The 107,181-nt window shown below is 40.6% G+C and overlaps 3 protein-coding genes and 1 long non-coding RNA gene across 6 annotated transcripts; 2 read left to right on the forward strand and 2 right to left on the reverse strand.

Annotated features, from left to right (window-relative positions):
* Positions 1-738: 738 nt before the first annotated feature.
* LOC133542929 (uncharacterized) lies at positions 739-4,683 on the reverse strand. Its single transcript, XR_009804249.1, has 3 exons — positions 4,204-4,683; positions 3,845-3,936; positions 739-3,456 (listed from the first exon to the last, which is right to left on the reverse strand). It is a non-coding gene; the product is annotated as an uncharacterized LOC133542929 (long non-coding RNA).
* An 18,670-nt stretch (positions 4,684-23,353) lies between these two features.
* Positions 23,354-31,482, forward strand: LOC133543206 (zinc finger protein 319). The gene is made up of 2 exons (XM_061887728.1): positions 23,354-23,707; positions 28,249-31,482. Exon 2 carries the CDS (start codon positions 28,356-28,358, stop codon positions 30,135-30,137), a length of 1,782 nt encoding a protein of 593 aa, XP_061743712.1. The 5' UTR covers positions 23,354-23,707; positions 28,249-28,355; the 3' UTR covers positions 30,138-31,482.
* Positions 31,483-34,672: 3,190 nt separating this feature from the next.
* On the forward strand, positions 34,673-64,580 carry LOC133543152 (casein kinase II subunit alpha'-like). 2 transcript variants are annotated; one of them, XR_009804329.1, is made up of 14 exons: positions 34,673-34,934; positions 40,844-41,220; positions 41,323-41,434; positions 41,831-41,932; positions 42,353-42,403; positions 42,477-42,536; positions 43,564-43,647; positions 49,282-49,392; positions 50,713-50,814; positions 53,047-53,147; positions 60,883-61,031; positions 61,208-61,283; positions 64,234-64,295; positions 64,404-64,580. XR_009804329.1 is itself a non-coding variant. In XM_061887639.1 (13 exons), exons 2-12 carry the CDS (start codon positions 41,114-41,116, stop codon positions 61,267-61,269), a joined length of 1,041 nt encoding a protein of 346 aa, XP_061743623.1. In that variant the 5' UTR covers positions 34,674-34,934; positions 40,844-41,113; the 3' UTR covers positions 61,270-61,283; positions 64,234-64,580. The 2 variants fall into 2 exon arrangements, 1 of the variants encoding a protein (XP_061743623.1); XM_061887639.1 differs by having other exon boundaries at positions 34,674-34,934; positions 64,234-64,580.
* A 9,429-nt stretch (positions 64,581-74,009) lies between these two features.
* kiaa0895l lies at positions 74,010-92,050 on the reverse strand. 2 transcript variants are annotated; one of them, XM_061887010.1, is made up of 7 exons: positions 91,816-92,050; positions 84,006-84,745; positions 83,793-83,936; positions 81,451-81,547; positions 79,066-79,371; positions 77,833-77,930; positions 74,010-75,203 (listed from the first exon to the last, which is right to left on the reverse strand). In XM_061887010.1, the coding sequence occupies exons 2-7, from the start codon at positions 84,708-84,710 to the stop codon at positions 75,042-75,044; spliced, it is 1,512 nt and encodes a 503-aa protein (XP_061742994.1). In that variant the 5' UTR covers positions 84,711-84,745; positions 91,816-92,050; the 3' UTR covers positions 74,010-75,041. The 2 variants fall into 2 exon arrangements, with proteins under 2 accessions (XP_061742994.1, XP_061742993.1); XM_061887009.1 differs by having other exon boundaries at positions 81,451-81,583; positions 91,816-92,049.
* Between the last annotated feature and the right edge of the window lie 15,131 nt (positions 92,051-107,181).

Consider the following 107,181-nt stretch of genomic DNA (forward strand, 5'->3'; position numbering starts at 1 on the left):
ATGCCCGAGCATGCTCTTTCTTACGCTTTGGTTTATGAGGTTGTTTCCAAGTTACTGTGGAGAAAATAATAAAATTGTTTGAAATATTAAGCATGTGTGATTATTGCTTATTTAAACTTGACAATCGTGTTACAAAGTTTCTACCTTAGACCAAAACCACACTATTGTTGTGTGTAAGCTAGGTTTTTTTGGCCTGTTTTACAAATAGAGACACTGACATGAATGACTTCGATTTGTAATTTGTTGATCAAGATTATATTAACAATAAAACAAAGGATAAAGATTTTGTGCAAAAAATAATAAATAAGAAAAAACAGTTCAATATACATCCATCCATCCATTTTCTACCGCTTATCCCTTTCGGGGTCGCGGGGCGCGCTGGAGCCTATCTCAGCTACAATCGGGTGGAAGGCGGGGTACACCCTGGACAAGTCGCCACCTCATCTTAGGGCCAACGCAGATAGACAGAGGAAGTCGGAGTACCCGGAGGGAAGCCACACAGTCACGGGGAGAACATACAAACTCCACACAGAAAGATCCCGAGCGCAAGATCGAACCCAGGACCTTCGTATTGTGAGGCAGACGCACTAACCCCCCCTCCACCATGCTGCCCTGTATACATACAATGGCGTGTAAATAACTCAACAAAAACATTTAAGTATTTTTTTATTATAGTTGTCCCTTGTTTATGGGGTTTAATTGGCACCGGACATGACCGCAAAGAACTCATTTCCACAAAGTAGGATTATTATCAATCAATTGTATATTTTAGTGAAAGCATAAAATATATGTTTATGAGCTCCTAAATATATTTATAAAACATTATTGGAGCCTTTTAAACATGAAATAGGTTTTATTTACCTGACAAGACGTCTATATTTTTAAAACATCATTGGAGCCTTTTAAACATGAAATAGGTTTTATTTACCTGACAGCACGTCTGGCTCATTAACAGGTATGCGGGACTAAAGGTGGTGGTCAAGCGAGTGTCTGTTGTCACGGTGTTCTCGGCGGCACTTTGCCTTTCTCAAAGAAAAATTCCGGATGCATGCATTGTTTTAGGCTGTTGGAACCGTTCAAATTGCGAAAAGGATACACGTTTCTTCAGAGTTCCTCAAGACGTAATCAAGAAGGGCGAAAGAGCTTCGGACAAGGGAGTAGGTTTGATTTTGAGATTGGTGGGGACACAAAAGTGCTCCAAGGCCGCACTCTGAAAGTTAACTTTTTTTTTTTTTTTTTTTAACATTAGCAATCATAATTTCACGTCATGCAGATGTTATAAGGTAAAGTAACTAAAATGAAAGCAAAGGAGACAACTTGGAAGAGTTCTCATTTTTACTCTGTAGTGCAACTGTGCATCATACTGTCAATGAACATAGCCTACTGTCCATCAACAAAATCAGAAATACATTCATGCAATACAACACTGTAAATAAACATAAATGAACTGTAATAATCTTTTCCCCAACTTGTGTTTAAATCACTCACATTTTTCCCTTCATCTACTTCTTTCTATCGCTGCTTTTGAAATGTAAATATGTTACATGAAACTAAAAAAAAATAAAAAAATAAAACGGAAAGGTGAAATCCGGCGATCTGATTGGCTGTCAACCGTGGTTTAAATATTGAGCACGGCTACTATTCTAAAGCCTTATCACAGCGTAGGCTATCACTCCGCCTCAGGTACGTATGACTGCTATGAATGGAAGTTGTTGTCATGTATCCATGACAACGGACTGTTGCAGTCCGTAGAAAGAGACAGCTGACTTTTTTACGATGTTAAAAAACGGACTAAAGTAGTTGAATTCACATGTTTAAGGTTAACTTTCACCTACGGGGAGGGTTAACAATGGTAAAGGGGACTGAGCATTGACTTTCACCTGGAAAAAAAGCGGAGGAAAAGTCGAGATGCAGTGCTAATTTGGAGCTAAGGTCTGGATAGGTGGGACTGTTTTTTCCACAGTGAGGAGTGACAGCGGGGAGAGCCAATCACACGTAAGTTAGCTTGAAAGCGGTAACCAATCAGGGAGGGATATTTAGGTTAGAGGCGGGACTTCTGGCAGAGACCGACATTTAACCCTTTCTGTGCCATAATCATTGACTAAACATTAAGGGCAGCGGTTGTATTGAAAGTGACTACACAGTTGCGGCTGGATATTGGTAGGGACGTGTCCCTAGCGTCCCTACCCAATTCTACGCCCTTGGCTTAGGACGACGAGAACTACACACATTTGTAGTGATCACTTTTTTAAAGGTTTATTTGATATATATTTAACGTTTACCATTTCCCATTTAAGTATTATCCTGATATTATTTCTGCTTTATCTTGTTCCTAAAACGCATTTTTGCAACCAATTTTCTGTAAACCACCAACTCAGCTAGTCTGAAAATAAAAAAGCGAATATGAGCTAAACCTACAAGATTTAAGCTTTTATCAAAAGTAACAATCATAAATGAAGCTTACAGCACATACTGTACATATCGTCGAGATATATAGGTATATTTTGAAAAAGGAAAAATATGGAAAAACCACACATACTCGTAACAAGGCATGCATCAATAACAACAACAAGGGAGCACGGCCGAAACTTGCAGTTACAGTGAGCTGTAATGATTTATCTAGGGCTGCAACTAACAACTAATTTGATAATCGATTAATCCGTCTATTATTACTTCGATTAATTGATGGATAATCGGATAAAAGAGACAAACTACATTTCTATCCTTTCCAGTATTTTATTGGGGGAAAAAGAACGCATACTAGCACCAGGTTCTTCCAACTTGCCAAATAAAATAAGGCAAATGTTACAAAAATGTTTTTTTTTTTTTTTTATAAAGTGTACCATTGTCCTGCACAATAGCAATAATTTTGCTCGGGGGAATTTCAAACTTGGCTACTACTTATTACAACCACTCTGCAATGTTTGATGCGAAATGTCTTTCCTCTAGTGGCATGATCGTAAGGCAGATTGACTTCATGTTGCATTCTTCTCCAATGTAACGGCATGTATTGCCAAGGTAAGCTTGCTGCGATGAGGTGGCGACTTTTCCAGGGTGTACCCCGCCTTCCGCCCGATCGTATATGAGATAGGTACCAGCGCCCCCCGCGATCCCAAAGGGAATAAGCGGTAGAAAATGGATGGATAGATGGGCTACACCTGTCCACAAATCAGGAGTGAGAGCAAATTACTCTGGGTGGCTTTTATGTCAGTCTACACTGCTTGCAATGTCTGCTCGTACATCCTCTCCATCAGTTTGGTCAAATGGGTACTCGAGGAAAGAGTGTAACTAGGGTTGAGGACATGAATCATTTGTCTAAAACCTTCATCCTCCACCATTTATAGTGGCCTCATGTCAGTTAGCAACATATTCAGGATAGCATCAGTCGATGCAGCCCCCTGCTGTGGTGTGCACACCTTCCTTTGTACCAAGTCACTAATGCTGGCTTGGTTCTTTCTGAAATGAGACAAACCATATAATGAATGTACATAGTAGCATCATTTACATGTAAACTTAATACACACCTAGTTGATTTAATTAATAATTTCTGACGTAAAAGACAAATACGCCACCACATTAAAAAAAACAGCTAAATTAAATAAATGGACATTGGGGTTGCAGCATACAACAATAATAACACAGAAATGTAACTCATCAGATCAGAACTGGGTCAGATATTGTACACATTTCTGTTGTGAATAATAAAGGATTCATTTTAGGCTGCCTCTGAATGAAATATTCCAGCACCTTCATAACGTTTAGTTATACTAAAGCGTCACTCAAGTCCAAATAGATTTATATAGATTTTTTGGGCCCGGCTACATTGATCCATTATGAAACCAACCTGAGATATTTCTGTCCGTTATGTTCATTTCCAAATTGGTAACCGTGCGTTTTCTCTCTCAAATCTGCCGCAGACACATTATCAGCCCCGCACTGCAAGAAAGGGATAACGTTAACTTTACTCAGAAAAAAGAGCTGCCGTGCTGAACTCGAATACCTGTTGTGACTCATTACAACACAGAAAATAAGCCATTTCCATATGAGTTAGGAAATTGTGTTCCTAACACTTTGAAACGTAATACAGAACAGTTGCTGCAGCGCTGCCTTAAAAAAAATCTCCTCGTTAACAAAAGATTAAAAACACACAAAGACGGACACAACAGATATATTTATCCGGACTCGGGATTTAAAGTTACGTACCGTGAGTTCTACCCTTCATCCATGGTTCCAACATGTCTGCTCTTCAGATGCTCCCGAAGCAATGTTGTCCTTCCGTGCCACGCGACGTCCATGCTGCACGTTTTGCAGGAAACTGTCTTCTTTGAAGTCTTTAAAGTAAAGTGTTCCGACACTTTGGACGACTTAGGTTGTACACTTTTCTCCATTGAAGCAAGATGGCGCTGCTGTAGTGGCTGCTGTAGGCAGGAGCTCTGTGCTCTTGTGTCATCCTTTTGTGTTTCCCTCTTGTTTTCATGTCTTATTATATTTTTTTGCCTTTTGGTCCGGGACCCTTTGGGACTGTGTGACAAGGGGTGCCACTTTCGTGACCTCTGTGGTGCTTTTTTTTTGTGGACTTCTGGATCTGCCTCCCGGGAGCCTTTTGGCCATGGAGACCAGCTGCTGGGTGTCTGCCACACCGGAGTCGGTTTGGAGGGACTGGCGGAGATGCGGATGAGGGGACAGGACTGCAGAGTTTGGAGAGATTGGAGGAGATGCGGATGAGGGACTGGAGGAGGTGCGGATGAGGGGACAGGGCTGCGGAGCTAGCACTGAGCGCTGGGACGGAGAGGCTTCGCGGTGTCTTGGCTGGGTGAGCAGGTGTCGGACACCTCAGTCACCTTGGACGTATCCTCGCTCATCCATGCGGACTGGACACAGGCCGAAAATGGAGTCGGCTGTCTTGGTTGCTTTGTTGGGTCTGCTCCTGTCTCTGGCCATGCTCCCTCTTTTACCCCAGCGGACGATGGCGTGGAACACCCTAGAGGCCACCACAGTGGATATGTTTCTTTTACTTTTTATTCATAGCTAGTATGTAGAAGTGTCTGGTTGTATCTGCTGCTTTAATGTCTTTAATGTCCTCTGTGTTATTTGATGTTTGATGTTTCCCTCTTACACACATGGAAGAGGGATGTGTACCATGGCTATGAGTTGTCGTTTTTCCCTTGGCCTCAGTCTGCACCTCCTCTCCAGGGCCCAGGCTAAGACCGATTATTTTTATTTGGTTTTAATCTTCTATTCCCCTCCTTGTTTACCTGTATCTAATCTTTTTTGTAAGGGGCGCTGGAAGCCGGCAGACCCGTCAGCGATCCTGTTATGTCTCCCTGTAATGTTTGTCTAAACTTGAATGGGATTGTGCTGAAAATTTTAATTTTCCTGAAGGAACTCTCCTGACGGAATAAATAAAGTACTATCTAATCTAATCTAAGAGGTTTCTCCGCTGAACTATCGCTACTGCTTTCCTCCGCCATTTTTCGAATGTTTCCAGGCAAAGGAGACTGCGTGGTCACGTGAGCTGTAAATGGCACATCATTGGCTGGCTTACTGCCACCTCATGAGACTTAGCCGCAGCGCATGGGCATAGCATAGATCCGAACGAAACGATGAGTAAATTTAAATGGCAACTATTTTTAGAATCAATTGTAATCGATTGTTGTTGCACCCCTATATTTATCAATCTTCTTTTACAACCAGCCTGGTCTTCAGTGGTCTCTGTGATTATTTTTATACAAATCCCGTTTCCATATGAGTTAGGAAATTGTGTTGGATGTAAATATAAACGGAATACAATGATTTGCAAATCATTTTCAACCAATATTCAGTTGAATATGCTACAAGACAACATATCAATCAATACATCAATGTTTACTTATATAGCCCTAAATCACTAGTGTCTCAAAGGGCTTCAACAAACCACTACGACATCCTCGGTAGGCCCACATAAGGGCAAGGAAAACTCACACCCAGTGGGACATCGGTGACAATAATGACCCAGTGGGACGTCGGTGACAATGATGACTATGAGAACCTTGGAGAGGAAGAAAGCAATGGATGTCGAGCAGGTCTAACATGATACTGTGAAAGTTCAATCTATAATGGATCCAACACAGTCGCGAGAGTCCAGTCCAAAGCGGATCCAACACAGCAGCGAGAGTCCCGTTCACAGCGGAGCCAGCAGGAAACCATCCCAAGCGGAGGCGGATCAGCTATTTGATGTTCAAACTGATAAACTTTTTTTTTTTTTTGCAAATAATCATTAACTTTAGAATTTGATGCCAGGAACACGTGACAAAGAAGTTGGGAAAGGTAGCAATAAATACTGATAAAGTTGAGGAATGCTCATCAAACACTTATATCGAACATCCCACAGGTGTGCAGGCTAATTGGGAACAGGTGGGTGCCATGATTGGGTATAAAAGCAGCTTACATGCAATGCTAAGTAATTCACAAACAAGGATGGGGTGAGGGTCACCAAATTGTAAGCAAATTGTAGAATAGTTTTAGAACAATAGCTCAACGAGCTATTGCAAGGAATTTAGGGATTTTACCATCTACGGTCTGTAAAATCATCAAAAGGTTCATAGAATCTGGAGAAATCACTGCACATAAGCGATGATATTACAGACTTTTGATCCCTCAGGCGGTACTGCATCAAAAACCGACATCAGTGTGTAAAGGATATCACCACATTGGGCTCAGGATCACTTCATAAAACCACTGTCAGTAACTACAGTTGGTCGCTACATCTGTAAGTGGAAGTTAAAACTCTACAATGCAAAGCCAAACCCATTCATCAACCATATCCTGAAACGCCGCCGGCCCGAGCTCATCTAGGATGGACTGATGCAAAGTGGAAAGGTGTTCTGTGGAAAGGTGTTCTGTGGTCTTCCTGACCCCGCGCTTCAACTCCGCCCACCTCAACAGACGCACGGAGAGGGGGGGGGTTTGGTGCTAGCAGGGGGTATAATATAGTCAGGAAGAGTCATGGGTGCAAATGATTCTGGGTATTTGTTGTGTTGCATTTATGTTGTGTTACTGTGAGGATCTTCTCCCGAAATGTGTTTGTCATTCTTGTTTGGTGTGGATTCACAGTGTGGCGCATATTAGTAAGAGTTAAACTTGCTTATATCACAACCTTTAGAGTACTCTGTATCACCCAGTATGCCTTTCAATCTTGTACGTGTATCTGCAGAAGCCTCATACAACATGTTGCTGGATTGGCAAGCAGATTGTACATGTTATAGAAGGTTTCAAAGGCAATGGCTTCATAGCACGCCCTTATTCTTGTTGTCTGGGTGACCATCAGCAGATATTCGCGAGAATGGTTGCGGCTCCCATTGTCTTCTTTAATTTGTGAAACGGGTAAAAATGGCTCTTTGAGTGGCAAAGGTTGCCGACCCATGGAGTAGGAGAACCATCAGCAGAACCTGACGAGCGAAAACGACCGAGAGCGAGCCAAAGACAGCGACGAAGACACGGCCGACTGGAAGTGAGCGAGGAGTGAGCAGGAGAGGAGCAGCTGAAAAGCGATCCAACCAAAAGACAAAGGTTGTGTTATTGAAAATTAAACAAGAGTCAAACCTGCAGAGCAATGTCCTTCCTTGATGGTCCATGGAACCCGCACGACGGCAGGAGCCCGTCACATTAGGCGCCCAACGCGGAGGGACAATCGGAGGTGAGGAAGGACAAGTTCTTCTGGGCGCTTGTGGGCGCGTTCACCGAGCTGGCGGCAAGCAGCCGTCAAAATTGCCAGCTCATGAAGGCGCTGGTGGACAACATGGGGGGAGGAAGAAGTCAAAGAGGACGCCAGTGAAATCTTGGCTGAAACGTCACACGTGGAAGGCAGGGCTGGTGAGGCTGCAGTGGCATCTGCAGACCAGCAAGGCGAGCTGTCGACTAAAGAGAGAGAGGACGAGCTCGCCTTGGTGAAAGAAAAATAAGTTTATGTTGAAGAAGAAGAAGAAGAAGTTTATGTTGAAGAAGAAGTTTATGTTGAAGAAGAAAAAGAAGGAGAAAAAGAAAATTAAGTTTTTGTTGAAGAAGTTTATGTTGAAGAAGAAGAATAAGTTTATGTTGAAGAAGAAGAATAAGTTTATGTTGAAGAAGAAGAAAAAAAAGTTTATGTTGAAGAAGAGGAAGAAGAAGTTTATGTTGAAGAAGAAGTTGAAGAAGAAGATGATCATGATGATGATGATGAAAAAGACAAAGAAAAGGGTAAGAAAAAGGCAAAGAAATGGTTGTGGCTGACTCGCCAACTGAAGAGGACCACACAACGCCAGCAGAGTGCGAGGATGCCCCTTCACCACCAGAGGACAAAGACGAAAGGAAGGAAGAAAATAAAGAGAAGACAGATGGCAGTCTTCACTTTCCGCCCCTTCAAAAAAGGGAAGGGGGAGTTGGCTTAGCCGGTTTGAGTTCCGGCTTGCGTCTGGCGATGGAGGTATGTGGGGAGGCGCGGCCGACGAGCCTACGGCGGGGCAGAGCACCCTGCAGCCCTGCCCAAGATGGCGGCAAGGAGGCGGAGAATGCGGATGAGCGGAGAGGCGGGGCGTGCCGGGAGCGACGCCGCCGCAATCAAATTCAGGTGCGTAGATCGCGCACGGGCACACAATTGACATTTCTTCTCTGGCTGTATAAAAGGGGAGACGGAAGAGGGATCATAGCAGAAGGAGTAGGAGAACCAGCAGCAAAACCTGATGAGCGGAAACGACAGAGAGCGAGCCGAAGACAGCGACGAAGACGCGGCCGACTGAAAGCGAGCGAGGAGCGAGCAGGAGAGGAGCAGCTGAAAAGCGATCCGACCAAAAGACAAAGCTTGTGTTATTGAAAAATAAACAAGAGTCAAACCTGCAAAGCAATGTCCTTCTTTGATGGTCCATGGAACCTGCACAACGACGGCAGGAGTCCGTCACAGCTATATATTCTTAGATTATTACTAGCTCGCTCACTAGTTGGTTTTTAGCCTTGATTTTAGCAACAAATAACATTTGAGGTTGGTTATCAGATTGTATTTTGGAGTCACGTATGCTTGTCAGTGAAATAAAATCAAATAAAAAATTTTGATTTGCCTTCTTGCCTTTAAAAACATCTCTGAATAAATGAACATTGTGACAACCAGGGTTTCATTGTCACAATGTGTGAGACTGTCTTTGATAGTTAATCAACTTAACACCACCACGATTGCAAGGGATGCGCTGCAGCCCCGAAAATGTAAAAAAACACAATAGGTGGCCAAATTTGTACTTTTGTGTTCACATTTTATTGACTAAATATTTGATAGATCTTTTGTTCAGAATCAGCTACTTTCGCAGCAGCTGACTTGACTCTCATCTCATTCATTCATGTAGCTCCACACTTGATTATCTATTGCAGACCTGGGCAAAGTAAGGTCAGGGGGCCACATGTGGCCCGTTAAGCTTTTCAATCTGGCCCGCCGGACATTCCAAATAATTTTTTTAGATCGTTAAAATGGAAAGTGTAGCTGCCATTATGATGTGCAGTCATGTTTCCCAATGACCGTAAGTCTTGAACTTTACTAAGTTTTTAAAAGCTTGAAATGTGAAGTGAAGTGAATTATATATATACCACGCTTTTTTCCTCAAGTGACTCAAAGCGCTTTACATAGTGAAACCCAATATCTAGGTTACAAATAAACCAGTGTGGGTGGCACTTGCAGCAGGTGGGTAAAGTGTCTTGCCCAAGGACACAACGACATTGACTTGGATGGCGGAAGCGGGGATCGAACCTGCAACCCTCAAGTTGCTGACATGGCCGCTCTACCAACCCAGCTATACCTTCCCAATCTGCACTTTTGTATGATATTTTAATGACTAGTGTTGTCCTGATACCAATATTATTTAGATACTTTTCGATACTTTTCTAATTAAAGGGGACCAGAAAAAATTGCATTGTTGGCTTTATTTTAACAAAAAATCTTATGGTATGGCGGAACAGTACTTTTCAGAGACGGTATGGTACCAAATATGATGCACTAGTATCGCGGTACTAATGATACCCGTATACCGTACAACCTTACGAGTTACTATGGTAATCTACGTCACAGCAGATCAGACGAGGAACCAACCAGTGTGGGTGGGGAGCGTTTCCACAGAGTGTTTCCAGAGCAGCCAGCCTGAAATGCGGGTGTCAGGGACAGACGCGGAAGGAGTGAAGTGAAGTGAATTATATTTACCGTATTTTTCGGATTATAAATCGCTCCTGGGTATACGTTTGCACCGGCCGAAAATGCATAATAAAGAAGGAAAAAAACATCTGTACGTCGCACTGGAGTATAAGTCGCATTTTTGGGGGAAAATTATTTGATAAAATCCAACACCAAGAATAGACATTTGAAAGGCAATTTAAAATAAATAAAGAATAGTGAACAACAGGCTGAATAAATGTACGTTATATGACGCATAAATAACCAACTGAGAACCTACCTGGTATGTTAACGTAACATATTATGGTATGAGTCATTCAAATAACTATAACATATAGAACATGCTATACGTTTACCAAACAATCTGTCACTCTTAATCGCTAAATCCGATGAAATCTTCTTCCTCGATGTCGCTTCTAAACAACTCTGCCAACTCCAAAGATATGCGCCGCTTCCTCTTGTCGTTTTCTGCTGGATATTTCACTACGTCCAGCTTGTAATCTGCAGTACATGATTTCCTTTTCGGTGCCATTTTTGTTCAGCCCTTCTCAGTTTTATAAATTACCGCCAATGATGAAATTATCCATTTTAATAGCTACGGCAGTAGCATTTAGCATATAGCAGTTAGCATTCCATGACCCACATTGCACTTCGGCCATGACCCTCCCCCGCCAAACTCTTATTGGTTGACGTGTATGTGACGATTGCTGACGTGTGTGACGATTCCTGACATTTTCTTCGTCTCTTCCGCGAATTAGATAAATAATAGTTGATATTGTGTAATCTGCAGTACATGATTTCCTTTTCGGTGCCATTTTTTTTCAGCCCTTCTCAGTTTTTATAAATTACCGCCAACGATGAAATCATCCATTTTATTAGCTACGGCAGTAGCATATAGCATAGAGCTGTTAGCATTCCATGACCCACATTGCACTTCTGCCATGAGCCTCCCCTGCCGAAGTCTTATTGGTTGACGTGTGTGTGACGATTGCTGACAATTTCTTCGTCTCTTCCGCGAATAAGATAAATAATATTATTTGGTATTTTATGGTAATGTGTTAATAATTTCACACATAAGTCGCTCGGGAGTATATGTCGCACCCCCCAAACTATGAAAAAAACTGTGACTTTACATTGTAAAACCCAATATCTAAGGTACATTTTTTTTTTTAAACCAGTGTGGGTGGCACTGGGAGCAGGCGGGAAAAGTATCTTGCCCAAGGACACAACGGCAGTGACTAGGATGGCGGAAGCAGGGATCGAACCTGTAACCTTGAAGTTGTTTGCACAGCCGCTCTGCCAATCTTGGTATACCGACATTTTTACAAGAAAGTGCTAAAGCTTAGTGATATATCAGATATATCAGATTGCAGGAGGGTTAATGTTTTACCCTTTGCGTTCATATTTCGCTGTTTGTTGCATGTTTGTTGCATTTGGCTTGATTATAAAATATGTTAATTGAGAGAGGGGGGTAATGTTCATATGTTCTCAATATTCAGGGTTTTATATTTCATGGAAAACATTTAAATTCCATTCCGGTTTTAAGGCGGTCTGTCATAACTTTTTTAGCATTCAATTAGACTTTATTGTTAGGTTTTGTATTAGTGTTCCTAAAAATAGATACACCGGCCCCCAGACACATTTATTTCTCTAAATTTGGCCCCCGAGTCAAATCAGGCCTGATATATTGACTTTAATGGAGAAGCACAGAGTGGGTTGTTCCACTCCAACCAAACTAGATAGTCATTGGATAAATTATTGGTTTTGTCCCACCCATCAGATGCTCAGCGTCTCTGGAAGTGTATGGAAAGTGGGCTTTGCCACGGCTGGCCTGGAGGCAGAGATTTCAAAATGATTTTTAAGAAGGTCTGAAAAAATAAACTACACCAGTGCTTCTCAAACTGTGGTACGGGCTCCATCTGTCTAATCATTCATTTAGACGGGGCTGCGGAGCTAGGACTGAGCGCCGGGACGGACAGGCTTCACAGTGTCTTGGCTGAATGAGCAGGTATCGGACACCTCGGTCTCCTTACACCAGACTTGGGCATTCTGCGGCCCGCGGGCCACATCCGGCCCTTTGTGCGTCCCTGTCCGGCCCGCATGAGGCCAATCATAGATACTTTTTAAAATGTATTTTGTAATTTATGTCGAGTGGGCAATACTACGGTGCTGCTTTTGTTTTGAAAAAGTGTTATTTGTATTACTTCCGTGTGGACGTATGCTCGTGCGTGATTGTGAGTGGATGTGAACAGCGGCAATCACAAATTACAAAATATGCTGCTTTTATTTTGAAAAGTGTTATTTATGTAACCTGTGAGTGAAGGTGCAAAGTGACAAGTGATGCCCGGTTACCACCGAGATGTCAGCTCAACAAGACATGGACTGCCAAGTATTTCTTTACAGAGATGAAAGGTAAAGCTGTGTGCTTAATTTGTGATACACAGGTTGCTGTGTTTAAAGAATATAATTTGAATTGCCACTACACGACGAAGCACAGGGAAAAATACCGGAATCTGTCTGATGAAGAACGCGCAAGGGAGGCTGATGCGTTGATGGTAAAACTGCAAACCCAACAAGGACTTTTTGTCAAATTTCACACCCCCAGAGATGCAGCCGTCAGGACAAGTTTCGTCATTTCTCACAAAATCGCCAGAAAAAGTAAGGTGTTTTCTGACGGAGAGTTTATTAAGGAGTGCTTAATGGACTCTGGCCGGAGAAGAGGGACGCATTTGATAACGTGTCACTCTCCCGACGCACTGTAACGAGGCAGGTTGAGACCATCGTTGGAAACTTGGAGCTTCAGCTGAAGAACAGAACGGCCGAATTTGACTGTTTTTCGCTGGCTTTGGGTGAGAGCTGCGATGTACGTTACACCGCCCAACTGCTCATCTTCTTACGTGGGATAAGAGCAGACTTTCAAATCACGGAGGAGCTGGCAGCCATGCAGTCAATTAAAAGGAACAACCACAGGTAATGACGTGTTCACAGATGTAAATGCGTGTTTGGACATGTTAGGACTGGAATGGGACAAGCTGGCTGTGACAACAGATGATTGTCCAAATCTGATGGGAAAAAATGTTGGACTTTTAAGGAGGATGCAGGATAAAGTGATATAAATTGACATTTTTGCATTGTATTCTACATCAGGAAGTGTTGTGTAAGACAGTGATAAAAATAAAACCATCAAAAGCAATCTGCATTTGTATAAAGTTAAGTTAAGTTAAGTTAAATGAAATTATTATTATTATTATTATCATTTATCTTACAGTATTTCAAAAATAATTTGAGCAAAATGTAATTGAAATATTGTTGGTGTGGCCCTCCAGCAGTGCTCGGGTCGCTCATGCAGCCCCTGGTAAAAATTATTTGCCCACCCCTGCCTTAGACGCATCCTCGCTCATCCGTGCGGACTGGACACTGGCCGAGTTAGTGGGCGGCCGAGAGTGGAGTCGGCTCTCTTGGTTGCTTTGTTGGGTCTGCTCCTGTCTTTGGCCAAGCTACCTCCACCCCAGCAGACGATGGCGTGGAACACCGCAGAGGACACCACAGTGTATTTGTTTCTTTTACTTTTTATTCATAACTGTATGTAGAAGTGGCTGGTAGCATCACCTCTGCTCTTTTAATATCTTAATGTCCTTTATCTTCTTTGATGTTTCCCTTTTAGACAGAGTGATGTGTGCTATGGCTATGAATTATTTTTTCCCTTGGCCTCAGTTTTGACCCCTTCTCTGGGGGACCAGGCTTGGACCGATTCCCCCCTCATACCCCATTGTCTACCTGTAACTCACCTTTTTTCCAAGGGGCGCCGGAAGTTGGCAGACTCGTCAGCAATCCTTTTCTGTCTCCCTGTAATGTTTGTCCGATCTTGAATTGTGCTGAATATTCTAATTTCCGCTCGGGGGATTAATAAAGTATTTCTGATTTCTGATTCCTGATTTCTGATCTAGTCATTTGCCGACGAATCACTTGATTACATTTTTAAATGCAGTGTTATTGTTCAAACTGTGTTTACTGGTACAGTGGCCAAAAATATTTAATATACTTGTTAAATAATATGCCTGCCTGGTTTTTAATGAGTATTTAGGCCTACTACGCTACAACATTATGTTGGCACTTGGAAAACAAGTTTTTTTTATTTGGTTGAAAAAAACTAAAAAGTCAGTCATCTTGACTAAGCAGCAGAATGGTTGGAACTAACTCGAGTGGTTGTAATTCACAATTAAAACAGAGTGAAGAAGTAGCAGAAGAGGAGGCAGGCAAATTTAGCGATGGACATTTCCAGTGTGTGCGCAATAACAGTCATGGATTTATGACAGCACTAGTATACATGTTGAAGTGTACTAATGGAGGTATTTGATTTGAGACACAGGCTCAGCTAATGCCTAGAAGCCATCAACCATGCCACATGTTACTTGACTAGTGGCACCCCTAGTGGTAGAAACGTATAGCTGCAATACCTACAGCATAGATCAGGCCAGGGCAATTATTTTGAGTCGGGGCCAAATTTGGAGAAAAAATGTGTCTGGGGAACGGTATATCTATTTTCAGGAAAACTAATACAAAAGTATATCTATTTTTAGGAAAACTAATACAAAACCTAACAATAATGTCTGATTGAATGCTGAAAACTTTATGACGGACCGCCTTAAAAAAAGGAATGCAATTTTATATTTTTATACTGAATGGGACACCCAGAATGTACTAACCGCGTTTCCATATAAGTTGGGAAATTGTGTTAGATGTAAATATAAACGGAATACAATGATTTGCATATCATTTTCAACCCATATTCAGTTGAATATGCTGCAAAGACAACATATTTTGATGTTAAAACCGATAAACATTTTTTTTTGTGCAAATAATCATTAACTTTAGAATTTGACGCCAGCAACACGTGACAATGAAGTTGGGAAAGGTGGCAATAAATACTGATAAAGTTGAGGAATGCTTATTAAACACTTATTTGGAACATCCCACAGGTTTGCAGGCTAATTGGGAACAGGTGGGTGCCATGATTGGGTATAAAAGCAGCTTCCATGAAATGCTAAGTAATTCACAAACAAGGATGGGGCGAGGGTCACCAATTTGTATGCAAATTGTCGAACAGTTTTAGAACAACATTTCTCAATGAGTTATTGCAAGGAATTTAGGGGTTTTACCATATCCATCCATCCATCCATTTTCTACCGCTTATTCCCTTTCGGGGTCGCGGGGGGCGCTGGGGCCTATCTCAGCTACAATCGGGCGGAAGGCAGGGTACACCTTGGACAAGTCGCCACCTCATCGCAGGGCCAACACAGATAGACAGACAACATTCACACTCACATTCACACACTAGGGCCAATTTAGTGTTGCCAATCAACCTATCCCCAGGTGCATGTCTTTGGAGGTGGGAGGAAGCCGGAGTACCCGGAGGGAACCCACGCATTCACGGGGAGAACATGCAAACTCCGCACAGAAAGATCCCGAGCCTGGATTTGAACCCAGGACTGCAGGAACTTCGTATTGGGAGGCAGACGCACTAACCCCTCTCCCACCGTGAAGCCCAGGATTTTACCATATATGGGCCGTAAAATCATCAAAAGGTTCAGAGAATCTGGAGAAATCACTGCACGTAAGCAATGATATTACTGACTTTTGATCCCTCAGGCGGTACTGCATCAAAAACCAACATCAGTGTGTAAAGGATATCACCACATGGGCTCAGGAACACTTCATAAAACCACTGTCAGTAACTACAGCTACATCTGTAAGTGCAAGTTAAAACTCTACTATGCAAAGCCAAACCCATTTATCAACAATATCCTGAAACGCAGCCGGCTTGGCTGGGCCCAAGCTCATCTAAGATGGACTGATGCAAAGTGGAAAAGTCTTCTGTGGTCTGACTAGTCCACATTTCAAATTATATTTGGAAACAGAGGACGTGGTGTCCTCTAGAACAAAGAGGAAAATAACCATTCGGATTGTTATAGGCGCAAAGTTCAAAAGCCAGCATATATGATGGTATGGGGGTGTAATAGTGCCCAAGGCATGGAGAACTTACACATCTGTGAAGGCACCATTAATGCTGAATGGTCCACACAGGTTTTGGAGCAACAAAAGTTGTCATCCAAGAAACGTTATCATTGACGACCCTGCTTATTGCGCAAGAAAATTGTTACAACAGCGTGGCTTTGTAAAAAAAGAGTGCAAGTACTTTCCTGGCCCGCCTGCAGTCCGTACCTGTCTCCCATTGAAAACGTGTGGCGCATTATGAAGCGTAAAATACGACAGCGGAGACCCCGGACTGTTGACGACTGAAGCTCTACATAAAACAAGAATGGGAAAGAATTCCACTTTCAAAGCTTCAACAATTAGTTTCCTCAGTTCCCAAACGTTTAATGAGTGTTGTTAAAAGAAAAGGTGATGTGACACAGCGGTGAACATGCCCTTTCCCAACTACTTTGGCACGTGTTGCAGCCATTAAATTCTAAGGTAATTATTATTTGCAAAAAAAAACAAAGTTTATGAGTTTGAACATCAAATATCTTGTCTTTGTAGTGCATTTAACTGAATATGGGTTGAAAAGCATTTGCAAATCATTGTATTCCGTTTATATTTACATCCAACACAATTTCCCAACTCATATGGAAACGGGGTTTGTACATCTACAGTTAAAATGTTCGTTTTGATTAAAACTTTTATTTGTAGATTGCACAGTTCAGTACATATTCCATACAATTGACCACTAAATGGTAACACCCGAATAAGTTTTTCAACTTGTTTAATCAATTCATGGTACAAATATATACTGTCAGCAAAATACAGTCATACATAACTGTATTTTAATTGACATGACTTGAACGTTGAAAATGAGAGAAGAAACAATTTCCTCTTATTTCAACCTACAGTGTTGGTTGCGCTTTATTTAAATAAAATGTTAATCTATCGGCCATTAACTGTTTACCTCTTTTTTTTTTTAATATAATTGCTGTATAACTCCACCTGCCGTGTTCAATTTCCAGTATTTATTTCTTTGACACACTGGTTGAAATATTGTTGCTAAAGTGACTGAATCAATCTCAACTCACTGAATGGCATTGTTCTAAAAAAAAAAATATCGTACTTGAATTGTATCGGCAACCACAAATTCGCAATCGAATCGGTACGCCTCTACTTCTTCTTCATTTTATGGCGGGTCGCAACCAACGTTCTAGGTGCAAACCGCCACCTACTGTACTGGAGTGTGTATTCTCAGGGTGAGTACTTAGGTCACAGACTATGTTTGTGTGTACATATCAAAAATATATTTACATGAAAGCACACATAACAAAAGGGAAGATAAAAATAAATAATAATAATACAAATTAGAAAACAAAAAACCTATACTTTAAGTATTAAACCTGATTCCTTTAGAGCAGGCCTGGGCAATTATTTTGACTCGGTGGCCAAAATTAGAGAAAAAAATGTGTCATGGGGCCGGTATATCTGATTTATTTTAGGAAAACTAATACAAAGCCTCCCAATAATGTCTGATTGAATGCTAAAAACTTTATGACACACCACCTTAAAAAACGGAATGGATTTTTTTTATTTTTCCCTGAATGAGACACCCAGAATGTACAGAATGTGGCATTTACAATATTATCTATGAACGATAAAACACTGAACATTGACATCATAGGGTCTTCTAAAGATCCCAAAAACTCGTTTTAAAACATGTGTAGATCTGGCATTCCAGGTTATAGGTCCCAGATTTTGGAACAATTTGCTGCAGTCCCTCTGTGATATTGACTGAGTTGAAACTTTCATTTGAAAACTTCTCTTTTTAGTAAAGCTTTTAGATAATGCACCTTTTAACTATCATTTTTAATCCACTTTGTATCCTTTTTATGATGTTTCCCGTTGTTTCAAATGTAATTGTTGTTTTACTTTACCTGAAAAGTGCTTTATAAATAACTTATACCTACTTACTAAAACAAATCCCTGCTGTGATGTAGATTACCATACTAACTAATTAGATTACCATAGTAACTAATTGGTAATTAGATAGCCATAGTGACTAGTACATCATGCACAAGCGTAGATTCCAACTAGGGCTGGGCGATATATCGATATATGCGATATATCGCGGATTTGTCTCTGTGTGATATAGAAAATGACTGTATCGTGATATTCGAGTAAACGTTCTCATGCAGTTGCTTTTAGCTGCGGGCATTACACTACAGGCTCTTCCCACTCCTTCTTGTGTCTCCTTCTCACAGACAGTGAGCGCACCTTCTTACATACGTCACATACTGTCACGTCATACGTCACATACGTATACGCCCTTGCAGAGCACAGAGGTAGCAGCATGGGTAAAATTAGCTGTGATGCTAGCAAAGCCGTGCGAGTGTTAATACGAGAGAAAGAAGGTGCGAATCTGGTAAAAAATTAAGGAAGAATTAATTCCCAAGAAAAACAGCAGATGGCGGGTGGTTTGGCTTCAAGCGGGAATATGTCCAATAGACAACTTTAATTGGTCAAGTGTGGGGCACAAGCGTTGCTAGCAAAAGTAGAAGCACTGCTAATATGTAGCATCATTTGAAAAGTCACCGCTAGAGAATGAAGAGTGTTTGAAACTCCGCATGTCAACCTCTCCATTCGGTGCCACACGCCCACACCATCAAAATACTGAGGCAAACATTTCCAGATCAACACTGTATGAAAAAAACAGTCAACAACAAAAGGACATAATGTCTGCAGTAAACTACCACATAGCGAAGGACATACTCTATTTGTAGCTAAGATAGGCACCAGCGCCCCCCGTGACCCCGAAGGGAATAAGCGGTAGAAAAATGGATGGATACACGGATGGATACACTATTTGTTTTTCCTATTATGCAGCTAATTTTTACTTGACACTTATTGAAATATCTTGTGTGACATCATGCACAAAAGTGCACTTTATTTGTTTGAAACTATTGCAAGGGCGTTCTGTACAAAAAATGCACTTTAATTTAGTGTTGTTTTGATACATCAACTTAGTGACATCATGCACAAAAGTGCACTCATAGCTTGTTTTAAAATGTCTCTGACATTCTTGCACTTTCAGTTTTGTAAATTACATGAATGTTTGTGCCACTGCTTAATAACTGTTTAATAAATACAGTTTTTGTCAATTGACTTAATTGTGATTTCCTTCTCTGCATAAAAGTTTATAATGAGCATATACAAACCCCATTTCCATATGAGTTGGGAAATTGCGTGAGATGTAAATATAAACAGAATACAATGATTTGCAAATCCTCTTCAACCCATATTCAGTTGAATGCACTATGTAGAACTTCAGTCGTTCAACAGTCCGGGGTCTCCGCTGTCGTATTTTACGCTTCATAATGCACCACACATTTTGGATGGGAGACAGGTCTGGACTGCAGGCAGGCCAGTCTAGTACCTGCACTCTTTTACTACTAAGCCACACTGTTGTAACACGTAGGTTGGCATTTTCTTGCTGAAATAAGCAGGGGTGTCCATGATAACGTTGCTTGGATGACAACATATGTTGCTCCAAAACCTGTATGTACCTTTCAGCATTAATGGTGCCTTCACATAGGTGTAAGTTACCCGTGCCTTGGCCACTAATGCACCCTCATACCATCACACATGCTGGCTTTTCATCTTTGCGCCTAAAAAAATCCGGATGGTTCTTTTCCTCTTTGATCCGGAGGACACAAGATCCACAGTTTCCCCCCAAAAATTGAAATGTGGACTCGTCAGACCACAGAACACTTTTCCACTTTGCATCAGTCCATCTTAGATGAGCTTATGCCCAGCAAAGCTGACGGCGTTTCTGGGTGTTGTTGATAAATGGCTTTCGCTTTGCATAGTAGAGCTTTAACTTGCACTTACAGATGTAGCGACAAACTGTATTTAGTGACAGTGGTTTTCTGAAGTGTTTCTAAGCCCATGTGGTAATATCCTTTAGAGATTAATGTCGGTTTTTGATACAGTGCCGCCTGAGGGATCGAAGGTCACAGTCATTCAATGTTGGTTTCCGGCCATGCCGCTTACGTGGAGTGACTTCTCCAGATTCTCTGAACCTTTTGATGATATTATGGACCGTAGATGTTGAAATCCCTAAATTCCTTGCAATTGCATTTTGAGAAACGTTGTTCTTATACTGTTTGACTATTTGTCCACGCAGTTGTGAACCAAGGGGTGTACCTCGCCCCATCTTTTCTTGTGGAAGACTGAGCATTTTTTGGGAAGCTGTTTTTATACCCAATCATGGCACCTACCTGTTCCCAATTAGCCTGCACACCTGTGGGATGTTCCAAAGAAGTGTTTGATGAGCATTCCTCAACTTTATCAGTATTTATTGCCACCTTTCCCAACTTCTTTGTCACGCGTTGCTGGCATCAAATTCTAAAGTTAATGATTATTTAAAAAAAAAAAAATGTTCATCAGTTTCTTGGTAGCATATTCAACTGAACAGGGGTTGAAAATGATTTGCAAATCATTGTATGCCGTTTATATTTACATTAAACACAATTTCCCAACTAATATGGAAACGGGGTTTGGATTAATGCAGTATGAACAAGAATGTTTTAATGTAGACACATAGAATCATCATACTGCTGTGATTATATGTATCAAGTGTTAATTCAAGGCGAAGGCAAAATATTGAGATATAGATCGTGTATCGCAATATAGCCTACAAATATTGAGATATTAAAAAAAGGCCATATCGCCCAACCCTACTCCGCATGTCAACATCTCCATTCGGTGCCACACGTCCACACCATCAAAACACAGAGTCAAACATTTACAGATCAACACAGTATGAAAAAAACAATCAACAACAAAAGGAGATAATGTCCGCAGTAAACTACCACAGAGCGAAGGACATACACTATTTGATTTCCTATAATGCAGCTCATTTTAATTTGACACCCCGCCTTCCGCCCGATTGTAGCTGAGATAGGCACCAGTGCCCCCCCGCGACCTTATAGGAAATAAGCGGCACAAAATGGTTAGATGGATGGACTTATTAAAATATCTTGTGTGACATCATGCACATAGGTGCACTGTATTTGTTTTAAACTATTGTAGTGGCATTCTGTACAAAAACTGCGCTTTAATTTTTGTGTTGTTTTCATCTGTCATCTTAGTGACATCATGCACAAAAGTGCACTCATAGTTTGTTTTAAAATGTCTCTGACAATCTTGCACTTTCAGTTTTGGAAATTACATGAATGTTTGTGCCACTGCTTAATAACTGTTTAATAAATACCCTTTTGGTCAATTTTCTTAATTGTGATTTCCTTCTCTGCATGAAAGTTTAGAATGAGCATATACTAATATTAATGCGGTATGAACCAGAATGTTTTAATGTAGACACATAGGATCATCACACTGCTGTGATTATATGTATGAAGTGTAAATTCAAGGCTAAGGCAAAATATTGAGATATATATAGAGTATCGTGATATGACCAAAAAATATTGAGATATTATAAAAGGCCATATCGCCCAGCCCTAATTCCAACCATTGAAATAATTTGTATACTGTAGTTCAGGACTTACAGTCGTTTGAAAACATCACTACACATCATAATGGCAGCTACCTTTTTGATCTTAAAGATCTAAAAAATTTTTGGGGAATGTCCGGCAGGCCAGATTGAATAGCTTATCGGGGCCACATGTGGACCCCAGGCCTTAATTTGCCCAGGTCTGCATTAGAGCCTTGCTACATTCCAGTGACTTGCTGTCAGGGGAGGCAGTGCCTCACCTGCCACCAGGTGGCTTAACCATGAGATGTTCCAAAACGAAGAAATAAAATAAGTTGATTTTGGTGTGGTTCCTGTATATTTTGATAATTTTCATGGTCAAAATTGCGTAAATTCCATGTTTCCTGATCAAAACAATGCAGCAGATGAGAAGTGAGGCAGACACATGCTTGTTGTCATGTGGAAAAGGCAGGTCTTGAGGCAGCAAGTACTTCTGCCTCAAGGTAGGGAGCGATATATTGTCAACTTGCAGTTCAATGCCTCAGCAGTACTCTGACTCGCCACACTGGGAGAAGTGGGGGCGCTCAAGCTAGCAGACACAGGTCTCTCCAGCGGAAGCCAGCATTTTTTTCTTTTCTTTTTTTTAACTGTATTTACAACAAACATGGCATTTTTATTAGACTAAGCCAGCGTTTGTGAGTGTTTATTGTCAGATGAAAAAATATTGTTTAATTTATTGGAATGAAATTGAATTAAATTAATGTTTTTGCCAATATGGAGGATTATATACTTTAAACAAGATTTAATACTTTTCTAAACTGAACTTTAAGATAAAATGAATGCGATCATACAATGTACGTTTTCATGGAGAATATCTATTGCTGCTTCAGATACAAATAGAGAAAGGTAAGATACACTCACAATGCATGATTTATTTTGTTAAAAGCAAATGGGACCAAAAAGTATTTAATAATGTTGTAAGCACAATACCAATGGCGCGCAATTTGAAAAATGCGCAACTGCATTTTGCAAATTTAATGTCAAATCAAATCAAATCAAATCAAATCAAATCAAATCAAATGTTTATTGGATTCATCACTATATATTATACATCCACGACAGAACTACTGACTAAACTACTACCACAACTTGGTTTACTATTTATAAAATATAATAATGTAGGGTTCCCTGGAACTTGAAATAGGCCACTCGGCCTGAATCCACACTTGGTAGTAGTTTAGTCAGTAGTTTAGTCGTGGATGTACACTGTATAGTGATGAATCCAATAAACATTTTATTAGATTTTATTTGATTTGACATTAAATTTGCACAATGTGGTTGGGAATTTTGCAAATTGCGCGCCATTGTATTGTGCTTACAACAATAACAACTTTATCAAATAGTTTTTGGACCCATTTATCATATCATAATATCATTATGATAACGTTTTTAGGAAAGCGAATAACTTTTTACCCCCCATGTAACTCTAATATGCAACCTAAATCAACAATGACTAGAGCTGCACATATGAATTTAAGTTTAAAAAAAAAAGGAGAAAAAAAGTATGTATGCCTCACCTTATGTTTAGTTCATTGCACGTCACTGCTACATTCATATTGTTTCAGCTGCGCTCCAGCGACCTCAAAAGGGACAAGCGGTATGAAATGGATGGATGCTTACTGGTGTCTGTGCTGAAGTCTAGCTGTAAATGTCAGTTCAGTAGAAGGGGTGAAACACTACCCCCTAGTGTTTTGTAGTAAAAACGTGTAATATGTCTCCAGCAGCTCCTGGTCGTCTTTGTTAGATTGTTCTTCGGCCAAACCGAGCCGTCGCTCTCATCTCTTCAGCCCACCGGTGCTGTGTAGCGCACTCGCACCGTGGAGCGGTCACAGCCGCACCGGCAAGGCGGCGACAACTCCCTGGCTGGCGGTTTCCGGTGTTCGTCCGTCAGCGGGAGGATGGCGACTAGCTTCGACCGCATCCCTTCCACCGCCGGTCCTCCGACCCCCACTTACCGCGAATGTCGTCGGCGCCAGTCCGAAGACTGCAAAGAAAAACACCTATAAGCGAACCCGGTAGGTTTTGTTGAATGACTGTTTGCCCATTTATCACATTTTAAGACATGAGAACCGCGGCTGCAGCTCGGTGCTCGGGGGAGGCCTAGCGAGTTTGGATTCGGGGTCAGTTCTCCGCGGAGGCTCACGTCTAACGTTGGACCAGTCAATCTGGCCTTTCATAGAGCGCCAGATCGGCCAAGGCGGCGATAGCTTCCGGGTGTCTCTTACGTCCTTTTTCGCTGTGTGAATCGTGTTAGTTTTACTTGGAAATGGAGGATGAGATGTTGCAGCCCGGGGGAGATGGCAGGCTACAACAGTGAAGGAAGGCGGTGCAGTTGTTTAACGTCCCTGTAACTAGCTGCTAGCTGTTAGCTGCTAAATGGCTATTAGCTACACACTGGCTACAAACCGGTGTGTTTTTTTAAATTAAATCGCTATTCATTAACTTTTTTCAGAGGCGTAAGCTCGGAAAATCAATTTTAAACGTAGCGTCGTAATTTACCACGTTTATTTATTGAGCTTGCTCATAAGGCAACCATTACATTGAGGTGTTTTGGCAGTTGAAATCAGGAAATAGACTGGGCCGAGCTTGATAGCGGCATTGTTTATTAGTCAAACTGCTCTTAATGTGTATTAGAAAACCACTCACATAATGACATCCCAAAAGTTATAATAGCTAAAATATGTTAATTGTTAGATTTTGAACTTTGATCATTTTCATAATGACCTAGGCGCTATGGGCTTTTTTAAATATCTCGATATTTTTAGACCATATCGCAATATACGATATATATCTCGATATTTTGCCTTGGCCTTGAATGAACACTTGATGCATATAATCACAGCAGTATGATGATTCTGTGTCTACACTAAAACGTTCTTGTTCATACTGCATTAATATCCATCCATCCATTCATTACCTACCGCTTATTCCCTTTTTGGGGTCGCGGGGAGCGCTGGCGCCTATCTCAGCTACAATCGGGCGTAAGGCGGTGTACACCCTGGACAATTCGCCACCTCATCGCAGGGCCAACACAGATAGACAACATTCACACTCACATTCACACACTAGGGCCAATTTAGTGTTGCCAATCAACCTATCCCCAGGTCCATGTCTTTGGAAGTGGGAGAAAGCCGGAGTACCTGGAGGGAACCCACACATTCACGGGGAGAACATGCAAACTCTACACAGCACCTTCGTATTGTGAGGCAGACATACTAACCCCTCTGCCACCGTGAAGCCCCACTGCATTAATATATGCTCATTTTAAACTTTCATGCAGAGAGGGAAATCACAACTAAGCCAATTGACCAAAAGCGTATTTGTTAAACATTAGCAGGTGACTTTTCAAATGATGCTACATATTAGCAGTAATGCTACAATTGGTAGCAACGCTTGTGCCCTGAACTTGACAAATAAAAGTTGTCTATTCGACATATTGAAGACGAACCACCGCCAGATGTCGGACCCCTGCTGTTTTTCTTGGGAATTAATTCTTCTAAAACATGCACCTGGGGATAGGTTGATTGGCAACACTAAATGGGCCGTAGTGTGTGAATGTGAGTGTGAATGTTGTCTGTCTATCTGTGTTGGCCCTGCGATGAGGTGGCGACTTGTCCAGGGTGTACACCGCCTTCCACCTGATTGTAGCTGAGATAGGCACCAGCCCCCAACACCCTCCCCCCACCCCAAATAGAATAAGCAATAGAAAATGGATGGATTAAATTTTCCGTCATTTGTTACCAGATTCGCACCTTCTCTCTCTCGTATTACCACTTGCACGGCTTCGCTAGCATCACAGCCAATGTTACCCATGCTGCTACCTCTCTGCTCCGTGAGGGCGTATACGTATGTGATGTATGACGTGACGGTATGTGACGTATGTAAGAAGGTGCGCTTAGTGTCTGTGAGAAGAAAACACAAGGAGTGGGAAGAGCCTGTAGTGTAATGCCTGCAGCTAAAAGCAGCTGTGTGAGAAGTATACTCGAATATCACGATATAGTTATTGATCCGTGATCTGTTCGGATCAATATCTTCGGTTTGGCACACACGTGATCCACGGTTTAATTTATGAAAAAAAAAAAAAGTTTTCGCACGTTCAGTCCACACAGCGTGGTCATGGCGAGCGGCGTAACGGAGGAATTTGAAACGCCCCGTGCCATTTAATCGGTGTGTTTATAGGTGAAGACTCTGTTGTGCAAAACAAGAGTTTTAAACACACGCTGAAAGTGCTTGAGCCACGTCACGACATCCCGTCGCCCACCCACCTTAGCGATAAGAATGTGCCAGATCTTTATGAGCAGGAGAAGAAAACATTGTGGATGAACTATCCCGAGCATCATCTGGTGCGCTCACGACAGAAGGGTGGAGGTCCAGGGGAACTATTTGACGATAAGTGCTCACTTCAACACAGCAGAGTGGGAGATGAGAAGACACGCCCCCTCTACGAGAGTCACCTTGCATAGGTACTGACACAAGCAGCGGAGGAATGGAAGATAAAGAGGCCCAGTACTAATATTTCAGTAACAACTGATAATGCCAAAACTCAAATAAATGCAGTGAATGAGGCAGGACTGGGAACACAGATAGGATGCTTTGCACATGTAGTGAATTTGGCATCACATCTCAGTCAATAGGATGGAGCGCCTCCTTGGGAGGATAAGAAGGTGGTTTCCTACGTCTACCCAAGCATAACAGCTGCTCACGTGCTTAAGACAAAGTAAGAAATGCTAAAGCTACATAAGCTCATACATGATGTCCCAACAAGGTGGAACTCAACTTATATATGTTGGAGCAGCAGGCAGCTATTTACTCTGCATTGACCCACAAGACCCTGAATAAAAATGTCAGACATCATCACCCTGTCTGATGATGATGCAAGAGTGGCAGAGGTCTTCCAGGTGCTTAAACCCCTCAAAACTGTCACATCTCTACTGAGCACTGAAACTTCACAATCTGTGTCAATGATCCTGCCACTGAAAACAAGGATTCTACAATCCATGGCTCCAAGTGTGGAAGACTGCACCATCACTCCAGATGTCAGACTTTATTTCACTATTTATGTTTCAAGGAAGATGATGTGCCTTCTTATGTTGTATTTTAGGTTGTTTTTTATTAATGGTCATTAGTCCAAGTTTACAGAAAGGACAAATGCCTTTTTATGTTGCAATGTTTTTCAATAATTGTGTTAAAAAGAAGATATTATGCCTTGTGCACTTTAAGTTGATTTTATATATTTTAATTAAATAATGTAAAAGTGTTACTTAACAAAAATACAAAACTTCTGTTTATTTTTCTTGTCTTTTTTTTTTCTGATCCGAAAAATGATCCAATCCGAGAAACGATCCGAACCGTGAGTTTTTTGATCCGTTGCACCCCTATTTCCTTTTTAATCCAAGTCAATGTGTCCGTTTCCGCCGCCTCTACAATGGCACCAACATGGCGGTGACATTCCACGTCTCTCTGCTAAATATCCGCAGATCTTCTTATATTTGCCAGTCGCCGTAATAAATCTGTTCAATTTAGCTAAGTTCTGCTAGTGCCATCCCATCCATCTATCTTCTTCCGCTTATCCGAGGTCGGGTCGCGGGGGCAGCAGCCTAAGCAGGGAAGCCCAGACTTCCCTCTCCCCAGCCACTTCGTCTAGCTCTTCCCGGGAGATCCCGAGGCGTTCCCAGGCCTGCCGGGAGACATAGTCTTCCCAACGTGTCCTGGGTCTACCTTGTGGCCTTCTACCGGTTGGACGTGCCCTAATCACCTCCCTCGGGAGGCGTTCGGGTGGCATCCTGACCAGATGCCCGAACCACCTGCACAAACACAAAGTAAAGTATCCAGTTTACTTCCAAAATGAAATACGCTGTTTTCAAGGCGGATCGTATTTTATACTCTAAAACAATCTAATTAGTGGGGGTTCAAAACATGAAGTCAACTTGTCGAAGGATGGAATTTCACCTTGTTGGCACAAATGGATGAGGACATGCCAAAACATTTAAGAACCAAAAACACGCATATCCCAGGGAGCGATATGGGGGCCTGTGTCAAATACCAGCTGATACGGTGGCTTGGGAAGCAGGGGAGTGGTTTGTAGGAGTTCAATGACATGTATGTACAGTATGTGCATGTGTGTGTGCACAACGCTCGCTGGGGATGATCTTACTGTTGTGTTGTTGCTTACTACAAAAAAAATGTGTTGTTCTGCTAGGCAAAACGAGCGTCTTTTCCACGAGTCATGTCAAGTCAATGCCTCCACAAAGGCACCCGCCTATGGGCATAAATGGACGGCAAAGGTTCCACAGTGTTTACTTTAGTGTTTTTGTTATAACATGACAATGCGTGGAGTTGTGAGATCTCATAACAGTCCGCGCTATTTCGCTGCATGTCGAAGTCGCAACAGAACAGCAGTGGAGCTTGCCATACGGCAGATGGTGGTGCAGTTTTGTGACATTACGCTGCCGATACGCATCTTGTGGAAATCATGGGTTAGTCTGTGTTTCTGTGCATCACATCAGTGCAGCTGCATTTGCCTTCTAATTCTCCAATTGTCCTGTGTTCCCTCCAGGTCTCATGTTTATCTTCAAGGACGTGTACATCCCACATTTAAGACTCCAAATCAGTCTGCTGTGTGTGGCACTATAAACCTCATCATCCGAAATTCTGAATACCTGCATGGAAAGTGGAATGATGACGGAGGCGTGGCAGCAGCAGCAGCAGCAGCAGCATGTGGTGGCTCCACCTGCTGTAGTTCACACGCTTCCTCAGACGACGGACACCACTCTGGCCTGCACTGTGTATGGAGTTGTCCTTCAACCAGACTCCTCTCTGCAGCAGCAGCAGCTGGGCCAGCAGCATGTAGTACAATCGCAACAGCCCTCAATGCAGATAGCGGATGAAAGACACAAGTGTGGAGCCTGCGGCCATGACATCTCACACCTGGCCAATCCGCATGAACACCAGTGCATGGTGACCCAAGACCGGTCCTTCCAGTGCACACAGTGCATGAAGATCTTCAGCCAGGCCACGGACCTCCTAGAGCATCAGTGTGTCCAGGTGGAACAGAAACCTTTTGTCTGTGGAGTGTGTAAGATGGGATTCTCCTTGCTCACTTCTTTGGCCCAGCATCACAACTCCCACGGCAATGGCAACAACCCAATGAAGTGCTCCATTTGTGAAAAAACTTACCGTCCCGGCTCTGGAAATGTCACTCCCACCTCGTCTGCAGCCAATCCTCAGCAGCCGTCCACTGGGGAGACATCTGGTGGCGGTGCAGCAATCAGTGCCTCATCCCCGCCTGCTTTTGAGGCCTCCGCACCAGATAGGCCATACAAGTGCTCAGTGTGCCATAAATCGTTCCGGCATTTGTCAGAGCTGACCCGCCACGAAAGGGTACACACAGGTGAGAAGCCGTACAAATGTGACACATGTGATAAAAGCTTCAGCCAGTCCTCACATCTGGCACACCATCAACGCACACACAGCTCAGAGCGGCCATATAAGTGTGCTGTGTGTGAGAAGAGCTTTAAGCACCGTTCTCACCTTGTGCGCCACATGTACGCCCATTCAGGCGAGCACCTGTTCAAGTGCAATTTGTGCGAAATGCACTTTAAGGAGTCCTCCGAGCTCCTGCACCATCAATGCCAGCCCGAAGGAGAAAGGCCCTTTCGCTGTGGGTCGTGCGGGAAGAGCTTCAAGCGGCCGTCGGACCTGCGGCAGCACGAACGCACTCACTCTGAGGAGCGACCATTCCAGTGCGAGGAGTGCCAGATGAGCTTCAAGCAGCAGTATGCTCTTGTACGCCACCGGCGCACTCATAAAAATCCTGCTGACCGCCCTTTCAAGTGTAATCTCTGCGATAAAGGCTTTCTTCAGCCCTCCCACCTGCTTTACCATCAACAGGTGCACGGTATGGAAAGTTTATTTAAGTGTGCATCTTGCCAGAAGTCTTTTAGCCAATCCGGAGAACTGCTGAGGCACAAATGTGGCGGCGAAGTAGAGAAGCCCTATAAGTGCGACGTGTGCGGCAAAGGTTACAAAAAGAACTCAACGCTGCAACGCCACCAAAACACTCACTGCACAGAGAAGCCGCTGAAATGCTCTCTGTGTGACAAGCGCTTTGTGTCATCCTCAGAGTTTGTCCAGCACCGCTGCGACCCGACCCGCGAGAAACCGCTGAAATGTCCCGACTGTGAGAAACGCTTCAGGTACTCGTCCGAGCTGCAACGCCACCGCCGCGTCCACACCGGAGAGAAACCGTTCAAGTGCGCGAGCTGCGACAAGAGCTTCAAGCAACGCGAGCACCTGGCCAAGCATCAAAGCGTGCACTCGCGGGAGACGCAGTTTAAGTGCGTGTGGTGCGGCGAGAGGTTTGTGGACCTCGCCGCACTGCAGGAACACACGGTGCAGCACACGGCCGAAGGTGAGAGTTTCCCGGAAGCGCCATGTATCCCGTGAACGGTGAGGTTCTGCAGGCTTGGACATCAAACTTGTGTGCCAGCCTCAGTGCTCACCTTTTTATAGGATATAACACGCCTGTGAAACATGTCTAATGATTTGTAGTAGCCAATATGTTAACCTCCTTTGAGTAAAAAGCAAAACCTCAGGATCAGGAATCCTTTAGTTAGTTTATATTTGAGGTAAGGACTTAAAGAGCAAAAAAGGCGTGTGATGTAAATGTGGGTCTATATTGACTAAGTACTGTGTGGGACCTTTTTTCTGTGGTTGCATGTGAAAGTCAGTTTTTTTTTTTTTAATTGTTTACGCTTGTGGATGGCAAGACAGCTGTTATTATATGTGTGCTCATGTGTATTGCCCCTGACATCCATGTGCCTTTTTTTCTTTTGAACAGATCTTGTTTTAATAATTTCATGTCCGGTATAGCAGTCCTTCCCATCAGCGCATAGCGACGGCCCTGTGCAGCATTATCTTTTCACATACTTAGGTAGTGTCATCTGTTTGTGCATGACTATTTATCAGACTTAGTATCACTGTTGTATTATAATTTTGTTTATTTAGGAAAACACCATAAGAAGATGAGAAAAAAAAACAAGTGGATTTGTGGAAACTGTATAGCCTGTGTCCTAAAATGTGTTATTGCATCTTTGTATTAAACGACTAGGTAGCACATACCTATCATGTCATATGAACACTTGACATGTGCAATAGAACATGCACAATGTAATATTTATGACTACTGATTCATTGCATAGTCTACCCTGTTAATATAGATTGTGTGTGTGTGTATGCGCTCATGTAAACTGAAAATGTGTAGTGCTTCTGTTACTTTTTTGGTTTTTTGACTTCATAAGCTTGCTGATATTTTGCAAGGACTTAAGTTTCAGTTTGAAATATCACATTTAATCTGACCATCTTTCAAATGCTATATATGGGTAAATTATAAGAAAGTAGCAAATTACCATGTGGTAAATCCAAATTGAGTAATGGGACTTATTCCCTGTCCAACCTGAGCACATAATTCCTAGCAACTTCAAAGTTGTTCAATGTATGCGTCTCTTAGCACTGAGGATGAAGTGAAATATATACAAAGGGAAGTTTCTATTTTCCCTACAACTTTTTTTTGCAGTATATTTAAAGAAAGCTTTCGGGAGGGGGGGTGGGGGGGGTGCAGACGGTAACTGCCGGAGTAGGACTGTAGTTGTATCACACTTTAATTTGGCTTCAAACTCTAAAAGGGTAATAATGAGCTGATGGAATGCTGGAGTTACACAAATGGGTATCATATAGACTCCTGTTCTTACTGTACACATACATGTAAAATAAACCACATTGAGGAAAATAAGTGTTTGCTTTTATGGAGGGTGTGATTCTAATGCATTATGTGTACTGCTATTCATTTGACAGTTATTTGTATTTGAGAGTTACAGAGGCATGTTTTCCAAGTTGCTTTAAATTAGTACTTCTCAAAGAGTCGGATGACAGGAGGGAATTTGAGTATTAGTGTATTTATTTAAAAATAAATAATCAGGTTCTAACTAGTATTTCATTTCTGGGGGTGGTGATAATGTTAAATTCCCACACACATGAACACGTCCCCCACTGTTCCAAGTTTTAGAATGTTTTCTGAATTCCCTAATTTATGATTAGGTCTCAGTTTGGTATATTGAATGTACCTAGTCCGGTTTGAGCTTCAATCGCACCCTGTGCAATCCCCCAAGCTCGGTACCTTTGTTGTTGACCCAAATTCTGCGCCCAATTCGTTTGACTTGATCTTTTTTCCCCCCTCATCCTTGTGGCGCCCGTGTACAATTGCCCATGTGACCCATTGCTTAAACCACCACTGGAAAACCCCAGATTTACTAGGATGAGTGTCGATTGATTGATTGATTTAAGCTTTTATTAGTAGATTGCACAGTACAGTACATATTCCGTACAATTGACCACTAAATGGTAACACCCGAATAAGTTTTTCAACTTGTTTAAGTCGGGGTCCACATTAATCAATTCATGGTCCAAAGAGCAGCTCAGAGGCTATATTTAGCACAAGTTTTGCATATTAATTCAATATGATTGAAATCTAAATAAGCAAATTTTACTTGTCACCTACCGTATAACTCTGATGCTTTGTTTTGGTATCTTAGCATACCTTGACCTACATTGATTGATTGATTGAAACTTTTATTAGTAGACTGCGCAGTACAGTACATATTCCGTACAATTGACCACTAAATGGTAACACCCAAATAAGTTTTTCAACTTATTTAATTAATTCATTGGATTGGTTTTAGCATCTTTAATATAGAAAATGGAACACAGTGACATACCAGCATAAAAAAGTGGGACACCTTTGAGCTATCAGTGGGAATTACAGAATGAAATGAAATAATATACAGATACACATAACATGTCTTTATTCTTAAGAAATAGCACAACCTTTTGTTTTCTAACAGCGGAGGCATCAAAACCTTTTCTACAGCAGGTGTTTGACACATTTTGTGCAAGTCAATTATGCTAAGACAGTGGTTCTCAAATGGGGGCACTTGAACGTATGCCAAGGGGTACGTGAGATTTTTTTTTTAAATATTCTAAAAATTGCAACAATTCAAAAATCCTTTATAAATATATTTATTGAATAATAATTCAACAAAATATGAATGTAAGTTCATGAATTGAAAAAAAAATACAACAATGCAATATTCAGTGTTGATGTTGTAAGCACAATACCAATGGCGCGCAATTTGCAAAATGCGCAACCGCACTTTGCAAATTTAATGTCAAATATCAAATCAAATGTTTATAGGATTCATCACTAAACTACTACCACAACTTGGTTTACTATTTATAAAATATAATAATGTAGGGTTACCTGGAACTTGAAATAAGACACCCGGCCTGAATCCACACTTGGTAGTAGTTTAGTCAGTGGTTTAGTCTTGGATGTACATTGTATAGCATACTTGCCAACCTTGAGACCTCCGATTTCGGGAGGTGGGGGGCGTGGTCGGGGTGGGGAGGAGGCGTGGTTTTGGGCGGGGGCGCGGTTAAGAGGGGACGAGTATAATTCACCAACTCGAGTACTTCATATATATAAATATATGTATGAAATACTTGACTTTCAATGAATTCTAGCCATATATATTTAATTATATATATAAATAAAATAAATAGTTGAATTTCAGACGGCACCAATCAAATACACAGTAATAGAAACACAGTTGTTCTACTAACTGTACTGTGCTTGCTGGTTATTTAAAAAAAACAACAACACTTACCTTTCACTATTTGAGTAACCTTTGTTCTGCTATTTGCGTGCCGTACTGGCGAGAGTCACTTGCTGTCAGGTGCACAACACCACGTAAATCGTTGGCCAATCAAAAAGCAACCCCATAACGCTATAGCCAACATTCACCAGGAGATCGCAACAGACAACATAAAATCACTCTATTACAGGCGGCGTCGCCATGGCTGTAACTTCCTCGTTCTTCTGCTTCATCTCCTTGTGTGTACAGTTTTTTATTAAAAATCCATAGATTTTGTAACGTGATTGGGCAGGCAAGCTGTTTGTATAACAGGAAAGCGGACATGAAAACAGGCTGTCCCCACTCATGTCCGCATGGAGCTGGAGGGTCGTGAATTTCGGGAGATTTCCGGGAGAACATTTCTTCCGGGAGGTTTTCGGGATATGCGCTGAATTTCGGGAGTCTGCCAGGAATTCCGGGAGGGTTGGCAAGTATGCTGTATAGTGATGAATCCAATAAACATTTGATTTGACAATAAATTTGCAAAATGTGGTTGCGTATTTTGCAAATTGCGCTCCATTGGTATTGTGCTTACAACATTGACAGCCAGATTTTTTGTGGACATGTTCCATAAATATTGATATTAAAGATTTATTTTTTTGTGAAGAAATTATTAGAATTAAGTTCATGAATCCAGATGGATCTCTATTACAATCCCCAAAGAGGGTGCTTTAAGTTGATGATTACCTAATGTGTAGAAATCTTTATTTATAATTGAACCACTTGTCTATTTTTCAACAATTTTGTAGTTGTTTTTATACATTTTTTTCCAAATAGTTCAAGGAAGACCACTACAAATGAGCAATATTTTGCACTGTTATACAATTTAATAAATCAGAAACTGATCACATTGTGCTGTATTTTACTTCTTTATCTCTTTTTTTCAACCAAAAATGCTTTGCTCTGATTAGGAGGTACTTGAATTAAAAAAAATCGTACACAGGGGGTACATCACTGAAAAAAGGTTGAGAACCACTGTGCTAAGATATCTAAATATTTTGGCAAACAAAGGAAATTAGTTAACTATGTATCAATGATTAAATATTGTTTATAGATTATGCAGTGCGCTAAAAAACAACAACAAAAAACGAACTGTGGACGAAAATGGCCCCCGGGCCGCGATTTGGACTCCCGGCTGTCTCAGCACGATGGCGGTAAGAATGGAATGTACTGTATGAAATAACCCATGCCATTATAATGTTGAGTGCGCTCAAGTGAACACACTCACTCACTCAAAATGCCGACGCCTACTTTCGAAGATGTGCACTCACCAAGCCTGAAATGTTAGTTCCGGTTAATCACAGGAAGTCCGTCTCCACTAAAAGTAGTGCCACCATTCTTCAGAATCTGCCATGCTGAAGAAGAGTTGTACGTGTGTCAACAATGTCCGTGCCTCTGGCGCCTCAGCATCGTTGGACTGACAGAGCAGGTCTGCCGACTGTTAGCAGCTATTGCTAATATTCCTTTCGACGGGATTTGACACTTCGCCGACGAGGTTAGTCAACTAATTTGAGGCTTACTGTTGATTTGAAACACAAGGGTATGTTCATATGATCATAGCGTCACTTTTGCCCATCTTTTATATATTAATACCTTATTCCAAGTTATAGCAGCTTGCTAACTCAACGTGTCATGACGGTAAAAACACTGCAAACACTACTAGTTCAAAACGAGAAACCGTAATTGCGTTAAACAAATCGGCCTAGTTAAATAAATAGTATCTTATTTTGGGGGGTGAAAATAATCTCATAGAGCAGAGGGGCTTAATATTGTTTACATCCAAACCAAGTTTTATATTTGAATTATTATTTGTGGGCCAAGATGTGCTAAGCTAATAAACATGTTGGAAAAACTAAAATTGTTCGTCTCAATTTTATTATACACCGCACAGGTATCAAACTCAAGGTCCAGGGGCCATAAATGGCCTGCAACTAGGGTTGGCCGATATGGCCTTTTTTTTTAATATTGTTGTAGGCACAATACCAACGTGAGCAATGTGCATAATGCGCAACCGCATTTTGCAAATTTGTATAATGCGCAATCTTTTTGCAAATTGCTTCCAGCTAAATATTTGAATAATGTGTGGTGCACATTTTCCAAATCAATGGGCACACTTTGTATAATGGACAATCTTTTTGGCAAATATGGAAATTGCTTCCAGCTATATATTGATTGTGTTGGAAGTTATGGCTTCTAATCCTAACCCTAACCCTTGATGCCATCTACGCAGTGTTGGGAGACTGTTTTGCTGTTCATCTTCTGTTCGATGTAGCTTTCTGTGCAGAATTCCGCAAATTCTTCTTCAGCCGTCCTCAAACCATCCATTTGCACGGTTGCGCCATTTTCAAATAAAATCTTGTCTTGTGATATGCAAATTGCTTGCGCACAATGGAAATGACGTATAATTTGCAAAGTGTGCGAGATTGGTGAAATGCTTACAACAATATCTTGATATTTTTAGGCCATATCGCGATACACGATATATATCTCCATAATTTGCCTTGGCCTTGAATGAACACTTGATACATTTAATCACAGCCGTATGATGATTCTATGTGTCTACATTAAAACATTCTTCTTCATACTGCATTAATATATGCTCATTTTAAACTTTCATGCAAAGAGGGAAATCACAACTAAGTCAATTGACCAAAAGTGTATTTATTAAACAGTTATTAAGCTGTGGCACAAACGTTCATGTCATTTCCTAAACAGAAAGTGCAAGATTGTCAGAGACATTTTAAGTGTCAAATAAAAATGAGCTGCATAATAGGAAATCAAATAGTGTTCGTCCTTTGCTATGTGGTAGGTTACTACGGACGTTATTAAATTCTGTTGACTAGTTTTTTCATACAGTGTTGATCTGGAAATGTTTGCTTTGGCATTTTGATGGTGTGGACGTGTGGCACCGAATGGAGATGTTGACATGAGGAGTTTCAAACACACTTCATTCTCTGGCAGGTGACTTTTCAAATGATGCTACATATTAGCAGTAATGCTACTTTTTATGGCAACGCTTTTGGCCCACACTTGACAAATTACGGTTGTCTGTTTGACATATTCCCACTTGAAGCCAAACCACCGCCAGACGATGGACCCTCTGCTGTTGCCTTGGGAATTACTTCTTCCTTCATTCCCACCTTCTTTCGCTCGTATTACCACTCGCAAGGCTCTGTTAGCATCACAGATAACATTACACATGCTGCTACCTCTCTGCCCCGCGAGGGCGTATAGGTATATGACGTATGACGTGACAGTATGTGACGTTTGTAAGAAGGTGCGCTTGTTGTCTGTGAGAAGGAGAGAGAGGAAAAATCAAGAAGAGCATGTAATGTAAAGCCCACAGCTAAAAGCAACTGTGTGAGAACGTATACTCGAATATCACGATACAGCCATTTTCTTTATCGCACAGAGACAAACCCGCGATATATCGTGTATATCGATATATCGCCCAGCCCTACCTGCTATGTCATTTAATGTGGCCTGCCAAATCATTCTAATGTGGACCGCCACATAATTTTATCCGGGACTGCCACACCATTTCATGTTGCCCTCCACAACATCCTAATGTGGTCCACCTCACCATTTAAGTGGTCTGTGAAAGGCTAGAAGTAAGAAAGCACTTTCTGGCTGAATGTATTTGCTCTTTTAACTTTGACCGAAAAATGTTGCACACGCAATTGCAAATCAATCAATGTTTATTTATATAGCCCTAAATCACAAGTGTCTCAAAGGGCTGCACAAGCCACAACGACATCCGCGGTACTGAGCCCACATAAGGGCAAGGAAAAACTCACAACCCAGTGGGACGTCGATGAGAATGACTATAAGAAACCTTGGAGAGGACCACATATGTGGGCAACCCCCCCCCCCCCCCCCCCACACACACACACACCAAAAGCAATGGACGTCGAGTGGGTCTAACATGATATTGTGAAAGTCCAGTCCATAGTGGATCCAACATAATAGTGAGAGTCCAGTCCATAGTGGATCTAAAATAATAGTGAGAGTCCAGTCCATAGTGGGGCCAGCAGGTGACCATCCCAAGCGAAAACAGGTTAGCAGTGCAGAGATGTCCCCAACCGATGCACAGGCGAGCGGTCCACCCCGGATCCCGACTCTGGACAGCCTGCGCTTCATCCATGGCCACCGGACCTTTGCCCCCTTCCTCCACAAGGGAGAGGGGGGCAGAGGAGTAAAGAAAAGAAACAGCAGATCAACTGGTCTAAAAAGAGGGTCTATTTAAAGGCTAGAATATACAAATGAGTTTTAAGATGGGACTTAAATGCTTCTACTGAGATAGCGTCTCTAACTCTTACCGGGAGGGCATGCCATAGTACTGGAGCCCGAATAGAAAACGCTCTATAGTCCGCAGACTTTTTGTGGTCTCTGGGAATCACTAATAAGCCGGAGTTCTTTGAACGCAGATTTCTTGCCTGGACATATGGTACAACACAATAGGCAAGATAGGATGGAGCTAGACCGTGTAGTATTTTATACGTAAGTAGTAAAACCTTAAAGTCACATCTTAAGTGCACAGGAAGTCAGTGCAGGTGAGCCAGTATAGGCATAATATGATCAAACTTGCTTGTTCTTGTCAAAAGTCTAGCAGCCGCATTTTGTACCACCTGTAATTGTTTCCATTTTTCCATTTTGTATTGCTTGTCCCTTTCAGGGTACTTTAATACAAACCCCATTTCCATATGAATTGGGAAATTGTGTTAGATGTAAATATAAATGGAATACAATGATTTGCAAATAATTTTCAACCCATATTCAGTTGAATATGCTACAAAGACAACATATGTTGATGTTCAAACTGATACACTTTTTTTTGTTGCAAATAATCATTAACTTTAGATTTTGATGCCAGCAACACGTGACAAAGAAGTTGGCAAAGGTGGCAATAAATACTGATAATGTTGAGGAATTCTCATCAAACACTTATTTGGAACATCCCACAGGTGTGCAGGCTAATTGGGAACAGGTGGGTGTCATGATTGGCTATAAAAGTAGCTTCCGTGAAATGCTAAGTCATTCAGAAACAAGGATTGGGAAACGGTCACCACTCTGTGAACAAATGCGTGAGCAAATTGTCAAACAGTTTAAGAAAAATATTTTTCAACGGGCTATTGCAAGGAATTTTGGAATTTCACCATCTACGGTCCGTAATACCATCAAAAGGTTCAGAGAATCTGGAGAAATCACTGCACGTAAGCGATGATATAACAGACCTTTGTTCCCTCAGGCGGTACTGAATCAAAAAGCGACATCAGTGTGTAAAGTATATCACCACATGGGCTCAGCAACACTTCAGAAAACCACTGTCAGTAACTACAGTTTGTCGCTACATCTGTAAGTGCAAGTTAAAACTATTATTCAAAGCCAAAGCCATTTATCAACGACACCCAGAAACACAGCTGGCTTAGCAGGGCCCGAGCTCAGCTAAGATGGACTGCTGGAAAGTGTTCTGTGGTCTGACGAGTCCACATTTCAAATTGTTTTTTGGAAACGGTGAACGTCGTGTCTTCCGGACCAAAGAGGAAAAGAACCATCAGGACTGTTCTAGGTGCAAAGTTGAAAAGCCAGCATCTGTAAAGGAATGGGGGGTGTATTAGTGTCCAAGGCATGGGTAACTTACACATCTGTGAAGGCACCGTGCTGAAAGGTACATACAACATATGTTGCCATCCAAGCAACAATATCATGGACGCCCTTGCTTATTTCACCAAGACAATGCCAAGTCACTTGTTACAACAGCGTGGCTTCATAGTAAAAGAGTGCAGGTACTAGACTGGCTTGCCTGTAGTCCAGACCTGTCTCCCATTGAAAATGTGTGGCGCATTATGAAGCCTAAAATACCACAACGGAGACCCCGGACTGTTGAACAACTAAAGCTGTACATAAAACAAGAATGGGAAAGAATTCCACCTGAAAAGCTTAAAAAATGTGTCTCCTCAGGTCCCAAAGGTTCCGTGACTGTTGTTAAATGAAAAGGTGATGAAACAGTGGTGAACATGCCCTTTCCCAACTACTTTGGCACATGTTGCAGCCATGAAATTCTAAGTTAATTATTATTTCCCAAAAAAAAAAAAAAAAATATGAGTTTGAACATCAAATATCTTGTCCTTGTAGTGCATTCAATTGAATATGGGTTGAAAATGATTTGCAAATCTTTGTATTCCGTTTATATTTACATTTAACACAATTTCCCAACACATATGGAAATGGGGTTTGTAATATCTGATGTTCCAAGAGGTTTGTTTTTATGGTTATCAAAAATAAACATACATATCTGCTTGTCTGCTTGGCTTACGATTTCAAAGCAAGTTATCCATCAATCTTTAAAAATTACAATAACCAAGACCAGTTGCCCTCGCAAATTGTGTAACAAAGATATTATACATTTACACTCTTACATCTGGCCCTATGAGGGCAGCTATAATTGCAACGTGGCTCTCAATAAAAAATAGTTTAAAGGACATGATAGTTTAACATAAAACTGAGATATGTAAATGCACGTGACTGGCTGGGCGGTGTCGGCATTGATCCGATTGGTTTTCTCTTGTAATCCAATCCAAAAGGTTAGACCAAAATTTAATGGTATGAAAACCAAAGCATTTTATTTTCATGAAAATATCATGTGAATTAAAAAATATTAATACAAAACACATTTTGTAGAGAATAACTACGGTTTTACATGCAGTAAACAATGTAAAATACTGTTGTAAATGATAAATTAAATGGGTAAATGAACATTTAATGTCATTTTTGGTACAAATTCTTTGAGGAATTCAATGTTTTATCTCACCTTCTTAATCAAAGTGCTGGCAGTTGCAACATTTTTTTTAGCCCCATTGTGGCTTATTTTGCAGTGGTACTTCATCAAAAAAAGAGACCTAGTCACCAACACGTGGTGTAAAGGCCCAATTTATTTTCTTTCTTTAGTTGAGTTGTCGTCTTCAACTGCTGCTGCATTTGTGACACGTATGACATGCCCGCTGCAGAGCGGAGGAAGTAGTATTTGAATGAGCTCTTCCCTGGTGAGACTGAGTGATTTGGTTAATGTTTTATGGTTGGCCAAGTTAAAAGATGTGGCCAGATGTGGCACGCGAGCCGCCAAGTGAGGACTCCTACTGTAGAATATATTGTGGGCCAATAAAAATAAATTGCGGGCCACACGTTGAACACCCCTGCGGTGGGAAGTCCTGACTACTATTTATATGTTCACAAAGTTGAGAAAAGTCAAAATAAGATGTACAATTCAAACACATTTTTGTGTAATTAAGTTTGCAAGAGAGTAAAACTTGTAGAGAATAGTACTCATATCCAGTTTTATTTAGATAAAACATGTTTTTAATTGTGTACTTTGTATATATTTTTTTCTGTCTTGTGCCCTTGCAGCTGGCGAGTCTTCATCCCATCAGGCCTAACATCCTGCTCAGGGGCATCACACACTCCATCATTGTCGCTCTTTCCGTCTCCACCGCAACTCTAATAGACCAGCCTAGTACTTCTTATCAGCGCGCACACTCAACCTTAACCATTAATAAGACCAGCAAAACAGCCTTAAAATCACTTATTCTGGAGAATCAGTGCGCTGCTCTCCAGTACCAAGTCAACCAAAATTCTGCGGACGCTGAAAGTCTTCACCAAAGTGCCGCAAAGCTTGCGATGCCAGGATCCTCTGCGGTCAACAGCAAGGCTCGGGTGTACACCGATATCAACACATGGAAGAACAAAGAGTACTGGGATTATGATGCACATGTGCCAAACTGGAAGTAAGCCGGCCGGTCGCCTGTATCACAGCAATTGAAACTCTTTGGCTCTTCTACCTTGGTGGCCATTTATTTTAACATTGATTTCCTCTGTGACTCACCCAGTAATCAAGACAACTACCAGTTGGTGCGGAAGTTGGGGAGAGGGAAGTACAGTGAGGTTTTTGAGGCCATCAATGTGCCCAACAATGACAAAGTAGTCATGAAAATCCTCAAGGTGAGTACATTTTTTAAGCCTTCTTGTTGCTCCTCATTTAGATTTTTGTCGTTCATCAGCTTGTGGTCATATGTTTATTGTAATCTCATTGTTTTACATTTTTATTTATGTCCCATTCTTTATTTTATTAACAGTTATTGGCATGACTTTTGTTTTCCTGCTGTGTTTTGCTTTGTTTGTCCGTGCTACTTTCACAATTTTGGAACCATATACTTACTTTATTCAACATACTTAAATAATCGATATTTAAATGTTTGCCTATTGATTCAGATCCGTCCAGTCCCAATCGTTCTGCATCGTAGAATCGATCATATTCACCCATGCTGTAATTTATCCAATGGGAGTATATTCATGTAACTGACAATGAATCCCTTTTAAAACCCTTTTCCAACATAGCCTGTCAAAAAGAAGAAGATTAAGCGGGAAATTAAAATTCTTGAAAATCTACGTGGGGGAACCAACATCATCCACCTGGTTGACACTGTCAAAGACCCTGTGGTGAGTTTGATTCCTGCGTTTCCTTACGTTGCGTTTTTTTTGTTGCAGCAATAATGCAAATCAGGTCATGCTTGTAACAATGCACCGTATGTTTGTTTATGGAGTGATCTTAAGTACCACCTGGAGTCGTGTGAAATGCGTACTTTGCAATGGTACTTGTACCATTGCAAAACAAAAGGTGAAAAACAACCCTAAAGTTTGATCCCATAAGTCTGTTTGAAATATCACCACTAAATATGTTACACAACTTCAGACAACCATATCTGTAGAATCTGAGCAAGATTGGTTAGGAATATGTGGCCATCATCATGTAGTAGTAAACTAATTGCCCATAAGTCAATAATTGTTTCTCACAGTCATGTGATAAAACTGATTGACTTGCTGCTCTCAGTTAAGGCTTGTGTTGTCCTCTCTTTGCAGTCTAGAACACCAGCACTTGTCTTTGAGTATATCAAAAACACAGATTTTAAGGTACTAATCGAACACACTTTATGACAATGCATGATTTTGTGTCTGAATTGCTGGTACCAACTGCCATCCACAGGAGCTTTACCAGAAGCTGACTGACCATGATATCCGTTACTACATTTATGAGCTTCTCAAGGTAAAATAATCTATTTGTGTCTCTTTGTTGCTTAAATGAATATGTTTTAAATTAGCATTACAATTGGTATATTTGACTTTATTTTTTAACTTTTAAACAAATCAAATGCAATTCAAACTCCTTGATAAACTTATCAAGGAGTTTGAATTGCATTTGATTTGTTTAAAAGTTAAAAAATAAACAGCAAAAAGGGGCAGAAAAAAAGTACCGTAAGTAAAAATGAAGAAGAAAAGTTTAGAAAAATAATTACAGGTAAAGACAAAGTTTTCACTTTCCTAAAACGAAACCCTGTAAATGATAAGATTGGACTGTATATAATAGAGTTTAGGGGTGTCAAGGTTAATTGCATTAACACATATGAATGATCACAAACAAACTGACTGGTGCGTTCACTTTTACATTTTGCTTGATGAGCTATTTTAATATTATTGCCAAATTGTTTTAAAATTTGTATGTCATACTTTATAACTGTTATAATTTTTTGAGCAAATTACATGCATTCAAGTAAAACTTTTTTTTAAAGTTTGTCTCTGACATTCTGACGATATAATTGTACTTCTATTAACATTATGGTCTTTTTTTCAAGTTAATTTAAGTAATGCAGGCAAATAGCTGATATGATTGATCATAATTAATCAAAATTCCAAGGTGTGATTCAAATTAATGAATCATTTGACAGTGCTATTTTCTTTATTTGCTTAAAAAAGCTAAGCAGGATTATGTTTTGTAATTCGTACCCTTGCTGTACCAAATTTAAAGAAACTGTCACTTTAATACAGAGGAACGCACCGAGCCGTAACGATGCAGTACTGGCATTCTCCTGTTAAATACACATTACATGACAGAGAAGGACCACCAGGGAAAGTCAATTACTGTAGCAGTCATTCTTAAAAAGTGTGCTGGGACCAAAATATCTAGGATACATTTAGCACACAGTTGATGGACTGACGTCTCTGTAATGTTTCCTTTAGAAATGTCAGCATACAGTGTATACTTTGTATTATCTACATGTTCTTTGTCTCTTAAGGCTCTGGACTACTGCCACAGTATGGGCATCATGCACAGAGATGTGAAACCTCACAATGTAATGATCGACCACCAGCTGAAGAAGGTAAGGGACTTTGGATGATGGCCAACCTGGATGAGTTGTATAATCAATATTGTCTCACCCGCCAACCAGCTATTAATATTATACTGTAAATAACCATTCGGAATAAGAAGAACAACTTTAAAGTAATCCACAAAGTCAAAAAACACTAAATATATCTTCCCATCTTATTGTAGGTCTGATATTCGCCTTTAGAGGTTGTTTGTAATCCGTATTGTAGATAACAGCCGGTACTGCTTTCTTACATCGCAATAAGGTCCATTTCCATTTCTATTGTATGGTCCTATCATATTTGGCATCTTTGTAATCATTTGTGATCACCTTTGGTGGAATCCCAAATAAAAAAAAAGGAAACACAAAGATGTTAATCCTTTAGATATGTAATAATCTTAAATCTCACAAAAGAGCTTGTATGTTGTTATTCTTACGGACAGTTGAGAGTTGAACCTCCCCAGGGAGGCGTCCAGGGGCCATACTGACCAGATGCCTGAGCCACCTAGTCTGGCTCTTCGATGTGGAGGAGCGTCGGCTTTACGCTGAGTTCCTCCTGAATGACAGAGCTTCACACCCCATCTCTTACGAAGAGCCCCGACACCCTACAGAGGAACCTCATTACAGACGCTTGTACCTGCAATCTGGTTTTATCGGTCACTACCTAAAGCTCATGACCATATGTGAGGGTAGGTACGCAGATTGACAGATAAATTGAGAGCTTTGGATTTTGGCTCAGCTCTCTCTTCACCATGACAGACTGATGCAGAGTCCACATCACTGCAGATGCTGCACCAATCCGCCTGCCCAATTTACAATCCATTCTTTACTTACTCGTGAACAACACGCTAAGATACTTGAACTCCTCTACGTAGAGCAGTATCTCATCCCCGACCCAGATATGGACTCGGACTTGGAAGTCCTGATTCAGATGCTATTTGCTGCACATTTGGCAGCGAAGTAGAAGTGAGAGATAAAGATCACAGCCCGATTAAGCCAGCAAGACCATATCCTGTGCAAAAAGCAGAGATCCAATCCTGCCCCCTGATCCCCTCAACAAACTGACAGGACACATAAATTCTGTCCATACAGAATTTGTGACAAAGGGCAGCCCTGGCAAAGTCCCTCACGGGTTTGACTGACTGCCGGCAATGCGGACCAAGCTCCGACACCGGTCATACGGGGAGCGGACCGCTAAGATCAGGCAGTCGATACATACTCTCGGAGCACTCTCCGCTGGATTTCCCTACATGATCAATGTTTTCCGGTGTAAGGAATAATTTGAAGACCTCCTTAATCTTATTTACATGTCTTCCTGTGAGGAACAGTGGCTCGCCTATCTCTGGGAATGAGGTAGTCAAAAAGATCCTCAGTGGCGGTCTGATGAGATTTGCCCAAAATTCCTTTAGTTTTTGGATGCTGTGGAGCTGTCTTTTTTGACGAGACTCTCCAGTCCCTCTTCTTAAAAAGAAGGGGGACTAAAGGGTGTGTTCCAACTATCGTGGGATCACACTCCTAAGCCCTCCTGGTGAGGTGTATTCAGTGGTACTGGATAGGAGGCTCTACTGGATGTAAATAGATATGATCAAACTAGTTGTATACCTCATGGAAATTCACAAGCTATTTTGAAAGATAAGGGGGTATGGGTTCCTCGCCAGTATCGGTTCTAAATGGCTGTCAAAGTGTACCAACTTCTTGGATTACCTACTCATGCATCTCCAAGTAAGATGCATGATTTATCCATCCATTTTCTATCGCTTATTCCCTTTGGGGTCGCGGGGGGAGCTGGTGCCTATCTCAGCTACAATCGGGCGGAGGGCGGGGTACACCCTGGACAGGTCGCCACCTCATCACAGGGCCAACACAGATAGACAGACAACATTCACATTCACACACTAGGGCCAATTCAGTGTTGGCAATCAACCTATCCCCAGGTGCATGTCTTTGGAGGTGGGAGGAAGCCGGAGTACCTGGAGGGAACCCACACAGTAACGGGGAGGACATGCAAACTCCACACAGAAAGATCCCGAGCCCGGGATTGAACCCTGACTATTCAGGACCTTCGTATTGTGAGGCAGACGCACTAACCCCTCTGTCACCGTGCTGCTCTGCATGATTTATGTTGTAGAAAAATTTACATGGAGCAAGGAAGCGATGAAACAGCAGACCACTAAATGATGTAAACATAGACACACACGGAAGTGATCACGGCGCCGCTATAATTAGTTTGTCTGCTTGACCGCTTACAATAACAATATTACCAATACTTGGTTAATATTCAAATCACGAAATGTAAATGGAGTATTGTTGGCGCTTTTTGAATGGTTATTTATTGGATTTCATGGGCGAAATAGACTAGCTCCAATTGGCTACACTGTAAGTGGACTTTTATGTACAAGTTAGAAAGCGTAAAAAAAATCAATCTGTCTTCATGTCTTTCACAATGATTGTAAACGATAGGCAAAATTAAAAAAAAAATGCAGTTCCCCTTCAATGAAACATAAGCATCATGTAGCACTATTGCTAAGTGCTAAACAAGAAATACAAACTAGATCACTTACTGTACAATGACTGCTCTCACAACGATGCAGACTCATAGGTTGTTCTTATTTAGACTGACCATACGTCCGGGCGAGGTTTCTAAAACGCCCAAAATGTCCGGCGTTATGTGTCAAGGTTGCGTGTATTTCCATTGTACAGTTGTGTTAAAAATAATAGCAGTCCCACATCACTAGCAAGATAAATCACTGTTTTTGTTAGAATTTCAACTTCTACACTGCAAGTACGTTTCTAGAAGGTTTGGTAAAGGTATATAAAACCAATAGACCCAACAGGCATGACATGCATGCTGCTTATTCTGTGGAACTGAATCATTTACTGAAAGGGGCGTGTTCAAAAAAATAGCAGTGCTGAGTTCAATTAGCGAGGTCATTGATTATGTGAAAAAAAAGGTGTTAAACAGGTGGCCCTTATTTAAGGATCAAGGCAACTGACGCTGCATATGCTGGCTGTGCATTTGTCCTTAAAAAACAGAGTAAAATGGGTCGTTCCAGACACTGTTCAGAAGAAGAGCGTTCTTTTATTAAGAAATTAATAAAAGAGGGGAAAACCTATAAAGAAGTGCAGAAAATGATAGGCTGTTGAGCTAAAATGATATCAAACGCTTAAAAATGGCAGCCAAAACCAGAAAGGCGAGGAAAAAAAAGAAAAATGACTATTGGAATGGATCGGAGAATAACCAAAATGGCAAAGGCTCAGGCAATGATCAGCTCCAGGAGGATCAAAGAAGATCTAAGATTACCTGTGAGTACTGTAACAATCAGACGGCGTCTTTGTAAAGCCAAGCTACCAGCAAAAAGCCCCCGCAAAGTCCCATTGTTAAAAAAAAGACGTGTGCTGAAGCGGTTACAATTTGCCAAAGAACACATTGACTGGCCTAAAAAGAAATAGTGTAATATTTTGTGGACTGATGAGAGTAAGATTGTTCTTTTTGGGTCTCAGGGCCACTGACAGTTTGTCAGACGTCCTTCCATTACTGAATTCAAGCCCCAGTACACAGTGAAGACGGTGAAGCATGGTGGTGTAAGCATCATGATATGGGGATGTTTCTCCTACTATGGCGTTGGTCCTAGTTATCGCATACCAGGGATCATAGATCAGTTTGAGTACATCAGAATACTGGAAGAATCATGTTGCCGTATGCTGAAGAGGAAATGCCCTTGAAATGGGTGTTTCAAAAAGACAATGACCCCAAACACACCAGCAAGCGAGCAAAATCATGGTTTCAGACCAGCAGAATTCAAGTAATGGAGTGGCCAGCACAATCCCCGGACCTTAATTCCATTGAAAATTTATAGGCTGACATAAAAAATGCTGTTCATGAGGCAAAGCCAAAAAATGCAGAAGAATTGTGGAACATAGTACAATTTTCCTGGGCTGCAATACCTGCTGACCGGTGCCAGAATATGGTGGACTCCTTGTGCCATAGATGTGAAGCAGTTATCAGTGGTTATGCAACTAAATATTAGTTAATGATTCTCAAGAAAGTTGAATATGCAAGTATTTCTTAGTTTATGCAGTAAATTTGAGTTTTGTAAAGGAATATGTCAGCACTGCTATTTTTTTGTTTTATATTTATTGACTTTCTGTAAAATATTATCAATTACTTTTTTCTTATTGTCTGGCTTTGAAATAGAATGTGCAGTGTCCCCAATGCATTTGTGTTGATTAAAATACAATTTATTTGAAGAATTTTGAGGTTTACTCACCTTTTTAAACACACTGCTATTATTATGAACATAACTGTACGTACAGGGTTAAGAGGGGTTAAAAACAAAACAAATTGTGAAGGTGTGTGCACGCAGCAAAAGTCGTGAGGGTGGGGCAGAGACAGAGACAGCGAGAGAGCGAGGTAGTGGATTGATTGACAGTCAAGGCATACTTGGTCAACAGCCATACATGTCACACTGAGGGTGACTGTATAAACAACTTTAACACTGTTACAAATATGCGCCACACTGTAAACCCACACCAAACAAGAATGACAAACTCATTTCGGGAGAACATCTGCACCGTGACACAACATAAACACAACAGAACAAATACCCGGAACCCCTTGCAACACTGACTCTTCCGGGATGCTACAATATACAGGCCCGCTAATCTTCCTATTGAGAAGCATGATTTATAATCTAGAATCAACTTCTACCAATTGAGACGTGATGCAACACCAGCAGCAGCATGATGCCAGCCGACTCAATATAGCAGCATAAGCTTGTCAGCTCTCTTTGTCGATGCACCGCTAATAAATATTTTGTCTGCACTAGCGCTTTTAATAACAATACCGCTAATATTTGGTTAATATTGGGGTCACAGTATGTAAATGGAATACTGTTGGTGGGTTTGGGTGGTTATTCAAAGAGTTTTGTGGGCGTAACAGAAGATCACTCAATTATTAGCAGAGTTTTTATTTATTTATGATTTTGAATGCATAAAAAAGAACATAAGTCTTCTTGTCTAAAATAAGTATTTAGAATGATAGACCGCACATCTATTTCCAATGTTTGCATTTCCAGTATGGCTGATATGCTGATATGTGCAGAGTGCAAACAAGTTCCCACAATTACGTCATCTAACACCGAATCTACGGAAATTGCTGAAGACATTCGGACCGGAATTTTCAAAATGGCCATCTGAAATTGTGGCATTTTGAGATGTTTAGACTGTATTTTCACATACTTGGCGGATCGGAAATACGATTGGTTTAAAGGATACACTGAAACACAATTTTGCATAAAAATTCTACTTGATTTTCCATTACACTGGTTCTGTAAGGGTACATGGGAGTATGTTCAACCAGTCTACATGTGTTTTATGCATGATTTTAAAGCAAGGTGATATTTGGCTGTGGAATATATTTTAAGTGGCTTGATTGGTGAAGAATGCTCTATTTGATGCTTAAACTCATTCACATGGCTCACTCATATATTATTATTTTACAACAATATATTGATTTGTATGCCACAGAAAAAAAGTTGATCATCTGAAGAATGAGACTGTTAAATGTGTGGCGCTTTTGTAAAAACAATATGAAATTTTGAACTAAATCATTGTTTTTTTCTTTTTTTTTTTACATCTATGCTATAGCTGCGACTTATTGATTGGGGATTGGCAGAATTTTATCATCCCACTCAGGAATACAATGTCAGGGTGGCATCCCGCTACTTCAAGGGCCCAGAGCTGCTTGTGGATTACAAGGTACCTGCTATATGCTTTTAAGGATACCATACTTGCCAACCCTCCCGGATTTTCCGGGAGACTCCCGAAATTCAACGCCTCTCCCGAAAACCTCCTGGAAGAAATGTTCTCCCGGAAATCTCCCGAAATTCAGCTGTAGCTGGAGGCCACGCCCCCTCCAGCTCAAACATGCGCAGTTTGAAGCTTTAAAAGGAGGATTGCAGGCGGATCTGACGGCATTTAAAGTCATTTTTAAAAACGACTGCTAATTCTCCTCCTTTTCGACCGGAAGACCGCGGAGAATTGAAGTAGAAACACTCCGGAGGCAGAAGTTCATTAAGAGGGGCGGACTCACCGGCTCTCAGCCATGTTTCTGTTACACGGAGGAAGTCAAATCCACCGCCCGCGGGAAGTGAAGAAATCCTTTTGGGTAAACGTTTTGTTTGTCAAAGATCTTGCGTTCACAAGACCGAACCAGGCGGGGGCCAGCATGTCCAAGGGCGCAGCTAATCCAGGTGGGGCCCGATACACAGCCCGCAGGTGGCGGGGGAGAGGAGCCTCGAGGCGGGAAAGGAGGACAGGAATCCGGCCAGGTGAAAAAGATGACTGGGACGTCGAAAAACCAACGTCGAAGTTGATCATATCAGTGGGAAAGGGGCAAAGATCCTACAGTGTTTGGCGGTCATACACAAGCAGTGAGCTAACAGAGACGAAAATAGACGCAAACAACACAAAAACTAACAGAGTTGACAGCGAGAGACGACAGGGCAAATCACACACTGGCGCCATCTTCTGGAAACTCGGAAGTGACGTTACTCAAATAGTGAAAGGTAAGTGTTGTTGTTTTTTAGTACCCAGCAAGCACAGTACAGTTAGTAGAACTGTGTTTTTGTTACTGTGTATTTGATCGGTGCCGTCTGAAATTCAACCATTTATTTTATTTATATATACAATCAAATAAATATATGTAGCTAGAATTTACTGAAAGTTAAGTATTTCATACATATATATATATATATATATATATATATATATATAGATAGATATGTATATATATATATGTGTATATATATATATATATATATATATATATATATATATATATATATATGTATTAATTACAGCCAATATAAAAATATTGGCTGTAAATATAGTCTCCTCTTAACCATGCCCCCAAACCACGCCTCTGCCCCACCCCCACCCTCCCGAAATCTGAGGTCTCAAGGTTGGCAAGTATGAAGGATACACACTGCAAAACATCTGAGTTTGTTTAATCTAATGCTACATGCTATTTGCAATATATTCTACCTAGTAATGTAACATTTGTGTCTATTCTGCCAGATGTATGACTACAGTTTGGATATGTGGAGTCTTGGGTGTATGTTGGCGAGCATGATCTTTTTGAAGGAGCCCTTTTTTCGTGGCCAGGACAACTGTGATCAGGTGACATGCCAAATAAAGTATCAACATGATTTTGTAGCAATGATCAATTATGTCAGTCTTGATGAATGCTCTGTTCTGTCTAATCTTGAAAGGGATTACCCTGAAAATCTTAATTTCCGTTTGGGGATAATTTAAGTATTTCTGATTCTTATTCTGATGATGACAAAAATCCCACAAATAATTTAGAATGTCTCAGAAGAAGCAACACTTTCATAGTTTCTACAAACCAGTTTCCAATTGTGTTAGATGTAAATATAAACTGAATACTATGATTTTCAGATCATTTCAACCCATATTCAGTTGAATATGCTACAAAGACAACATATTTGATGTTCAAACTGATAAACATTTTTTTTTGCAAATCATTAACTTTAGAATTTGATGCCAGCAACACGTGACAAAGAAGTTGGGAAATGTGGCAATAAATACTGATAAAGTTGAGAAATAGTCATCAAACACTTATTTGGAACATCCCACAGGTGTGCAGGCTAATTGGGAACTGGTGGGTGCCATGATTGGGTATAAATGCTAAATGGGTTGTACTTGTATAGCGCTTTTCTACCCCTTTTTAAGGAGCCCAAAGCGCTTTGACAGTATTTCCACATTCGCCCATTCACACACACATTCACACACTGATGGCGGGAGCTGCCATGCAAGAAGCCCACCAGGACCCATCAGGAGCAAGGGTGAAGTGTCTTGCCCAAAGACACAACAGACGTGACTAAGACGGTAGAAGGTGGGGATTGAACCAGTAACCCTCAGATTGCTGGCACAGCCACTCTACCAACTTCACCACGCCGTCCCCGTATAAAAGCAGCTTCCATGAAATCCTAAGTATTGCCCAAACAAGGATGGGGCGAGGGTCACCAATTTGTAAGAAAATTGTCGAACAGTTTTAGAACATTTCTCAATGAGCTATTGCAAGGAATTTAGGGATTTTACCATCTACGGTCCGTAAAATCATCAAAAGGGTCAGAGAATCTGGAGAAATCACTGCACGTAGGCAATGATATTACGGACCTTTGAGCCCTCAGGCGGTACTGCATCAAAAACCGACATCGGTGTGTAAAGGATATCACCACATGGGCTCAGGAACACTTCATAAAAACCACTGTCAGTAACTACAGTTGGTCGCTACATCTGTAAGTGCAAGTTAAATCTCTACTATGCAAAGCAAAACCCATTTATCAACAACAACAAGGAACTGGGCCGAGCTCATCTAAAATGGACTGATGCAAAGTGGAAAAATGTTCTGTGGTCTGACAAGTCCACATTTCAAATTATATTTGGAAACTGTGGATGTGGTGTCCTCCGGAACAAAGAGGAAAATAACCATCGGGATTGTTATAGGCTCAAAGTTCAAAAGCCAGCATCTGTGATGGTATGGGGGTGCATTAGTGCCTAAGGCATGGGTAACTTACACATCTGTGAAGGCACCATTAATGCTGAATGGTCCATACAGGTTTTGAAGCAACATATGTTGTCATCTAAGCAACGTTTGCATGGATGTCTGCTTATTTCAGCAAAACAATGCCAAGCCACGTGTTAACAACAGCGTGGTTTCGTAGTAAAAGACTGCGGGTACTTTCCTGGCCCGCCTGCAGTCCAGACCTGTCTCCCATCGAAAATGTGTGGCACAATATGAAGCGTAAAATACAACAGCGTAGACCCCGGACTGTTGAACAAAGCTCTACATAAAACAAGAATGAGAAAGAATTCCACTTTCAAAGCTTCAACAATTAGTTTTCTCAGTTCCCAAAACATTTGAGTGTTTTTAAAAGAAAAGGTGATGTAACACAGTGGTGAACATGCCCTTTCCCAACTACTTTGGCACGTGTTGCAGCCAAGAAATTCTAAGTTAATTAGTATTTGCAAAAAAAAAATTAAGTTTATGAGTTTGAACATCAAATATCTTGTCTTTGTAGTGCATTCAATTGAATATGGGTTGAAAAGGATTTGCAAATTATTGTATTCCGTTTATATTTACATCTAACACAATTTCCCAACTCATATGGAAACGGGGTTTGTATTTGGGGAATCTCTACATATTTTCTTTCACGTTCAGTTACCAAATGTCACAATAATTATAATAAATTACATTTATTTTTCCATGTACTATAATCTGAGTTGACCAGCAATATTAGGAACACAGTAAAATTCCGAGTTACTTGTTACTTGTACTGTAATATATGGCATATTGTCTGTAAGAAAAGTTGCAATCTTGTCTTTTAGTTGGTCCGCATCGCAAAAGTACTAGGCACAGACGAGCTTTTTGGCTACCTCCAGAAGTATCACATAGAACTGGACGCTCGCTTCAAAGACCTCCTGGGACAGTGAGTGTTGGCAGTCTCTTTTGTTTGTTAGTTTGACCTTTGAAATTGGAAAATACACAATGAATCATAAGATTTTTGACATTACCTTGACATTGTATCATACTACCAACATCACATTGTACGTACTGTATTCAAAGTGTGTTGCAATTAATCATTTATCTGGTTTTAATCTGTGCTGAAGGTGGGTAAAGTATCCACAAATTGTTCTTAATTTGGAATAATATAATAATTAAAGTGAAAATTAGTCATTCAAATAATTACTTTAATAAGAGTATGTATTATGTGGAAAAAAAATACTAGTGTTGCCAATCAACCAATCTCCAGGTGCATGTTTTTAGATTTTGGAGGAAGCTGGAGCAATAAAGAAAATACAACAAAGTATTTTGTGACAAAATACACAAAAACTTTTAGAAATATGTTTAACATTTTTCAAAAAGAATTGAAAAGTTTTAGTTTTTTTAATTGTATATACATTATTTATGCTGATCGCTCAAATATAAATATAACTGTCAGTCAAAGACAAATACAGTATTAACAAGCAAGTCAAGTAGAACTGTCCATCCATCCATCCATCATCTTCCACTTATCCGAGGTCGGGTCGCGGGGGCAGCAGCCTAAGCAGGGAAGCCCAGACTTCCCTATCTCCAGCCACTTCGTCTAGCTCTTCCCGGGGGATCCCGAGGCGTTCCCAGGCCAGCCGGGAGACATAGTCTTCCCAACGTGTCCTGGGTCTTCCCCGTGGCCTCCTACCAGCTGGACGTGCCTTAAACACATCCCTAGGGGGGCGTTCGGGTGGCATCCTGACCAGATGCCCGAACCACTTCATCTGGCTCCTCTCGATGTGGAGGAGCAGCGGCTTTACGTTGAGCTCCTCCCGGATGGCAGAGCTTCTCACCCTATCTCTAAGGGAGAGCCCCGCCACCCGGCGGAGGAAACTCATTTCGGCCGCTTGTACCCGTGATCTTATCCTTTCGGTCATGACCCAAAGCTCATGACCATAGGTGAGGATGGGTACGTAGATCGACCGGTAAATTGAGAGCTTTGCCTTCCGGCTCAGCTCCTTCTTCACCACAACGGATCGATACAACGTCCGCATTACTGAAGACGCCGCACCGATCCGCCTGTCGATCTCACGATCCACTCTTCCCCCACTCGTGAACAAGACTCCTAGGTACTTGAACTCCTCCACTTGGGGCAGGGTCTCCTCCCCAACCCGGAGATGGCACTCCACCCTTTTCCGGGCGAGAACCATGGACTCGGACTTGGAGGTGCTGATTCTCATTGCGGTCGCTTCACACTCGGCTGCGAACCGATCCAGTGAGAGCTGAAGATCCCGGCCACATGAAGCCACCAGGACTACATCATCTGCAAAAAGCAGAGACCTAATCCCGTGGCCACCAAACCGGAACCCCTCAACGCCTTGGCTGCGCCTAGAAATTCTGTCCATAAAAGTTATGAACAGAATCGGTGACAAAGGACAGCCTTGGCGGAGTCCAACCCTCACTGGAAACGTGTCCGACTTACTGCCAGCAATGCGGACCAAGCTCTGACACTGATCATACAGGGAGCGGACCGCCACAATAAGACAGTCCGATACCCCATACTCTCTGAGCACTCCCCACAGGACTTCCCGAGGGACACGGTCGAATGCCTTCTCCAAGTCCACAAAGCACATGTAGACTGGTTGGGCAAACTCCCATGCACCCTCAAGAACCCTGCCGAGAGTATAGAGCTGGTCCACAGTTCCACGACCAGGACGAAAACCACACTGTTCCTCCTGAATCCGAGGTTCGACTATCCGGCGAAGCCTCCTCTCAAGTACACCTGAATAAACCTTACCGGGAAGGCTGAGGAGTGTGATCCCACGATAGTTGGAACACACCCTCCGGTCCCCCTTCTTAAAGAGAGGGACCACCACCCCGGTCTGCCAATCCAGAGGTACCGCCCCCGATGTCCACGCGATGCTGCAGAGTCTTGTCAACCAAGACAGCCCCACAGCATCCAGAGCCTTAAGGAACTCCGGGCGGATCTCATCCACCCCCGGGGCCTTGCCGCCGAGGAGCTTTTTAACTACCTCAGCGACCTCAGCCCCAGAAATAGGAGAGTCCACTACAGATTCCCCAGGCACCGCTTCCTCAAAGAAAGACGTGTTGGTGGGATTGAGGAGGTCTTTGAAGTATTCCTTCCACCTACCCACAACATCCGCAGTTGAGGTCAGCAGAACACCATCCGCACCATACACGGTGTTGATAGTGCACTGCTTCCCCTTCCTGAGGCGGCGTATGGTGGTCCAGAATCGCTTCGAAGCCGTCCGGAAGTCGTTTTCCATGGCTTCCCCAAACTCTTCCCATGTCCGAGTTTTTTGCCTCCGCGACCGCTGAAGCTGCACACCGCTTGGCCCGTCGGTACCCGTCGACTGCCTCCGGAGTCCTATGAGCCAAAAGAACCCGATAGGACTCCTTCTTCAGCTTGACGGCATCCCTCACTGCTGGTGTCCACCAACGGGTTCTGGGATTACCGCCACGACAGGCACCAACAACCTTGCGGCCACAGCTCCAATCAGCCGCCTCGACAATAGAGGTTCGGAACATGGTCCACTCGGACTCAATGTCCCGCACCTCCCTCGTGACATGTTCAAAGTTCTCCCGGAGGTGTGAATTGAAACTCTCTCTGACAGGAGACTCTGCCAGACGTTCCCAGCAGACCCTCACAATGCGCTTGGGCCTGCCAGGTCTGTCCGGCACCCCCCCCCACCATCGCAGCCAACTCACCACCAGGTGGTGATCGGTAGAAAGCTCCGCCCCTCTCTTCACCCGAGTGTCCAAAACATAAGGCCGCAAATCCGATGACACAACTACAAAGTCGATCATGGAACTGCGGTCTAGGGTGTCCTGGTGCCAAGTGCACATATGGACACCCTTATGTTTGAACATGGTGTTTGTTATGGACAATCCGTGACGAGCACAAAAGTCCAATAACAAAACACCACTCGGGTTTAGATCCGGGCGACCATTCTTCCCAATCACGCCTCTCCAGGTTTCACTGTCGTTGCCAACATGAGCGTTGAAGTCTCCCAGTAGGACAAGGGAATCACCCGGAGGAGCACTTTCCAGTACTCCCTCGAGTGTACCCAAAAAGGGTGGGTATTCTGAACTGCTGTTTGGTGCGTAAGCACAAACAACAGTCAGGACCCGTCCCCCCACCCGAAGGCGAAGGGAAGCTACCCTCTCGTCCACTGGGTTGAACTCAAACGTGCAGGCTTTGAGCCGGGGGGCAACGAGAATTGCCACCCCAGCCCGTCGCCTCTCACTGCCGGCAACGCCAGAGTGGAAGAGGGTCCCTCTCGAGAGAACTGGTTCCAGAGCCCTTGCTGTCCGTCGAGGTGAGTCCGACTATATCCAGCCGGAACTTCTCTACCTCGCGCACTAGCTCAGGCTCCTTCCCCCCCAGTGAGGTGACGTTCCACGTCCCAAGAGCTAGCTTCTGTAGCCGAGGATCGGACCGCCAAGTGCCCTGCCTTCGGCTGCCGCCCAGCTCACAATGCACCCGACCTCTATGGCCCCTCCTATGAGTGGTGAGCCCATTGGAGGGATGACCCACGTTGCCTCTTCGGGCTGTGCCCGGCCGGGCCCCATGGGGACAGGCCCGACCACCAGGCGCTCGCCATCGTGCCCCAACTCAGGGCCTGGCTCCAGGCAAAGTGTACAGTAGAACTGTACACTTTGCAATTTTTCAACCATCAATGATAAACATTGACCATTATTTTGCAGAACATTAGGTACATTTTGTTAGGAAGCATATGCAATGTTTATGACTAATCACGGTGTCTCCAGCTGTGGAAAACACTTCTTAAAAAGGTGGCATGCAAACTCCTGGTCAGACGCCGTCTCTTCATGTGATGGACAAGAAACATTCCTTTCACCAGGGACGGCGTGGCGCAGTGGGAGAGTTGCCGTGCGCAACCCGAGGGTCCCTGGTTCAAATCCCACCTAGTACCAACCTCGTCACGTCCGTTGTGTCCTGAGCAAGACACTTCACCCTTGCTCCTGATGGGTGCTGGTTGGCGCCTTGCATGGCAGCTCCCTCCATCAGTGTGTGAATGTGTGTGTGTGAATGGGTAAATGTGGAAGTAGTGTCAAAGCGCTTTGAGTACCTTGAAGGTAGAAAAGCGCTATACAAGTACAACCCATTTATCATTTATCATTTATTCACATTTTAAGGTAATAATAGCCTGTTTTAACATGATAGGCAGTTTTACGTGCAGTATTAACAGCAGGCGACTTAATGATTCACTTCCGTCTCAAAGGGGATCAAAAACATGTCATTCATTCAATGTTGTAACATGCTGGGTCTGCTAATGTTTCTGGTAGTATGTTCTCAATATGATGCAATATCCACTTTGCAAGTATTGCAAGTCGCCCTGTTGTCTTCCTTTGTCATGAATAGGGATGGGAATTGATATGATTGTTCCTTTTCCAATTTCACTTTCAATTCTGCTTAACGATTCTGTTCTTTCTCTGTTATCTTATAACTCTGATTTGGAGGAAAAAGACAACAAAAAGTTTAGCCTCAATTGTGTTTAGTTTATGGGTAACATTACCTTACAAAGCAAACAGTGAGGTTTAAAGAGACACAAACATATCATAGAAAAAAATATTTTTGGGAAAATGTGAGGAATAAATATTCTTCTGTAGAATTTATATATAAATAATTAAATCATGTGGAAATTACACAATAATTTTACATTTAATAACGTGATAATAACTCATTATATGCAAAGTGAGATATGCCAAGCCTTGATTTGTTATAATATTGATGATTATGACTTACAATTTATGAAAACCTTGAATTGAAAATCTTAGAAAATCTAAATCAATCAATTAATCAAAGTTTACTTATATAACCCTGAATCACAAGTGTCTCAAAGGGCTGCACAAGCCACAATGACATCCTCGGCTCAGATCCCACATCAGGGCAAGAAAAAAACTCAACCCAATGGGATACAATGAGAAATCTTGGAGCTAACCGCAGATGTGGGGACCCTCCCCCTGGGCGATCGGTGCAGTGGACGTCGAATGGATCTCGTTAATAGTGTGAGAGTCCAGTCCATAGTGGGGCCAGCAGGGGATCATCTTGAATGGAGACAAGTCAACAGTGCAGAGACGTCCCCAACTGATGCACGGATGAGTGGTCCAACCTGTGTCCCGACTTTGAACAGTTAGTGCCTCATCTGTGGTCACCTAATAACCTCTCCACGCAGCAGAGGGGGGCAGAGCAGAAAGACACGACATATCAACTGGTCTAAAAGGGGGTCCATTTAAAGGCCTACTGCTACCGACCACGCAGTCTGATAGTTTATATATCAATGATGAAATACTAACATTGCAACACATGCCAATATAGCCGGTTTATTTTACTGAATTACAATTTTAAATTTCCCGCCGAGTTTCTTGTTGAAAACGTCTCGGAATGATGACGCGTATGATGACGCGTGCGCGTGACGTCTTGGGTTGGAGGGGACAATTTGGCGCAGCACCACTTGCGGCTAAAAGTCGTCTCTTTTCATCGTGCAATTACACAGTATTCTGGACATCTGTGTTGCGGAATCTTTTGCCATTTGTTCAATTAATAATGGAGAAGTCAAAGTAGAAAGATGGAGGTGGGAAGCTTTAGCCTTTAGCCACTCAAACACACTGTGTTTCCTTGTTTAAAATTCCCGGAGGTGAAGCTTTACTATGGATCAGAGCGGTCAAGCGAACATGGATCCAGACTACATGTCGACCGGCAGTTTTTGGTGAGAAAATTGTGGAAATAAGTCTCCTCTTACCGGAGATCAGCGGAGCTTCTGTCGTGCTGCGGTGACTAATTGACTCAGAGACTGGCATCAAGACACCCGTGTACACACCCCTCCGACTATCAGGTACTATTTAACTCACTAAAACACTAGCAACACAATAGAAAGAGAAGGGATTTCCCAGAATTATCCTAGTAAATGTGTCTAAAAACATCTGAATCGCTCCCAATGAAATCGCCTTTTTTTTTTTATATACTTTTTTTGTTTTTGTTTTTTCTAGTCGGTCACTTTTAAATGTCCTCATCCACGAATCTTTCATCCTCGCTCAAATTAATGGAGAAATTGTCGCTTTCTCGGTTCGAATAGCTCTTGCTGCTGGAGGCTCACATTATAAACAATGTGAGGATGTGAGGAGCCCTACAACCAGTGATGTCACGCGCACATCTTCCAGTAAAGGCAAAGCTTTTTTATTAGCGACCAAAAGTTGCTAACTTTATCATGGATGTTCTCTACTAAATCCTTTCAGCAAAAATATGGCAATATCGCAAAATGATCAAGTATGACACATAGAATGGACCTGCTATCCCCGTTTAAATAAGAAAATCTCATTTCAGTAGGCCTTTAAATGCTAGTGTATACAAATTAGTTTTAAGATGGGACTTAAATGCTTCTGCTGAGGTAGCATCTCTAAGTGTTACCTGGAGGGCATTCCAGAGTACTGGAGCCCGAGAAGAAAACTCTATAGCCTGCAGACTTTTTTTGGGCTCTGGGAATCAGTAATAAGCCGGAGTTCTTTGAATGCAGATTTCTTGCTGGGACATATGGTACAATACAATCAGCAAAATAGGATGGAGCTAGACCGCTTAGTATTTAATATTTATGTAGTAAAACCTTAAAGCAAAATACGGGGTATCAAATACTGTAAGCCAACAGATTTTACATGATATTGTATTTTATTTTAGTTTCACTTCTATAATCTAAATGACTGAGTGAAAATGTGCTGGAAGGAAAAAGTGCACATTTTCTCCAATGACAATTGAATTTTCAATCAAAAAAGGGAAAGTCTACTGTTGCAAAACGCATGCAAGCCTTTGATTACAAACTTACTCACTGCTTGGTGACATTCATATAGCAACAGATGTGAACTGGAACAAGTCCTGTGCGCCTCGGAACCAGTCAGAATCTGTCTCTCTTTATTTTCATCTCAATGAGAAGGCATTAATTTCAATTCAGCAAATAATACCGGTTCAAACACAAAATTAATTTACGTTTCAGCATATTGCTCCTTTTGATGACATAACAGCCTTGCAATTATTACAAGTAGCGTTGTTGCAATTGTATTATTGCAAAAAGACTTAAGCGGGTTTCTGCCGCCGTTGGCACCATTTTGCTGTCTGACATCACTATGTACAGGTTGTTGCGTAATGACACCACTCCCACCGGCAGAAATCATTAAAAGAATTGTTTGAAAAAATGACAAGCAATACCAAGGAATTGACGGAGTTGGAACGGGTTCTGAAAAAGAACCAATTTCGATTCACAGTCCAACTTGTTAATAATTATAACATCTGTGCTGCTGATCAGCGCAGAGCATGCTGACGGAAGTCATTGATAAAGAAATGGTAAACTAAACTGTCAAATGATTCCCAGGAATCGAAACACTGGAAGCGGGTTCTCAACAAGAACGTTTTTTTCAATTCCCATCCCTTGGTAGTACAAGTGATCGGTATTAGTATTCGCCGATCTCACTCATGGATCATTAAAATCAGCAGCATAAAGCCCTGATCGAAACATCCCTAGTTCAAGAGCCAAAATGAATATGACCTTCAAACTAATGTCGAGAACCACTACAACACACATTTAACAATAGCATTTACACCACAACATCAACCACAGACTACACTTGACCAATTTCAATAAGGGACTTCTTTGTGTGTTCAGGCAAACACGAAAGCATTGGCAGCAGTTCATCCAAAAGGAGAACCAGCGCCTGGTGAGCCCAGAAGCTCTGGACCTACTGGACAAGCTGCTATGCTATGACCACCAGCAAAGACTAACCGCAGCGGAGGCCATGACACACCCCTACTTTTGTTTGTAGCACATTATTGAAGTTATTACAAATCTTGCTATAAAACTAAACATTGTAAAATGCATTTTAAAATCGTATGCTTTTCCAGATCCACTCAAATCATTGCCACATTTTAGTGAACGCACATTTTAATGTGTGAGGGCAGTTGAACTGACTCTGTGCCTTTTTGTGTCTCAGACCCTGTGTTGAAAGAACAGGCCAATAATGCAAATACAGACAATACCTCCGATGCATCATGAAAACCACAGAAAAGGTAAGTTGCACATCACCTTGCATCACTTGCATACAAAGTCCACTGTTTTTCTCATGCTGAAGAAAAAAGTCCATGTCAGAAAACTCAACAAATTTAGCTGAACTGCACCAATTTTGTCAAGAGCAGTGGTCAAAAATACAACTATAAGCTTGCCAGAAGCTTGTGGATGGCTACCAAAAGTGCCTCATTGCAGTGAAACTTGCCAAGGGACATGTAACCAAATATTAACATTGCTGTATGTATACTTTTGACCCAGCAAAATTGGTCACATTTTCAGTAGACCCATAATTTAAATTCATAAAACAACCAAACTTCATGAAAGTTTTTTTGTGACCAACAAGTACTGTATGTGCTCCAATCACTCTAACAAAAAAATAAGAGTTGTAGAAACATTTTGGAAACTGGAGACAGCCATGACATTATGTTCTTTACAAATGTATGTAAGCATTTGATTGTCTGTCTGTCTGTATGTATATGCATGTATGTGCATGTATGTAGATATATATATATATATATGTGTGTGTATGTGTATATATATAAATATATATATGTGGCGACTTGTCCAGGGTGTACCCCGCCTTCCGCCCGATTGTAGCTGAGATAGGCGCCAGCGCCCCCCGCAACCCCGAAAGGGAATAAGCGGTAGAAATGGATGGATGGATGTGTGTATGTATATATATTATGGCTGCGAATCTTTGGGGGTCCCACGATTCGATTCAATATCGATTCTTGGGGTCACGATTCGATAATATATCGATTTTTTTCGATTCAACGCAATTCTCGATTCAAAACCGATATTTTTCCAATTCAAAACGATTCTGTATTCATTCAATTGTTAGGATTTCAGCAGGATCTACCCCAGTCTGCTGACATGCTAGCAGAGTAGTAGATTTTTTTAAAGAGCTTTTATAATTGTAAAGGACAATGTTTTATCAACTGATTGCAATAATGTATATTTGTTTTAACTTTTAAACGAACCAAAAGTATGACTTATTTTATCTTTGTGAAAATATTGGATCCAGTGTGTTGTCAAGCTTATGAGACGCGATGCAAGACATATAAGACCACTGATAATCTCTCTCGATCTCGGGCTCCATGCAAGACCTCATCCCGTGGGGTCAAAATGATCATGAGAAAGGTGAGCAAAAATCCCAGAACCACACTAGGGGACCTGGTGAATGACCTGCAGATAGTTGGGACCAAAGTAACAAAGTTTACCATCAGTAACACACTACGCCGACGGAATCAAATCCTGCAGTGCCAGGCGTGTCCACCTGCTTAAGCCAGTGCATGTCCAGGCCGGTCTGAAGTTTGCCAGAGAGCACATGGATGATACAGCAGAGGATTGGGAGTATGGCATGTAGTCAGATGAAACCAAAATAGAACTTTTTGGTATAAATTTAACTCGTCGTGTTTGGAGGAAGAAGAATACTGAGGTGCATCCCAAGAACACCATACCACTGTGAAGCATGGTGGTGGAAACATGCTTTGGGGCTATTTTTCTGCTAAGGGGACAGGACGACTGATCCGTGTTAAGGAAAGAATGAATGAGGCCATGTATCGTGAGATTTTGAGCCAAAACCTCCTTCCATCAGTGAGAGCTTTGAAGATGAAACGTGGCTGGGTCTTCCAGCATGACAATGATCCCAAACACACCGCCCGGGCAACAAAGGAGTGGCTTCGTAAGAGGCATTTGAATGTCCTGGAGTGGCCTAGCCAGTCTCCAGGCCTCAACCCCATAGAAAATCTGTAGAGGGAGTTGAAAGTCAGTGTTGCTCGGCGACAGCCCCAAAACATCACTGCTCTCGAGAAGATCTGCATAGAGGAATGGGCCAAAATACCAGCTACTGTGTGTGCAAACCTGGTAAAGATCTATAGTAATCGTTTGACCTTTGTTATTGCCAACAAAGGTTATTTTACAAAGTATTGAGTTGAATTTTTGTTATTGACCAGATACTTATTTTCCACCATAATTTACTGTGTGTGCAAACCTGGTAAAGACCTATAGTAATCGTTTGACCTTTGTTATTGCCAACAAAGGTTATTTTACAAAGTATTGAGTTGAATTTTTGTTATTGACCAGATACGTATTTTCACCGTAATTTACAAATAAATTATTTTAAATTCCTACAATGTGAATTCCTGGATTTTTTTTTTTCACATTCTGTCTCTCACAGTTGAGTGTACCTTTGATGAAAATTACAGACCTCTGTCATCATTTTAAGTGGGAGAACTTGCACAATCGGTAACTGATTAAATACTTTTTTGCCCCACTGTATGTGTGTGTGTATATATATATATAATCTATCCATCTTCTTTTGCTTATCCGAGGTCGGGTCGCGGGGGCAGCAGCCTAAGCAAGGAAGCCCAGACTTCCCTCTCCCCAGCCACTTCGTCCAGCTCTTCCCGGGGGATCCCGAGGTTTTGGAGTGTGATAGGCAAAATTTCCCAAAAAATGCAGTTCACCTTTTGAGCAATAATTGTTTGACTCTTCAACTAATCTAAAGGAACTTATTGCTGACGAGTCGACTATTAAAATATTTGTTGGCTACTGCTCTAATTCACAAACATCTGTCAAGCATTGTACACACATAGGTAATGAACTGGAATGCATTTGGAATCATTCATTTATAAGGGTCTTTCTCTAAAAGTAGTGGTGCATCTCTTCATGAAATCGACAAAGCAGCGTATCATATTTTCCTATTTTAAAAAATTAAACAATCCTTCAACGGCACTCAGCACCTTTTTGCCATGTTGTTGAAAGGCTTAGATGAAATAATACCATACTTTACTGTTCTGTCGTAAAAACGTTCCGGTGTTGACAGGCCACTCTTGGAATGGCAACCCATGGAATGATACAATCTTTGTTGGAGCGATATTCAGACATTGATGATACTAGATGATTATGCAGTGATTTAAGGAGTTGATTTGTCCTCTCCTGTCCCACTAGGAAGAATCTTTGTTACCTCAACTGATGGAGATATCTACCTTCCTACCAACAGCCATACTGGAGTAAGATGCACACAGACACACACTCCTCTCAATTAGGGGAATCTGTGCTGAGTTTGGACCAAAACTTTATCCCCGCTACTTTTTTTTTTTTTTTTTTTTTTTCAAAAGGACTGTTGTATTGAGACAAAGCAGGGCCGGGGAGGACTACAAACATTTGTCTGTCATACAAAGCTGCTGTGAACAGATATCTAGTTCCAATATCAGCACTGATCTGTTATAAAGCGCCTTTATTTCATGGCGAGAACAAAACTTGTACCGAAAGAGAATAAACAATTATTATTTGAACATTTGTGTTGTAAACTCACTTTGCTGTCTCTTGAATTGAAAGAGTTTCACATTCCCCTTAGAACAGAGGTCACCAACCTTTTTGAAACCGAGAGCTACTTCTTTGGTACTGATTAATTTAAAGGGCTACCATTTTTGATACACACTTAAATAAATTGCCAGAAATAGCCAATTTGCTCAATTTACCTTTTAATAAATATATATATATATATATATATATATATATATATATATATATATATATATATATATATATATAAAAATGGGTATTTTTGGTGTACCCTGCCTTCCGCCCGATTGTAGCTGAGATAGGCGCCAGCGCCCCCCGCGATCCCGAAAGGGAATAGGCGGTGGAGAATGGATGGATGGATGGTATTTCTGTCTGTCTTTCCGTCATGCTTTTTTTTTTTCCTTTTACGGAAGGTTTTTTGTAGAGAATCAATGATGAAAAAACCACTTAATTGAACGGTTCAAAAGAGGAGAAAACACACAAAAAATTAAAATTTAATTTTGAGACAGAGTTTATCTTCAATTTCAACTCTTTAAAATTCAAAATTCAACCAAAAAAATGAAGAGAAAAACTAGCTAATTTGAATCTGTTTAAAATATTTAAAAATAATTTAGTAATTTTCCTGATTTAGATTTATTTTAGAATTTTGATGACATGTTTTGAATAGGTTAAAATCCAATCTGCACTTTTTTAAAATATATAACAAATTGGACCAAGCTATATTTCTAATAAAGACAAATCATTATTTCTTCTAGATTTTCCAGAACAAAAAATTGAAAAGAAATTCAAAAGACTTTGAAATAATATTTAAATTTGATTCTACAGATTTTCTAGTTTTGCCAGAATAATTGTTTTGAATTTTAATCATAAGTTTGAAGAAATATTTCAAATATTTTCATCGAAAAAACAGATGCTAAAATGAAGAATTAAATTAAAAAGTATTTATTATTCTTTACAATAATAATAATAAAAAAATACTTGAACATTGATTGAAATTGTCAGGAAAGAACAGGAAGGAATTTAAAAGGTAAAAAGGTATATGTGTTTAAAAATCCTACAATTTTTAAGGTTGTAATTTTTCTCTAAAATTGTCTTTCTGAAAGTTATAAAAAGCAAAGTTAAAAAAATAAATGAATTTATTTAAACAAGTGAAGACCAAGTCTTTAAAATATTTTCTTGGATTTTAAAATACTATTTGAGTTTTGTCTCTTAGAATTAAAAATGTTGAGCAAAACGAGACCAGCTTGCTAGTAAATAAATACAATTAAAAAAATAGAGGCAACTCACTGGTAAGTGCTGCTATTTGAGCTATTTTTAGAACAGGCCAGCGGGCTACTCATCGGGTCCTTACGGGCACCACGTTGGTGACCCCTGCCCTAGAATAATACAATAAAAGATGTTTGAAGGAGGCCCGCAGCACCATCGGGACGGCGTGGCGCAGTGGAAGAGTGGCCGTGCGCAACCCGAGGGTCCCTGGTTCAATTCCCACCTAGTACCAACTTTGTCATGTCCGTTGTGTCCTGAGCAAGACACTTCACTCTTGCTCCTGATGGGTGCTGGTTGGCGCCTTGCATGGCAGCTCCCTCCATCAGTGTGTGAATGTGTGTGTGAATGGGTAAATGTGGAAGTAATGTCAAAGCGCTTTGAGTACCTTGAAGGTAGAAAAGCGCTGTACAAGTACAACCCATTTATCATTTATCGTCACAGCTATCTTGACGTCGTCCAGAACTCCAAAACGGGTCCCCTTGAGCTTGTGAAAAATAGATCACATGAGTGTTGTAGCTCTAGAACAGGCCTGGGCAATTATTATGACTCGGGGGCCAAATTTATCGAAAAAAATGTGTCTGGGCGCCGGTATATCTATTTTTAGGAGCACTAATACAAAACCTCACAATAATGTTTGATTGAATGCTAAAAACGTTATGACAGACCGCCTTAAAAAAACGTAATGTGATTTTACATTTTTGAATGAACGATAAAACACTGAATATTGACAAAATATGAACTTCACACCCCCTTTCGATCGCCATATTTTACAATCAAGTGAAAGACAACAAAAATGCAACAAACAGGGAAAAATGAACGCGAAGGGTAGCAAATAAACCCATCTACAATCTGATATATCTGACATTTGCTGAATTTCGCCAAGGGATCAATAAAGTACTTTCTATTGTATTTTATCTATCACTAAGCTTTAGAACTTTGTTGTGCAAATGTCCTTCCTCGTCTGTGGAAACGCTTCTCGCCCTCACTGCTTGGTGCCTCGTCTAAGCTGATGTGACTTAGATCAGTGGTCCTTAACCACCGGGCCGCGGACCGGTTACGGGCAGCACAAGAAATGATTATTATTATTATTTTCTTTTTATTATTAAATTAACATAAAAAACACAGTATATACATTATATATCAATATAGATCAATACAGTCTGCAGCGATACAGTCCATAAGCACACATGATTGTATTTCTTTATGAACCCCCCTCCTACCAAACCACCCCTCCCCCGGTCCGTGGGACAAATTTTCAAGCGTTGACCGGTCCGCAGCTACAAAAAGTTTGGGGACCACTGACTTAGATTATCATAATAACTAATTATATTACCTTAGTAACTAATTAGTAACTGGTGTATCGTCCATAAACGCAGATTCCAACCATTGAAAAACTTTGTATAGTTGAAGACTTATGGTCATTAGAAAACATGACATCATAATGGCAGCTACACATTCCATCTTAAAGATCTAAAAAAATTATTTAGGGATGTCTGGCGGGCCAGATTGAAAAACTCAACGGGCCCCATGTGGCCCCGGGTCTTAATTTGCCCAGGTCTGCTCTAGGCCTACAGTTTTTAAGGGGGGGCTTTGGTAAAAAAAAGTGCTGACAAATTAAGCAAAAAGCGGCCACAATATGGTGAAGCAGTAATCATATAAAATGTCATTATTTACATAAATACGATCATAAATTTGTCAGTGTTGATTCATCGTGTAAAGGTGGAGAGATTGTCGTTGTGTGATCCATTTCGTTTGTTCAACACACACATCACCGAAAATTCAATATACGTTTTCTTTGCGCCTGTTCGGTGTGCCCATATTCAATCCCTTCCATTTGTTTCTGTACCGAACACCAATACCACTAATAGTCCAGACAACGTTTTCATTTGCAACTTTTCTTGTACTGTTCCTGCATGTGTGTACTTTTGAAACACTTAAGTCAACTAATGCAGCCTAAAACAGTGGTTCTCAAACTTTTTTCCACCATTTACCACCTCAGAAAACACTGAACTCTCCCAAGTACCACCATAATGACCACCATTAAAATACAGTAGCATAGTATTTATACAGTTTTCATTAAAAACAAGGAGCAATTTTATTTAACAAGTATATTTAATTTTTTGGCCACTGTAAGATTACACACAATGCAAAAACATCAACAATGATACCACATACAGTACATTGACAGACTTTTTTTGGTGTACCTCTAGATCACCACAGTTCGAGAATGACTGGCCTAGAAGACAGGTATTAAACCCCAAGCCCATGGGCACTCAAGGGCTTAGGGGAAAACGCATTTACCTGCGACGTCTGCTTTACTTAACCAACTTATATGTATTATATATTATAATTTGTGATATATCCTCAATAGAGCAGTGAAAAATAATAAGTTGACTCAAGTGATTAGTCACAAAAAATTGTCACATTAATCATGAATATACAAACCCCGTTTCCATATGAGTTGGAAAATTGTCTTAGATGTAAATATAAACTGAATAGAATGATTTGCAAACCCTTTTCAACCCATATTCAATGAATGCATTACAAAGATAACATATTTGATGTTCAATGAATGCACTACAAAGACAACATATTTGATGTTCAAACTCATAAACTTTATTTATTTTTGCAAATAATAATTAACTTAGAATTTCATGACTGCAACACTTGCCAAAGTAGTTGGGAAAGGACATGTTCTCCACTGTGTTACATCACTTTTTCTTTTAACAACACTCAAACGTTTGGGAACTGCGGAAACTAATTGTTGAAGCTTCGAAAGTGGAATTCTTTCCCATTCTTGTTTTATGTAGAGTTTCAGTCGTTCAACAGTCCGGGGTCTCCGCTCTCGTATTTTACGCTTCATAATGTGCCACACATTTTCGATGGGAGACAACTCTGTACTGCAGGTGGGCCAGGAAAGTACCCGCACTCTTTTTTTTACAAAGCCACGCTGTTGTAACACTTGTCTTACTGAAATAAGCAGGGGCGTCCATGATAACATTGCTTGGATGACAACATATGTTGCTCCAAAACCTGTATGGACCTTTCAGCATTACTGATGCCTTCACAGATGTGTAAGTTACCCATGCCTTGGACACTTCTAATACACCCTCATACCATCACAGATGCTGACTTTTGATCTTTGCGCCTATAATACACCCTCATACCATCACAGATGCTGGCTTTTGAACTTTGCGCCTATAACAATCCGAATGGTTATTTTCCTCTTTGTTCTGGAGGACACCACGTCTTCTGTTTCCAAATGTAATTTGAAATGTGGACTCGTCAGAGCACAGAACAACTTTCCACTTTGCATCAGTCCATCTTAGGTGAGCCAAGCCGGCGGTATTTCAGGATATTGTTGATAAATGGGTTTGGCTTTGCATAGTAAAGTTTTAACTTACACTTACAGATGTAGCGACCAACTCTAGTTACTGACAGTGGTTTTATGAAGTGTTCTTGAGCCTATGTGGTGATATCCTTTACACACTGATGTTGGTTTTTGGTGCAGTACCGCCTGAGGGATCAAAAGTCCGTAATTCCTTGCAATAGCTCGTTAAGAAATGTTTTAAAACTATTTGACAATTTGCTTACAAAGTGGTGACCCTCACCTCATCCTTGTTTGTGAATTACTTAGCTTTTCATGGAAGCTGCTTGTAGCAGTCTTGTGCCGTGGGGTTCTTTTGGACCGATGAAGCACACTCAGGCTCGTCGCCAAGTTTGCAAACTTTTTATTTTGTTTCCACCAAAGTGTCTCTTTTTCCCAAGAAGTCTCTTGTTTTGGGTCACGTGCCTTCTTTAGCCCCGCCGTGCGTTCCTTCTCCTGGCTTTTCAGCCCCCTTCTGCAGTCACAGAAGTTGCTAATAAAGAGACAGGTGATCAGGTAACTCGTTCCAGCTGAGGTATTCACTCACCTGTCATCTGCTTCCAGCCGGCTCATGCGCATGCCCTGTCCACAGGCGGCGCGTGGACCACGCCCCACCTCCCACACTGCTTTTATACCCAATCATGGCACCCAACTGTACCCAAATAGCCTGCACACCTGTGGGTTGTTCCATATAAGTGTTTGATGAGCATTCCTCAACTTTATCAGTATTTATTGCCACCTTTCCCAACTTCTTGGTCACGTGTTGCTGGCATCAAATTCTAAAGTTAATGATTATGTACAAAAAAAAAATGTTTATCAGTTTGAACATCAAATATGTTGTCTGTGGAGCATATTCAACTGAATATGGGTTGAAAATTATTTGCAAATCATTGTATTCTGTTTGTATTTACATCTAACACAATTTCCTAACTCATATGGAAACGAGGTTTGTAGGTATATTATTCAAACAATTAATAATTGACCGTACACGCTACTTTACTTGAACCGCGGACAGTTACATAAAAGTTGGCGCAGGTTGTTTTACGGTCTGTGATTAGGTCAATGCATAAGTCAGTGCAAAGATTAGGGTGGAGATGCTGACTGGTGTGCGCACTGTAAAATGTTGCTTCAAATTACACCCAGATGGGACTTTAGATAACACTTTTAGAAAGTTCTGAGCAAAAGGAAACATTTTTAAATGTTACTGTATGATAATCTGACAATACAATTGGATTGTATCCAGATCTTTTGCTGTTATTTTTTAGTTAATTTAATATATGCAAGCAAGGAATAATTTATGGTTACGGTAATTCAAAATCAAAAGTTTGATTTAACTGATTTAAAAAAAAAAAATAACAGCAGTAATTCTCAGTAATTATGAAACATGAAAGGGGTGGAAATAGGTTTGGTGCAAAATTTTATATGAAGCGCCCTGTTGTTCATTAATTGACATGTGCCTCCATGCAAAAATGGGGCCCCATGGATCGTGAAGCCCCACGCAGTGCGTTCCTGCTTGTAGAGAGGGTCAGCCAGGGCTCTTTTTATTACTGCTGAAGCAACCATTGTTTCTAACTGCATTTTTTGCGCCACTTTGCGTAGGATTATGCAAACCCCATTTCCATATGAATTGGGAAATTGTGTTAGATGTAAATATAAACGTAATACAATGCTTTGCAAATCATTTTCAACCCATATTCAGTTGAATGTGCTAAAAAAGACAACATATACGGTCCATAATATCAAGTTTCAGAGAATCTGGAGAAATCACTCCACGTAAGCGGCATGGCCGGAAACCAACATTGAATGACCGTGACCTTTGATCCCTCAGACGGCACTGTATCAAAAACTGACATCAATCTCTAAAGGATATCACCACATGGGCTCAGGAACACTTCAGAAAACCACTGTCACTAAATACAGTTCGTCGCTACATCTGTAAGTGCAAGTTAAAGCTCTACTATGCAAAGGGAAAGCCATTTATCAACAACATCCAGAAACGCCGCCGGCTTCTCTTGGCTCGAGATCATCTAAAATGGACTAATGCAAAGTGGAAAAGTGTTCTGTGGTCTGAGTCCACATTTCAAATTGTTTTTGGAAATAGTCGACATTGTGTCATCTGGACCAAAGGTGAAGCGAACCATCCAGACTCTTATTCGCGCAAAGTTCAAAAGACAGCATCTGTGATGGTATGGGGGTGCATTAGTGCCCAAAGCATGGGTAACTTACACATCTGTGAAGGTACCATTATTGCTGAAAGTTACATACAGGTTTTGGAACAACATATGCTGCCATCTAAGCGCCGTCTTTTTCAGGGACGCTCCTGCTTATTTCAGCAAGACAATGCCAAGCCACATTCAGTACGTTTTACAACAGCGTGGCTTCGTAAAAAAAAGAGTGCGGGTACTTTCCTGGCCTGCCTGCAGTCCAGACATGTCTCCCATCGAAAATGTGTGGCGCATTATGAAGCGTAAAATACGACAGCGGAGACCCCGGACTGTTGAACGACTGAAGCTCTACATAAAACAAGAATGGGAAAGAATTCCACTTTCAAAGCTTCAACTATTAGTTTCCTCAGTTCCCAAATGTTTGAGTGTTGTTGAAAGAAAAGGTGATGTGCACGGTAGTGAACATGCCCTTTCCCAACTACCTTGGCACGTGTTGCAGCCATGAAATTCTAAGTTAATGATTTTTTTTTTAAAGTTCATTTGTTTGAACATCAAATATGTTGCCTTTGTAGCATATTCAACTGAATATGGGTTGAAAAGGATTTGCAAATCATTGTATTCCGTTTATTTACATCTATCACAATTTCCCAACTCATATGGAAACGGGGTTTGTATATCCATGTATTGATTAACGTGGACCCCGACTTAAACAAGTTGAAAAACTTATTCGGGTGTTACCATTTAGTGGTCAATTGTACGGAATATGTACTGAACTGTGCAATGTACTAATAAAAGTATCAATCAATCAAATCCACTCATGTAATTACAGACACGTCGGTGTGTTAATTGTTCATCACTGTTAATAGTTTGTATTTTTACGATGTGTACATCACTCCGTCTGAGGAGTTTTGTAACTGTTTCCCCATTTGTTTATTAGAACAGTTTACTTTCGTCAATTTTAAATGGCACGAAGAATCAAAGTCTCAATTAGCCTAACTAGGTATGCTGTATGTAATTTATAACCACATCAGCATTGTTTTTAATATTAGATAAAACAAAGTCACAGATTATTATCTAGTATGTGTTTTTAATTATTGAACTGCATATCAACCTCATGATTTCCAGGTGGTTGTTAGGATGTTGAAAACACAACAGCATACAAATACAATATTTCAAGTCAAAAACAGACACCAGAAATGCAGTAAACATAAAAGTCATGCTTTAAAGCTGGGAAGGCTGCAAAGTTTATTCCATTTGTTTGTCGTTACCTGGTTTCCTCCACCGGTCTAGTGGTCTTCTGACTCGAAGGACTGGTCTGATATGTAAAATGTGTCAATAAGCTGCAGGCACACATCATTAGCTTTAAGTATGATCTATTGAGAGGCACAACAATGACACTTTAGCTCGAATTCTCTAAACATCTTTTAAAATATTATACTTCAAAGTGTGAAAAAAATGGTTTGAAGAGGTAAATATGCACTCGCCACAACTTTTACACCACTTTTCTCTGAAAACAACAAACACAAACTTGCATGCATTGTTTTACCTACTTTGCTGGTTCACCAAAAAGTATATATTTTAATAAGAGAGACCACATTATCATTACTACTGGGTCAATGACTTGATTTCAAATTACATACTATATATTTTTATTACAGGGCTGAAATATATTGGCAATGAACAACGTACAAAACAAATAAATACATATATAAAATCAAAATATTTTAAAAAACAAAGCAATCACTGACTTACCATCAGTGAAAGCCAAAGTTTTGTTTCCTAGATAGAACATGATAAAACAGTGGTTTCGTCTGCATGAGTAACGCTGAATTCCAGTCTTCCACAAGCATTTGGACGAGAATAGCAACATCTTCACTGCAAAAGTTCTGGACAGTTCCTTTTAACTATATTCCAAAATGACAAAACAATAAACCTCTTCCCGTGGTAGACAAATAAGTGGTTTAGCACGTTAGCATGCAAAGGAAGTCATATTTGTCTTTCGCATAAATTAATTTATTAATTTGATTGGGTGCTAACACATAATCTGTGCATACAGCTCGTTGTTCCAACTTCGTGCAGTTGATAGCATCGTAACTCTGCTTTTTAACATATTTCATTAATGGCTGGTCTGCGCGGGAATAAGAAGACATCGCAAGACGGCTCGGTGCTGCAAATTTTGCATCTTTTTTCACTATATTTAGTGAATATTCAGAGCTTTCTAGTGTTTTCCAAAAAAGTGACAAATCCAGAAAAATTTTTTGGTTTTACACTAAACTAACGTAAAAGCATGTATCGCTCTTCTCAATGAGCCCCACCAACATCTAAAAGCACTCAGTCTTTTGACATAAAAAACATGACTAAAAAAAACCGACTTTGCATAGTTTAATAGTTTGCATTACGGCCAATTCTGCAAACAGAGCAACATCTACCAACCCAACACTACAGATAGCTTTTAGTCCTACAGAAAACATTGACTATGCTTTCTAGTCTCATCATTAGCCTTACTGGCCTGGTGTTTTCCAGCACAGCCTGCTTGTTGACACACTCTGTTCTTGTGCAGACTGGCCATAGTTATCACAGGAATGCCCAACTTTCACCCAAGGAGTGATAAAAGAGAGCACATTTCTAAAAGGGATTTTTTTTAAATACGGTTATTTACATATTTTTTTTTAAAGATGTCTTTTTTGTTTTTTCCTATTTCTAACTCAATGTTTTTGTGGCCTATGTCGGCCCATCAGCCCAATGATCCCTGCTTTGAAAAATTCTGATTATTATAAATCCTCCCCAAGCCACTGGCACTTATTTTAAGGATGTGTGGCCTCGTTGGACTACAACATGAAGCATTCTTAGTGTCCTTTGTAAAATGTTCTACGACATCGAAGCAATGCCAGCTACTGCCAGGAACATTGAGTTTGACGTCACAAAGTTTAAAAAAAATTATATTTGCGTGGATAACGTGATTCTTAAATCAATAAGCAGCAGTTTATACAGACATTCCCGTGGTAATAATACTACATTTAGGGTATAGCGACATAAAGGCCTGGGCTGATTATTAGTCCAACAATAAATTAACTCGATAATTTGTGACAAATTGCTTTGTGCAAAATGAACCCATCATCATGGTCAAAAGAGCCAGTATCATGAATTTGTTTGAAAGTAATGGCAACAAAAACAGCATTTCAAAATGCCTAATATTTATTGAAGAGCAATTTTTGCTAACAGAGATTGAGAGTCATTTTTATTTTTATTGTATGAAAAATACTAATGATAAAAGTTTTTTGCGTTTGAAAGGGTTACATTATTAATATTGTCGTATATTATATTATGATTACACTTCTGTTTAATTTGGTCTCAAAACGATGCTGACAATAGTATTGGGGAACAATCTGCCATCCATTAAACTGTGTAATGTGCCCAGGCCTAGTTTCACGGCGTGTTGTGCGTACTGAGGCAACATCATAGCAGGAACCGGTGAGGGTGAGGTGGTGTGTAATAGTCTTACAGTCTTGCGCTGGATGAAAGTAGTGTTTTTCTCAGTTTTTGTTTGTATCCTTCAAGTACCAAAAGTTGCTCAGATAGAGCGGCGCCAATACTGAATAGTTGAAGTGCTATTCAGAAGTGCCGCATAATTAGCAACATCCGGGTGCTGGTGCTCATGGTAGCATCTGTTGCAACGCCGCATCGTCCAGTTTGTTGACGGCGACAATCTGATCCAAGTGTTGAAGGTAGCGGTCTTCATCTCGCATGAAATGTGGGATTCTGGCGTTGGTGGTCACTGCTAAATAACGTAGCCTCTCCACATCTTCATAGGACACCTGCAGGAGTCAAGGTGGTCAACGTAGTCGTATGTTGCTATGGTTACTAAAGTTAGCACAATGAACATGTGCTTCAGATTCACTTGTTTGGAAGAACCAAGGAAGACTGATATCAATTCAAACCACAGGTTAAAAGTGTACAATATGTCATTAACAAATGTATAATACAAAACCCATCCATCCATCTTCTTCCGCTTATCCGAGGTCGGGTCGCGGGGGCAGCAGCCTAAGCAGGGAAGCCTAGACTTCCCTATCCACAACCGCTTCGTCCAGCTCCTCCCGGGGGATCCCGAGGCGTTCCCAGGCCAGCCGGGAGATATAGACACTGATGGTACATGGAGCGGACCGCCACAATCAGACAGTCCGATACCCCAAACTCTCTGTGACCACTCCCCACAGGACTTCCTGAGGGACAGAGTTGAATGCCTTCTCCAAGTCCACAAAGCACATGTAGACTGGTTGGGCAAACTCCCATGCACCCTCAAGGACCCTGCCGAGAGTATAGAGCTGGTCCACAGTTCCACGACCAGGACGAAAACCACACTGTTCCTCCTGAATCCGAGGTTCGACTATCTGGGGTAGCCTCCTCTCCAGTACACCTTACCAGGAAGGCTGAGGAGTGTGATCTAGTACAAAACCCTAATTTCACAAACTTGGCACACTTAGCAACGGTACCAGTATCATTCCTCTATTGATATTACTTACTAAACTCTAATTTTATGTCGACAAAAGCAGTTGACTATGTATGTCGATGTTGGCTTAAGCAGGCACTTGGTAGTAAAAAGAAAAACTAAGTGGATCAGACTTGATGAGTTGGTCCACTTAAATGGGTTCCACTATAAAAAGTGCATCATTTTGTGGTAGTCAGAGGTGAGTAGTAACGTGCTACATCTACTTGAGTAATATTTGGGATGAATTTTACTTCTAAGAGTAGTTTTAATGCAACATACTTTTACTGGAGTATTTTTATAGAGAAGAAACGCTACTTTTACTCCGCTCCATTTATCTACATTCAGCTCGCTACTGATTTTTATCGATCTGTTAACACACGTTTTTTTGGTTTTCGTTGTCAGACATACCTTCAAAGTAGGATCTATCGCATGCCTGCGTTTCACCAATCAAATGCAGTCACTGGTGACGTTTGACTCCGTTTCACCAATCAAACAGAGCCAGGCGGTCACATGATTAACTGCCCAAAAAGTTTTAGCGGCAAACAACAACAATGGCAGAGACGACAACGAACGCAAACACCCCTGGCCTCACATAACATCGATGTTCACGATTCAGACAACCAAAAAAACAGTTATGTAGGGCGTTGTCATATGTGTCTCCCCAAACAAGTGGACATTTCAGCTTACATGAACTCAAAATCAAATTTGAGGAAGCACATCGCGTTAGTAGATATTTTGGCTGTCACCGCGGGCTAATGTTAGCTTCCCTGCGACAAATCACTGTCAAATGTACATAGTTTGGGTATAATTTATTAACGTACTGCAGCCTCATAGACAGACAGAGACACACACACTCACTCATGCATACAAACACCAATCAGAAGTGCCCATGTGTTCCCAGGTGCAGCCCACACCTATCAGACTTCATGATTTGCGTAAAGGCTATTTTCCTTTGTAAATCTCTGCCTACTGAGCCTATGGTGCTGTTACGTTATTGTGGCTCAATTTGCATTAATTATTTTTATTTTAATGTACTATTACTTAATACATTTTAATATGATATTATATTAATAATAACATTTTTAAAATATATTTTTTCCCTTGGGGATTATTAAAATATTTCTGATTTCTGATTCTGATATATTTTTGTTTTAGTTGCTTAAGAAATATTCCTGGCTCTGAATTTGTTCATTGCTATTCTTATGTTTTTGTGCATTATTTGTTGCCGTCATCATTAAACGAACAGGTTACTCATCAGTTACTCAGTACTTGAGTAGTTTTTTCACAACATACTTTTTACTTTTACTCAAGTAAATATTTGGGTGACTACTCCTTACTTTTACTTGAGTAATAAATCTCTAAAGTAACAGTACTCTTACTTGAATTAAATGTTAAATGGTTGTACTTGTATAGCGCTTTTCTACCCCTTTTTAAGGAGCCCAAAGCGCTTTGACAGTATTTCCACATTCACCCATTCACACACAAATTCACACACTGATGGCGGGAGCTGCCATGCAAGGCGCTAACCAGGATCCATCAGGAGCAAGGGTGAAGTGTCTTGCCCAAGGAAACAACGGATGTGACTAGGATGGTAGAAGGTGGGGATTGAACCAGTAACCCCCAGATTGCTGGCACGGCCACTCTCCCAACTTCGCCACGCCGTCCCCTTGAAATTGAGTACAATTTCTGGCTACTCTACCCACCTCTGGTGGTAGTTACACAAGGAAAGCGTAAAATAAGGCCAACATTCTTTCAGGCTTGTGGGTTTTCCTTTAACGGGTATCTATACTAGTATCTTAGTGTCAATCAATCAGTTATATTTAAAACTTGTTAAAGAAAAAACTTTACAAGCACACATTTTTGCTCAAGTGATTAACCATCCGAAAAGACTGGGGGAAAAGCGGAGTCACTCCTGTGCCATATCCTGTGGATTGCTTACATAAAGTTCTTACACTGACCTTTCCCAGGGAAGTCAACATCTTGAAGTCAATGTCCCTCCGATGGCGAAGTATCTTGAGGACCCCGTCCAAGTAAACTTGGTCTTTACTGAAGCAGCCTGTGAAGATTAACATGCCTGATTACCGTAGATGTAGAAATCACAATACTGATTTTTACACTTTATACATGAGGCACAAAATGTTGTTCTGACTTGTTACATGATATTTAAAGACGTCTATTGCTCACTACAGAGTGTGTGTGTGTGTGTGTGTGTGTGTGTGTGTGTGTGTGTGTGTGTGTGTGTGTGTGTGTTTTAGGGCTGGGCGATACATCGCGGGTTTGTCTATGTGGGGACGGCGTGGCGAAGTTGGTAGAGTGGCTGTGCCAGCAATCTGAGGGTTACTGGTTCAATCCCCACATTCTACCATCCTAGTCACGTCCATTGTGTCCTTGGGCAAGACACTTCACCCTTGCTCCTGATGGGTCCTGGTGAGCGCCTTGCATGGCAGCTCCCGCCATCAGTGTGTGAATGTGTGTGTCAATGGGCGAATGTGGAAATACTATCAAAGCGCTTTGGACTCCTTAAAAAGGGGTGGAAAAGCGGCATACAAGTACAACCCATTTACCATGTGCGATATAGAAAATGACTATCATGATATTCAAGTATACGTTCTCACACAGTTGTTTTTAGCTGCGGGCATTTCATTACAGGCTCTTTTCACTCTTTGTTGTCTCTCCTTCTCACAGAAGCGCACCTTCTTACACACGTCACATACTGTCACGTCATACGTATACGCCCTCGCGGAGCAGAGAGGTAACAGCATGGGTAACGTTAGCTGTGTGTTTTTTCGATACGTCATCTTAATGACATCATGCACAAAAGTGCACTCATAGCTTGTTTGAAAATGTCTGACAATCTTGCACTTTCAGTTTTGGAAATGACATGAATTTTTGTGCCACTTCTTAACTGTTTAATGAATACAGTTTTGGTCAATTGACTCAGTTGTGATTTCCTTCTATGCATGAAAGTTTAAAATGAGCATATATTAATGCAGTATGAAGAAGAATGTTTTAATGTAGATACATAGAATCATCATACTGCTGTGATTATATTGTGTATCGCGATATGACCTAAAAATATCGAGATATTAAAAAAAGGCCATATCGCCCAGCCTTAGTGTGTGCGTGTGTGTGTGTGTGTGTGTGTGTGTGTGTGTGTGTGTGTGTGTGTGTGTGTGTGTGTGTGTGTTTACCGGCGTGCGACGTGTCCGTCTGTCCCCTCTTGGCGCGCAGGCAGTATTCCCAGCGGACGTCTGGATCCTTAACAAAGCGTGCAATGTGGCTGAAGAGCTGACTGAAGCTCATTTTGCCGGCATGGAAAACTGTATAGTAAAGAAGAGCCGCACGCCAAAGGTACGGCTGTTTCCGTAGCAACACACTGTGCAGGCTGGCTAGCCCTTCCTCAGTGGGGTTAGCCGGCTTGAGGCCAAACTGCTTCCTGCCTTCTGCGGTGGACCAGGGCTGAAGACTGTTGTTGACCCCTCGCAGATAATGTGTGCCTAAAAAAGAACAAAGGTTGAATTTTACCATGTATCGACCTATTCCTGTAATACAAACTATTACTAAAATGGCAATCATTACAACGCAAACCTATGCTAAAGCTGTTTCATAAAATCAAGAGATACAATTTTTTTCCTCATGAAACTTTCAAAATTACAAACCCTGTTTCCATATGAGTTGGGAATTTGTGTTAGATGTAAATATAAACGGAATACAATGATGTGCAAATCATTTTCAACCTATATTCAGTTGAATATGCTACAAACACAACATATTTAATGTTCAAACTGATAAACATTTTTTTTTGTGCAAATAATCATTAACTTTAGAATTTGATGCCAGCAACACATGATAAAGAAGTTAAGAAAGGTGGCATTAATACTGATAAAGTTGAGGAATGCTCATCAAACACTTATTTGGAACAGGTGGGTGCCATGATTGGGTATAAAAGCAGCTTCCATGAAATGCTCAGTAATTCACAAATAAAGATGGGGTGAGGGTCACCACTTTGTAAGCAAATTGTCGAACAGTTTTAGAACAACGTTTCTCAACGAGCTATTGCAAGGAATTTATGGATATTACCATCTACGGTTCGTAAAATCATCAAAAGGTTCAGAGAATTTGGAGAAATTACTGCACATAAGCGATGATATTACAGACCTTTGATACCTCAGGCGGTACTGCATCAAAAACTGATATCAGTGTGTAAACGATATCACCACATGGGCTCAGGAACACTTCATAAAACCATCCATCCATTTCTACCGCTTATTTCCTTTCTGGGTCACGGGGGGCGCTGGCGCCTATCCCAGCTACAATCCGGCGGAAAGTAGGGTACACCCTGGATAAGTCGCCACCTCATCACAGGGCCAACACAGATAGACAGACAACATTCACACACTAAAACTTCATAAAACCACTGTCAGTTACTACAGTTGGTCACTACATCTGTAAGTGCAAGTTAAAACTCTACTATGCAAAGCCAAACCCGTTCATCAACAGCACCAAGAAACGCCGCCTGCTTCGCTGGGACCGAGCTCATCTAAGATGGACTGATGCAAAGTGGAAAAGTGTCCTGTGGTCTGACGAGTCCAAATTTCCAATTATATTTGGAAATTGTGGACGTTGTGTCCTCCGGAACAAAGAGGAAAATAACCATCCAAATTGTTATAGGCGCAAAGTTCAAAAGCCAGGATCTGTGTTGGTATGGGGGTGTGTTAGTGCCCAAGGCATGGGTAACTTACACATCTGTGAAGGCACCATTAATGCTAAAAGGTACATACAGGTTTTGGAGCAACATATGTTGTCATCAAAGCAACTTTATCATGGACGCCCCTGCTTATTTCAGCATGACAATGCCAAGCCACGTGTTACAACAGCGTGGATTCGTAGTAAAAGAGTGCGGGTACTTTCCTGGCCCGCCTGCAGTCCAGACCTGTCTCCCATCGAAAATGTGTGGCGCATTATGAAGCGTAAAATACGACAGCGGAGACCCCGGACTGTTGAACGACTTAAGCTCTACATAAAACAAGAATGGGAAACAATTCCACTTTCAAAGTTTCAACAATTAGTTTTCTCAGTTCCCAAACATTTATTGAATGTTGTTAAAAGAAAAAGTAATGTAACACAGTGGTGAGCATGTCCTTTCCCAACTACTTTGGCACGTGTTGCGGCCATGAAATTCTAAGTTAATTATTATCTAAAAAAAAAAAAAAGTTTATGAGTTTGAACATCAAATATCTTGTCTTTGTAGTGCATTCAACTGAATATGGGTTGAAAAAGATTTGCAAATCATTGTATTCCGCTTATATTTACATCCAACACAATTTCCCAACTCATACAGAAACGGGGTTTGTATGTTTACGAAATACTGTTTAAAAACTGGCTCAATTACCGCATGCACTTTTGTGGTTTAAGTACAGTGATGCATCGAGCCCTGGTCCATTGTCTACTTCTTATTCTTAAAATGGCCGCAGAAGTTGATGTTCAACCATAAAGCACAGAGACATAATTATTGTTTAGCATTAAAACACGTTTTTAAACCTTGACATCCATGACCGTGGCATGTGTCAGCTCACCTATTTCATGTCTCAGCATCCCTTCCAGCCAGTGCTGACGGGCTCCGGCCAGGTTGATGGTCAGAGTGGGACGACAACTCTCCACCACCATCACTGCCTGAGAGAGCAGCTCGTCAGACAGACGTACCACAACCTACAGACAAACATACACACACACACACGACATCACCATTGTCCTCACAAGGACAACCAAACAATGCCTTAATGCCTCTGGAAACTTTAGATAATTTGTTATAGTGGTCTCTTTCTTAACAAGATTCTTTCTTCCAGTCTTGTGTAGGTTTACAATCTTGTCCCCGAGGTCCTATGACGGCCTTTTAGTTTTGCCTGTGGTGATGGAGATATTTGAATAGAAAAGACAATTGCTGTGACAGTTGTCTTTTACCCACATAATTTGAGATTAAGACTACCTTCGTAAAGGGGCAGGGCTAATTTAGGTACTTCATGGACACAACGAGCCTGTAGATCTTGGAAATAGGGATGGGTCCAAACATTGGGTACTTTTATAGGTAGGGACCGGGATAATGTTTTTTTTTAAGTAAAAATGGAGAAGAGAACGTTGTGTGCAACAAATACTTTGTCGATTACCGAAGCTTTTAAACTAAGTACAGTATCAAATAATCACAAATCATGTTGCCGCGAGCACACAGCTAATTTTGCTAGTCCACAGTGGACCAGAGGGCGAAGATTGGAAACAATACTACAAATAGCATTGTCTGACCCAAAGTACAAATAGTGCTGCAAAAACTAATAATTTTCAAGACTGTGACCTTACAAAAAGTAATTTAAAGAGTTTATTAAAACCAACTGCAAGTTGAGTTACATAGATGCCTTGGAGATATCGTCAGCTAAAAATGAAACTCGAAATCATATTCCAGTTGCACTTGCACTTTCTTTATAAGGTTAAAGCTACCTGATTGGAAATGTAGTTGTCTGATGGAATAACTTTTGTATTTTTCTCGCTTGATTTCACATATACTGTGTGTCTTTTCATTGAGTCAGTCAACTATAAAGTTATTTGAATTGAAAAACATTGCTTAGGGCAGGCCTGGGCAATTATTTTAACCCTGGGGCCAAATTTTGAGAAAAAAGTGTGTTGGGGGCCGGTAAATCTATTTTTAGGAAAACTACCGGTAATACAAAACCTCACAATAAAGTCTGATTGAATGCTAAAAATGTTATGAACGGAAAAACGGAATGGATTTTAAATGTTTTCTATGAACGATAAAAGCCTGAATATTAAAAATAGATGAACGTCACACCCCCTCAATCGACATATTTTACAATAAAGCCAAATGCAACAAAAATGCAACAAACAGCGAAATATGAACGCGAAGGGTAAAAAAAACAAAAAACATCTACAATCTGATGTATGTGATATATCACTAAGCTTTAGAACTTTCTTGTAAAAATCTCCACCCACATGTCAGGCTGGCCGCTCTGGAAACACTCTGCGGAAATACTCCCCACGCACACTGCTTGCTGCCTCGTCTGACCTGCTGTGACGTAGATTACCGTTGTAACTAGTAGGGTTGTACGGTATACGGGTATTAGTATAGTACCGCGATACTAATGAATCATATTCGGTACCATACCACCTCTGCCACACCCTAAGAGTTTTTGTTAAAATAAAGCCAATAATGCAATTTTTTCTGGTCCCCTTTATTTAGAAAAGAATCAAAAAGTACCGAAAAGTATCAATATGTTATTGGTATTAGGACAACACAAGTCACTAAAATATCACGCAAAAGCGCAAATTCCAACCATTGAAATATGTTGTATAATTCAAGACTTATGGCTATTTGAAAACATCACTGCACATCATAATGGCAGCTACATTTTCCATCTTACAGATCTAAAAAAAATATTTGGGAATGTCCGGCGGGCCAGATTGAAAAGCTTAACGGGCCGCATATGGCCCCTGGGCCTTAACTTACCCAGGTCTGGCTTGGTGCATCAAATGTTATCCAATCAAGTATTTTTGCAATATCCTTTTCCTTTAGGTCACTAAAAGGTGTGAATAAAATAACAAATACATTTACAGTACAGTATATTGTGTTATCAATCGTGCATTTATTTAACTGTATTATATGATTTTATTGATATTATTGATGTTTCTTAATCACAAAGACTTTTTGTTTGCAACAGAATTGACAACCTTAGATTTTATAGCATGTTTTCTTGGTGGCATTTTCCATAATACAAATGTCACGTATTCAGTCAAACAAAATAGCACACAGATTCTGAAGTTTATGTAAAACCTGATGCTTCGCTAGGACTAAAGGATGTCAAAGTGTTTTTAGGCACTGAGCTTAGGAGACACAGGCTATCTTTTCACTCACCTCACCCACACAACTTTCCTTCTGCAGATATTTGCGCACTGCGGCCCACACTTGACTTTTAGGAAGCACACCACCACCTGTGACTTCCACAAAAGTCTCATAGGAGCCAAACTTATTCAGGACACACTCCATGATTCCAACAGCCTGCAGTCACACACAAACATGAACCAATGTCTTTTGAAGATTGGATATTTTCCTTCGATTGTGTCATACCTGTTCGAGGAAAAGTCTGGAGCCCTCGCTGTACTTGTCCAAAACGGACCTCGGCTCAGGCTGGGCATACTCGAACTGAGGCTCGTACTTGAAGTCGGACTGGAAGAACGTGTATTTCTCCTGCTCCAGGTTTAAAGGTCTGAGGGCAACAAGCAGGCATGGCCTGCTTGGGGAAGGCAGTGAGTGGTCTGTCGTCCTTTTAGCAATGTGTGGCAAGGAGGTGGCGGGTCGCATTAGACCCTTTTTGGCATCTAGCCCCAGGGAGTGGTTGACTGAGCATGAGCTCTCGCTGCGACGCATCCAGGCACGGGTGCCCAGTCTGGGGCTAGTCAGGCTGCGATTAGGGGGCGGTGGGGCGGTGGAACTGCGCCAAGGTGGTTGCACGAGGCGCCTGGCTACCTTCTGGTCCTGAGATCTTCGCAAACGCTGAGGCGTTATGTCCAGGCTCAGGAGACAAAGAGGTTGTTTGGCCGTGGCACCCATTTTTGGCTTCCTCTCTACTACTCTGGCAGTCTCTGTCTGAGCCACAAACCCGTTCTGCGACACTTTTTCCTGTTTGGAAACCTTGCTACTTCCAGCCTGATGTTTCCGCTTGGTTTTGATGGTGCTGCTGGTTTTGGCAGCTTTGTCTGGCTCCAAGCTGCTGCCCCCAGTGTGGTCCCCCTCAACATGATCCATGAAGACTTCCACTGAGTCCAACACCATCACCACAGCCTCGGGGTCCGTCCGTCTTGCTCTGACTGATGCAGACACAGCACAGAATGATGTTGCGGTGATGCAATGAGTGATAGCAGAAGATGAAGGGTAAAAAGTTTTTGTAAAAGTCCTGCCCCAACTCCTCTTTCTGGTGTAGCGCTGAGTCCTACAGTCAACCTTCTGACAGGCAGTATCAGACAGATGGGTGATAACAATTTTTGTGAAATGCCTGGACGTTGTTTGGTGCAAATTTTACCGCCACATTAGTGTCACTGAAAACATTACGACGCTACAGGTTCGACATTTCCTAAACAAAATAGAAAAACAATCAAAGCCTTGTCCTTATGTTTACTGGTTTTTGTCATGTCTAATGACTGCAGAGGGCATACCTGTCAGCATTAATATCTAAATATGTTATAACATTTCCCAATAAAAATGTTAAAATAAGGGTTTTTCATTGTTATCACAAATTGCTGTTAAATTAGTAAAAAGAAAAAAACATGCCCAAGTCAAGACTCAAACCCTCGTCCATTGCTTTACCAGCAAGAATTCCAATAATCTCATGACTGTTGTGCCATTGTATCAGTTTTGTTTTAGTTAAGATTTTAATTATTGAAGGGAAAGGTGGGTCCTAAATTGAGCTACGACCGTCTGGTGACATATTTGTTATACACTGTACTGTATTATCACTGTGATACTTCAACATGCTTCAACTCTGTCATAAATCGGTGAAAAAAACAAATACGTGTACTGTACACACATCATAAGTCAGGGGTCTCACACACGCGGCCCCCACCTTAATATGAAAGTTTAATGTTAGTGCGGCCCGTAAGTTTTATATGAAAGGCGCTTGACCGCGCGTTGTGTTATTTGGGTCCAAAATTGCTCTTTCAACGTTGTTGGTTGCCTACCCCTGCGTTAGCGGAAAAGCGGCAAATGAGTGAAAGCGACAGAGACGTTGCCATGGAGACAAGGGTTTTCTTATGTGCCTGGCTGCAGTCAAACCACGACACCTGTCCGTCAGTAATAACAGTCCCCGATAACTTGGACCAATTCAAACCGTTATTAGTTTTTTTTATTGTTTAATTTGCATTGCCTCACACGATGAACACTACATATATTTCTATATGATGCCGGATAACACTTTTTTGCGCTCGCTATCCCGACTATTATCCACCAACCGGTGTGTTGCTGTAGGGAGGAAAAGCGGAACGACACACATTGCGGAAATAACATTATTCTCCTTGCGTGGGCTGAATACAAATATATTCCACAACCCCAAGACATGTCTTTTTCAAAGCCTAGAGTGAAGAGAAAGGTTAGTGATGAGCAAAGACAATTCCAGGAAAAGTGGGAGATGCAATATTTCTTTGTTGAGCACAGGGGCACCCAGACGTGTCTTATTTGCGCAGAGAAAGTTGCGGTGCACAAGGGATACAATTTGAAACTTCATTATGCAACTAGACATGCTGAGGAGTATGCAACACTGAGTGAGTATGCCTCACCCAGACTCTGCATCCAGTGGCCCTTCAGGTAAATTGAGTTTGAGACCACTGCCATAAGTAATAATATGACAATAATGTGTTTATAAAGTTTGTATTCAATCGTGGCGCACGGCCAGGGCAAAATATATGTCGCCACATCTTACAAATTTGTTGTTTTTTTTTACGTAAAAACGTATTAAAAGGTATATTGTGTATTATAGCATCCAAAAGAAGACACACGCTTGATTCTCTTTTTAACTTTTATTGCCAATCTTATGCTAACAACTGGCAACCAACACGTATTCCCTCCCGTCTGTGTCTGTGCTTCTCCAGATACACTACAACACTTCTTCATTCTCTGCCAACACAGTGTGTTCACAGAGCATGGGAACGATGAACATCATATGGCACAAACATTAAAACCACAGGTAGCTACAGTATAAATAGGTACATGCATATACATATATATATATATATATATATATATGTATATACACATACATATATATGTATATACACATACGTACGTATATATAAACATACACATATACATATATATATCCATCCATTTCCTACCGCTTATCCCTTTCGGGGTCGCGGGGGGTTGCTGGAGCCTATATCAGCTGGGTTTCGGGCGGAAGGCAATGTACACCCTGGACAAGTCGCCACCTCATCGCAGGGCCAACACAGATAGACAACATTCACACACAAGGGCCAATTTAGTGTTGTTGATCAACTTATCCCCAGGTGCATGTCTTTGGAGGTGGGAGGAAGCCGGAGTACCACGGGAACCCACGCAGTCACGGGGAGAACATGCAAAGTCTGCCGGGATTGAACTCAGGACCTTCGTATTATGAGGCAGACGCACTAAACCCTCTTTCACCATGCTCCCCAATATATATATATATATATATATATATATATATATATATATATATATATATATATATATATATATATATATATATATATATATATATATATATATATATATATATATACATACACACACACATATACAGTGGGGCAAAGAAGTATTTAGTCAGCCAACGATTGCGCAAGTTCTCCCACTTAAAATGATGACAGAGGTCTGTAATTTTCATCATAGGTACACTTCAACTGTGAGAGACAGAATATGGAATAAAAATCCAGGAATTCACATTGTAGGAATTTTAAAGAATTTATTTGTAAATTATGGTGGAAAATAAGTATTTGGTCAATAACAAAAATTCAACTCAATACTTTGTAATATACCCTTTGCTGGCAATAACAGAGGTCAAACGATTACTAAAGGTCTTTACCAGGTTTGCATACACAGTAGCTGGTATTTTGGCCCATTCCTCTATGCAGATCTTCTCGAGAGCAGTGACGTTTTGGGGCTGTCACCGAGCAACACAGACTTTCAACTCCCTCCACAGATTTTCTGTGGGGTTGATGTCTGGAGACTGGCTAGGCCACTCCAGGACTTTCACAGGCGTCTTCTGGAGCCACTCCTTTGTTGCCCTGGCGGTGTGTTTGGGATCATTGTCATGCTGGAAGACCCAGCCATGTTTCATCTTCAAAATCTCACTATACATGGCACCATTCATTCTTTCCTTAACACGGTCGTCCTGTCCCCTTAGCAGAAAAACAGCCCCAAAGCATGATGTTTCCACCCCCATGCTTCACAGTAGGTATGGTGTCCTTGGGGTGCAACTCAGTATTCTTCCTCCTCCAATCACGATGAGTTGAGTTTATACCAAAAAGTTCTATTTTGGTTTCATCTGACCACATGACATTCTCACAATCCTCTGCTTTATCGTCCATGTGCTCTCTGGCAAACTTCAGACGGGCCTGGACATGCACTGGCTTAAGCAGGGGGACACGTCTGGCACTGCAGGATTTCATTCCCTGTCAGAGTAGTGTGTTACTGATAGTAACCTTTGTCACTTTGGTCCCAGCCTTCTGCAGGTCATTCACCAGGTCCACCCGTGTGGTTCTGGGATTTTTGCTCACTCTTCTCATGGTCATTTTGACCCCACAGGATGAGATCTTGTGTGGAGCCCCAGATCGAGGGAGATTATCAGTGGTCTTGTATGTCTTCCATTCTCTGATAATTGCTCCCACAGTTGATTTTTTCACACCAAGCTGCTTGCCTATTGTAGATTCACTTTTTCCAGTCTGGTGCAGGTCTACAATTATTTTCCTGGTGTCCTTCGACAGCTCTTTGGTCTTGGCCACAGTGGAGTTTGGAGCCTGACTGTTTGAGGCTGTGGACAGGCGTCTTTTATACAGAACGAGTTCAAACTGGTTCCATTAATACAGGTAACGAGTGGAGGACAGAATAGCTTCTTAAAGAAGAAGTTACAGGTCTATGAGAGCCAGAGATCTTCCTTGTTTGAAGTGACCAAATACTTATTTTCCACCATAATTTACAAATAAATTCTTTAAAGTTCCTACAATGTGAATTCCTGGATTTTTTTTTCAGATTCTGTCCCTCAAAGTTGAAGTGTACCTATGATGAAAATTACAGACTTCTGTCATCATTTTAAGTGTGAGAACTTTCACAATCGGTGGCTGACTAATTACTTTATTGCCCCACTATATGTATGTATGGATGAAAATTACAGACTTCTGTCATCATTTTAAGTGTGAGAACTTTCACAATCGGTGGCTGACTAATTACTTTATTGCCCCACTATATGTATGTATGTATGTATGTATATATATATGTAGGTGTGGGAAAAATCACAAGACTACTTCATCTCTACAGAATTGTTTCATGAGGGGTTCCCTCAATCATCAGGAGATCTCCAGTAAATCTCCTGATGATTGAGGGAACCCCTTATGAAACAGTTCTGTAGAGATGAAGTAGTCTTGTGATTTTTCCCACACCTACATATTGCGCTCTACCACGGTATCGAGCACTATTCCCTGGATAATCCAATCAAGAGAGATATATATATATATATATATATATATATATATATATATATATATATATATATGTGTGTATATATATATATATTTATACATATATATATATACATATATATATACATATATATTTATACACATACATATACAATTACATACATATATATATATATATACAAATATATACTGTAAATACACATATATATACACATATACATACATATATATACATACACATATATATATATATATATACACACACACACACACACACACACACACACATATACATTTATATATATATATATATATATATATATATATATATATATATATATGTAGGTGTGGGAAAAAAATCACAAGACTACTTCATCTCTACAGATCTGTTTCATGAGGGGTTCCCTCAATCATCAGGAGATTTTAATGGAAGCATTCACATACAATGGTTTATATAGAGCACAGAGTGGGTGGGTACAAGCAGGCGTAGGGTGTGGTGATTGGCTCATGTGTTACCTAGGAGGTGTTTCCGTCTATGGCGGCATGTTGAAATGATTTCACTGCGCTTGTTGAGGGATGATAGATCTGGATGATATATAATAAACAGTTTCTCTTTTAAGCATAGGTTGCATCTTTTATTACCACTGTTGTAAGGTGTGCTGGATGCAAGAATTTGCCATGTTATTGAATATTCAACATTATTGTCTTTGAGGTTCCAAATGTGTTTGCTGAGTTCTGTGGAATTCTGCAAAGTCTGGTTTCTAAAGGAGGCGTTGTGATTATTCCATCTTGTTTTGAACGCTCCTTCGGTTAATCCTACGTACGTGTCGGATGTGTTAATGTCCTTGCGTATTACCTTTGCTTGGTAAACGACTGATGTCTGTAAGCACCTTCCGTTGAGAGGGCAATCAGGTTTCTTGCGACAGTTACATTCATTATTGGTTTCAGAGTCGTTTAATCTGGGGGTAGGCAGTCCTTTGTATGAATAACATGCAACAAATCATTTCAAACCACAACAAAGCAATTGCAAAAGGACTGCCTACCCCCAGACTAAACGACTCTGAAACCAATAATGAATGTAACTGTCGCAAGAAACCTGATTGCCCTCTCAACGGAAGGTGCTTACAGACATCAGTCGTTTACCAAGCAAAGGTAATACGCAAGGACATTAACACATCCGACACGTACGTAGGATTAACCGAAGGAGCGTTCAAAACAAGATGGAATAATCACAACGCCTCCTTTAGAAACCAGACTTTGCAGAATTCCACAGAACTCAGCAAACACATTTGGAACCTCAAAGACAATAATGTTGAATATTCAATAACATGGCAAATTCTTGCATCCAGCACACCTTACAACAGTGGTAATAAAAGATGCAACCTATGCTTAAAAGAGAAACTGTTTATTATATATCATCCAGATCTATCATCCCTCAACAAGCGCAGTGAAATCATTTCAACATGCCGCCATAGACGGAAACACCTCCTAGGTAACACATGAGCCAATCACCACACCCTACGCCTGCTTGTACCCACCCACTCTGTGCTCTATATAAACCATTGTATGTGAATGCTTCCATTAAAATCTCCTGATGATTGAGGGAACCCCTCATGAAACAGATCTGTAGAGATGAAGTAGTCTTGTGATTTTTTTCCCACACCTACATATTGCGCTCTACCACGGTATCGAGCACTATTCTCCGGATAATCCAATCAAGACATATATATATATATATATATATATATATATATATATATATATATATATATATATATATATATATATATATATATATATATATATATATATATATATATGATATGTGTGCATATGTATATATGAGGTAGATCACCTCAACTTGGTCATTTATTAAGTAATTGATTAACGTTGAAAAACTTATTGGGGTGTAACCATATAGTGGTCAATTGTACAGAATATGTACTGTACTGTGCAGTCTACTAATAACAGTTTCAATCAATCAATGCCTACTGAGCCTATGGTGCTGTTAAGTTGTTGTGGCTCAATTTGCCTTAATTTTTTTTATTTTAATGTATTATTATTTAATATATATTATTGTTTTAGTTGCTTAAGAGATATTCCTGGCTCTGAATTTGCTCATTGTTATTTTTATGTTTTTGTGCATTATTTGTTGCCGAAATCATTAAACGAACAGGTTACTCATCAGTTACTCAGTACTTGAGTAGTTTTTTTCACAACATACTTTTTACTTTTACTCAAGTAAATATTTAGGTGACTACTCCTTACTTTTACTTGAGTAATACATCTTTAAAGTAACTGTATTCTTACTTGAGTACAATTTCTGGCTACTCTACCCACCTCTGATATGAACACACACAAAAATAAAATACCTCCAAGTGGGAGAGTACCTGCTGTAAGTTTAAAAATAATTTATCTAATATACCTGGTAATAGTCACAAGTAGATAATAATTAGAAAAATACAAAAAAAATTAAAATAAAGAAGTGAGTCAACATAAACTGATTCCACTGTTAACTGTATCGATAACAGTGGATGAACACAACCTCCACAAGAACACAAATTAGTTGCTAATCAACTACAGCTTAAACTAATTAAATACAAATGTAGTCATTGCAATATCATTCCAAATGTTGATGTTGGTCTCGTTTGTTTTGTAGAACGAGCTCACATTGCAACATTTTATCTTAAAACGCAGACTAGACAGACAGTACATACCGAACAAGGTGTTGTGGAGGTTTGTCCTCCCAGCCCTGGCGCTTCACTCGCACATCATGACCACCAGCACTCGGCGGTAGTTGTGGTGCAGGAGCAGGGAGACAAGGAGCGAATAACGGTCCGACCTGCTGAGGCCCTGAGGCGATCGCCTGCCTGCGCCGGCCAGGAAGCGGCGACAGTGTTGGAAGAAATTACGTAATACGTCGCTGCGTGATGACATACATTCCCGGCTGTATTATTTCCGGTTCCGTTGTCAATAAAACAGCTCCTTTTTTTTAAGGACTTTTTTTTTTTTTTTTTTTGCATGACTCATTAAGAGGTCATATTTCCAGAAAATGAGATAAGATCCATCCATTTAAGAAAGTGGTTCGCAAACCTTTTTTCAGTCCTGTGAACATTTTTTTAATTCAAGTACTCTCTAATCAGAGCAAAGCACTTTTGGTTGAAAAAAAGAGATACAAGAGTAAAATACAGCACTATGTCATCAGTTTATGATTTATTAAATTGTATAACAGTGCAAAAATATTGCTCATTTGTCTTTCTTGAACTATTTGGAAAAAAATATTTAAAAGTCAGTAAAAACTTGTTGAAAAATAAACAAGTGATTCAATTATAAATAAAGATTTCCACACATAGAAGTAATCATCAACTTAAAGTTCCCTCTTTGGGGATTGAAATAGAGATCCATCTGGATTCATGAACTTAATTCTAAACATTTCTTCTCAAAAAAATAAATCTTTATCAATTTTTATGGAACATGTCCACAAAAAATCTAGCTGTTTACACTGAATATTGCATTGTTTATTTTCACAGTTACATTCATATTTTGTTGAAGTATTATTCAATAAATATATTTCTAAGTGATTTTTGAATTGTTGCTATTTTTTGAATATTTAAAAAAAAATCTCACGTACCCCTTGGCATACCTTCAAGTACTCCCAGGGGTACGCGTAACCCCATTTAAGAACCACTGATTTAAGATAATACTGTTGAAAAATATTTGGGACGTAAGTGGAATAAACAATCTAGATGGGCCAACATTTTTTTATTACGTTATGTAGGCTGACCATATTGTGAAATCCCCAAAAGAGGGCACATATATGTGCCAAGGCACACAGCACGCCAAGGCCGGAACTAGGTGAACATTTGCCAATGATACTTGAACTTGCTTTTTAAATAATATATTTATTTAAATAAAGCATTTTTTCTCCTCTGTTGACAGCAGTGTTGGCGCTAGGAATTTTCAAAATGGACCCCATCAAGTCATAAAAATGGGGTCCCACATAATATGGGTTGTACTTATATAGCGCTTTTCTACCTTCAAGGTACTCAAAGCGCTTTGACACTACTTCCACATTTACCCATTCACACACACATTCACACACTGATGGAGGGAGCTGCCATGCAAGGCGCCCACCAGTACCCATCAGGAGCAAGGGTGAAGTGTCTTGCTCAGGACACAACGGACGTGACGAGGTTGGTACTAGGTGGGATTTGAACCAGTGACCCTCGGGTTGCGCACGGCCACTCTCCCACTGCGCCGTCCCTATTTTTTGGGGTCCCACATTTTTTTTGGCCTTTTGAAAACAAATGATAAACGTATGCATTGTCCTTTTATAACTTACATTTTACGTTGTGTTTCGGAAAAGGTTGTCATAAACGTTACCTAATTCATTAAAAGAAATAAATAAAAAAAAAGAAGACAAAAGTGTACGCATATGTAAATGTATTCAGTTATAAAAATTAATTAACTTTCTTTTTTCCTTCATGGATCTAGACTTTTCATGCTGCTGGTAGTTTTTTCCATGTTTTTATTTAATAAGTTGTAGTTGTATTTATTTCAGGATAAAAGTGTAAAAAGGGTTTTTGCTTGGGTCACGAAATGATGATAATGGTGTACCAGGGCATACATACATTTTATATTTAACGCTTAAATCTCTGGAGTCCACATCAACTTCACATCAATTCCTCATTCCAAAATGTTTTAGTTTTTTATTTAGTTTTTTTGTTTGTTTGTTTTCCGCCCTTTTTTGTCAAATAAAACTGTTTTTTTATGGCAAACACACAAAATATGCAAAATCTTCCACCAATACTATTTTTCAAAGTGGAATATTTGATGTGACATAATCAGGGTTGAGGTGGGGGTTTTGGGGGTAGTGGGGGATGTATAGTGTAGCGTCCCGGAAGAGTTAGTGCTGCAAAGGATTCTGGGTATTTATTCTGTTGTGTTTATGTTGTGTTACAGTGCGGATGTTCTCCTGAAATGTGTTTTTCATTCTTGTTTGGTGTGGGTTCACAGTGTGGCCCATATATGTAACAGTGTTTAAGTTGTTTATATGGCCACCTGTATGGCTGTTGAATAAGTATGTCATGATCATCGGCTGATTTTGCCCTTGCTCTGTCTGCCCCTCCCTCATTAAATCTGTTGCGTGCGCACACCTTCACATTTTGGTTTTGTTTTCTTAACCCCTTCTTAAACTTGTACGTACGTTGAAAATAAACGCAACCTCGACACAAAACGCTGGACATTTGAGGCTTTTAAGAAATCCCGCCCGGACAGGCCCGTAAAAGAAGACAAGTCCGTGGAAAAGAGTAATTTTCTCAATTGTTACATTGACAAATATTTTTCGATTCTTGTAACTTTTTAATTGAAAAGCAAAAAGACTTTACATCTCAGAAATGATTAACGTGGACCCCGACTTAAACAAGTTGAAAAACTTATTCGGGTGTTACCATTTAGTGGTCAATTGTACGGAATATGTACTGTACTGTGCAATCTACTAATAAAAGTTTCAATCAATCAATCAATCAAAGATTAAATTAGCCATTGGCTCCCAATCAAAATCCTATTTGAGACCTCATATATCCACACCTGCTAAATACAATTATAATACAGTTTTAAGTCACTTAATTAGTACATTTATTTTAAAAATAATATGTGTATTTTTTGTTTTTTTTCTTTAAAAAAAAAAAAATATGCCGCAGGCCCCCCCCAAAAATGGGTGGCAAATGTTCCCCAGGACGGGTCTGTTACACCTCGGAATATATGGCTGTGTTTTAAATAAAATACTTCAACCAGTTAACTTCAAAATGTAGACATATACCAGTCTCAGGGCATAATGCTGAAAGTGTTGAAAATGCCATTGAATTTGGATAAATATATAAACCCCGTTTCCATATGTGTTGGGAAATTGTGTTACATGTAAATATAAACGGAATACAATGATTTGCAAATCCTTTTCAACTCATATTCAATTGTATGCACTACAAAGACAAAATATTTGATGTTCAAACTCATAAACTTATTTTTTTTTTTTCAGTTACTGAAAGTGGTTTTATGAAGTGTTCCTGAGCCCATGTGGTGATATCCTTTACACACCTATGTCGGTGTTTGATGCAGTACCGCCTGAGGGATCAAAGGTCCGTAATATCATCGCTTACGTCCAGTGATTTCTCCATATTCTCTGACGCTTTTGATGATTTTACGGACCGTAGATGGTAAAATCCCTAAATTCCTTGCCATAGCTGGTTGAGAAATGTTGTTCTAAAACTGTTCGACAATTTGCTTACAAATTGGTGACCCTCGCCCCATCCTTGTTTGTGAATTACTTAGCATTTCATGGAAGCTGCTTTTATACCCAATCATGGCACCCGCCTGTTCCCAATTAGCCTGCACACCTGTGTTTGATGAGCTACCGCAACTTAATGAGTATTTATTGCCACCTTTCCCAACTTCTTTGTCATGTGTTGCTGGCATCAAATTCTAAAGTTAATGATTATTTGCAAAAAAAAAATGTTTATCAGTTTGAACATCAAATATGTTGTGTTTGTAGCATATTCAACTGGATATGGGTTGAAAATGATTTGCAAATCATTGTATTCCGTTTATATTTAAATCTAACACAATTTCCCAACTCATATGGAAACGGGGTTTGTAATCGGTCTTGTAAACGTCACTAAATAATGAAAGCATGCAGTCTCCAACAAATAGTTAGAAACCTTCTGGTGACAGATGCTCCTGTGTGCCATTTTTTTTACAACTGTATGGAATGTTAACGTGGGTTATTAGGACTACTTTGGTCTGATTGTCTAATTTGCAGCGATTGTTCTGCCACACAATACCTCAATGCTAACGAGGTAAAATTACACTTAAACAGCCATTATGGAGTCCATCCTCACCTCCTCCAGCACCGTGTGGTTCCCCGGCGCCACAGTCCAGGATAAGCATCGACTCCCACCCCTTTCAGGACTTGTTCTCCTCCAGGACCAGGAGGTGTGTGAGTCGGATCACAGCTGACTCTTTTCACCATGGTCACAAACTATTCTCTCCTCTCCCCTTAAACAGGAGACTACGGTCCATCCAGACCCACACCTCCCGCCACCTGAACAGTTTTTTTCCCTTGCCCATCAGGCACATGAACAATAACAAGATCTGATAGCTCAGGCACAGCTCATTTTATTATCTATTCTGTGTTTTAAATTTGTTTTATGTTGCACGATTGCACCAAAAAAAAAAATCCTAGTCTGTGAACTTGTTCTCAAACAATGGCAATAAAATCTATTCAGATTCTGATTTTGGTTCTGAAACGACTGTCGTTGGCATTGACAGCAGGATAGCTCCTTTGCAGCGCAACAGTTTTTTTTCTCACTACAATAGGGCGGAACCATGCTTGCCCAGGCACAACTTCTGTTGCGGCGCGGATTCGAACCCAAGATTCTCCCGCAGCAAGATCACACTCTCTGCCTGGCAGAATGCCAGGACACGCCCCCCGCACGCTTCGCCGCAGCTGCAGGCTGTCAGTCATCAGTGCACCTGTTCAATCAGGAGGACGGCATAAGAACCAGTCACTCCTTGAAACTTTGTTAACTCCTGTAACAAGCATTCACGTCTCTGGCTTCCCTCTCGTTGTCCCGGCCTCATTTGCCCTTTTTGTCTTGTTGACTTTTGTCCCTTGTCCTCCTCGCAGTGCCCGCCTTGTTGCATGTGCTCGATAGCTGTACCTCGACCTCCACCCGGAGATTGGACTGCCTCCCTCGATCCTCGATCACTCGCCTGGACTCGGACATTATTGCTTGCCGCCTGCCCTCGACCTCCTGCCTACCCTCTTGTTCAGACGAAGATTTCATCCATCACGCATGTACAACATCCTCTTGAATTATTTACATGGTTAATTTTACACTTTTAATCCTGCAACCGACACTTAGAGTAGCATACACATCCCACGCAATCATCAAAGGTTACAATAAACCTGGTAACCTTAAGTCCTTCGTGGTGTCGTCTCCTTCCAACCCTCACGTACATAACATCTTCCTGGTCTTGGAGTATAAATATTTGGGGTTTTGGCACCAGCCACTAGAATAGATGTGACCAATCTAAGTCTATGAGTATGATCTGATGAACCTGACTTGGATGAGAAATTAAACTATTCGGGCTCCAGTACTCTGGAATGCCCTCCAATGCTACCTCAGTAGAAGGATTTACTGTATTTCCTTGAATTGCTGCTGGGGGGCTAATTAATTTAAAACCTCTTCTCAGTCCTGCGCTTACCAAAGGCATGCGGTAAAAGTAAGCATGCGCTAATTATTTTAAAACCTCTTCTCACTCCGGCACTTACCAAAGGCATGCAGTAAAAATTTGAGTGTGATGTAAGGATACCATCATGAAAAGCACATTTAATTAAAAAAACGTTATTATGGTCTTAATTTACTTATAAATATAGTCCAAGCCTGCTTCTTTTTGATCAAAAGCATCGTTAACTTGTTTATAGTAGTTTTCCTTATCTTTCTTCAGTTTTAAAAGTCTCTCTGTCTCGATGGAGATCTTCCGACCTCCTGCTTCGATTGAAAATCCAGTTTAGAAAACTGTTTTATTTTAATAAACACACGCTGCTCACTCTTGCTGGTCCAGTTCATGGTCGGTCGGTGTGTAGCCATAGCGCGCTCTCGTTTGGGTTGCTCCCGACGTTCAGACCTCTGCTATCAGTTACCTCGGCTCCTCACGGGCGACGACAGAATTATCCTCGGACTACTCCCCCTCTCGTTCTGCTCCGTGCGTGATCTCTTTATCTCACCGCTGCCACCAGGAAGTGCCATCCATCCATTTTCTACCGCTTATTCCCTTTCGGGGTCGCGGGGGGCGCTGGCGCCTATCTCAGATACAATCGGGCGGAAGGCAGGGTACACCCTGGACAAGTCGGCCACCAGGAAGTGTTATTATATAAATAATACACTGGGTATTTAGGACTGGAACATGCTTTATTTCAGCCCGGTTGGTTACATAGCCAGCAAAGGAGTGTTACATCCTAAAAGGTCCGTCATATCCGTCCCAGCACATATCACGTCACTCATTTCACTTCTTCTGCAGCAGAGTAGTCGCAAGAAGGATCACTACCAGGAGGCGGGAGTCATTTAATGACTCATATTTGACACACACAGCTACGGTATTGTGACGGTCTCAAACCGTCGTCTTGTGGGTTCCCAGGACCACCAAGGGAGGACATGGCTTGAGCAGTTTGACTTTGTTTATTTTTCAATAAAACCTCAGTCCAAGTTGCTCTTCCGCTCCTGCTCTCCGCTCGCTCGCCGACTCCTTGCTGCCATTTTGGCCCTGCTTGTGTGTCGGATCGTCGGCTCCACCTTTCCATAGGTACCGGTATATTAATAAAACATAGCTGCTTACTGTTCTCTTTAGCATACCGATATTCAATAGCTTGGACCTTAAATCCTACTGAATAGTACTTAATCTTCTTCCCTTTATGCGATTTCAAATTACCGGTATTGAAATCAGTCTCGTCCGTTTTGAAAATGATGACAGTGACATCACAAGTAATACCCGGCGGTAATACTAAACATGTGCTAATTATTTTGCGAAGCGAGTTTGACCCGGCAGTAATTCAAGGCAGGCGCATACTATATGCCCGGCGGCAATTCAAGGAAATACGGTAAATCCCATCTTAAAACTCATTTGTATATTTCAGCCTTTAAATAGACCCCCTTTTTAGACCAGTTGATCTGCCGTTTCTTTTCTTTTACTCCTCTGCCCCCCTCTCCCTTGTGGAGAGGGGGCGGAGGGAGGTGTGGAGGTCACAGCTCCGGTGGCCATGGATGAAGTGTTGGCTGTCCAGAGTGGTGGACCGCTCGCCTGTGCATCGGTTGGAGACATGTCTGGGCTGCTGATCCGTCTCCGCTTGGGATGGTCTCCTGCTGGCTCCACTATGGACGGGATTCTCGCTACTATATTGGATCCACTATGGACTGGACTCTCACTGTTATGTTTGATCCAATATGGACTGGACTTTCACAATATCATGTTAGACCTTCTCGACATCCATTGCTTTCGGTCTCCCCTAGAGGGGGGGTTGCCCACAAAACAGTATGCGGTCCTCTCCAAGGTTCCTTATAGTCACTGTCACTGACGTCCCACTGGGGTGAGTTTTTCCTTGCCCTTATGTGGGCTCTGTACCGCGGATCTCGTTGTGGCTTGTGCAGCCCTTTGAGACACTTGTGATTTAGGGCTATATAAATAAACATTGATTGATTGATGGATTGAAACGTTTTCCAAGACAAACAAAACGGTCCAGTTGCAATTGATTGAATATAAATATATCGATAGACAACATTCACACTCACATTCACACACTATGGCCAAGATATGCACCTGTCCCCAGGTGCATATCTTACCATGCGATATTGGGTGATGTTACACTTTTCATACTGAGGGAAACTTGGAGTGATTGAGTTCAGAGGGAAATAATGAGATCCAGTAACACCACAGGATCAACCTGCTGTGTACTTGGGGATAAATGAGTCCTAATCCCGTTCACGCTGCTCGTCTGGATCATCAACTGTGCCTGCAGAGTAAAAAGAAATAGGAATTGTGATTCAGACGACATGTTTTGGTTCAAACATTGAAAGCACACTGATGTGTGCCTTTTGTATTCTTTTGGTAGGCCTTTTGTCAAATGCTCCAAATTTTCCCAAAAGGCTGATTCTGTGCTACTTTTTTTTCATGTTATTATAGTTTTTGGAATTTGTGGTTTGGTCCCTGGCAGTAGTGGCGAAAGTATGGAATTCTAGACATCCGCGGAAAGATTGCAAACAGTCCCTTTAAGCAGGCACTTCTCACTTCTCCAGATGAGGCTGAAGGTTGGGGGAGTGATCCGTCCTAGTTTAAACAACTGAAAACAGATCATTTTAGTTTATAGGGATGTACTTTAGATAGAACTGCAGTATTCCCTTGTGTATAATGGCCAATTGGGTTAAGGCCCGGCTGTGGTGAACACATTTTAGCGAAGTAGAATTATTAATAGAACAAATATTTTGATAGTTAGAGCAGGGTTTCTCAAACTTTTTTCACCAAGTAGTACCTCTGAAAACACTTGGCTCTCTAAACACCTATGATATTTGATGATATTATGAACCGTAGATGTTGAAATCTCTAAATTTCTATCAATTGCACTTTGAAAAACGTTGTTCTTACACTGTTTGACTATTTGCTCACACAGTTGTGGACAAAGGGGTGTACCTCGCCCTATCCTTTCTTGTGAAAGACTGAGCATTTTTTGGGAAGCTGTTTTTATACCCAATCATGACACCCACCCTTTCCCAATTAGCCTGCACACCTGTGGGATGTTCCAAATAAGTGTTTGATGAGCATTCCTCAACTTTATGAATACGTTTCACCTCTCATCCAAGTCAGGTTCATCAGATCATGCTCATAGACTTCGATTGGTCACATCTAGTCTAGCGGCTGGTGCCAAAACCCCAAATATTCATACTCCAAGACTAGATGGAAGATGTTATTTTGACTAACATTTCAATACAGTTGCATAATAAGCCTAAGTATTTATGAAAAACAAGTTAGAGGTTTTATTTAGGACATTAAGATATTTTGGATGGTATTTCATGTTAGTAATATTTTTTTTTTAATTGAATGTGAGTGTGAATGTTGTCTGTCTATCTGTGTTGGCCCTGCGATGAGGTGGTGACTTGTCCAGGGTGTACCCCGCCTTCCGCCCGATTGTAGCTTAGATAGGCGCCAGTGCCCCCCACCACCCCAAAAGGGAATAAGCGGTAGAAAATGAATGAATGAATGAATGAATGTACCCGGTGGTTTATGTTATATGTTTCACATGTAGTTTATTCAATGTTTAACAGATGTTTTGGTTTACCATGGCCTTGAAGGCATCATTGTTATGTGCAGCTTTCTCTGCCAATGTTTCGTCTTTGTTTAAACATGTTCTGCATATTGATTGGCTGAGAGACTAGGAATGGGCATCTGTAAGCGGGGGATGTGGAAAACATTTGGTTCCCATGTTTGTTGATGGATAGAAAGCATGGAGTAAGGCAGTGGTTCTCAACCTTTTTTCAGTGATGTACCCTCTGTGATTTTTTTTTTAATTCAAGTACCCCCTTATCAGAGCAAATAATTTTTGGTTGAAAAAAAGGGATAAAGAAGTAAAATAAAACACTATGTCATCAGTTTCGGATTCATTAAATTGTATAACAGTGCAAAATATTGCTCATTTGTAGTGGTCTTTCTCGAAATATATTTGGAAAAAAAGATATAAAAATAACTAAAAACTTGTTGAAAAATAAACAAGTGATTCAATTATAAATAAAGATTTCTACACAAAGAAGTAATAATCAACGTAAAGTGCCCTTTTTGGGGATTGTAACAGAGATCCATCTGGATTCATGAACTTATTTATAAACATTTCTTCACAAAAAAAGAAATCTTTAACATCAATATTTATGGAACATGTCCACTAAAAAATCTAGCCTTCAACACTGAATATTGAGTTGTTGTATTTTTTTTTTCACAGTTTTATTCAGTATTATTCAATAAATATGTTTTTAAAGGATTTTTGAATTGTTGCTATTTTTAGAATATTAAAAAAAAAATCTCACGTACCCCTTGGCATACCTTCAAGTACCCCCAAGGGGTACGCGTACCCCCATTTGAGAACCACTGCAGTAATACATTTGGCAATTATAACATTATTTTCAAGAAATCTGCTGTCCAAATGCGGTTTTGAGCCAAATTCACATCATCCAAAATTAATACATTGATCTAAAAACAAATTTTTTGCTTGACTTCTCAGCTGAATTGATTACAAATAGTGGGCAGCACGGTGGAAAAGAGGGGTTAATGCATCTGCCTCGCAATACGAAGGTCCTAAGTAGTCCTGGGTTCAATCCCGGGCTCGGGATCTGTCTGTGTGGAGTTTGCATGTTCTCCCCGTGACTGCGAGGGTTCTCTCCGGGTACTCCGGCTTCCTCCAACCTCCAAAGACATGCACCTGGGGATAGGTTGATTGGCAACAGTAAATTGGCCCTAGTGTGTGAATGTGGGTGTGAATGTTGTCTGTCTATCTGTGTTGGCCCTGCGATGAGGGGGCGACTTGTCCAGGGTGTACGCCGCCTTCCGCCCGATTGTAGCTGAGATAGGCACCAGCACCCCCCGCGACCCCAAAGGGAATAAGCGGTAGGAAATGGATGGATGGATGGAGTTCTACACATAGAAGTAATCATCAACTTAAAGTGCCCTCTTTGGGATTGTAATAGAGATCCATCTGGATTCATGAACTTAATTCTAAACATTTCTTCACAAGAAAAGAAATCTTTAACATCAATATTTATGGAACATGTCCGCAGAAAAATCTAGCCTTCAACACTGAATATTGAGTTGTTGAATTTTTTTTCACAGTTTATGAACTTACATTTATATTTTTTTGAAGTATTATTCAATAAATATGTTTATAAAGGATTTTTGAATTGTTGATATTTTTAGAATATTTAAAAAAAATCTCACGTACCCCTTTGCACACCTTCAATACCCCCAGGTGTACGCGTACCCCCATTTGAGAACCACTGCATTAGATTGTATAACAGTGGAAAATATTGCTCATTTGTAGTGGTCTTTCTTGAAATATATTTGGAAAAAAAGATATAAAAACAACTAAAAACTTGTTGAAAAATAAACAAGTAAATCGATTATAAATAAAGATTTCTACACATAGAAGTAATAATCAACGTAAAATGCCCTCTTTGGGGATTGTAATAGGGATTCATCTGGATTCATGAACTTAATTCTGAAAATTTCTTCACAAAAAAATAATATTTTAAACATAAACAATATTTATGGAACATGTCCACAAAAATATCTAGATGTCAACACTGAATATTGCATTGTTGCATTTCTTTTCACAGTTTATGAACTTACATTCATATTTTGTTGAAGTATTATTCAATAAATATATTTTTAAAGGATTTCTGAATTGTTGCTATTTCTAGAATATTTAAAAAAAAATCTCACGTACCCCTTGGCATACCTTCAAGTACCCCCAGGGGTACGCGTACCCCCATTTGAAAACCACTGGAGTAAGACAGTTCAGTTTTAGTCTTAATTGTTTATTTTGGCCTCAACTACGGCCTACACTAGTCGGATTCTGACGTCTTCCGTTGAAGGCTGATAAACCTTTGATAACGGCTCAAGTCGTGTATTACAATATTTAGTGAAGGGATTTTTTGCGTACCACTAGATGGAGATGGAGTGGAATCCCTGAATTAGAGCATAAAAAAACAATTTTTTTTTACATAATTTCAGCCCTCTAAATATGAAATCACCTTTAAATTATTTTCACCCAATATAGTAGCCCTGGGTGTGTTCTACTGTAGATTACAATAGAACACAGTAGAATTTTCCTGAAGGAATCAATGAAGTACTATCGATCTATCTACTATCTATCTACAGTACTCACTGGTAGCCCGGGGAACCCTCCAGGCGTCATTGACCGGCCACGAAAACATGGTCACGACGTGAAAATACTTTGTCACATCCTTGGTAATTCTACTAAGTCAGAAATGGGATTCCGTGTGCTCAAACCATGGGTGTAAAATGTTCTGCAAAATTTTGACAGTCGCAGCCACAATCCTTAGCATTGAAGTCATCCTATCGTATTGTTAGCAATGCCCAAGCGATGTCAAAGATGAAATGCTTTAGACTGCAAATAGGTGATAGCATCCTTGTTAGCTTGATGTGCTGTGACAAATCCAATGCTAAGTCGCATCAAAGTCTCACCAATGTGGAGATGTGTTATTCAAGTGTGGGAGGTTGAAAATGAAGTCCATCAAAAAGTTTTTCTGCCAAAAGAAAAATTGGTTTTAAAATATCTCTGCAACACCTCCATGGATTAAATTTCTCTTATTGAACCAAACGCTGTCCTTAAAAACGAGGTACGTGCAGAATAGAGAAACTATGTGATACCGTGATTATGACTTACCGTTACAAACCTACGTGAAAGTACATACAATAGCTGTAAAATTGTGTGGAGTTAAAATTCATATTGTCATCTCTATTTAAGTACAGAAACCAGAAACATGTACTTGACTCAAACAAAGCATTTGTTCATGCTCAAACTCGAGTTGCCCGACATAGTCTTGGGGTTTGAACTGATGAATCTTGCTCGAATGGGAGACCAAACCGTCTTGTAAGGCAAACTGAGAAGTCCACATGCGATCGGTTTACAGAGAACCAAAACAAACCTTGTATTCGTAAGGTTGCCATACAATAGACTGACCATACGTCCTCTTTTCCCTGGACACGTCCCCTTTTGCGCGCCTGTCCGTTTCTGAAATGCTTCAAATGTCCGGTGTTTTGAGTCAGGGTTGCGTGTATTTTCAATGTACGTACAGGATTAAGAAGGGGTTAAAAAACAAAACAAATTGTGAACGTGTGCGCACGCAGCAGAATTTGTGAGGAAAGGGCAGAGAGAGCGAGAGAGCGAGATTGAGTATTGGTTGTGATCAAGGCATACTTGCTCAACAGCCATACAGGTCACACTGACGGATGGCCGTATAAACGACTTTAACACTGTTACGAATATGCGCCACACTGTGAACCCACACCAAACAAGAATGACAAACACAATATACAGCCCGGCTCCCCCACCTCAACCCCAATAACGTCACATCAAATATGTCACTTTGAAAAATAATTTTGGTGGAAGATTTTGCATATTTTGTGTGTTCACCATAAAAAAAACATAGTTTTGTTTGACAAAAAATGACGGAAAACAAACAAACAAAATTAAAAAAATAAAACATCTTGAAATGAGGAATAGATGTGAAGTTTATGTAGACACCAGAGATTTAAGCATTAAATATAAAATGTATGTATGCCCTGGCACACCATTATCATCATTTCATGACCCAAGCAAAACCCTTTTTACACTTTTATACTGAAATAAATACACCTACAACTAATTAAATAAAAACATAGAAAAAACTTCCAGCAGCGGTAAAGTTTAGATCCATGAAGGAAAGAAGAAAGTGAATTAATTTTTATAACTAAATACATTTACATATGCATACAAATTTGTCTTCTTTTTATATTATTTCTTTTAATGAATTAAGTAATGTTTATGACAACCATTTTCCAAAACACAATTTAGAATGTGAGATATAACAGGACAATGCATACGTTTATCATTTGTTTTCAAAACGCTTACAAAAAGTGGGACTCCAAAAATGTACTGTGGGACCCCATTTTGAAAAATCCTAGCGCCAACACTGCTGTCAACAGAGGAGAAAATATGCTTTATTTAAATATATTATTCATAAAGCAATTTCAAGTATCATTGGCAAATGTTCATCTAGTCCCGGCCTTGGCGTGCTGCCCGCCTTGGCATGTGTCCTCATTTTGGGATTTCACAATATGGTCAGTTTACCATACCATTCAGAGAGAGTAACCTTCGAAGATCTCATTCTGGATGTATCAGCAGCTCGACAGTAGGTGACAGAAGTGAGCAGGTAACATTCCTGCCACATTCCATCTAATCAAGCGACAGGCAGTCCAACAGTCAGATGTGCATCAGAATAACTGTGTCTAAGTGACGCAGAATGTCAAACTCGGGAAGCAGCTTTAAAAATTGTGAAAGAGGTCTGTTTAAAACTAGACATAGAGACAGAAAGACAGCAAACACAAAGCTACCACATTAGTTGCCTCACTAATTTTTCAATTAGCTTATTTAACATTCAAGTTAAAAAATATTGTTGACCAAGGTTTTTTTTTAATCAGTCATCGAGAAAAAAATACTTTTAATGCATGGTCCATGGAAACAACTCAGTAGTAAGCAGAGAAAGAATAATCAACCATGGATGACAAAAGGATTAAAAAATGCTTGTAAGAAGAAGAATACACTATATAGAAAATGTATAGCACAAAGAACTACAGAGGCAGAAATTAAGTACAAAACGTATAAAAACAAATTAACAAACATATTACGATCATGTAGAAAATAATTTTACAGTGAATTATTGGACAGGAACAAAAATAATCTGAGAGCAACATGGGGCATTTTCAATAGCATTATTAAAACTGGCACTAAGAGGGATTACCCCCAATACTTCTGAGATGGAAATAAACATAATGACAACATAAAATAAGTAGTTGAAAGCTTTAATAATTACTTTGTAAATATTGGACCAAAATTGGAAGAAAGGATTCCAGGCCCAGTTTCAATTGAGGAAACTGGGCATATAGAGCGAAATCCCAACTCCATGTTCCTCAGTAATGTGACACAAGAGGAAATAGTTAAAATCGTGAAAAAAATTTAATCCAAGACATCAACTTATTGTAACGGATTTGATATGGAAACGATAAAAAAGGTTATTGAATAGATCTCAGGACCATTAATGTATATTGATAACCTATCATTTCAAACAGGTACATTTCCAAACAAAATGAAAATAGCTAAAGTTGCACCAGTTTATAAGACTGGAGACAACATCTATTTACAAATTATAGACCTGTTTCTTTACTTCCACAATTTTAAAAAATCTCAACTTCAAAGGCTTTAATTGAAATTACAGAATAAATTACCAATGCAATATATATATAAAAAATGTGCGGCTGCAGTGTTTATGGATCCAACCATAGCATTTGACACAATTAATCATAATATTTTAATCAAAAAACTAGAACGATATGGCATCAGAGGGTTAGTCTTAAACTGGATAAGAAAGTTATCTAACGAACATGAAGCTAGGCGAACACACTTCTACAACGCTAAATATATCCTGTGGTGTACCTCAGGGATCAATACTAAGACCTTAATTATTCAATCTCTATATAAATGACATTTTTAAAGTTACAAGAGATTTAAAGTTAGTATTATTTGCGGATGATACAAAAGCGTTTTGTTCAGGAGAGAACACACAAAAGATAATACAAATAATAACAGAAGAAATGAACAAATTAAAAAGATGGTTTGACAAAAACAGACTATCGTTGAATCTCAATAAAACTAAAATAATGCTATTTGGTAATAGTAAAAGAGAAGTTCAAACACAACTACAATATAG

The sequence above is a fragment of the Nerophis ophidion genome, linkage group LG25 (genome assembly GCF_033978795.1).
Source record: "Nerophis ophidion isolate RoL-2023_Sa linkage group LG25, RoL_Noph_v1.0, whole genome shotgun sequence".
Taxonomy (NCBI): domain Eukaryota; kingdom Metazoa; phylum Chordata; class Actinopteri; order Syngnathiformes; family Syngnathidae; genus Nerophis; species Nerophis ophidion.

What these genes read in the sequence shown, in the direction of transcription:
- LOC133543152 (XM_061887639.1), top strand. Translation starts at nt 41,114, where the DNA reads ATGCCAGGATCCTCTGCGGTCAACAGCAAGGCTCGGGTGTACACCGAT. An exon ending in TCGACCACCAGCTGAAGAAG is followed by an intron (nt 43,648 to 49,281) that starts GTAAGGGACTTT and finishes TCTATGCTATAG; the next exon opens with CTGCGACTTATTGATTGGGG. An exon ending in TTCAAAGACCTCCTGGGACA is followed by an intron (nt 53,148 to 60,882) that starts GTGAGTGTTGGC and finishes TTGTGTGTTCAG; the next exon opens with GCAAACACGAAAGCATTGGC.
- LOC133543206 (XM_061887728.1), top strand. Translation starts at nt 28,356, where the DNA reads ATGGAAAGTGGAATGATGACGGAGGCGTGGCAGCAGCAGCAGCAGCAG.
- kiaa0895l (XM_061887009.1), bottom strand. Translation starts at nt 84,710, where the DNA reads ATGGTGTTGGACTCAGTGGAAGTCTTCATGGATCATGTTGAGGGGGAC. An exon ending in AGGAAAGTTGTGTGGGTGAG is followed by an intron (nt 81,584 to 83,792) that starts GTGAGTGAAAAG and finishes GTTTGTCTGTAG; the next exon opens with GTTGTGGTACGTCTGTCTGA. An exon ending in GACGGACACGTCGCACGCCG is followed by an intron (nt 77,931 to 79,065) that starts GTAAACACACAC and finishes TAATCTTCACAG; the next exon opens with GCTGCTTCAGTAAAGACCAA.